Here is a 118429-nt window from a genome sequence, read left to right on the forward strand (position 1 = left end):
TGCAGTTGAAATGTTGATTTGCACTGCTCGTACTCTGTTGTAATTGACAGAAGGTTCTGAATGTTCAGACTAGTGGCAATTCCACATTCAATATAACTGGGAAAAAACGAGGTCCGACTGGGAAAATATTCATCCAACATCCAAAACGGTCATCCAAACTTGGAATTCCAAGTCGGAAACTCTGGCATCTTTCTCGGGCTCCATCTTTCCGACCTGAACATCAATGACATGATTTGACCTATTTTTTTAAGTTCCCATTTGTCTTGTGACACATCAGACTGGTGGTATATAGTGACTGGTGGTATATAGTGACTGGTGGTATATAGTGACTGGTGGTATATAGTGACTGGTGGTATATAGTGACTGGTGGTACATAGTGACTGGTGGTATATAGTGACTGGTGGTACATAGTGACTGGTGGTATATAGTGACTGGTGGTATATAGTGACTGGTGGTATATAGTGACTGGTGGTATATAGTGACTGGTGGTATATAGTGACTGGTGGTATATAGTGACTGGTGGTACATAGTGACTGGTGGTATATAGTGACTGGTGGTACATAGTGACTGGTGGTATATAGTGACTGGTTGTATATAGTGACTGGTGGTATATAGTGACTGGTGGTACATAGTGACTGGTGGTACATAGTGACTGGTGGTATATAGTGACTGGTGGTACATAGTGACTGGTGGTATATAGTGACTGGTGGTATATAGTGACTGGTGGTATATAGTGACTGGTTGTATATAGTGACTGGTGGTATATAGTGACTGGTGGTACATAGTGACTGGTGGTACATAGTGACTGGTGGTATATAGTGACTGGTGGTACATAGTGACTGGTGGTATATAGTGACTGGTGGTATATAGTGACTGGTGGTATATAGTGACTGGTGGTATATAGTGACTGGTGGTATATAGTGACTGGTGGTATATAGTGACTGGTGGTACATAGTGACTGGTGGTATATAGTGACTGGTGGTACATAGTGACTGGTGGTATATAGTGACTGGTGGTATATAGTGACTGGTGGTATATAGTGACTGGTGGTATATAGTGACTGGTGGTATATAGTGACTGGTGGTATATAGTGACTGGTGGTACATAGTGACTGGTGGTATATAGTGACTGGTGGTATATAGTGACTGGTGGTATATAGTGACTGGTTGTATATAGTGACTGGTGGTATATAGTGACTGGTGGTACATAGTGACTGGTGGTACATAGTGACTGGTGGTATATAGTGACTGGTGGTACATAGTGACTGGTGGTATATAGTGACTGGTGGTATATAGTGACTGGTGGTATATAGTGACTGGTGGTATATAGTGACTGGTGGTATATAGTGACTGGTGGTACATAGTGACTGGTGGTACATAGTGACTGGTGGTATATAGTGACTGGTGGTATATAGTGACTGGTGGTATATAGTGACTGGTGGTACATAGTGACTGGTGGTATATAGTGACTGGTGGTATATAGTGACTGGTGGTACATAGTGACTGGTGGTACATAGTGACTGGTGGTATATAGTGACTGGTGGTATATAGTGACTGGTGGTACATAGTGACTGGTGGTACATAGTGACTGGTGGTATATAGTGACTGGTGGTACATAGTGACTGGTGGTATATAGTGACTGGTGGTATATAGTGACTGGTGGTATATAGTGACTGGTGGTATATAGTGACTGGTGGTATATAGTGACTGGTGGTATATAGTGACTGGTGGTATATAGTGACTGGTGGTATATAGTGACTGGTGGTATATAGTGACTGGTGGTATATAGTGACTGGTGGTATATAGTGACTGGTGGTATATAGTGACTGGTGGTATATAGTGACTGGTGGTATATAGTGACTGGTGGTATATAGTGACTGGTTGTATATAGTGACTGGTTGTATATAGTGACTGGTGGTATATAGTGACTGGTGGTATATAGTGACTGGTGGTATATAGTGACTGGTGGTACATAGTGACTGGTGGTATATAGTGACTGGTGGTATATAGTGACTGGTGGTATATAGTGACTGGTGGTATATAGTGACTGGTGGTATATAGTGACTGGTGGTATATAGTGACTGGTGGTATATAGTGACTGGTGGTATATAGTAGTGTTACTGGTGGTATATAGTGACTGGTGGTATATAGTGACTGGTGGTATATAGTGACTGGTGGTATATAGTGACTGGTGGTATATAGTGACTGGTGGTATATAGTGACTGGTGGTATATAGTGACTGGTTGTATATAGTGACTGGTGGTATATAGTGACTGGTGGTATATAGTGACTGGTGGTATATAGTGACTGGTGGTACATAGTGACTGGTGGTATATAGTGACTGGTGGTATATAGTGACTGGTTGTATATAGTTACTGGTGGTATATAGTGACTGGTGGTATATAGTGACTGGTGGTATATAGTGACTGGTGGTATATAGTGACTGGTGGTATATAGTGACTGGTGGTATATAGTGACTGGTGGTATATAGTGACTGGTTGTATATAGTGACTGGTGGTATATAGTGACTGGTGGTATATAGTGACTGGTGGTATATAGTGACTGGTGGTATATAGTGACTGGTGGTATATAGTGACTGGTGGTATATAGTGACTGGTGGTATATAGTGACTGGTGGTATATAGTGACTGGTGGTACATAGTGACTGGTGGTATATAGTGACTGGTGGTATATAGTGACTGGTGGTATATAGTGACTGGTGGTATATAGTGACTGGTGGTATATAGTGACTGGTTGTATATAGTTACTGGTGGTATATAGTGACTGGTGGTATATAGTGACTGGTTGTATATAGTGACTGGTGGTATATAGTTACTGGTGGTATATAGTGACTGGTGGTATATAGTGACTGGTGGTATATAGTGACTGGTTGTATATAGTGACTGGTGGTACATAGTGACTGGTTGTATATAGTGACTGGTGGTATATAGTGACTGGTGGTATATAGTGACTGGTGGTATATAGTGACTGGTGGTATATAGTGACTGGTGGTATATAGTGACTGGTGGTATATAGTGACTGGTGGTATATAGTGACTGGTTGTATATAGTGACTGGTGGTATATAGTGACTGGTTGTATATAGTGACTGGTGGTATATAGTGACTGGTGGTATATAGTGACTGGTTGTATATAGTGACTGGTGGTATATAGTGACTGGTGGTATATAGTGACTGGTTGTATATAGTGACTGGTGGTATATAGTGACTGGTGGTATATAGTGACTGGTTGGTATATAGTGACTGGTGGTATATGGTGGTATATAGTGACTGGTGGTACATAGTGACTGGTTGTATATAGTGACTGGTGGTATATAGTGACTGGTGGTATATAGTGACTGGTGGTATATAGTGACTGGTGGTATATAGTGACTGGTTGGTATATAGTGACTGGTGGTATATAGTGACTGGTGGTATATAGTGACTGGTGGTATATAGTGACTGGTGGTACATAGTGACTGGTGTATATAGTGACTGGTGGTATATAGTGACTGGTGGTATATAGTGACTGGTGGTATATAGTGACTGGTTGGTATATAGTGACTGGTGGTATATAGTGACTGGTTGTATATAGTGTGGGTATATAGTGACTGGTGGTATATAGTGACTGGTGGTATATAGTGACTGGTGGTATATAGTGACTGGTGGTATATAGTGACTGGTGGTATATAGTGACTGGTGGTATATAGTGACTGGTGGTATATAGTGACTGGTGGTACTGGTGGTATATATAGTGACTGGTGGTATATAGTGACTGGTGGTGGTGGTACATAGTGACTGGTGGTATATAGTGACTGGTGGTATATAGTGACTGGTGGTATATAGTGACTGGTGGTATATAGTGACTGGTGGTATATAGTGACTGGTTGTATATAGTGACTGGTTGTATATAGTGACTGGTGGTATATAGTGACTGGTGGTATATAGTGACTGGTGGTATATAGTGACTGGTGGTATATAGTGACTGGTTGTATATAGTGACTGGTGGTATATAGTGACTGGTGGTATATAGTGACTGGTGGTACATAGTGACTGGTGGTATATAGTGACTGGTGGTATATAGTGACTGGTGGTATATAGTGACTGGTGGTATATAGTGACTGGTGGTATATAGTGACTGGTGGTATATAGTGACTGGTGGTACATAGTGACTGGTTGTATATAGTGACTGGTGGTATATAGTGACTGGTGGTATATAGTGACTGGTGGTATATAGTGACTGGTGGTATATAGTGACTGGTGGTATATAGTGACTGGTGGTATATAGTGACTGGTGGTATATTTATTTATTTTTATTTCCCCTTTATTTAACCAGGTAGGCTAGTTGAGAACAAGTTCTCATTTACAATTGCGACCTGGCCAAGATAAAGCAAAGCAGTTCGACACACACAACGACACAGAGTTACACATGGAGTAAAACAAACATACAGTCAATAATACAGTAAAAACAAGTCTATATACGATGTGAGCAAATGAGGTGAGATAAGGGAGGTAAAGGCAAAAAGGCCATGGTGGCAAAGTAAATACAATATAGCAAGTAAAACACTGGAATGGTAGATTTGCAATGGGAGAATGTGCAAAGTAGAAATAAAAATAATGGGGTGCAAAGGAGCAAAATAAATAAATAAATAAAATACAGTAGGGAAAGAGGTAGTTGTTTGGGCTAAATTATAGGTGGGCTATGTACAGGTGCAGTAATCTGTGAGCTGCTCTGACAGTTGGTGCTTAAAGCTAGTGAGGGAGATAAGTGTTTCCAGTTTCAGAGATTTTTGTAGTTCGTTCCAGTCATTGGCAGCAGAGAACTGGAAGGAGAGGCGGCCAAAGAAAGAATTGGTTTTGGGGGTGACTAGAGAGATATACCTGCTGGAGCGCGTGCTACAGGTGGGAGATGCAATGGTGACCAGCGAGCTGAGATAAGGGGGGACTTTACCTAGCAGGGTCTTGTAGATGACATGGAGCCAGTGGGTTTGGCGACGAGTATGAAGCGAGGGCCAGCCAACGAGAGCGTACAGGTCGCAATGGTGGGTAGTATATGGGGCTTTGGTGACAAAACGGATTGCACTGTGATAGACTGCATCCAATTTGTTGAGTAGGGTATTGGAGGCTATTTTGTAAATGACATCGCCAAAGTCGAGGATTGGTAGGATGGTCAGTTTTACAAGGGTATGTTTGGCAGCATGAGTGAAGGATGCTTTGTTGCGAAATAGGAAGCCAATTCTAGATTTAACTTTGGATTGGAGATGTTTGATATGGGTCTGGAAGGAGAGTTTACAGTCTAACCAGACACCTAAGTATTTGTAGTTGTCCACGTATTCTAAGTCAGAGCCGTCCAGAGTAGTAATGTTGGACAGGCGGGTAGGTACAGGTAGCTATCGGTTGAAGAGCATGCATTTAGTTTTACTTGTATTTAAGAGCAATTGGAGGCCACGGAAGGAGAGTTGTATGGTATTGAAGCTTGCCTGGAGGGTTGTTAACACAGTGTCCAAAGAAGGGCCAGAAGTATACAGAATGGTGTCGTCTGCGTAGAGGTGGATCAGAGACTCACCAGCAGCAAGAGCGACCTCATTGATGTATACAGAGAAGAGAGTCGGTCCAAGAATTGAACCCTGTGGCACCCCCATAGAGACTGCCAGAGGTCCGGACAGCAGACCCTCCGATTTGACACACTGAACTCTATCAGAGAAGTAGTTGGTGAACCAGGCGAGGCAATCATTTGAGAAACCAAGGCTGTCGAGTCTGCCGATGAGGATGTGGTGATTGACAGAGTCGAAAGCCTTGGCCAGATCAATGAATACGGCTGCACAGTAATGTTTCTTATCGATGGCGGTTAAGATATCATTTAGGACCTTGAGCGTGGCTGAGGTGCACCCATGACCAGCTCTGAAACCAGATTGCATAGCAGAGAAGGTATGGTGAGATTCGAAATGGTCGGTAATCTGTTTGTTGACTTGGCTTTCGAAGACCTTAGAAAGGCATGGTAGGATAGATATAGGTCTGTAGCAGTTTGGGTCAAGAGTGTCACCCCCTTTGAAGAGGGGGATGACCGCAGCTGCTTTCCAATCTTTGGGAATCTCAGACGACACGAAAGAGAGGTTGAACAGGCTAGTAATAGGGGTGGCAACAATTTTGGCAGATAATTTTAGAAAAAAAGGGTCCAGATTGTCTAGCCCGGCTGATTTGTAGGGGTCCAGATTTTGCAGCTCATTCAGAACATCAGCTGAGCAGATTTGGGCGAAGGAGAAATGGGGAAGGCTTGGGCGAGTTGTTGTGGGGGGTGCAGTGCTGTTGACCGGGGTAGGAGTAGCCAGGTGGAAAGCATGGCCAGCCGTAGAAAAATGCTTATTGAAATTCTCAAATATGGTGGATTTATCAGTGGTGACAGTGTTTCCTATCTTCAGTGCAGTGGGCAGCTGGGAGGAGGTGTTCTTATTCTCCATGGACTTTACAGTGTCCCAGAACTTTTTTGAGTTAGTGTTGCAGGAAGCAAATTTCTGCTTGAAAAAGCTAGCCTTGGCTTTTCTAACTGCCTGTGTATAATGGTTTCTAGCTTCCCTGAACAGCTGCATATCACGGGGGCTGTTCGATGCTAATGCAGAACGCCATAGGATGTTTTTGTGTTGGTTAAGGGCAGTCAGGTCTGGTTCTAAATTTCTTGAATGGGGCATGTTTATTTAAGATGGTTAGGAAGGCATTTTTAAAAAATATGCAGGCATCCTCTACTGACGGGATGAGATCAATATCCTTCCAGGATACCCCGGCCAGGTCGATTAGAAAGGCCTGCTCGCTGAAGTGTTTCAGGGAGCGTTTTACAGATATGAGTGGAGGTCGTTTGACCGCTGACCCATTACGGATGCAGGCAATGAGGCAGTGATCGCTGAGATCTTGGTTGAAAACAGCAGAGGTGTATTTAGAGGGCAAGTTGGTTAGGATGATATCTATGAGGGTGCCCGTGTTTAAGGCTTTGGGGAGGTACCTGGTAGGTTCATTGATAATTTGTGTGAGGTTGAGGGCATCAAGTTTAGATTGTAGGATGGCTGGGGTGTTAAGCATGTTCCAGTTTAGGTCGCCTAGCAGCACAAGCTCTGAAGATAGATGGGGGGCAATCAGTTCACATATGGTGTCCAGAGCACAGCTGGGGGCAGAGGGTGGTCTATAGCAGGCGGCAACGGTGAGAGACTTGTTTTTAGAGAGGTGGATTTTTAAAAGTAGAAGTTCAAATTGTTTGGGTACAGACCTGGATAGTAGGACAGAACTCTGCAGGCTAGCTTTGCAGTAGATTGCAACACCACCCCCTTTGGCAGTTCTATCTTGTCTGAAAATGTTGTAGTTTGGAATTAAAATGTCTGAATTTTTGGTGGTCTTCCTAAGCCAGGATTCAGACACAGCTAGAACATCCGGGTTGGCAGAGTTTGCTAAAGCAGTGAATAGAACAAACTTAGGGAGGAGGCTTCTAATGTTAACATGCATGAAACCAAGGCTATTACGGTTACAGAAGTCATCAAAAGAGAGCGCCTGGGAAATAGGAGTGGAGCTAGGCACTGCAGGGCCTGGATTCACCTCTACATCGCCAGAGGAACAGAGTAGGAGTAGAATAAGGGTGCGGCTAAAAGCAATAAGAATTGGTCGTTTAGAACGTCTGGAACAGAGAGTAAAAGGAGGTTTCTGGGGGCGATAAAATAGCATCAAGGTAAAATGTACAGACAAAGGTAAGGTAGGATGTGAATACAGTGGAGGTAAACCTAGGTATTGAGTGATGAAGAGAGAGATATTGTCTCTAGAAACATCATTGAAACCAGGAGATGTCATTGCATGTGTGGGTGGTGGAACTAATAGGTTGGATAAGGTATAATGAGCAGGACTAGAGGCTCTACAGTGAAATAAGCCAATAAACACTAACCAGAACAGCAATGGACAAGGCATATTGACATTAAGGAGAGGCATGCTCAGTCGAGTGATCAAAAGGGTCCAGTGAGTGGAGAGGTTGGTTGGGGGTCACGGCGATTTAGACAGCTAAATCGTTAGCAAGCTAGCATAGGAGCAAGCTAGCATAGAATGGAGGTCTGTTATTAGCCAACTCTTGTGTTCCGTCAGTAGATTAGTGGGTTTCCGTGTGGTAGAGGGGAATTAATCCAAATCACACAACAACAACAAAAATAAAAACAATAGATATAGTTATAGAGGCCCAAGAAGAAAAATAAATAAATAAATAAAAATAAAATAAAATAAAAATTGTCCGATTGTCTATTCAGATAGCAGCCGATAAGATAGCCAACGGCTAGCAGGCCGCAGATGGGCGCCCAGGCAACGTTGCGCCGGAGGAGCCAGCCGGACAATTCCCTCGGGTAGACAACGTCGGCAGTCCAACTGTGAAGGCCGGTGGGGCTCCGCGTAGGCAGCAAAACGGGTCCGGATAGGTGACTGCAGCCCAGGAGTGATTGATGGAACATTTCAGCTGGCTAGCTCCGGAACAATTGATGTTAGCTCCGGAATCGACGAAAGCCGATAGTCACACGGATAGCAGCTAGCTAGCTGTGAGATCCAGGTATGGATGTCCAGAGCCAGCGGCCGAAATCCGGTATGTTCCGTTCCGAGCCGCGCTGCACCGCGCCGTACAAAACTGGCGATAGATTCTCGAGCCAAAGGACAGCCGATGACCACAAACCGTGGTTAGCTGAGTACTAACGATTAGCCAGTAAATAAGCTAACTAGCTTCTGAACCAGCTTCAGAGTAGCTTCTGGACCAGCTTCTGGCTAGCTCCCGGCTAGCTTCTGGCTAATTTCTGGCTAGCCTCTCGGAGGATCACAGATCTGAGGTAAATAATATTTTTTTATATAAATATAAATTGGTGAAGCGGATTGCAGGAGAGTGTTCTGAAGATGAGTTTTTGGAAAATTAAAAATGTATGTGAAAAAAAAAGTTGTAAATATATCTATATATTTATATACACGACAGGACGAGGACAAAAATACGTCTGAACTGCTATGCCATCTTGGGAATATAGTGACTGGTTGTATATAGTGACTGGTGGTACATAGTGACTGGTGGTACATAGTGACTGGTGGTATATAGTGACTGGTGGTACATAGTGACTGGTTGTATATAGTGACTGGTGGTATATAGTGACTGGTGGTATATTGTGACTGGTGGTACATAGTGACTGGTGGTACATAGTGACTGGTGGTACATAGTGACTGGTGGTATATAGTGACTGGTGGTACATAGTGACTGGTGGTATATAGTGACTGGTGGTATATAGTGACTGGTGGTACATAGTGACTGGTGGTTTATAGTGTCTGGTGGTACATAGTGACTGGTGGTATATTGTGACTATATAGTGACTGGTGGTACATAGTGACTGGTGGTATATAGTGACTGGTGGTATATAGTGACTATATAGTGACTGGTGGTACATAGTGACTTGTGGTACATAGTGACTGGTGGTATATAGTGACTGGTGGTACACAGTAACTGGTGGTACATAATGACAGGTGGTAATCATGTCTCTACTGACAATTTGAATGCACAAAAATCCCGTGATGAGATCCCAAGGCCCATTTTGTGTAAGGTATCTGTGGCCAACAGATGCATATCTGTATTCCCAGTCATTTGAATTGACTGAATTCCTCATATGAACTGTAACTCGGTAAAATCTTTGAAAATATTGCAAGTTGTGTTTATATTTTTGTTCAGTGTAGATTGTGTTGAATGATTTGGTGATTTGCTACCAGACCTCAGGATAAGGCCCAGATGCAGACAGTTCAAAGTAACAAATGTTTATTTACAAAAACCGCCAGAACTAGAAACAATGAACTAACATGAAGCAGGAGTAGAGGGGAAAAAACAGCTGGTAAACTTGACGACGAACTGGCAACAGACAAACAGACAACACAGGTATAAATACACCGGGGATAATGGGGAAGATGGGCAACACCTGGAGGGGGTGGAAACAAGCACATAGACAGGCGAAACAGATCAGGGTGTGACACTTGCACTATAAACAGGACTTTCCAAATTGGTCTGGCAAATCTGGCCACATTAAGATTGTATTATTTTACTGTACAGTAATGTACAGATTAATGTACATTTGCTCATTTGTTTTATTAAACATACAATAGTCAATATAACATTTATTTGAACCTGCATCAAAGACACACAACCAATAATAATTTGTCTCTAATCTGTATCGCTGAAGCGTTACAGATGGCTGAATCGTTACAGATCGCTGAAGCCTTACAGATGGCTGAAGCCTTACAGATGGCTGAATCGTTACAGATGCCTGAAGCCTTACAGATGGCTGAAGCCTTACAGATGGCTGAAGCGTTACAGATGGCTGAAGCGTTGCAGATGGCTGAAGCCTTACAGATGGCTGAAGCGTTACAGATGGCTGAAGCCTTACAGATGGCTGAAGCGTTACAGATGGCTGAAGCCTTACAGATGGCTGAAGCCTTACAGATGCCTGAAGCATTACAGATCGCTGAAACCTTACAGATGGCTGAAGCGTTACAGATCGCTGAAGCCTTACAGATCGCTGAAGCGTTACAGATGGCTGAAGCCTTACAGATGGCTGAAGCGTTACAGATGGCTGAAGCCTTACAGATGGCTGAAGCCTTACAGATGGCTGAAGCGTTACAGATGGCTGAAGCCTTACAGATGGCTGAAGCGTTACAGATGGCTGAAGCCTTACAGATCGCTGAAGCCTTACAGATGGCTGAAGCCTTACAGATGGCTGAAGCGTTACAGATGGCTGAAGCCTTACAGATGGCTGAAGCGTTACAGATGGCTGAAGCGTTACAGATGGCTGAAGCGTTACAGATGGCTGAAGCCTTACAGATGGCTGAAGCCTTACAGATGGCTGAAGCCTTACAGATGGCTGAAGCCTTACAGATGGCTGAAGCGTTACAGATGGCTGAAGCCTTACAGATGGCTGAAGCCTTACAGATGGCTGAAGCATTACAGATTCCGTGATAGAAATGTAATGGTAATTTCTGATTGAGATGACATATGCAGAATTTACCGGAATGCATTCTCTGCTAGCACAGGAACATTGTCTTTACATTCCAATCACGCTGTAACGTTGAACTTCCTCAATATATATTGAATAGAGTCCCTTGTCTTTTTTACATTTTCATAAAACGTACACTACCGGTCAAAGGTTTGAACACTCTGACTCATTCAAGGCTTTTTTTATATTTAACTATCTTCTACATTGTAGAATAATAGTGAAGACATCAAAACTATGAAATAACACACATGGAATCATGTAGTAACCAAAAAAGTGTTATTAAACAAATCTCAAAATTGTATTTGAGATTCTTGAAAGTAGCCACCCTTTGCCTGGATGACAGCTTTCCACACTCTTGGCATTCCCTCAACCAGCTTCATGAGGTAAATGACATTTCAATTAACAGGTGTGCCTTGTTAAAAGTTCATTTGTAGAATTTCTTTCCTTCGTAATGCGTTTGAGCCAATCAGTTGTGTTGTGACAAGGTAGGGGTGGTATACAGAAGATAGCTCTATTTGGTAAAAGACCAAGTCCATATTATGGCAAGAACAGCTTATATAAGCAAAGAGAAACGAAAGTCCATCATTACTCTAAGACATGAAGCTCAGTCAATGCGGAAAATTTCAAAAACGTTTAAAGTTTTTTCAAGTGCTGTCACAGAATCCATCAAGCGCTATGACGAAACTGGCTCTCGTGAGGACCACCACAGGAAAGGAAGACCCAGAGTTTCCTCTGCTGCAGAGGATAAGTTCATTAGAGTTTCCAGTCTCGGAAATTGCTGCCCAAATAAATGCTTCACAGAGCTCAAGTAACAGACACATCTCAACATCAACTGTTCAGAGGAGACCGTGTGAATCAGGCGTTCATGGTTGAAAGAAACCACAACTAAAGGACACCAATGATAAGAAGACACTTGCTTGGGCCAAGAAACACGAGCAATGGACATTAGACCGATGGACATCTGTCCTTTGGTCTGACGAGTCCAAATTTGAGATTTTTGGTTCCAACCGCCGAGTCTTTGTGAGATGCAGAGTAGTTGAACAGATGATCTCCGCATATGTGGTTCCCACCGTGAAGCATGGAGGAGGAGGTGTGGTGGTGTGGGGGTGCTTTGCTGGTGACACTGTCGGTGATTTATTTAGATTTCAAGGCACACTTAACCAGCATGTCTACCACAGCATTCTGCAGCGATACGCCATCCAATCTGGTTTGCGCTTAGTGGGACCATAATTTGTTTTTCAACAGGACAATGACCCAACACCTCCAGGCTGTGTAAGGGCTATTTGACCAAGAAGGAGAGTGATGGAGTGCTGCATCAGATGACCTGGCCTCCACAATCACCTGACCTCAACCCAATTGAGATGGTTTGGGATTAATTGCACCGCAGAGTAAAGGAAAAGCAGCCAACAAGCAGCATATGTGGGAACTCCTTCAAGACTGTTGGAAAAGTATTCCAGGTGAAACTGGTTGAGAGAATACCAAAAGTGTGCAATGTTTCCATCAAGGCAAATGGTGGCTACTTTGAAGAATCTACAATATAAAATATATTTGGATTTGTTTAACACTTTTTTGGTTACTACATGATTCCATGTGTGTTATTTCATAGTTTTGATGTCTTCACTATAATTCTACAATGTAGAAAATAGTACAAATAAAGAAAAGCCTTTGATTGAGTAGGTGTGTCCAAACTTTTCACTGGAACTGTATATGCTGTGTTATAAAGTGCAAGTAAAGGATTGTGTAGGCCTATCTTCTCCTGTCTGCTTGTCCAGTCTCCCTGGGGGGCGATCTGTTTCCTATCTTCTCCTGTCTGCTTGTCCAGTCTCCCTGGGTGGCGATCTCTTTCCTATCTTCTCCTGTCTGCTTGTCCAGTCTCCCTGGGTGGCGATCTCTTTCCTATCTTCTCCTGTCTGCTTGTCCAGTCTCCCTGGGTGGCGATCTCTTTCCTATCTTCTCCTGTCTGCTTGTCCAATCTCCCTGGGTGGCGATCTCTTTCCTATCTTCTCCTGTCTGCTTGTCCAGTCTCCCTGGGGGGCGATCTCTTCCCTGTCTTCTACTGTCTGCTTGTCCAGACTCCCTGGGTGGCAATCTCTTTTTGGTGATCAGTTGAATCTCTTGCTTCGTCTCTCCTGTCAGCTGCATATGGATCTCCGTCCTGTCTCTAACCTCACCACCACCACATAGCTGTATGGATTATATCTCTAACCCTAACTACTCCCCACGACAGGCCCACACAGATCCTAAATCCCAGACACACGTAGAGAGGAGATGAGATGGTGAAGATAGGGTTTCACCCTAGGAAAAAGAATCCCCTTATCACAAGTTAAAATGTTAGATACTGCATGTCCTCCTGAATCTCATCTGAACTTTCTCTCTTTCACTCTCTCTCTGTTAGTCTCTCTATCTCTATATCTCCCTTTTTTACACACACACACACACACACACATACACACACTTCACACACACACTTCACACACTTCACACACACACACATCGCATTTTTTTCTGAAATGAATGGGACTGGAGATTGGAGGAGAAACTGAATGTCTGGAGGGATGATCGTAAATATCCCATTGCAAATATGCGACAACAAAGTGGATAGGGTTTTGACCAGTTTATCTCCAGCTCCAACAGATTTATGTAACGTTTGATAAATGATTTGAAGCCGTGTCTGTTTAGCTGTTGTTTGAATGATGGACCAATGATTCATCCGAAGCAGATGGGTCTGAAGAATAATTCCTGTGATTCTCCTGTAAGGCTTCAGAAGGATCATACTTCCCCGTAGGTGTTTTCACCAGTGGAGGAGCGATCAGGGCCGGACGACTGCATTTGGGGGCATGAAGCACAGAGAAAATGCTGCCGTTTTTAAATCTAATTTCCTGAAATTCTACACTTTTTTTGCCATGGGGCAGGGATAGTTTGTTTTTCTGATTTATAGCTCATCGCTTTTGTTAATATTTTTCCAAGATGCTAAGAGAAAATGTTGCTCTTTTAAAGCAAATTTACTCAAATTCTACACATTTTGCTATAATCTGCCCCCCCCCCAAGCACCAACCCTGCCCCCCCCCCCCCACCAAGCACCAACCCTGCCCCCCCCCCCACCAAGCACCAACCCAGCCCCCCCCCCCCCACCAAGCACCAACCCTGCCCCCCCCCCACCAAGCACCAACCCCCCCCCCCCCCCCCCCCCCCACCAAGCACCAACCCTGCCCCCTGACTACAATCCCATGTTTGGTCATAATGTAATATTTTCCAGGCATTGGAAGCTGGTGTCAACTGTTCAGATGTTAAATCCAAAGGCATTTGAATGTTTCTATCAGTTCAGATGTTAACTCCAAAGGCATTTGGATGTTCAACTGTTCTCTATTTCTAACATTACTCTCTCCATCACCACAGTCGATCGAAATCCTCTACCGACCAGACGGGTCATTCTCCGGGTCAGAACCTGGATGAGTACCCTTACCTGGAGCCGTTCCTCCACGAATTCCACGACGAGGAGCAACAGCACCCTCTGCAGGACAACCCACTACCCAACATACCTCGTCACTCCCCCAGCCTGGAGCTGATGGACACGATGGACCGCAAGCTGAAGAAGAAACGACGTAACAAACAGAAGAAACATCAGAGAAACAGACAGTTTAATGACCTCTGGGTTCGCATCGAGGAGAGGTGAGAGAGGAGACGTTGTTGTGTATCACTGTGTACTGTTGATAGTTCTACCAGAACAATGTGTACCGTTATTGTGTGACGTTATGTACCCAAAGTTGTGGGTTCAATTCCCACAGAAAACATGTACACATGTTAAATGTACATGTACACATGTTAAACTCACTGTATTGGGGATAGTAGGTATCCTAGTGGTTAGAGGGGGGAGGTAGGTATCCTAGTGGTTAGAGCGTTGAGCCAGTAACCGAAAGGTTGCTAGATCGAATCCCTGAGCTGACAATGTAAAAGTATGTCGTTCTGCCCCTGAACAAGGCAGTTAACCCACTGTTCCTAGGCCGTCATTGTAATGAAATATTTGTTCTTAACTGACTTGCCTGGTTAAATATTTTTTATTATTGTAAGTCACTTTGGCTAAGAGCATCAGCTAAATGGTATATATTACATTACTATGGGTGGTAGCTGGCATACCAGTAGTTTATGATGATGTATGTTCCTAAGAATGGGGAAGGGCATGGAGAGAGAAGTATTGAATTCACATGTCAGGTAAATGTCAAGACAGTTCAAGGGGTTAAGTACTAGGTAGGTATCACTTTCGTGCTCAAGTCTGGGCAGTTATAGCTGCTCTGTCTACAGGATCTACCCTCTAACTGACAGAGACCCTGCAGGCACAACGACCCATCATATCACATCACAGATACCTCCTTCTAGACTGGTTCTCTCCTGGTTCAGTGTTATGGATCCTAAGGAAAGGAAATACGTTGTGGAAGGTTGTAGCTACCGGCAAGAGACCTTTGTGACGGAAAATATGATCCTCTTTTTTAATTTTTTTTATTCGAATATGATCACAAAGAGACTATTGTTGAATTTGCCGTGAAGAATAACCACACACTTGTTACTTGGTTGATTCTCTGACTGACTGTTTGGTATATTTATAACTATAAGGCCAGTTTCCTAAACTTGGACTGAAAAGCATGCTCAATGGAACTGTGAATTGAAAGGTCTTTTTAGTCCTGAAAATAAAATAACATGGGATGTTTCTAAATACATTTCCCCCAAAAGTCAACTTCAGACGTTTGTATATTATGTCTGAAAAAAATGTTTTAAAAATGGTACATTATGGTTAATATTCAGGAAGGTAGCCTGCTGAGTTTTCCTCTAAACAGAGCATTGTACACTGTGTTTCCAGTGTTGGGGAGTACAGAGGAAGGTCTCTCTGGTTGATTTGATGCGTGGCCACATGCAGACATGTCAGACCTGATTATACTTCACCCTCCTGAGTTCACTGGCTCTGCTTTGTAAACGCAGGTTCAACTAAAATAAACCTGAGATCCTGTCCCAAATGGCACCCTGTTCTCTATACAGTGCACTACTTTTAACCAGAGTGGACCTGGAATGACCATAGGGGCTCTGGTCAAAAGTAGTGCACTATATTAGGAAATAGGGTTCTATTTGGGACTCATACCTGCTTATAGGCTCAGTCAGTATTCCCGGCAATCAAACACAGCAGAAAACAAAATGAATAACTATTCTGAATGTACCTTTCTAAAATAAGCAGCAAATTCAGGGCTAGGTTATATCCAAGAGAGACAGCTGGCTCTTGTAACCAAGGACAATCAATGAAAAGTCAATATTATTAACTACTAACATATGTCCAGTGATGAAAAGAGCCTAATTATATATGCTAGGTAAATTATGCCTCTGGTCAGTTTGTCGTTGCTTCCCCAAATGGCTTCGTATGACTATAGGCCCTGGTGCACTATCTAGGGTATATGGTGCAATTTGGGACTGAATCCTAGTCATCACAGGCCTGCTGACTTCTGGCCCATTATGCCTTCACCATGTCACGAGTTCATTCCTCAATAAGTACCAAAATTGTCAAATCACAACCTCAATTGAAACATTGCTCATTAATTTCATTCCAGCTTAGAATTCAACCGTTTTTTTTATTTTCTTTACTAATGGGAGGTAGTTACAGAGCTGAGTTTCTCTCTACCAATAGTGGCAGGCGGAGGAAGCTGTCCGTTTGTTGTGATTGGCAGAGTCCCAATAAGCCCGTACTTAGTTCCTGGATCTAACAGGCGTACATCAAAGAGACTGGCATGTTTCTGGATTCATCCTGATCAGGCTGATGATTTCCAGAGTTCTGACAAACTAGGTTCTAAGGTTCTGGAATTCTCTGTTTGACATCGTCATGTAGCATTAGCAGCTAAACTAGCAACAGTATCAATGTTTGACCTCATTATGTAACAACAGTTAAAATTAGGAACAGTATCAATGTTTGACTCCTCTATATCTGACTGGGTAAATAACTCCTCTGACTGGGTAAATAACTCCTCTATATCTGACGGGGTTAATAACTCCTCTATATCTGACTGGGTAAATAACTCCTCTATATCTGACTGGGTTAATAACTACTCTGACTGGGTTAATAACCCCTCTATATCTGACTGGGTTAATAACTCCTCTATATCTGACTGGGTAAATAACTGCTCTGACTGGGTAAATAACTCCTCCGACTGGGTAAATAACTCCTCTATATCCGACTGGGTAAATAACTCCTCTATATCTGACTGGGTAAATAACTCCTCTATATCCGACTGGGAAAATAACTCCTCTATATCTGACTGGGTAAATAACTCCTCTGACTGGGTAAATAACTCCTCTATATCTGACTGGGTTAATAACTCCTCTATATCTGGCTGGGTAAATAACTCCTCTATATCTGACTGGGTAAATAACCTCTCTGACTGGGTAAATAACTCCTCTATATCTGACTAGGTAAATAACACCTCTGACTGGATAAATAACTCCTCTATATATGACTGGGTAAATAACTCCTCTATATCTGACTGGGTAAATAACTAATCTATACCTGACTGGGTAAATAACTCCTCTATATCTGACTGGGTTAATAACTCCTCTGACTGGGTTAATAACTTCTCTATATCTGACCGGGTTAATAACTCCTCTGACTGGGTAAATAACTCCTCTATATCTGACTGGGTAAATAACTCATCTATATCTGACTGGGTTAATAACTCCTCTATATCTGACTGGGTAAATAACCCCTCTATATCTGACTAGGTTAATAACTACTCTATATCTGACTGGGTAAATAACTCCTCTATATCTGACTGGGTAAATAACTCCTCTATATCTGACTGGGTAAATAACTCCTCTGATTGGGTAAATAACTCCTCTATATCTGACTGGGTAAATAACTCCTCTGACTGGGTAAATAACTCCTCTATATCTGACTGGGTTAATAACTACTCTATATCTGACTGGGTTAATAACTCCTCTATATCTGACTGGGTTAATAACTCCTCTATATTTGACTGGGTAAATAACTCCTCTATATCTGACTGGGTTAATAACTCCTCTGACTGTGTTAATAACTCCTCTATATCTGACTGGGTTAATAACTCCTCTGACTGGGTTAATAACTTCTCTATATCTGACTGGGTAAATAACTCCTCTGACTGGGTAAATAACTCCTCTATATCTGACTGGGTTAATAACTACTCTATATCTGACTGGGTTAATAACTCCTCTATATCTGACTGGGTTAATAACTCCTCTATATTTGACTGGGTAAATAACTCCTCTATATCTGACTGGGTTAATAACTCCTCTGACTGTGTTAATAACTCCTCTATATCTGACTGGGTTAATAACTCCTCTATATCTGACTGGGTTAATAACTCCTCTATATCTGACAGGGTTAATAACTCCTCTATATCTGACTGGGTTAATAACTCCTCTATATCTGACTGGGTAAATAACTCCTCTATATCTGACTGGGTAAATAACCCCTCTATATCTGACTGGGTAAATAACTCCTCTATATCTGACTGGGTAAATAACCCCTCTATATCTGACTGGGTAAATAACTCCTCTATATCTGACTGGGTAAATAACCCCTCTATATCTGACTAGGTTAATAACTACTCTATATCTGACTGGGTAAATAACTCCTCTATATCTGACTGGGTAAATAACTCCTCTATATCTGACTGGGTAAATAACCCCTCTATATCTGACTGGGTAAATAACTCCTCTATATCTGACTGGGTAAATAACCCCTCTATATCTGACTGGGTTAATAACTCCTCTGACTGGGTAAATAACTGCTCGTTATTTGACTGGGCTAATAATAACTAATAATATTATAATACTACTATAAAATAATATTTTGTTTTTATAATTTGTTTATTGAGGAAAGTCATGTTGAGATTACATAATATTTGTTTCAAGGGAGAGTCTGAGACCGTGTGTTGGCAGGGAATGTGTGACATCATCTCTCAACCCACAGACGGACATAACACACTGATTACTATCCATGGTGAATCTAACATGACATAACTCCTATCCAATCTTAATCTAACATGACATAACTCCTATCCAATCTTAATCTAACATGCAATCCTCTTGTCTCTGTTGTCTCTCAGCACCACAGTCCAGTCTCCTCCACCTCCTCTGGTGCATATCCTCAACGGTTACGTCACCGTAGGGCCTCACCACCATGACCTTGAAAGAGGCCTCGCCCACGGCCACGGCAGAACCAATCACCACAGGTGGTCGTCAGGCTGCTCCGCCTCCACGCCGCTGTCTGTCATCTGGTTACGGTTAACAGTATTGGTTCACACCTGGACACTGGTAGTAACTCTAGTCTAAAGTATGAGGTTGTTGGATAAACTTTTACACAAAAACTGGAAGAAAAATCCTCATCAATCTATTTCAAAAACACTGTAATTCTGTATACTGTTAACATTGTTGGGTGACATCTGGACTGCACATCTAGTACAGGAGGTTCCTGGTTCAAAACCCTCCTGCTCTCATCTGGACTGCAGCACAAATGCAGGAGGTTCCTGGTTCAAAACCCTCCTGCTCTCATCTGGACTGCAGCACTAATGCAGGAGGTTCCTGGTTCAAAACCCTCCTGCTCTCATCTGGACTGCAGCACTAATGCAGGAGGTTCCTGGTTCAAAACCCTCCTGCTCTCATCTGGACTGCAGCACTAATGCAGGAGGTTCCTGGTTCAAAACCCTCCTGCTCTCATCTGGACTGCAGATCTAATGCAGGAGGTTCCTGGTTCAAAACCCTCCTGCTCTCATCTGGACTCTAGTAGCAGATCTAGTACTGTAATCAGTGTTGGTTCACATCTGGACCCTGAATAACTAGTGCAGGAGGTTACTGGTTCAAACCCTTCCTGCTCTTAAACTGGAAGGAAAGGAATCATCTTTTTCAACACACAATGAGGTGAATCCTAACTTCAAGTGAAAATCGGACATAAGTGGAAGTTCGCATTCGCTCAAATCAGTCTAAACTGGATCTTTTTACATGTAATTTAGTACTTTATTTTTTACAAAAAAAAACGAATATATTATTAAGAACCCAAACAGCTCTTCCTTTTCTTCCGACCCTCTTCATTTATTCTTCCCTTTTTGAGGAATGTGTTTTGTATCGTGTAATACTGTGGGAATTGTATATATCTACATATTCTAGATTGTATTTTAGAAATATGACATTGAAAATGGTTGAATGTGTTTTGTTTATTGTTGTTGTTTATAAATAGATAGTGGAATTTTTGAGACTAAAGCTGGTACTAACCACCATGTCCTGTATTTGGTATCCTGGTCCCATAGCTTGGTCCCCTGATCTGCTTGTGCTGTCTTGCTAGCTTCTATTGTCACCTTAGGAGTTGGCAAGACAGCACAACCAGATCTGGATCCAGGCTATGTATTTGTCTCTCCGTGGTTGAATGGTGATGTTGGTGGGGGTAGAATCCATCCTAAACCAGTTACCTATGGTTTGTTGTTTTGTCTTTGCTGAGAGAATTACGTTTTATGTTTTTACATAAGATATTATTTGTTTAATTTATTTAACTATATAGTTGGTAAGTAATCTAAACATGCGTTGTGACGGTTGTTGTTCATCCCAATGTGATTTGTTCGTTCTCTCTCCAGCCTAAGAGTCAGGTCAACACCAGTTTGTTTGGATGTTCTGTAAAGCAGGAGATTCATGAGATGAGTTTACCTTGTTGTAGCTCACTGACATTTCAATACATGAGATGAGTTTACCTTGTTGTAGCTCACTGACATTTCAATGGCATGAGATGAGTTTACCTTGTTGTAGCTCACGGACATTTCAATACATGAGATGAGTTTACCTTGTTGTAGCTCACTGACATTTCAATGGCATGAGATGAGTTTACCTTGTTGTAGCTCACTGACATTTCAATACATGAGATGAGTTTACCTTGTTGTAGCTCACGGACATTTCAATGGCATGAGATTAGTTTATCTTGTTGTAGCTCACTGACATTTCAATACATGAGATGAGTTTACCTTGTTGTAGCTCACGGACATTTCAATACATGAGATGAGTTTACCTTGTTGTAGCTCACTGACATTTCAATGGCATGAGATGAGTTTACCTTGTTGTAGCTCACTGACATTTCAATACATGAGATGAGTTTACCTTGTTGTAGCTCACTGACATTTCAATGGCATGAGATGAGTTTACCTTGTTGTAGCTCACTGACATTTCAATACATGAGATGAGTTTACCTTGTTGTAGCTCACTGACATTTCAATACATGAGATGAGTTTATCTTGTTGTAGCTCACTGACATTTCAATGGTGTGGCATGAGATGAGTTTACCTTGTTGTAGCTCACTGACATTTCAATGGCATGAGATGAGTTTATCTTGTTGTAGCTCACTGATATTTCAATACATGAGATGAGTTTACCTTGTTGTAGCTCACTGACATTTCAATACATGAGATGAGTTTACCTTGTTGTAGCTCACTGACATTTCAATACATGAGATGAGTTTACCTTGTTGTAGCTCACTGACATTTCAATGGCATGAGATGAGTTTACCTTGTTGTAGCTCACTGACATTTCAATACATGAGATGAGTTTACCTTGTTGTAGCTCACTGACATTTCAATACATGAGATGAGTTTATCTTGTTGTAGCTCACTGACATTTCAATACATGAGATGAGTTTACCTTGTTGTAGCTCACTGACATTTCAATACATGAGATGAGTTTATCTTGTTGTAGCTCACTGACATTTCAATGGCATGAGATGAGTTTATCTTGTTGTAGCTCACTGACATTTCAATACATGAGATGAGTTTACCTTGTTGTAGCTCACTGACATTTCAATGGTGTGGCATGAGATGAGTTTATCTTGTTGTAGCTCACTGACATTCCAATGGCATGAGATTAGTTTATCTTGTTGTAGCTCACTGACATTTCAATACATGAGATGAGTTTACCTTGTTGTAGCTCACGGACATTTCAATACATGAGATGAGTTTATCTTGTTGTAGCTCACGGACATTTCAATACATGAGATGAGTTTACCTTGTTGTAGATCACTGACATTTCAATACATGAGATGAGTTTACCTTGTTGTAGCTCACTGACATTTCAATACATGAGATGAGTTTACCTTGTTGTAGCTCACGGACATTTCAATGGCATGAGATTAGTTTATCTTGTTGTAGCTCACTGACATTTCAATACATGAGATGAGTTTACCTTGTTGTAGCTCACGGACATTTCAATACATGAGATGAGTTTACCTTGTTGTAGCTCACTGACATTTCAATGGCATGAGATGAGTTTACCTTGTTGTAGCTCACTGACATTTCAATACATGAGATGAGTTTACCTTGTTGTAGCTCACTGACATTTCAATGGCATGAGATGAGTTTACCTTGTTGTAGCTCACTGACATTTCAATACATGAGATGAGTTTACCTTGTTGTAGCTCACTGACATTTCAATACATGAGATGAGTTTATCTTGTTGTAGCTCACTGACATTTCAATGGTGTGGCATGAGATGAGTTTACCTTGTTGTAGCTCACTGACATTTCAATGGCATGAGATGAGTTTATCTTGTTGTAGCTCACTGATATTTCAATACATGAGATGAGTTTACCTTGTTGTAGCTCACTGACATTTCAATACATGAGATGAGTTTACCTTGTTGTAGCTCACTGACATTTCAATACATGAGATGAGTTTACCTTGTTGTAGCTCACTGACATTTCAATGGCATGAGATGAGTTTACCTTGTTGTAGCTCACTGACATTTCAATACATGAGATGAGTTTACCTTGTTGTAGCTCACTGACATTTCAATACATGAGATGAGTTTATCTTGTTGTAGCTCACTGACATTTCAATACATGAGATGAGTTTACCTTGTTGTAGCTCACTGACATTTCAATACATGAGATGAGTTTATCTTGTTGTAGCTCACTGACATTTCAATGGCATGAGATGAGTTTATCTTGTTGTAGCTCACTGACATTTCAATACATGAGATGAGTTTACCTTGTTGTAGCTCACTGACATTTCAATGGTGTGGCATGAGATGAGTTTATCTTGTTGTAGCTCACTGACATTCCAATGGCATGAGATTAGTTTATCTTGTTGTAGCTCACTGACATTTCAATACATGAGATGAGTTTACCTTGTTGTAGCTCACGGACATTTCAATACATGAGATGAGTTTATCTTGTTGTAGCTCACGGACATTTCAATACATGAGATGAGTTTACCTTGTTGTAGATCACTGACATTTCAATACATGAGATGAGTTTATCTTGTTGTAGCTCACTGACATTTCAATGGCATGAGATGAGTTTATCTTGTTGTAGCTCACGGACATTTCAATACATGAGATGAGTTTACCTTGTTGTAGCTCACGGACATTTCAATACATGAGATGAGTTTATCTTGTTGTAGCTCACGGACATTTCAATACATGAGATGAGTTTACCTTGTTGTAGCTCACTGACATTTCAATACATGAGATGAGTTTACCTTGTTGTAGCTCACTGACATTTCAATGGCATGAGATGAGTTTATCTTGTTGTAGCTCACTGACATTTCAATACATGAGATGATTGTAATATTTTGCTGTACCGTTAAACAATAAAATATGTATCTAGTTAAATGTTGGGATCCAGATGTCTTTGTTAGAACGTTACACACCGTTAACAATAAGTCTTCATGTAAAGTAAGTTTCATAAAGTCATTGATTACAAGTACACACAATATCACGTCTTATAAGATGCAAGGGCTCAGACACATAGATGTACTTAGTGCTTCTGCCCAGAGGGTCGGCAGTTCCGCCCCAGAGTGTCGGCAGTTCCGCCCCAGAGTGTCGGCAGTTCCGCCCCAGAGTGTCGGCAGTTCCGCCCCAGAGTGTCGGCAGTTCCGCCCCAGAGTGTCGGCAGTTCCGCCCCAGAGTGTCTGCAGCTCCGCCCAGAGTGTCGGCAGTTTAACTCATTGTTGTTCACATAAGCACAGCTCCACCACCGATCTAATAGAATCCTAACACAGACCACAAGGTTGCAGTAGCTTGTTTGGCTTGTGCCTGCTGCAGAAAGCTAATGTCAGCTAGCAAGCTGCGTTAATGTTGTCGCCATCAAGCTATAATTTGTAGTAAAGCCCTTGTTGATAGTCAGGTTGGTACACAGCAGGTGCATCTTTTACTCTAGCAAAAATTAAGGAACGGCCTCTGAATTCAGTATGCTGGCAGTAGTACCTATCGACAGTTAGATTTATCTGTGTCTCACCACTAATAACACTAGCACAATCTGTAATCGCACAGCAAAAAAAATCATTGATTTGATGATTCTGAATTCAAGGATCATGTAAGCCTAATAGAGTATTTAACTCAAAAGATAGACCATAAATCAGTATAATTATTTTTGTATTTGACTTTTTGTTGTTGTTGTTGTATGTGACCTTTATTGAACCAGGCCATTGAGGTCAGAAGACTTCTTTGTAAGGGAGTTGAGCAGCACATTCAACAGACTCTCTGTGCGATCCACACCACGTGATGGTGTGGTGTTTAATCGACAAAGCCGTCGTTCTCCCCGGTCTGTTAAGAGTACGATGCAGGCCCAGATGTTTCCAGAACAATCTCAAATGATCCAGAGACGTCATACCTGGCAACTCTCTGCTTCTTTGGACAGCAGAATGGTTGCAAAAATAGAGGGGTTCAGTTATGTTTGTACATGTTTTTAGGGTAAGGGTTCAATCCGAAAGTTTAAAGGCAATGTTCCCACGTTGGCGGAGACTGCATTCACGGCAAACGCAGCACAGGCTATGTCGTCTCAGTCGGAAATTACTTTAAAATGTATATTGCTTCCTGATCTGTAAACACTTCCTGATCTGTAACACTTCCTGATCTGTAAACACTTCCTGATCTGTAAAAACGTCCTGATCTGTAAACACTCCCTGATCTGTAACACTTCCTGATCTGTAACACTTCCTGATCTGTAACACTTCCTGATCTGTAAACACTTCCTGATCTGTAAACACTTCCTGATCTGTAACACTTCCTGATCTGTAACACTTCCTGATCTGTAACACTTCCTGATCTGTAAACACTTCCTGATCTGTAAACACTTCCTGATCTGTAAACACTTCCTGATCTGTAACATTTCCTGATCTGTAAACACTTCCTGATCTGTAAACACTTCCTGATCTGTAAACACTTCCTGATCTGTAACACTTCCTGATCTGTAACACTTCCTGATCTGTAAACACTTCCTGATCTGTAACACTTCCTGATCTGTAACAATTCCTGATCTGTAAACACTTCCTGATCTGTAACACTTCCTGATCTGTAAACACTTCCTGATCTGTAAACACTTCCTGATCTGTAACACGTCCTGATCTGTAAACACTTCCTGATCTGTAAACACTTCCTGATCTGTAACACTTCCTGATCTGTAACACTTTGGCGATCTAGACTGAATAGAGCCCTTAGTCTGTTGTTTCCCTACCAGTGTCATTGACCTTAACTGTGGCTGGCACCAACTTAGGACATGGAAAATAGACATTGACACTTGTAATACTGTATTGTAGACTATAATACAGCAGGCCTACAGTTGTAATACTGTATTGTAGACTATAATACAGCAGGCCTACAGTTGTAATACTGTATTGTAGACTATAATACAGCAGGCCTACAGTTGTAATACTGTATTGTAGACTGTATGTATAATACAGCAGGCCTACAGTTGTAATACTGTATTGTAGACTGTATGTATAATACAACAGGCCTAGTTGTAATACTGTATTGTAGACTATAATACAACAGGCCTACAGTTGTAATACTGTATTGTAGACTATAATACAACAGGCCTACAGTTGTAATACTGTATTGTAGACTATAATACAACAGGCCTACAGTTGTAATACTGTATTGTAGACTATAATACAACAGGCCTACAGTTGTAATACTGTATTGTAGACAGCAGGCCTACAGTTGTAATACTGTATTGTAGACTATAATACAGCAGGCCTACAGTTGTAATACTGTATTGTAGACTATAATACAGCAGGCCTATAGTTGTAATACTGTATTGTAGACTATAATACAGCAGGCCTACAGTTGTAATACTGTATTGTAGACTATAATACAACAGGCCTACAGTTGTAATACTGTATTGTAGACTATAATACAGCAGGTCTACACTTGTAATACTGTATTGTAGACTATAATACAGCAGGCCTACAGTTGTAATACTGTATTGTAGACTATAATACAACAGGCCTACAGTTGTAATACTGTATTGTAGACTATAATACAACAGGCCTACAGTTGTAATACTGTATTGTAGACTATAATACAACAGGCCTACAGTTGTAATACTGTATTGTAGACTATAATACAACAGGCCTACAGTTGTAATACTGTATTGTAGACTATAATACAACAGGCCTACAGTTGTAATACTGTATTGTAGACTATAATACAACAGGCCTACAGTTGTAATACTGTATTGTAGACTATAATACAGCAGGCCTACAGTTGTAATACTGTATTGTAGACTGTATGTATAATACAGCAGGCCTACAGTTGTAATACTGTATTGTAGACTATAATACAACAGGCCTACAGTTGTAATACTGTATTGTAGACTATAATACAACAGGCCTACAGTTGTAATACTGTATTGTAGACTATAATACAGCAGGCCTACAGTTGTAATACTGTATTGTAGACTATAATACAGCAGGCCTACAGTTGTAATACTGTATTGTAGACTATAATACAACAGGCCTACAGTTGTAATACTGTATTGTAGACTATAATACAGCAGGCCTACAGTTGTAATACTGTATTGTAGACTATAATACAGCAGGCCTACAGTTGTAATACTGTATTGTAGACTATAATACAACAGGCCTACAGTTGTAATACTGTATTGTAGACTATAATACAACAGGCCTACAGTTGTAATACTGTATTGTAGACTATAATACAACAGGCCTACAGTTGTAATACTGTATTGTAGACTATAATACAGCAGGCCTACAGTTGTAATACTGTATTGTAGACTATAATACAACAGGCCTACAGTTGTAATACTGTATTGTAGACTATAATACAACAGGTCTACAGTTGTGATACTGTATTGTAGACTATAATACAACAGGCCTACAGTTGTAATACTGTATTGTAGACTATAATACAGCAGGCCTACAGTTGTAATACTGTATTGTAGACTATAATACAACAGGCCTACATTAATACTGTAATGTCTCACAGACAGACCTTTCTCTCATAATGTCTCACAGACCTCTCTCTCTCTCATAATGTCTCACAGACAGACCTCTCATGTCTCACAGACCGACCTCTCTCTCATAATGTCTCACAGACAGACCTCTCTCTCTCATAATGTCTCACAGACAGACCTCTCTCTCATAATGTCTCACAGACAGACCTCTCTCTCTCTCATAATGTCTCACAGACAGATCTCTCTCTCTCTCATAATGTCTCACAGACAGATCTCTTTCTCTCATAATGTCTCACAGACTGACCTCTCTCTCTCTCTCTCATAATGTCTCACAGACAGACCTCTCTCTCTCTCATAATGTCTCACAGACCTCTCTCTCTCTCTCTCTGTGTCTCACCTTGAGGAACAGCTGCTGCTGCCTTCACTGCTCTTCAAAGGAACGATCAAGCATGGGCCGACAGAGAAAGGAGAAGAAGGGGGAGTGGAGTATGGCGCAGAGGGAGGGACGGAGGGAGGGGAGGTCTTATGAAGCATAGCCGGCCAGTAGGGCAGGGGGAGGCAAGGCAGTGGGGAGGACAGAGAGCAGAGCAGGGGGAGAGGGGGAGGCAGTGGGGAGGACGGAGAGCAGAGCAGGGGGAGAGGGGGAGGGAGATGGGCGGAGGCGATCACACAGCACACCTGCACCCATTCCCTCTCTAATGTCCGACAGGGTCCAGAACCGGCATGATTTGTAGAGAGCCATCTGCTCTGGATCAAACACAGCGCTTCTTTATTTTCCTAAATCCTCTGGTCTTTGTAGCAGTAGAGTTCAAAAGGGACCGACACCATAAATCATTATGTTTAACCGTTAATGTTGGTAGTCAGGCTAATAGATGAATCACTCACTATATCCAAAACCCCCAAACTATACATTCAACCTTCCTATATTTTCATTTGTTAGATGGTCACACATCCTACTCCTTAAATTCATAGGAAAAAAGTGAATTGTCTTTGCATGTGTTAAACAACCAAGAACTCTTTCATAGGATTTCTAGAAAGCCAACGAGCGGTTTCACACGGTATGTTTTTCTTCATTTGTAACTTCCTGTCTATACACACGGCATGTTTTTCTTCAATTGTAACTTCCTGTCTATACACACGGCATGTTTTTCTTCAATTGTAACTTCCTGTCTATACACATGGCATGTTTTTCTTCAATTGTAACTTCCTGTCTATACACACGTCATGTTTTTCTTCAATTGTAACTTCCTGTCTATACACACGCCATGTTTTTCTTCAATTGTAACTTCCTGTCTATACACACGCCATGTTTTTCTTCAATTGTAACTTCCTGTCTATACACACGCCATGTTTTTCTTCAATTGTAACTTCCTGTCTATACACATGGCATGTTTTTCTTCAATTGTAACTTCCTGTCTATACACACGCCATGTTTTTCTTCAATTGTAACTTCCTGTCTATACACACGCCATGTTTTTCTTCAATTGTAACTTCCTGTCTATACATTTCCACTTCAAAGTGATTTTATTTCCTGAGGATCAAAAGGGAGTTAGATCTTTTCAGGGTATAGAACAAACGTTTTCATTTTGCCAGTGGAGGCTGGTGAGGGGAGGATACATAATAACATAGTGGAGGCTGGTGAGGGGAGGAGACATAATAACATAGTGGAGGCTGGTGAGGGGAGGAGACATAATAACATAGTGGAGGCTGGTGAGGGGAGGAGACATAATAACATAGTGGAGGCTGGTGAGGGGAGGAGACAGAATAACATAGTGGAGGCTGGTGAGGGGAGGAGACATAATAACATAGTGGAGGCTGGTGAGGGGAGGAGACATAATAACATAGTGGAGGCTGGTGAGGGGAGGAGACATAAGAACATAGTGGAGGCTGGTGAGGGGAGGAGACATAATAACATAGTGGAGGCTGGTGAGGGGAGGAGACATAAGAACATAGTGGAGGCTGGTGAGGGGAGGAGACATAATAACATAGTGGAGGCTGGTGAGGGGAGGAGACAGAGAGATATTATATTTTATACTCTCTGTATATAGCCATGTTATTGTCTACTTCCTGTTTATAGCCATGTTATTTTATACTTCCTGTATATAGCCATGTTATTTTTTACTCTTTATTGCTATTCATTAGTCACTGTCTTTAATTCTGCAGTGTCGATAAAGGATCCGTCAATCAGCCTTTCACTGTTAGTCTACACCCGTTGTTTATGAATCATGTGACAAATTAAATGTGACCTTATTTGATTAGGACCCAGCCTCAGAGTCAGGACACCAAGCAGGCTTATACAGGATGGCACTGTGTTACTTATCTAGACGATTTTGTGTTACTTATCTAGACGATATTGTGTTACTTATCTAGATGGTAGTGTGTTACTTATCTAGACGATAGTGTGTTACTTATCAAGATGATATTGTGTTACTTATCTAGACGATATTGTGTTACTTATCTAGATGGTAGTGTGTTACTTAACTAGATGGTATTGTTTTTTTCTTATCTAGATGATAGTGTATTACTTATCTAGATGATAGTGTGTTACTTATCTAGATGATAGTGTGTTACTTATCTAGATGATATTGTGTTACTTATCTAGATGATATTGTGTTACTTATCTAGATGGTAGTGTGTTACTTATCTAGATGGTAGTGTGTTACTTATCTAGATGGTAGTGTTACTTATCTAGATGGTAGTGTGTTACTTATCTAGATGGTAGTGTGTTACTTATCTAGATGGTAGTGTGTTACTTATCTAGATGGTAGTGTGTTACTTATCTAGATGGTAGTGTGTTACTTATCAAGATGGTATCGTGTTACTTATCTAGATGGTATCGTGTTACTTATCTAGATGGTAGTGTGTTACTTATCTAGATGGTAGTGTGTTACTTATCTAGATGGTAGTGTGTTACTTATCTAGATGGTAGTGTGTTACTTATCTAGATGGTAGTGTGTTACTTATCTAGATGGTAGTGTGTTACTTATTTAGATGGTAGTGTGTTACTTATCTAGATGGTAGTGTGTTACTCATCTAGATGGTAGTGTGTTACTTATCTAGATGGTAGTGTGTTACTTATCTAGATGGTAGTGTGTTACTTATCTAGATGGTAGTGTTACTTATCAAGATGGAGCCCAACTCTTCAGGGTATAGATTTGTGAGAATGTTTAGACAGGGAGAGAAGAAAAGGAAAACCTCTCAGTGGTTTTGAAAGGTCAGAACACTGTTTATTTTGGTCCTACAACATTTTTAAAGAAATGTCTAGGAAACGTGACTGTGCCTTTGTAGACAAAAAGACTCAGAGAAACAGGCGGTGTTTTATACAAGCTTTATTACAACTTGGTTAACAGCTGTACATGTCAGAGCGTAGGAAGCACATTTTATCAACAAGTTTCAAATGGACAGGTAACTATGACCACTAATTTCCTCCTCCACTGTTTGTTAGTCCCATACAGTGTGTACATAATATACAAGCAGCAATATAAAACTTGGCAAATGGAAAGGTTATTTGCTACTTTATTTTTTGATGTAAAATAAGTCTTTCCTATGAATAAAAAATACAGCAACCATAAAACCTGGCGATTAAGTTCTGACTGAAAAGCCTCAGTTCTCTAAAAAAAAAAAAAAAAGTTATATTTTCTCCTAGAGGTTTTTTTAGCCTAGGAAAACCAGATTGAACGCTATGCTCACCATTGTTTGAAACATTCAGTCTGGTGTAACTATGCTAGAGGTTTATTGTCCTGTGTAGAACACTAGCCTGGTCCCAGATCACTTTTCAAGACAGCACACACTGATCTGGGACCAGGCTAGGAGACTAACCGATCTGGGACTAGGCTAGGAGACTAACCGATCTGGGACCAGGCCAGGAGACTAACCGATCTGGGACCAGGCCAGGAGACTAACCGATCTGGGACCAGGCTAGGAGACTAACCGATCTGGGACCAGGCTAGGAGACTAACCGATCTGGGACCAGGCTAGGAGACTAACCGATCTGGGACCAGGCTAGGAGACTAACCGATCAGGGACCAGGCTAGGAGACTAACCGATCTGGGACCAGGCTAGGAGACTAACCGATCTGGAACCAGTTGTAACTTTAGTAAAACTATACTTATAGCCTGAGGTTATAATGCATTTTGATGCAGTTATAATGCATTGTAAGCCTATTCATAAGCAAGTAGGACCCTACCTTATCATCTCATAACAGCCTGGATGAAATACGAGCCATTGGGAGTCAGTTGACATGGAGAGACATAATATATTATACGACTTATAAAACATTATAAAGGCTCATAGGTGCTTATAACAAGTTCTAAAGCCTCATATCTACTGAGTAAAGTGTTTCCATATTATTATTTCTTCCAGCGCTACTCGGTTCTGATTAATGGCAAGTGGTTTTGAAACTATTATTGTGTCCCAATAGGCACCCTATTCCCTATATAGTGCACTACTTTTGACCCCTAATCCCTACATAATGCACTACTTTTGACCAGGGCTCATAGGGGGATAGGGTGCCATTGGGGATACAGACAGTGGCTCTATGGTTAATCAAGGAGACATGCAAAAAAAAACACACAAAAAAACAGGACAGACAGTTAGGAGACACGTTGCTCTACCAATCATATCACCACATGTCAGGAGACTAGTATTTAAACACAAGTAGAGACACGTTGCTCTACCAATCATATCACCACATGTCAGGAGACTGGTATTTAACACAAGTAGAGACACGTTGCTCTACCAATCATAATAATGTCTGGACACTAGTATTTAACACAAGTAGAGACACGATGCTCTACCAATCATAATCATGTCTGGACACTAGTATTTAACACAAGTAGAGACACGTTGCTCTACCAATCATAATCATGTCTGGACACTAGTATTTAACACAAGTAGAGACACGATGCTCTACCAATCATAATCATGTCTGGACACTAGTATTTAACACAAGTAGTAAAAGCCATACAAAGTTACATAATAATATGGACACTTCTTTTTGTTATAAACTGAAAAACACACAGTATCAGCAACAAGTCAATAAGTCAACAAGTCAACAAGTCAACAAGTCAATAAGTCAACAAGTCAACAAGTCAACAAGTCAACAAGTCAATAAGTCAACAAGTCAACAAGTCAACAAGTCAATAAGTCAATACTCTTCCTCACAGCGGTTTGGTTTTTACACTCGAGGCGAAAGCACTTTCAACATGTTCATGATATAACATGATAGGAAAGATCCTCTTTGACTCCCTACCCGTCTGTCCATTGGTGCCACTTCTGAGGTCGTGTTCATTAGTGGCGCAGCGGGTCTAGAGGCATCACTATAGACCCGGGTTCGATCCCGGGACCCGCCCAGCGTTGTCCGGGCTAGGGGAGGGTTTGAACGGGGTAGGCCGTCATTGTAAATAAGAATTTGTTCTTGCTTAGTTAAATAAAGGTTAAATAAAAAATTAAAACGTTTGTTTGTTCTTGTATTAAAATGAGTGTTTTATACTGGACAGGTGGAGGTAGAACATCCCTGTTTCAGTCCGTTTTCTAACGTTTGGTGCCTAATGAACATGACCCGGGACAGGGCAGCCTTAATGCGTGGGCCATCTGCTAATGAACCACGACCCGGGACAGGGCAGTCTTACTATGTGGGCCATCTGCTAATGAACCACGACCCGGGACAGGGCAGTCTTACTGCGTGGGCCATCTGCTAATGAACCACGACCCGGGACAGGGCAGTCTTACTGCGTGGGCCATCTGCTAATGAACCACGACCCGGGACAGGGCAGTCTTACTGCGTGGGCCATCTGCTAATGAACCACGACCCGGGACAGGGCAGTCTTACTGCATGGGCCATCTGCTAATGAACTACGACCCGGGACAGGGCAGTCTTACTGCGTGGGCCATCTGCTAATGAACCACGACCCGGGACAGGGCAGTCTTACTAGGTGGGCCATCTGCTAATGAACCACGACCCGGGACAGGGCAGTCTTACTACGTGGGCCATCTGCTAATGAACCACGACCCGGGACAGGGCAGTCTTACTACGTGGGCCATCTGCTAATGAACCACGACCCGGGACAGGGCAGTCTTACTGCGTGGGCCATCTGCTAATGAACTACGACCCGGGACAGGGCAGTCTTACTGCGTGGGCCATCTGCTAATGAACCACGACCCGGGACAGGGCAGTCTTACTGCGTGGGCCATCTGCTAATGAACTACGACCCGGGACAGGGCAGTCTTACTGCGTGGGCCATCTGCTAATGAACCACGACCCGGGACAGGGCAGTCTTACTGCATGGGCCATCTGCTAATGAACTACGACCCGGGACAGGGCAGTCTTACTGCGTGGGCCATCTGCTAATGAACCACGACCCGGGACAGGGCAGTCTTACTATGTGGGCCATCTGCTAATGAACCACGACCCGGGACAGGGCAGTCTTACTACGTGGGCCATCTGCTAATGAACCACGACCCGGGACAGGGCAGTCTTACTACGTGGGCCATCTGCTAATGAACCACGACCCGGGACAGGGCAGTCTTACTGCGTGGGCCATCTGCTAATGAACTACGACCCGGGACAGGGCAGTCTTACTGCGTGGGCCATCTGCTAATGAACCACGACCCGGGACAGGGCAGTCTTACTGCGTGGGCCATCTGCTAATGAACCACGACCCGGGACAGGGCAGTCTTACTGCGTGGGCCATCTGCTAATGAACCACGACCCGGGACAGGGCAGTCTTACTGCATGGGCCATCTGCTAATGAACCACGACCCGGGACAGGGCAGTCTTACTGCATGGGCCATCTGCTAATGAACTACGACCCGGGACAGGGCAGTCTTACTACGTGGGCCATCTGCTAATGAACCACGACCCGGGACAGGGCAGTCTTACTACGTGGGCCATCTGCTAATGAACCACGACCCGGGACAGGGCAGTCTTACTACGTGGGCCATCTGCTAATGAATCACGACCCGGGACAGGGCAGTCTTACTACGTGGGCCATCTGCTAATGAACCACGACCCGGGACAGGGCAGTCTTACTACGTGGGCCATCTTGCTGTATTTTTCAAAAAGGCTCTACCATGGCATCCTATCAACAAGCCTACTTGTTTTATAAAAAAGGTTAGAGAAAGGTTTTATACATTTTATACAATGTAGGAAATGTATGAATCTAAGTCAATACTGCATATGTATGTATGAATCTAAGTCAATACTGCATATGTAAGTCAAATAAAAACAGGAATACATATCAAAGTCATAATGGCTAGATAGAAGCATGTGATCTCTTCTACCAATATCCTCCACCATTTAGAGAGAGAAACACATCGAGGTTATTATCAGTGAAGAGCAGAGCACTCCTTTCATAGAGGTTAAGTCATCAGAACACTTAAACAGAAATACATGGAAACTGAACATCTAGATCTAGACTGAGTGTACAAAACATTAAGAACACCTGCTCTTTCCGTGACATAGAGCCCCCCCCCAACTCAACTCTGGAACAGTTTGAATCCGGGTCTGATTTAGACATGGGACACCAGGGCCTGATTTAGACATGGGACACCGGGGTCTGATTTAGACATGGGACACCAGGGCCTGATTTAGACATGGGACACCAGGGTCTGATTTAGACATGGGACACCAGGGTCTGATTTAGACATGGGACACCAGGGCCTGATTTAGACGTAGGACACCAGGGCCTGATTTAGACATGGGACACCGGGGCCTGATTTAGACATGGGACACCGGGGCCTGATTTAGACATGGGACACCGGGGCCTGATTTAGACATGGGACACCAGGGCCAGATTTAGACATGGGACACCGGGGCCTGATTTAGACATGGGACACCAGGGCCTGATTTAGACATGGGACACCAGGGTCTGATTTAGACATGGGACACCAGGGCCTGATTTAGACATGGGACACCAGGGTCTGATTTAGACATGGGACACCAGGGTCTGATTTAGACATGGGACACCAGGGTCTGATTTAGACATGGGACACCAGGGCCTGATTTAGACGTAGGACACCAGGGCCTGATTTAGACATGGGACACCAGGGTCTGATTTAGACATGGGACACCAGGGTCTGATTTAGACATGGGACACCAGGGCCTGATTTAGACATGGGACACCAGGGCCTGATTTAGACATGGGACACCAGGGTCTGATTTAGACATGGGACACCAGGGCCTGATTTAGACGTAGGACACCAGGGCCTGATTTAGACATGGGACACCAGGGCCTGATTTAGACATGGGACACCAGGGTCTGATTTAGACATGGGACACCAGGGCCTGATTTAGACATGGGACACCAGGGCCTGATTTAGACATGGGACACCAGGGCCTGATTTAGACATGGGACACCAGGGCCTGATTTAGACTTGGGACACCAGGGCCTGATTTAGACGTGGGACACCAGGGCCTGATTTAGACGTGGGACACCAGGGCCTGATTTAGACATGGGACACCAGGGCCTGATTTAGACATGGGACACCAGGGTCTGATTTAGACATGGGACACCAGGACCTGGTTTAGACATGGGACACCGGGTAGATGAAGGGGAGGAGACAGGTTACAGAAGGATTTTTAAGCCTTGAGACAATTGAGACATGGATTGTGTCTGTGTACCATTCAGAGGGTGAATGGGCAAGACACCACATTTAAGTTCCTTTGAACAGGGTTTGGTAGTAGGTGCCAGACGCACCGGTTTGTGTCGTGAACTTTAACCCTGCTGGGTTTTTCACACTCAACAGTTTCCCATGTGGATCAAGAATGGTTCACCACCCAAAAGACATCCAGCCAACTTGGAACAACAGTGGGAAGTATTGGAGTTAACATGGGCCAGCATCCCTGTGGAACGCTTTCAACACCTTGTAGAGTCCACCTTGTAGAGTCCACCTTGTAGAGTCCAGAGTCTAATGTTTTGTACACTCAGTATATACAACATTTGATTAGAGGATCATGTGAAATAAATTATGATATTGCTCTTTCTCTCTCAGACCCAGTGAAACACAAAGAGAGAGAAGTGAGTGGAACACCCAACAGATACACACCAGGTTTACAGTACAGTAACCATGTATTGCTAGTCGCTTGATCATCGTCATTGTCAAAGTCTACAGAAAACCATCCGGTCACTAAGAAAACTGTCTTCCATGTAGTCCTCGCTTTGCACCACACATTTAGAACAAGAGGTTTCCTTGACCTTGGACACAGCATGAAGAATCTTTAAAATGTTTTTTGTTTGTTTATCCCCAGCCCTAGCTCCAGCTCTCCCCGTTACCCCACTAGAGACTAATGTTGTTGTCTCAAGAGTATGTCATGACGATAGAGGTTCGCAAGCAGATGTAGGTCTGTGAGTGAAGGAGGAGGAGGAGGGGGGGGGGGGGGGGGGGGTGGCGGTAGGTTAGGGCGGCGCCGTCTGGGTCTGTAGAGCCCTCACCCCCCACCCCCCCCCCCCCCCTCAGTCCTGGGCATAATCTGGGCCCGCCCGCCCGCCCCGGCCCGTCCTCCGTTAGAGTTGAGGGTTAGTGTTGAATTGATGAAGGGTTATTTTCAGCTCAGCTCATTATTAAGCCATGGTCATGCACCCGCCCATCACCCCTGCCTGCGCTGGTCATGTAATGTCATCACTGTGGAGAGGAGGGAAAAGAGAGGAGAGGAGGGAGAGAGAGAGAGAGGAGGGAAAAGAGAGGAGAGAAAGAGAAGAGTGGAGAGAGAGAGAGGAGTCGAGAGAGAGAGAGGAGTCGAGAGAGAGAGAGGAGTCGAGAGAGAGAGAGAGGTCGAGGGAGAGAGAAGGCGAGAGAGAGAGAGAGAGAGAGAGAGAGAGGACAACAACCAGTAAGAGGTTTGGTTATAATGATACAGCAGATCATGATCAAAACGGTCTGATAGAGGGTGAATGAAGGAGGGGATCAAAGCCATGAACAGTTCTCAACTACCACAGATCTTTCACCAGAATATAGACACATTTGCTGAGCCACTAGAAACCACTAAACAGTCATGTTGCCGCCCTGTAGGTTTACATCTATCTAGACCAGGTCTCTCCAACCCTGTTCCTGGAGAGATACCATCCTGTAGGTTTACATCTATCTAGTCCAGGGCTCTCCAACCCTGTTCCTGGAGAGATACCATCCTGTAGGTTTACATCTATCTAGACCATTGGCTCTCCAACCCTGTTCCTGGAGAGATACCATCCTGTAGGTTTACATCTATCTAGACCAGGGTTCTCCAACCCTGTTCCTGGAGAGATACCATCCTGTAGGTTTACATCTATCTAGACCATTGGCTCTCCAACCCTGTTCCTGGAGAGATACCATCCTGTAGGTTTACATCTATCTAGACCAGGGCTCTCCAACCCTGTTCCTGGAGAGATACCATCCTGTAGGTTTACATCTATCTAGACCATTGGCTCTCCAACCCTGTTCCTGGAGAGATACCATCCTGTAGGTTTACATCTTTCTAGACCAGGGCTCTCCAACCCTGTTCCTGGAGAGATATCATCCTGTAGGTTTACATTTATCTAGAGCAGGGCTCTCCAACCCTGTTCCTGGAGAGATACCATGCCTTAGGTTTATATCTATCTAGTCCAGTGCTCTCCAACCCTGTTCCTGGAGAGATACCATCCTGTAGGTTTGCATCTATCTAGTCCAGGACTCTCCAACCCTGTTTCTGGAGAGATACCATCCTGTAGGTTTACATCCATCTAGTCCAGGGCTCTCCAACCCTGTTCCTGGAGAGATACCCTCCTGTAGGTGTACATCTATCTAGACCATTGGCTCTCCAACCCTGTCCCTGGAGAGATATCATCCTGTAGGTTTACATCTATCTAGTCCAGGGCTCTCCAACCCTGTTCCTGGAGAGATACCATCCTGTAGGTTTACATCTATCTAGTCCAGGGCTCTCCAACCCTGTTCCTGGAGAGATACCATCCTGTAGGTTTACATCTATCTAGTTCAGGGCTCTCCCAACCCTGTTCCTGGAGAGATACCAAAGTATATAATCCTCCCTGTATAGTTTATAATCCACCTCCCTGTAAAGTTTATAATCCATCTCCCTGTAAAGTTTATAAACCATCTCCCTGTAAAGTGTATACTCCTCCTCCATGTAAAGTGTATAATCCACCTCCCTGTAAAGTTTATAATCCACCTCCCTGTAAAGTTGATAATCTACCTCCCTGTAAAGTTTATAATCTACCTCCCTGTAACGTTTATAATCATCCTCCCAGTAGAGTTTAGAAATCACCTCCCTGTAAAGTTTATAATCCTCCTCCCTGTATAGTTTAGAAATAACCTCCTGGTAAAGTTTATAATCCTCCTCCCGGTAAAGTTTATAATCCACCTCCCTGTAAAGTTTATAATCCACCTCCCTGTAAAGTTTATAATCCTCCTCCCTGTAAAGTTTATAATCCTCCTCCCGGTAAAGTTTATAATCCACCTCCCTGTAAAGTTTATAATCCTCCTCCCTGTAAAGTTTATAATCCTCCTACCTGTATAGTTCATAATCCTCCTCCCTGTAAAGTTTATAATCCTCCTCCCTGTAAAGTTTATAATCCTCCTACCTGTATAGTTCATAATCCTCCTCCCTGTAAAGTTTATAATCCACCTCCCTGTAAAGTTTATAATCCTCCTACCTGTATAGTTCATAATCCTCCTCCCTGTAAAGTTTATAATCCTCCTCCCTGTAAAGTTTATAATCCTCCTCCCTGTAAAGTTTATAATCCTCCTACCTGTATAGTTCATAATCCTCCTCCCTGTAAAGTTTATAATCCTCCTCCCTGTATAGTTCATAATCCTCCTCCCTGTAAAGTTTATAATCCTCCTCCCTGTAAAGTTTATAATCCTCCTACCTGTATAGTTCATAATCCTCCTACCTGTAAAGTTTATAATCCTCCTCCTTGTAAAGTTTATAATCCTCCTCCCTGTAAAGTTTATAATCCTCCTCCCTGTAAAGTTTATAATCCTCCTCCCTGTATAGTTCATAATCCTCCTCCCTGTATAGTTTATAATCCTCCTCCTTGTAAAGTTTATAATATACCTCCTTGTGTGGCAGCAGTGGTTATTTTACGTTTGTATTGCAAACCACTTCAAATGGCTTTTTGCTATGCTATACATACAACATCATAGCCACTGTTTGACTAGGACCAGTGCATAGATAGTGGGTATGGACTGTTATGGACTGTTAGCATGCAGACGGGTTCATATGGGACAGTTACAGCTGTGCATCGTGTTAGTTACTAGTGTGGATCTAGAGGACAAAAAGAGAGGACAGTTTGGTATTTCCTCATGCAACACAGGATAATAGGGAGAGACACTCACTCGTTCACAATAATCAATCAATAAACTATTGATTCATAAATAATCGATAATGACTACTGGTTGATTTGGGAACAGTAGTCTACAGGGGAAGAGGTTTCCCTTCATTTCAGAAGAAACACTTGATCAATATGAATCTCTGTTCTGTAAATGCAGCATGTGTATAATTCCTACTCTACTGCTAAGTCCCAGTTTAGTGGAAGCCAACTACAGACTACACGTATAACAAAGACTGCCTAAAACAGACTGCACGTAAAACAAAGACTGCCTAAAACAGACTACACATAAAACAGACTACACATAAAACAAAGACTGCCTAAAACAGACTACACATAAAACAAAGACTGCCTAAAACAGATTACACATAAAACAAAGACTGCCTAAAACAGACTACACATAAAACAAAGACTGCCTAAAACAGACTACACATAAAACAAAGACTGCCTAAAACAGATTACACATAAAACAAAGACTGCCTAAAACAGACTACACATAAAACAAAGACTGCCTAAAACAGACTACACATAAAACAAAGACTGCCTAAAACAGACTACACATAAAACAAAGACTGCCTAAAACAGACTACACATAAAACAAAGACTGCCTAAAACAGACTACACGTAAAACAAAGACTGCCTAAAACAGACTACACGTAAAACAAAGACTGCCTAAAACAGACTACACGTAAAACAAAGACTGCCTAAAACAGACTACACATAAAACAAAGACTGCCTAAAACAGACTACACGTAAAACAAAGACTGCCTAAAACAGACTACACGTAAAACAAAGACTGCCTAAAACAGACTACACGTAAAACAAAGACTGCCTAAAACAGACTACACGTAAAACAAAGACTGCCTAAAACAGACTACACGTAAAACAAAGACTGCCTAAGAGACTGAACACACTTAACACATACTATGTACGGTTTAAAGATATCAACTGGTCACAAGCCCTCTACATAGTGGATATACCCTCTCCAAAACTAAAGCGCATTCAAGCAATAGATATTAAAATATTCTCTGTTTTTCCCTTCATAAGGGTTCAAATACAACAACAACAACAACAACACAAACATCGCATCTCTACTCTTGTGTTACATAGAAACAACAAGTTAGATGGGAGGATTCCAAACAGAAGAAGATGAACAGAACAGGTAACATCTTTTTACAGAAATGTGCATAATAATGTGCATAATAATTATTGATAATAAATCCAGGTAACCAGATTTAAAAGGGAGACTGAAGGACTGTGGAGGAGGACAGAGAACAAAGGAGCATCAGAGGATTTATCCTGAACCGGTCCAGTGAACACGGGATCACTTAGCTCAGCCGACACCCATACAACTGGACTGTGTGTCCTGATGGACACCTGCACGGGGTCAGGGGTCGGGGGGGGGGGGGGGGGAAAGGTTCAGGTAGGGGTCAGGGTGCCATGTCTACCTGGCCGTGGTGGTACCTGGCCTGGAAGGGTCGGAGGTCAAAGGTCGGGTTGAAGAGTCACGGCACCATGTCTACCTGGCGGTGGCGGACTGGGGTCCCGGGTATCCGGGGTAGGAGCGGCGTGTGCTGGTAGCCTGTCTCTGGCGGGCCAGGAAGGACTGTCCGGAACCCGTACTGGCCAGACGGTCCTCTGCTGCCTTCTTCTGTAGAGCCATGCCCTGAGGGGGGGGGGGGGGCAGACACGGTGGTTTCATTAAGACACATATTCATTAAAATATGTTGGTTAAATCCCCTGTGTCTGCTATGTGAGTTTTCTTCTCATTTTTGACTCAAAACACTGAAGCCAGCACCACTATATTTTGCTTTTTATATCCATGGAGTTTTCATTTCGAGAGGCAGGTAGCCTAGTGGTTAGTGTAGAGGAGGCAGGTAGCCTAGTGGTTAGAGTGTAGAGGAGGTAGGGTAGCCTAGTGGTTAGAGTGTAGAGGAGGCAGGTAGCCTAGTGGTTAGAGTGTAGAGGTGGCAGGTAGCCTAGTGGTTAGTGTAGAGGAGGCAGGTAGCCTAGTGGTTAGAGTGTAGAGGAGGTAGGGTAGCCTAGTGGTTAGAGTGTAGAGGAGGCAGGTAGCCTAGTGGTTAGAGTGTAGAGGAGGTAGGTAGCCTAGTGGTTAGAGTATAGAGGTGGCAGGGTAGGCTAGTGGTTAGAGTGTAGAGGTGGCAGGTAGCCTAGTGGTTAGTGTAGAGGAGGCAGGTAGCCTAGTGGTTAGTGTAGAGGAGGCAGGTAGCCTAGTGGTTAGAGTGTAGAGGAGGCAGGTAGCCTAGTGGTTAGAGTGTAGAGGCGGCAGGTAGCCTAGTGGTTAGAGTATAGAGGTGGCAGGGTAGGCTAGTGGTTAGAGTGTAGAGGTGGCAGGTAGCCTAGTGGTTAGTGTAGAGGAGGCAGGTAGCCTAGTGGTTAGTGTAGAGGAGGCAGGTAGCCTAGTGGTTAGAGTGTAGAGGAGGCAGGTAGCCTAGTGGTTAGAGTGTAGAGGCGGCAGGTAGCCTAGTGGTTAGAGTGTAGAGGAGGTAGGTAGCCTAGGGGTTAGAGTGTAGAGGAGGCAGGTAGCCTAGTGGTTAGAGTGTAGAGGCGGCAGGTAGCCTAGGGGTTAGAGTGTAGAGGAGGCAGGTAGCCTAGTGGTTAGAGTGTAGAGGCGGCAGGTAGCCTAGTGGTTAGAGTGTAGAGGAGGTAGGTAGCCTAGTGGTTAGAGTATAGAGGTGGCAGGGTAGGCTAGTGGTTAGAGTGTAGAGGTGGCAGGTAGCCTAGTGGTTAGAGTGTAGAGGAGGTAGGTAGCCTAGTGGTTAGAGTGTAGAGGAGGTAGGTAGCCTAGTGGTTAGAGTGTAGAGGTGGCAGGTAGTCTAGTGGTTAGAGTGTAGAGGGGGCAGGTAGCCTAGTGGTTAGAGTGTAGAGGAGGTAGGTAGCCTAGTGGTTAGAGTGTAGAGGTGGCAGGTAGCCTAGTGGTTAGAGTGTAGAGGAGGCAGGTAGCCCAGTGGTTAGAGTGTAGAGGTGGCAGGTAGCCTAGTGGTTAGAGTGTAGAGGGGGCAGGTAGTCTAGTGGTTAGAGTGTAGAGGGGGTAGGTAGTCTAGTGGTTAGAGTGTAGAGGCGGCAGGTAGCCTAGTGGTTAGAGTGTAGAGGCGGCAGGTAGCCTAGTGGTTAGAGTGTAGAGGAGGCAGGTAGTCTAGTGGTTAGAGTGTAGAGGGGGTAGGTAGTCTAGTGGTTAGAGCGTTGGGCCAGTAACTGAAAGGTTGCTGGATCGAATCCTGAGTTGACAAGGTAGAAATATGTTGTTCTGCCCCTGAACAGGCAGTTAACCCACTGTTCCTAGGCCATCACTGTAAATAAGTATTTGTTCTTAACTGACTTGCCTGTTAAAATAAAGGTAAAATAATAATAATAATTAAAGTGGCATAGGAAATCCTACAGCGCCCTCTAGTGTTTGACAGGAGTAACAACATATCATAATTTATTTTTATAACTAACCCAAGACAGACCACAGCCTGTCGTTTCTAATGGGAGCAAAGTAATTGTAGTGGGCAGAACAAGCAAGGAGGAGGGCAGAGCCAAGCACGAACTAGCGAGATCCTATTGGCGCGTTCTAGCATATATTTGCATATTTCTGTTATGGAACGCCTACTCTGTGAAGTGCGCATGTGCAATAACTCAATTCGCCCTTGAACACCTTGTAAACAATTCAATTTATTGAAACTTTTTTAGTCCACTCTGTTCATAACAGATTGAAGTTTTGGGAACAGAAAACTGTATCGAGATTAAATGTTACATGAGAAAATTTGCAGAATGTCAGCGAAAATCCATCTAACTCAATCTTCTCCCACTGCCGGCCACTGGGCTTCCTCTCATCACCATATTTGGTAGTGAGTGGAAATGTCAAACGGATGTTTCACATAATTTATACGTCTGGTGAAACATGATGGCTCTTTGTTCCATCTGTGGTAATACAGTCTGGGATAAATATGTACCATGTTGTAGCAGGCAGACACTATGGGTGTTTTCATAATATATGCCCCGAGCACGGGATGGTAGGTACAAATATGCGAAACAGATCACGGACGGCACTTCTCGGATGGGTACTCCGCTTGTACACATTTTGAAGCATGCAACGATGCTTCAGCGAAATGTATGGGCAGAAATATGAGGGCAACCACGTAAGAAATCAAATGTGAAATGTCTTGAAATCAACGGCGGCCATTATTTGAGCTGAAGCGAGAGAAAATACACTCCGACTTCAGAATGAAATGTTGGCTATTTTCATCTCCATACGTTGCCTGACTACAATATTTTATCTTGATACTTTAATAAATACATGTTTACCAGCCTACAATACCCACTGTAGTGTGTGTAGAGCGCAAGCTCATAGTAAGTCAATAGGGCTAACTGGCTAGCTGCTACTGCTACTACTGTTAGCTAGCTAGCTATCTACCTACTGTAGTGTGTGTAGAGTGCAAGCTCATAGTAAGTCAATAGGGCTAACTGGCTAGCTGCTACTGCTACTACTGTTAGCTAGCTAGCTATCTACCTACTCTAGTGTGTGTAGAGAGCAAGCTCATAGTAAGTTAATAGGGCTAACTGGCTAGCTACTACTGTTAGCAAGCCAGAGAGCCACAATTAATTGGAATCTAGCTATCCACAAAGAATTGACATCTACCTTGCATAACATTCGTTTTAGGTCCTTTTTGGCTGTGTAACTAGCTGGTTAGCTCGATTATTACAATTCACATGTAGCTATAATTATGAAGTAAAACGTTTGATTTGTGTATATCTTGTTTGGATTCTATTGATGTCATTGTCCTGGCTGGAAGAAGGTTCAGTGAATGGAGAGGTGCAGCGTGAGGTAATACAGTAGAGGGAGTGCTGCTCAGCGTGAGGTAATACAGTAGAGGGAGTGCTGCTCAGCGTGAGGTAATACAGTAGAGGGAGTGCTGCTCAGCGTGAGGTAATACAGTAGGGGGAGTGCTGCTCAGCGTGAGGTAATACAGTAGGGGGAGTGCTGCTCAGCGTGAGGTAATACAGTAGAGGGAGTGCTGCTCAGCGTGAGGTAATACAGTAGAGGGAGTGCTGCTCAGCGTGAGGTAATACAGTAGGGGGAGTGCTGCTCAGCGTGAGGTAATACAGTAGGAGGAGTGCTGCTCAGCGTGAGGTAATACAGTAGGGGAAGTGCTGCTCAGCGTGAGGTAAAACAGTAGGGGGAGTGCTGCTCAGCGTGAGGTAATACAGTAGGGGGAGTGCTGCTCAGCGTGAGGTAAAACAGTAGGGGGAGTGCTGCTCAGCGTGAGGTAATACAGTAGGGGGAGTGCTGCTCAGCGTGAGGTAAAACAGTAGGGGGAGTGCTGCTCAGCGTGAGGTAATACAGTAGGAGGAGTGCTGCTCAGCGTGAGGTAAAACAGTAGGGGGAGTGCTTCTCAAATGTAATGTTATATGCGTTCTCCACATTCTCGTACTCAAGAGAACGTCCTGGGAGAATGCACTCGTAGCACGAGGGTGTGGAGAACGGTAGTATGTATATTGAGGAAACAGCAACCCGATGAGTTAGAGTACGATGACTAACATGTAATACAGTGCTGGTACAATATAACGAAACACACCATGTTGTACCAGGCAGACACTATGAGTTTCTCCTCCTGGTCTCTCTGAGCCTTGGTCTTGTCGTAGTCTTTCTGTAGAGGGAGATCAACAGAGGAACAGTAGGTTAGTAAACTACTCCCCAACCCCTCCTCCATCCTAACCCTTAACCCTCCTCCATCCTAACCCCTCCTCCATCCACTCCCCAACCCTAAACCCTCCTCCATCCTAACCCTAACCCCTCCTTCACCCTAACCCCTCCTCCATCCACTCCCCAACCCTAACCCCTCCTCCATCCTAACCCTAATCCCTCCTCCATCCTAACCCCTCCCCCATTTAACCCCTCCTCCATCCTAACCCTAACCCCTCCTCCATCCTAACCTTAACCCCTCCTCCATCCTAACCCTAACCCCTCCTCCATCCTAACCCTAACCCCTCCTCCATCCTAACCCCTCCTCCATCCACTCCCCAACCCTAACCCCTCTTCCATCCTAACCCTTAACCCTCCTCCATCCTAACCCCTCCACCATCTTAACCCCTCCATCCTAACCCCTCCTCTATCCCCTCCCCAACCCTAACCCCTCCTCCATCCCCTCCCCAACCCCTCATCCACTCCCCAACCCCTCCTCCATCCACTCCCCAACCCTAAACCCTCCTCCACCCTAACCCCTCCTCCATCCCCTCCCCAACCCTAACCCCTCCTCCATCCTAACCCTTCCTCCATCCAACCCTTCCTCCATCCCAACCCCTCCTCCATCCACTCCTCAACCCTAACCCTTCCTCCATCCTAACCCCTCCTCCATCCCCTCCCCAACCCTAACCCCTCCTCCATCCCTAACCCCTCCTCCATCCCCAACCCTAACCCCCTCCTCCATCCCCAACCCTAACCCCTCCTCCATCCCCAAAGCTAACCCCTCCTCCATCCCATCCCCTCCCCAACCCTAACCCCTCCTCCATCCCATCCCCTCCCCAACCCCCTCCTCGATCCCCTCCCCAACCCTAACCCCCTCCTCCATCCCCTCCTCCATCCCCAAACCTAACCCTTCCTCCTACATCCTAACCCTTAAACCATAACCCAGCCCCTGGTACCTCCAGAGAGTGCAGCATCCTTTCCCTCTCCTGCAGCTGGTTCTTCAGGGTCTGGACCTCTGGTGCCGAGCCCTGGTTCTGCTTAGGGTCCAGGGTCCGGATAACACTCTTAGCCTTCTCCAGGTACTTCTTATATCTGTCCTCCATCTGCTTCATGTCTTCATCCTTCTTCTTTAACGCCTCTTCCAGTTCCTCTACTTTCTGGGCTGGAAAGAGAGACAAAACAAAACACCAAAGAGTTACACACAGTTCATAGAAATGAAAGGAAAGGAAAAGGGTTGAGAACGTACAGCTAAGTAAACTTGGGATAAAAGCATCTGCGAAAATCCACATTTTTATATATTTGTTCTCACCCACAATCATACATTAGACCTGAAACCTGATGTTACACCAGGTCCACCTGCTACTGAAACGTGATGTTACACCAGGTCCACCTGCTACTGAAACCTGATGTTAAACCAGGTCCACTTGCTACTGAAACCTGATGTTACACCAGGTCCACCTGCTACTGAAACCTGATGTTACACCGGGTCCACCTGCTACTGAAACCTGATGTTACACCGGGTCCACCTGCTACTGAAACCTGCTGTTACACCGGGTCCACCTGCTACTGAAACCTGCTGTTACACCAGGTCCACCTGCTACTGAAATCTGCTGTTACACCGGGTCCACCTGCTACTGAAACCTGCTGTTACACCAGGTCCACCTGCTACTGAAACCTGCTGTTACACCAGGTCCACCTGCTACTGAAACCTGATGCTACGCCGGGTCCACCTGCTACTGAAACCTGATGTTACACCGGGTCCACCTGCTACTGAAACCTGATCATCCACAGGTTCCACCTACTACTGAAACCTGATGATCCACCAGGTCCACCTACTACTGAAACCTGATGACCCACCAGGTCCACCTGCTACTGAAACCTGATGTTACACCAGGTCCAACTACTACTGAAACCTGATGTTACACCAGGTCCACCTGCTACTGAAACATAATCATCCACAGGGTCCACCTGCTACTGAAACCTGATGTTACACCAAGTCCACCTGCTACTGAAACCTGATGTTACACCAAGTCCACCTGCTACTGAAACCTGATGTTACACCAGGTCCACCTGCTACTGAAATATAATCATCCACAGGGTCCACCTGCTACTGAAACCTGATGTTACACAAGGTCCACTTACTACTGAAACCTGATGTTACACCAGGTCCACCTGCTACTGAAACATAATCATCCACAGGGTCCACCTACTACTGAAACCTAATAGATAACCATCGCCGAAACCTATGCTACCTCTTTTCCACCATTAAATACCTACTCAAACCGGCTGTCACCCATCAATGTTGCTACGACAGAGGACTGTGGAAGATTCTCCACATACTTATTTGAAAAGATTAAGACCATAAGAAGTGGAATCGTCACTCCCCCCCTCCCACCCAGCCACCACCCCGCCCCCCAAATGTATCTAACCTTCCATAAACTGCTTTACTCCGACCTCACCTGCTGAGATATTGTCCACTATCTCAAAAATGAAGGCAACAAGCTGTGGCCTTGACTCCATCTCCACAACCCTACTGAAATCTTGTTCCTCCACTCTCAGACATTTTATAACGGAACTGATCAACAAGTCAACAAACATCTAGTCAAACTTGACCTCCAATGACCTCTGAGACTGTCCAATCCGGTTTCAGGCCTAACCACAGTACAGAAACAGCCCTCGTCAGAGGTGTAAACCCTTTCCTCATGTCAACTGACAGTGGACTCCCGAACATCCTCGTCCTCAGTTCCGCCATCGACATCCTCCTGGATCGACAGTACTGTCATTAAACTGGTTCACCAGTTTACCAATAGCACAAAATATGTTGCCGTAGGAAATGCCAAGTCAGAACCCACCACAATTACCTGTGGTGTCCCTCAAGGCTCCGTCTTAGGTCCAATCCTACTCATAATCTACACGTTCGCCCTTGGTCTCCTAATCATTTAACACAGCATCCACTTCTACTGCTACGCTGACGACAAACAGATCTACATAAAAACCACCCTGCACTTCCTCTCGTCCATTAACACCCTCACCAGCTGTCTGGATGACATCAAGGCCTGGATGTCAAACAACCTCCAGCAAATCAACAACAGCTTGTGCAGAACAGCGCTGCCAGGGTCCTCACAGGAACCCGGAAGTCTAACCACATCACGCCCCTTCGAGCCTCTCTCCACTGGCTGCCCACCATATTCAGAATCAACTTCCTGTTAGTCTTCAAAACTCTCAATGCCTCTGGTCCCCAATACCTCAGTGAACTCCTCAGGACGAAACAGTCTTCACGGTCACTCTGGTCAAATGATCAAAGACTCTAAAGACATGCTTAAAAACAATGGGTGACCGAGCATTCTGCTGTCTCGGCCCCTTGCCCTGGAATGAACTCAATGCCTTTAAGTCTGAGCTCAAGAAACACTTCTTAAAACTGTCTTTCACTTAATGTGATCTATGATGTGGTGTATGTTGGTATATGTTGCTATAGTTTAGAGTTCTATTGGTCTTCTACTAGAGAGTTCTATTGGTCTTCTACTAGAGTTTAGAGTTCTATTGGTCTTCTACTACAGAGTTCTATTGGCCTTCTACTACAGTTTAGAGTTCTATTGGTCTTCTACTAGAGTTCTATTGGTCTTCTACTAGAGTTTAGAGTTCTATTGGTCTTCTACTACAGAGTTCTATTGGTCTTCTACTACAGTTTAGAGTTCTATTGGTCTTCTACTAGAGTTCTATTGGTCTTCTACTAGAGTTTAGAGTTCTATTGGTCTTCTACTACAGAGTTCTATTGGTCTTCTACTAGAGTTTAGAGTTCTATTGGTCTTCTACTACAGAGTTCTATTGGTCTTCTACTAGAGAGTTCTATTGGCCTTCTACTAGAGTTTAGAGTTCTATTGGTCTTCTACTACAGAGTTCTATTGGCCTTCTACTACAGTTTAGAGTTCTATTGGTCTTCTACTAGAGTTCTATTGGTCTTCTACTAGAGTTTAGAGTTCGATTGGTCTTCTACTACAGAGTTCTATTGGCCTTCTACTACAGTTTAGAGTTCTATTGGTCTTCTACTAGAGTTATATTGGTCTTCTACTAGAGTTCAGAGTTCTATTGGTCTTCTACTAGAGTTCTATTGGTCTTCTACTACAGAGTTCTATTGGTCTTCTACTACAGAGTTCTATTGGTCTTATACTAGAGTTCAGAGTTCTATTGGTCTTCTACTAGAGTTCTATTGGTCTTCTACTAGAGTTATATTGGTCTTCTACTAGAGTTCTATTGGTCTTCTACTACAGAGTTCTATTGGTCTTCTACTACAGAATTCTATTGGTCTTCTATTAGAGTTCTATTGGTCTTCTACTAGAGTTCAGAGTTCTATTGGTGTTCTACTATAGTTTAGAGTTCTATTGGTCTTCTACTAGAGTTATATTGGTCTTCTACTAGAGTTCTATTGGTCTTCTACTAGAGTTTAGAGTTCTATTGGTCTTCTACTACAGAGTTCTATTGGTCTTCTACTACAGAGTTCTATTGGTCTTCTACTACAGAGTTCTATTGGTTTTCTACTACAGAGTTCTATTGGTCTTCTACTACAGAGTTCTATTGGTCTTCTACTACAGAGTTCTATTGGTCTTCTACTACAGAGTTCTATTGGTCTTCTACTACAGAGTTCTATTGGTCTTCTACTAGAGTTCTATTGGTCTTCTACTACAGAGTTCTATTGGTCTTCTACTACAGAGTTCTATTGGTCTTCTACTAGAGTTCTATTGGTCTTCTACTAGAGTTCAGAGTTCTATTGGTCTTCTACTAGAGTTCTATTGGTCTTCTACTAGAGTTTAGAGTTCTATTGGTCTTCTACTACAGAGTTCTATTGGTCTTCTACTAGAGTTCTATTGGTCTTCTACTACAGAGTTCTATTGGTCTTCTACTACAGAGTTCTATTGGTCTTCTACTACAGAGTTCTATTGGTCTTCTACTACAGAGTTCTATTGGTCTTCTACTACAGAGTTCTATTGGTCTTCTACTACAGAGTTCTATTGGTCTTCTACTAGAGTTCTATTGGTCTTCTACTACAGTGTTCTATTGGTCTTCTACTACAGAGTTCTATTGGTCTTCTACTAGAGTTCTATTGGTCTTCTACTACAGAGTTCTATTGGTCTTCTACTAGAGTTCTATTGGTCTTCTACTACAGAGTTCTATTGGTCTTCTACTACAGAGTTCTATTGGTCTTCTACTAGAGTTCTATTGGTCTTCTACTACAGAGTTCTATTGGTCTTCTACTACAGAGTTCTATTGGTCTTCTACTACAGAGTTCTATTGGTCTTCTACTAGAGTTCTATTGGTCTTCTACTACAGAGTTCTATTGGTCTTCTACTACAGAGTTCTATTGGTCTTCTACTAGAGTTCTATTGGTCTTCTACTAGAGTTCAGAGTTCTATTGGTCTTCTACTAAAGTTCTATTGGTCTTCTACTAGAGTTCAGAGTTCTATTGGTCTTCTACTACAGAGTTCTATTGGTCTTCTACTACAGAGTTCTATTGGTCTTCTACTACAGAGTTCTATTGGTCTTCTACTACAGAGTTCTATTGGTCTTCTACTAGAGTTCAGAGTTCTATTGGTCTTCTACTGGAGTTCAGAGTTCTATTGGTCTTCTACTATGGTTTATTATTATTATATATTTAAATTAACAAGTTCAATGAGAAGTAATAAATTAATAACTTACAACTAGAGGTGTACTTGGGCTCCAAGTCATCAATGTGCGCACACTTCTTCTGCAGTTCACTGTTCACTTCCCTTAACTTCTCCCTTTTAGAGAACACAACATCAGCAACAGACAGTCAGGAAACGCCACAATCGGTCAGGGCGTCACAAACAAGCATCATCTTCAATCCATCTGACCAAACTTTCAAACGTCCAATCTTAATTTAACAAAAATAAATAAAAAAAATAAAATTTCACAATAGATAAAAACGTTACTTACATGTGAGCATCATTTTTCTTCTTCAGAATGATTGACTTAAAAAAACAAAAACATAAATAAAAACAATGTTGGTTGCAGTAATTTCATCAGAGGGCGTTGTAAAAGCAGTAATGATATCATGTAGGCCTATGGGTTGGTGAATGTTCCCTTTTCTGATTCACAACGAGATAAACACATTGAGATAAATTACATCTCATCACATCGGATGGCTTGGAATTACGTTGCGACATATTTGATGTTGCCATATTGATTTCCAGGTTTTGATTACCGTGAAGAAAATGAAAGAGTCCTGGACATTATAATGTATTTCCGTTACATTTCTAAAAATAAAGGCCATGAATGTACAGATTAAGCAGTTAAGATTGATATCTCATGTGGTATGTCATAAGAGTGTAGCTCAGAAACAAAGCTTCTATAGAGACTAGAGGCACCCTGATTTACACCGAGACCACCAGAAGGGACTGTAGATTGAAAAGGCACTTCTTAAAAAGGGCCGTTATCTACTTCCCCAGAGTCCGATGAACTCCTGGATAACATTCATGTCTCTGCGTGCAGTTTGAAATAAGTTGCTGACTAGCACTAGAGCAATCGCTAACTAGCATTAGCACAATGACTGGAAGTCTATGGGTATCTGCTGGCATGATAGTAGATACCTATAAACTTCCAGTCATTGCGCTAACGCTAGTTAGCGTTGGCTCACAAAACTACCTCTAACTTCCTTCTTGCTGGACACAGAGACATAAAACGGTACCCACGAGTCCATCTGGGCTTCCCAATTGCGCCGTGGTCTAAGGCATCTCAGTGCTAGAGGCGTCACTACAGACCCTGGTTCAATTCCAGGCTGTACCACAACCGGGCCGTGATTGGGAGTCCCATAGAGCGGCGTACAACTGGCTCAGCGTCGTCCGGGGCAGGCCGTCATTGTAAAAAATGATTTGTTCTATAACTGACTCTGCTAGTTAAATAAAGGTTATATAAAAAATACAAATCTGACTCTGGGGAAGTAAATAAATAGGATCACTGCCAAAAATCCTGAAGTATTTAAGCACTAATATAACTATAATAGAATGAAACTATTACACATTGTCAGCGAGCAGCGAAGTAAGGCGTCTAAACTAGGACTGATCTCCAAGCTATACTTACAATCGCCTGAGTGGGGAAGCAGAATTAAAGAGAAAACAGAGACGATTTAATGCAGGACAGACACACAGAGAAGAGGAGAGGAGAGACCGAAAGAGAGAGAGAAGCATTTCAGTTAGGTCAGTCATGCAGTGAGGAGAGAAAGACAGGCCAACGGACGGACAACGGGCGTTTAACATCGTCACAAACATATCATTCCTCCTGACGATGTCATGGCGGAGAGAGAGACATGAGCCGCTATACAGATGACCTGACCTTTAGCCTCCTAACAGGATAGGCTGGCAGGACAACCAACCAATGACTTCCCAACGCTACAACATGAGTAAGACAACAAACAGCACAACACAGTGTTAGAACGTTAGTGAGAAATGACAACACATCCAGGCAGTTTACGAGTTGTTCTGACGTATGAGGACAATGAAACAGACTAGTATTGCTTTATTTTGCTGCATCAGTAAAGGTAAAAAAGCCAGGTAAGAGAACGACAACGAACCGACGTGACAACGAGAACAAGCTCTCCTCATCGGGTTCTAACGTTAACAGCCCCATAGCACGACAGGATGTTGTGGGTTCTGTCGTTTCCAGTTTGTTTAATAAGCGCTCTGACAGTTGTAAGATCAGGGAGTTAATCTGATCTGAGATCAGGTTAGTGGTACTCACATCGTCTGCTTTGGAGCCCTGTTCCTGAAGACTCCTCTGCAGCTCCTCCACCTGACTTTGACCCTCGATCAGTCTCTGGTTCACCAGTCTGGAACACACACAGTCACCATGTTTGTTTGTTTGTTTAACTACACTTGGACCAGAAGACCCCACTAGAATAGTAAACGAACAACAATTTGACCAGCTGGGGACATGTTGTTAATCCCCACAAGGTCAAATGCTGTATCTAGGGGGTTTAGGGTTAAGGTTAGAATTAGTGTTAGGGTTAGAATTAGGTTTAGGATTAAGGTTAGAATTAGGTTTAGGATTAAGGTTAGAATTAGTGTTAGGGTTAGAATTAGGTTTAGGATTAAGGTTAGAATTAGGTTTAGGATTAAGGTTAGAATTATGTTTAGGATGAAGGTTAGAATTAGGTTTAGGATTAAGGTTAGAATTAGGTTTAGGATTAAGGTTAGAATTAGGTTTAGGATTAAGGTTAGAATTAGGTTTAGGATTAAGGTTAGAATTAGTGTTGGGGTTAGAAATAGGTTTAGGATTAAGGTTAGAATTAGTGTTGGGGTTAGAATTAGGTTTAGGATTAAGGTTAGAATTAGGTTTAGGATTAAGGTTAGAATTAGTGTTGGGGTTAGAATTAGGTTTAGGATTAAGGTTAGAATTAGTGTTGGGGTTAGAATTAGGTTTAGGATTAAGGTTAGAATTAGTGTTTGGGTTAGGTTTAGGATCTAGGGTTAGTTTTAGGGTTAGGCTTAGGTTTAGGGTTTTCAGGTTAAGGTTAGGGTTAGGGTTAGGTTTAGGGTTTTCAGGTTAAGGTTAGGGTTAGGGTTAGGTTTAGGGTTTTCAGGTTAAGGTTAGGGTTAGGGTTATTGTTAAGGTTAGGGAAAATAGGATTTTGTTCTTCTATCCGCGTGGGGACCTGCAATCTACAAAGGTCGGGTTTGGGGTTTAGGAAAAATACGATTTTTAATGGAATAGAAGAACAAGCGTGTGTCTGTGTATTGTGTGTGTGTGTGTGTGTGTGTGTGTATTGTGTGTCTGTGTGGCGTGTGTCTGTATAGTGTGTAGTGTGTAGTGTATAGTGTATAGTGTATAGTGTATAGTGTGTAGTGTATAGTGTATAGTGTGTAGTGTGTAGTGTATAGAGTATAGTGTATAGTGTGTATAGTGTGTAGTGTATAGTGTGTAGTGTGTGTAGTGTATAGTGTATAGTGTGTATAGTGTGTAGTGTGTAGTGTGTAGTGTGTGTGTATATTGTGTGTCTGTGTGGCGTGTGTGTAGTGTGTAGTGTAGAGTGTATAGTGTGTGTAGTGTATAGTGTGTGTAGTGTATAGTGTATAGTGTGTATAGTGTGTAGTGTATAGTGTGTAGTGTATAGTGTGTAGTGTATAGTGTGTAGTGTATAGTGTATAGTGTGTAGTGTATAGTGTGTAGTGTGTAGTGTGCACCTGTTTTCTGTCTCCAGTTCGTTCTTCCTACTGTTAGCGTCCTCCAGTAAACTCTGCTGTGTAGTGTGTAGTGTGTAGTGTGTATAGTGTGTATAGTGTGTAGTGTATAGTGTGGAGTGTGTAGTGTGTATAGTGTGTAGTGTATAGTGTGTAGTGTATAGTGTGTAGTGTGCACCTGTTTTCTGTCTCCAGTTCGTTCTTCCTACTGTTAGCGTCCTCCAGTAAACTCTGCTGTGTAGTGTGTAGTGTGTAGTGTGTATAGTGTGTATAGTGTGTAGTGTATAGTGTGGAGTGTGTAGTGTGTATAGTGTGTAGTGTATAGTGTGTAGTGTATAGTGTGTAGTGTGCACCTGTTTTCTGTCTCCAGTTCGTTCTTCCTACTGTTAGCGTCCTCCAGTAAACTCTGCAGCAGAGCGATCTTCTCATTATCAGAACCCTCCTGGGCCAGCTTCAGCATGTTGTTTTCATGCTGCAGTCTGATCAGCTTCTCTCTGGAACAAAACACAGGGACAGATTAACATGTAGGAATGGGATTAAATCAGTTTTTCTGTTAAAACGATAAGAAAACTTCATACAATTTCAGGTGAATGAGTCCTAAAGCTATTGTGTATGACTTACAGTACCTCCCTTTCTGATGGTTAAGCACTACACCTGTGCTACCATTACCTCAATACCACCTCGTAAAGTTAAACGAATAGACTTGGACATTTTACACAAAGACTGAAAACACTCGCATCATTAGCGAAGGGAAAAGAGCAGGTGAGCCAACGAGAGAGGAGAGAGAGGAGGGGACAGGCAGAAAGAAAGAACAGTCTTGGTAATCTGTATCTGGCAATGTCTTGTCTTACATACGTCGCTAATTTATCAAAGGAGCCTAAAGTTCACCTTTTACTCCCTGGTTTTATTTAAATTACACAACTTTCCCCTAGCCTTTACAGCCTATTGTCTAGTTAGGACCTAACACGTGTAGTTAGGACCTAACACATCTAGTTAGGACCTAACACGTCTAGTTAGGACCTAACACGTGTAGTTAGGACCTAACACGTCTAGTTAGGACCTAACACGTCTAGTTAGGATAATTAGGAACCCTAATTGGTCTACACGGACAAGTTCTGGCCTGGTTTAGATCTGATCTGTCGGAAAGATATCAGTTCGTCTCGGTGGATGGTTTGTCCTCTGACAAATCAATTGTAAGTTTCAGTGTTCCTCAAGGTCCTGTTTTAGGACCACTATTGTTTTCACTATATATTCTAACTCTTGGTGATGTCATTCGGAAACACAATGTCAACATTCATTGTTGTGCAGATGAAACACAGCTGTATATTTTGATGAAACATGGTGAAGCCCCAAAATTGCCTAACCTGGAAGTGTTTCAGACATAAGGAAGTAGACAGCAGCAAATGTTTTACTTTTAAACTCTGACAAAACAGAGATGATAATTCTAGGTCCCAAGAAACAGTGATCTGCTGTTTGATCTGACAATTAATCTCGACGGTTGTACAGTCATCTCAAATGAAACTGCCCTCTGTGTTACTCTGGACCAGTATCTCTCTTTTGACAAACATTTACAAAATATTTGAAGAGCAGCTTTTTTCTTCATAACATTGTGAATAATCAGAACCTTTTAGTCTAAAAATGATGCAGAAAAATGTATCCATGCTTTTGTTACTTCTAGATTAGACTACTGCAATGCTACACTCTCCGGCTACCCGGATAAAGCACTAAATAAACTTCAGTTAGTGCTAAACACGGCTGCTAGAATCTTGACTAGATCCAAACCATCATATTACTCCAGTGCTAGCCTCCCTACACTGGCTTCCTGTCAAGGCAAGGGCTGATTTCAAGGTTTTACTGCTAACCTACAAAGCATTACATGGACTTGCTCCTACCCATCTTTCCGATTTGGTCCTGCCGTACATACCTACACGTACAAGACGCAGGCCTCCTTACTGTCCCTAGAATTTCTAAGCAAACAGCTGGAGGCATGGCTCTAAGGTACTGATAGTTGGTATTCAGCAGTCATAAAGCCTTATTTACTTTGAAGAACTACTAAAACAGGGATTTTGTCAGAAAGCAGCTCTATAGAGATGAGATGATGACTTGGAATGAAATAATAAAGTCATTAAATATAACTAAGGTAATATATTATATATATATATATAAAACGAATGTAATATATATATATATACATATATATATACATATATATATAGCTCATGTACTATATTATATATATATATATATAAAACTAATGTACTATTATATATATATATATAACTAATGTAATATAGTATGTATATATAACTAACGTACTAAATTATATATATAAAACGAATGTAATATATTATATATATAACTAATGTAATATATATATATATAACTAATGTATTATATTAAATATATATAACTAATGTACTAAATTATATATATAAAACTAATGTAATATATTATATATATATAACTAATGTAATATATATATATATAACTAATGTAATATATTAAATATATAACTAATGTAATATATTAAATATATATAACTAATGTAATATATTAAATATATATAACTAATGTAATATAACTAATGTAATATATATATATATATATATATATAACTAATGTAATATACACAACAACTGAACTATTTGATTAAAGTAAAGTCATGTGAATAAATTATGGTTAATAAGTGATCAGCAGTAATGAACAGTCACGACCATCATGGGACTTTAATTCCTTGTTTTATTCTGTGTTGTTACATCATTCAACGCACATAATTCATAGTGCATTTAATGTAAATAAAGATGTATAATTTTGAATTCAACCCGAAGCGACCTCCAAAAGCTTATTTTATTTTGATTTGCTATTATTCAGATGCTGTTTGCAGGCTGCCCAAGGTGGAACTACAGCAATGGTTTTCAAGCCTTTCCAGTGGGGAATCCTGCTTGTTTGTAGGTGACCAAATACTTATTTTCCACCATAATTTAGAAATAATATCATTAAAAATCCTACAATGTGATTTTCTGGATTTTTTTTCTCATTTTGTCTGTCATAGTTGAAGTGTACCTATGGTGAAAATTACAGGCCTCGCTCATCTTTTTAAGTGGGAGAACTTGCACAATTGGTGGCTGACTAAATACTTTTTTGCCCCACTGTAGAAAGAAACCTAGAGAGGAACCAGGCTCTGAGGGGTGGCCAGTCCTCTTCTGGCTGTACCGGGTGGAGATTATAAACCTAGAGAGGAACCAGGCTATGAGGGGTGGGCCAGTCCTCTTCTGGCTGTGCCGGGTAGAGATTATAAACCTAGAGAGGAACCAGGCTCTGAGGGGTGGCCAGTCCTCTTCTGGCTGTGCTGGGTGTTGATTATAAACCTGGAGAGGAACCAGGCTATGAGGGGTGGAGATTATAAACCGTGAGAGGAACCAGGCTCTGAGGGGTGGCCAGTCCGCTTCTGGCTGTGCTGGGTGTTGATTATAAACCTAGAGAGGAACCAGGCTATGAGGGGTGGAGATTATAAACCGTGAGAGGAACCAGGCTCTGAGGGGTGGCCAGTACGCTTCTGGCTGTGCTGGGTGTTGATTATAAACCTAGAGAGGAACCAGGCTATGAGGGGTGGCCAGTCCGCTTCTGGCTGTGCCGGGTGGAGATTACACTAACGCTAGCTGTGTTTCCAGCCACTAGACTGAGCTACGCTACACTAACGCTAGCTGTGTTTCCAGCCACTAGACTGAGCTATGCTACGCTAACGCTAGCTGTGTTTCCAGCCACTAGACTGAGCTATGCTACACTAACGCTAGCTGTGTTTCCAGCCACTAGACTGAGCTACGCTACACTAACGCTAGCTGTGTTTCCAGCCACTAGACTGAGCTATGCTACGCTAACGCTAGCTGTGTTTCCAGCCACTAGACTGAGCTATGCTACACTAACGCTAGCTGTAGTACATTAATTACCCAGCCAGGCCACTCATCAGTCTATTATAGTACATTACCCAGCCAGGCCACTCATCAGTCTATAGTACATTACCCTGCCGGGCCACTCATCAGTCTATAGTACATTACCCAGCCAGGCCACTCATCAGTCTATAGTACATTACCCAGCCAGGCCATTCATCAGTCTATAGTACATTACCCAGCCAGGCCACTCATCAGTCTATAGTACATTACCCAGCCAGGCCACTCATCAGTCTATAGTACATTACCCAGCCAGGCCACTCATCAGCCTATAGTACATTACCCTGCCAGGCCACTCATCAGTCTATATATGGTACATTACCCAGCCAGGCCACTCATCAGTCTATAGTACATTAACCAGCCAGGCCACTCATCAGTCTATAGTACATTACCCAGCCAGGCCACTCATCAGCCTATAGTACATTACCCAGCCAGGCCACTCATCAGTCTATAGTACAATACCCAGCCAGGCCACTCATCAGCCTATAGTACATTACCCTGCCAGGCCACTCATCAGTCTATAGTACATTACCCAGCCAGGCCACTCATCAGCCTATAGTACATTACCCTGCCAGGCCACTCATTAGTCTATATATAGTACATTACCCTGCCAGGCCACTCATCAGTCTATATATAGTACATTACCCAGCCAGGCCACTCATCAGTCTATAGTACATTACCCATCCAGGCCACTCATCAGTCTATAGTACATTACCCTGCCAGGCCACTCATCAGTCTATAGTACATTACCCAGCCAGGCCACTCATCAGTCTATAGTACATTACCCAGCCAGGCCACTCATCAGTCTATAGTACATTACCCAGCCAGGCCACTCATCAGTCTATAGTACATTACCCAGCCAGACCACTCAGTCTATAGTACATTACCCAGCCAGACCACTCAGTCTATAGTACATTACCCAGCCAGGCCACTCATCAGCCTTCCACAGAGCACAAAAAGAAAGGCCTTGAAGGTACACAAGGGACTAAATGATTCTAGCTGCACCAGAAACGAATCAAGTGTTGACTTAAACTTCTTGATCAATTCTTTGTGATATTCATGAATTGTACACTCTTTAGACAAAAGTATGTGGACACCCCTTCAAATTAGTAAATTTGGCTATTTCAGCCACACCTGTTGCTGACTGGTGTATAAAATCGAGCACACCGCCATGCAATCTCCATAGACAAACATTGGCAGTAGAATGGCCCGTACTGAAGAGCTCAGTGACTTTCAACGTGGCACCGTCATAGGATGCCACCTTTCCAAGTCAGTAAGTCAAATCTCTGCCCTGCTAGAGCTTCCCCGGTCAACAGTAGGCGCTGTTATTGTGAAGTGGAAACGTCTAGGAAGACCCCCACAGTAATGTTCCAACATCTAGTGGAAAGCCTTCTCAGAAGAGAGGAGGCTCTTATAGCCAGCAAAGAGGGGGGGACCAACTCCATATTAAGGCGCATGATTTTGGAATGAGATATTGGATGAGCAGGTGTCCACATACACAACGTGACCAAAAGTATCTGGCTGTGTCGAGCAGAGCGGAGAATGTCAAACCGACTAGAGGGGAAGCGGCCAGAGAAGAAGAAAAAGGTCTAATTGGTTTAGCGTATTTTAACAGAAACGGAAACAGAGAAGAAGAGAAAGATCTCATTGGTTTAGCGTATTTTAACAGAAACGGAAACAGAGAAGAAGAGAAAGGTCTAATTGGTTTAGCGTATTTTAACGGAAACGGAAACAGAGTACTAATCTTTGAAATGTTTAGAAAGTATGACAGCAGATAACACATCAGTGTGATGTGGGGTAGTTCAACACAACAGAAAAATGCTAGATTTCTGGGGACTGTCTGGTGACTCAACAAATCATACCGGATCTCTGGGGTGACGATCTCTGCAGCCAGCGAATCAGAGCCCTCGTTACTGTCCAGTGGAACCATGCCTGGAGAAACACAAAGACGTTATGTTAGACACAATCACATGCTTAGACTGGAGGCAATGCAGGGACATGAACATACTAAGCCAAAGACGTCACTACTAAGAGTAGCAACAGCCCTACGAGTAACAGCAGCCCTACGAGTAGAAACAGCCCTACGAGCAACAACAGCCCTACGAGCAGCAACAGCCCTACGAGTAGCAACAGCCCTACGAGTAGCAACAGCCCTACGAGTAGCAACAGCCCTACGAGTAGAAACAGCCCAACGAGTAGAAACAGCCCTACGGGTAGAAACAGCCCTACCAGCAACAGCCCTACGAGTAGCAACAGCCCTACGAGCAGCAACAGCCCTACGAGCAGCAACAGCCCTACGAGCAACAACAGCCCTACGAGCAACAACAGTCCTACGAGTAGAAACAGCCCTACGAGTAGAAACAGCCCAACGAGTAGCAACAGCCCTACGAGTAGAAACAGCCCTACAAGTAACAGCCCTAATAGTAGCAACAGCCCTACGAGTAGAAACAGCCCTAATAGTAGCAACAGCCCTACGAGTAGCAACAGCCCTACGAGCAGTTACAGCCCTACTAGTAGAAACAGCCCAACGAGTAGAAACAGCACTACGAGTAGAAACAACCCAACAAGTAGAAACAACCCAACGAGTAGCAACAACCCTACGAGTAGAAACAGCCCTACGAGCAGCAACAGCCCTACGATTAGAAACGGCCCTACGAGTAGCCCTACGAGTGGAAAGAGTAGAAACAGCCCTACGAGCAGCAACAGCCCTACGGGCAGCAACAGCCCTACGAGCAGCAACAGCCCTACGAGCAGCAACAGCCCTACGAGCAGCAACAGCCCTACGAGCAGAAACAGCCCTACGAGCAGAAACAGCCCTACGAGTAGAAACAGCCCTACGAGTAGCCCTACGAGTAGAAACAGCCCTACGAGTAGAAACAGCACTACGAGCAGAAATATCCCTACGAGTAGAAACAGCCCTAATAGTAGAAACAGCCCTAATAGTAGAAACAGCCCTACGAGTAGAAACAGCCCTAATAGTAGAAACAGCCCTAATAGTAGAAACAGCCCTACAAGTAGCCCTAATACTAGAAACAGCCCTAATAGTAGAAACAGCCCTAATAGTAGCAACAGCCCTAATACTAGAAACAGCCCTAATAGTAGAAACAACCCTAATAGTAGAAACAGCCCTAATAGTAGAAACAGCCCTAATAGTAGAAACAGCCCTAATAGTAGCAACAGCCCTAATAGTAGAAACAGCCCTAATAGTAGAAACAGCCCTAATACTAGAAACAGCCCTAGAAACAGCCCTAATACTAGAAACAGCCCTAATACTAGAAACAGCCCTACGAGTAGAAACAGCCCTACGAGTAGAAACAGCCCTAATAGTAGAAACAGCCCTACGAGTAGAAACAGCCCTAATAGTAGAAACAGCCCTAATAGTAGAAACAGCCCTACGAGTAGAAACAGCCCTACGAGTAGAAACAGCCCTAATAGTAGAAACAGCCCTAATAGTAGAAACAGCCCTAATAGTAGAAACAGCCCTAATAGTAGAAACAGCCCTAACAGTAGAAACAGCCCTAATAGTAGAAACAGCCCTAATACTAGCAACAGCCCTAATAGTAGAAACAGCCCTAATAGTAGAAACAGCCCTAATAGTAGAAACAGCCCTACGAGTAGAAACAGCCCTACGAGTAGAAACAGCCCTACGAGTAGAAACAGCCCTACGAGTAGAAACAGCCCTACGAGTAGAAACAGCCTTAATAGTAGAAACAGCCCTAATAGTAGAAACAGCCTTAATAGTAAAAACAGCCTTAATAGTAGAAACAGCCCTACGAGTAGAAACAACCCTACGAGTAGAAACAGCCCTAATAGAAGAAACAGCCCTAATAGTAGAAACAGCCCTAATAGTAGAAACGGCCCTAATAGTAGAAACAGCCCTAATAGTAGCAACAGCCCTACGAGTAGAAACAGCCCTACGAGTAGAAACAACCCTACGAGTAGAAACAGCCCTACGAGTAGAAACAACCCTACGAGTAGAAACAACCCTACGAGTAGAAACAGCCTTAATAGTAGAAACAGCCCTACGAGTAGAAACAGCCCTAACCTGTTACCATCCTTTAGTAACACACTGTCCAGGTCCGACAACATGGGAGACACATGAGGGATAAACAGATCAACGATGGGAGAGCAGGAGTGTCTGACTGTTACCTGTAGACAGTTGTCCTTCCTGAGCCTCAACAAAACGCAGCTCCTCAATGGTCTCCTTTAGGGAGTCTCTCTCTGACCTCATTCGCTGGAGGGGGGGGATGGATAGATAGATAGATAGATAGAGAGAGAGAGTACTGTAAAGTCAATGTTGACCTGTAGTCTGTACAGTACTATAAAGTCAATGTTGACCTGTAGTCTGTACAGTACTGTAAAGTCAAAGTTGACCTGTAGTTCTGTACAGTACTGTAAAGTCAATGTTAACCTGTAGTTCTATACAGTACTGTGAAGTCACTGTTTATCTGTAGTTCTGTAACTATAGTAGTACTGAAGTACAGTACTGTAAAGTTAAAGTTGACCTGTAGTTCTGTACAGTACTGTAAAGTCAATGTTAACCTGTAGTTCTGTACAGTACTGTGAAGTCACTGTTTATCTGTAGTTCTGTAACTATAGTAGTACTGAAGTACAGTACTGTAAAGTGAAAGTCAACCTGTAGTTCTGTACAGTACTGTAAAGTGAAAGTCAACCTGTAGTTCTGTACAGTACTGTAAAGTTAAAGTCTACCTGTAATTCTGTCCAGTACTGTAAAGTGAAAGTCTACCTGTAGTTCTGTACAGTACTGTAAAGTGAAAGTCAACCTGTAGTTCTGTACAGTACTGTAAAGTGAAAGTCAACCTGTAGTTCTGTACAGTACTGTAAAGTTAAAGTCTACCTGTAATTCTGTCCAGTACTGTAAAGTGAAAGTCTACCTGTAGTTCTGTACAGTACTGTAAAGTGAAATGAACCATTGTAACACCTACATCCTTTTCTTTCTGGAGAGAGTCCACCTTCTCCTTGAGTCTCTTGTATTCAAACTCCATCTTGTCTGTCTTTTTAGACTCCTCAGACAGCTTGTTCTGCAGCTCTACCACCTGGGGACAACAAGGACAGTATGTTAACCTGTCTCTCTGTGTGTGTGTAGTGGTGTTCGGTCTCTATCCATACCGGTCTCTATGTGTGTTTGTAGTGGTGTTCAGTCTCTATCGATACCAGTCTCTCTGTGTGTTTGTAGTGGTGTGTAGTGGTGTTCGGTCTCTATCCATACCTGTCTCTCTGTGTGTTTGTAGTGGTGTGTAGTGGTGTTCGGTCTCTATCCATACCTGTCTCTCTGTGTGTTTGTAGTGGTGTTCGGTCTCTATCCATACCTGTCTCTCTGTGTGTTTGTAGTGGTGTTCAGTCTCTATCCATACCTGTCTCTCTATGTGTGTGTAGTGGTGTTCGGTCTCTATCCATACCTGTCTCTCTATGTGTGTGTAGTGGTGTTCGGTCTCTATCCATACCTGTCTCTCTGTGTGTTTGTAGTGGTGTGTAGTGGTGTTCAGTCTCTATCCATACCTGTCTCTCTGTGTGTTTGTAGTGGTGTTCAGTCTCTATCCATACCTGTCTCTCTATGTGTGTGTAGTGGTGTTCGGTCTCTATCCATACCTGTCTCTCTATGTGTGTGTAGTGGTGTTCGGTCTCTATCCATACCTGTCTCTCTGTGTGTTTGTAGTGGTGTGTAGTGGTGTTCAGTCTCTATCCATACCTGTCTCTCTATGTGTGTGTAGTGGTGTTTGGTCTCTATCCATACCTGTCTCTCTGTGTGTTTGTAGTGGTGTGTAGTGGTGTTCAGTCTCTATCCATACCTGTCTCTCTGTGTGTTTGTAGTGGTGTGTAGTGGTGTTCAGTCTCTATCCATACCTGTCTCTCTATGTGTGTGTAGTGGTGTTCAGTCTCTATCCATACCTGTCTCTCTATGTGTGTGTAGTGGTGTTCGGTCTCTATCCATACCTGTCTCTCTGTGTGTTTGTAGTGGTGTTCAGTCTCTATCCATACCTGTCTCTCTGTGTGTTTGTAGTTGTGTGTAGTGGTGTTCAGTCTCTATCCATACCTGTCTCTCTGTGTGTTTGTAGTGGTGTGTAGTGGTGTTCAGTCTCTATCCATACCTGTCTCTCTGTGTGTGTAGTGGTGTTCGGTCTCTATCCATACCAGTCTCTCTCTGTGTGTTTGTAGTGGGGTTCGGTCTCTATCCATACCTGTCTCTCTGTGTGTGTAGTGGTGTTCAGTCTCTATCCATACCAGTCTCTCTCTGTGTGTTTGTAGTGGGGTTCGGTCTCTATCCATACCTGTCTCTCTGTGTGTGTAGTGGTGTTCAGTCTCTATCCATACCAGTCTCTCTCTGTGTGTTTGTAGTGGGGTTCGGTCTCTATCCATACCGGTCTCTCTGTGTGTGTAGTGGTGTTCAGTCTCTATCCATACCTGTCTCTTGTAGGACTCCAGCTGTCCTCTCGTGGTGTTGGCCTTGCGTACTTCTTCCTCCAGACTGACAGTGTTCTGCATGTACAGAGTGTTCTTCTCCTCCAACAGCTTGACCTGTCTCCTCAGATCTCCCAGGTCCTCCAGCTTCTTCTTATACGACTCCACCATGACCTCCAGCTTGGACACCTTGTCTGACGAGTGTCTGTGTGACACAAACACAAGCTAAGGGTTAGTGTCTATACCAGACGTTGTAGTGTCGCCAGTGGGCTGACAACTATGTCGATGGCAGGCCACTGGTGAACCACAACATGCTTGCTAGCTGGGTCAACTCATTCTTGAGCGTTACCTTGCTTGGGGTCAATTCCAAATTAAAACTGAAATTCCAATTGGATTGACCCCAAGCATGAAAAACAGAGGAACAGTTGTGGTGTAGAGGGGTTAGAGGTCAGGGTTAGGGTGTAGAGGGTAGGGTGTAGGGGTTAGGGTGTAGAGGGTAGGGTGTAGGGGTTAGAGGTCAGGGTTAGGGTTAGGGTTAGGGTCAGGGTTAGGGTGTAGGAGGGTTGGATTGACCCCAACCATGAAAAACAGAGGAACAGTCGTGTTAGAACGTTCATCAAGTCCCTTCAGTGACTGGGCCTCGTCAGTCAGGGTTAGAGGTTGGGGTGTACGGGGGTTAGGGGTTAGGGTGTAGGGGGGTTAGGGTGTAGAGGGTAGGGTGTAGAGGTTAGGGTGTAGGGGGGTTAGAGGTTAGGGGTTAGGGTGTAGGGGGGTTAGGGTGTAGGGGTTAGGGTGTAGAGGTTAGGGTGTAGGGGGGTTAGAGGTTAGGGTGTAGGGGTTAGGGTGTAGGGGGGTTAGGGTGTAGGGGGGTTAGAGGTTAGAGGTTAGGGGGGTTAGGGTGTAGGGGTTAGGGTGTAGGGGTTAGAGGTTAGAATGTAGGGGGTAGGGTGTAGGGGTTAGATGTTAGAATGTAGGGGGTAGGGTGTAGGGGTTAGGGTGTAGGGATTAGGGTGTAGGAGGGTTAGAGGTTAGGGTGTAGGGGTTAGGGTGTAGGGGTTAGGGTGTAGGGGTTAGGGTGTAGGGGTTAGGGTGTAGTGGGGTTAGGGTGTAGGGGTTAGTGTGTAGGGGGGTTAGGGTGTAGGGGTTATGGTGTAGAGGTTAGGGTGTAGGGGGTAGGGTGTAGGGGTTAAGGTGTAGGGGTTAGGGTGTAGGGGTTATGGTGTAGAGGTTAGGGTGTAGGGGGGTTAGGGTGTAGGGGTTATGGCGTAGGGGGGTTAGGGTGTAGGGGTTAGAGGTCAGGGTTAGGGTTAGGGTTAGGGTCAGGGTTAGGGTGTAGGAGGGTTGGATTGACCCCAACCATGAAAAACAGAGGAACAGTCGTGTTAGAACGTTCATCAAGTCCCTTCAGTGACTGGGCCTTGTCAGTCAGGGTTAGAGGTTGGGGTGTAGGGGGGTTAGGGGTTAGGGTGTAGGGGGGTTAGGGTGTAGAGGGTAGGGTGTAGAGGTTAGGGTGTAGGGCGGTTAGAGGTTAGGGGTTAGGGTGTAGGGTTAGAGGTTGGGGTGTAGGGGGGTTAGGGGTTAGGGTGTAGGAGGGTTAGGGTGTAGGGGGGTTAGAGGTTAGAGGTTAGGGGTTAGGGGGGTTAGGGTGTAGGGGTTAGGGTGTAGGGGTTAGGGTGTAGGGGTTAGAGGTTAGAATGTAGGGGGTAGGGTGTAGGGGTTAGATGTTAGAACGTAGAGGTTAGGGTGTAGGGATTAGGGTGTAGGAGGGTTAGAGGTTAGGGTGTAGGGGTTAGGGTGTAGGGGTTAGGGTGTAGGGGTTAATGTGTAGGGGTTAGAATGTAGGGGGTAGGGTGTAGGGGTTATGGTGTAGGGGTTAGGGTGTAGGGGTTAGGGTGTAGGTGGGTTAGAGGTTAGAATGTAGGGGGTAGGGGTTAGGGTGTAGGTGGGTTAGAGGTTAGAATGTAGGGGTAGGGTGTAGGGGTTAGGGTGTAGGTGGGTTAGAGGTTAGAATGTAGGGGTAGGGTGTAGGGGTTAGGGTGTAGGTGGGTTAGAGGTTAGAATGTAGGGTGTAGGGGTTAGGGTGTAGGGGGGTTAGGGTGTAGGGGTTAGGGTGTAGGGGTTAGGGTGTAGGGGGGTTAGGGTGTAGAGGTTAGAGTGTAGAGGTTAGGGTGTAGGGGGGTTAGGGTGTAGGGGTTAGGGTGTAGGGGTTAGGGTGTAGAGGTTAGGGTGTAGAGGTTAGGGTGTAGGGGGTAGGGTGTAGGGGGTAGGGTGTAGGGGGTAGGGTGTAGGGGGTAGGGTGTAGGGGTTAGGGTATAGAGGTTAGGGTGTAGGGGTTAGGGTATAGAGGTTAGGGTGTAGGGGTTAGAGTGTAGAGGTTAGGGTGTAGGGAGGTTAGGGTGTAGGGGGGTTAGGGTGTAGAGGGTAGGGTGTAGAGGTTAGGGTGTAGGGCGGTTAGAGGTTAGGGGTTAGGGTGTAGGGTGGTTAGGGTGTAGAGGTTAGGGGTTAGGGTGTAGGGTGGTTAGGGGTTAGAGGTCAGGGTTAGGGTGTAGGGGGGTTAGAGGTTAGGGTGTAGGAGGGTTGGATTGACCCCAACCATGAAAAACAGAGGAACAGTCGTGTTAGAACGTTCATCAAGTCGGGGGGTTAGGGGGGTTAGAGGTTAGGGGTTAGGGTGTAGGGGGGTTAGGGTGTAGGGGTTAGGGTGTAGAGGTTAGGGTGTAGGGGGGTTAGGGTGTAGGGGTTAGGGTGTAGGGGGGTTAGGGTGTAGGGGGGTTAGAGGTTAGGGTGTAGGGGTTAGGGTGTAGGGGTTAGGGTGTAGGGGTTAGGGTGTAGGGGTTAAGGTGTAGGGGTTAAGGTGTAGGGGTTAGGGTGTAGGGGTTATGGTGTAGGGGTTAGGGTGTAGGGGTTAGGGTGTAGGTGGGTTAGAGGTTAGAATGTAGGGGGTAGGGGTTAGGGTGTAGGGGTTAGGGTGTAGGTGGGTTAGAGGTTAGATTGTAGGGGTAGGGTGTAGGGGTTAGGGTGTAGGTGGGTTAGAGGTTAGAATGTAGGGGTAGGGTGTAGGGGTTAGGGTGTAGGTGGGTTAGAGGTTAGAATGTAGGGGGTAGGGGTTAGGGTGTAGGGGTTAGGGTGTAGGGGTTAGGGTGTAGGGGTTAGGGTGTAGGGGTTAGGGTTTAGAGGGGTTAGGATATAGAGGTTAGGGTGTAGAGGTTAGGGTGTAGGGGTTATGGTGTAGAGGTTAGGGTGTAGAGGTTAGGGTGTAGGGGTTAGGGTGTAGGGATTAGGGTGTAGGGGGGTTAGGGTGTAGGGTGTAGGGAGGTTAGGGTGTAGGGAGGTTAGGGTATAGGGGGGATAGGGTGTAGGGGTTAGGGTGTAGGGGTTAGGGTGTAGGTGGGTTAGAGGTTAGAATGTAGGGGTAGGGTGTAGGGGTTAGGGTGTAGGTGGGTTAGAGGTTAGAATGTAGGGGTAGGGTGTAGGGGTTAGGGTGTAGGTGGGTTAGAGGTTAGAATGTAGGGTGTAGGGGTTAGGGTATAGGGGGGTTAGGGTGTAGGGGTTAGGGTGTAGGGGTTAGGGTGTAGGGGGGTTAGGGTGTAGAGGTTAGAGTGTAGAGGTTAGGGTGTAGGGGGGTTAGGGTGTAGGGGTTAGGGTGTAGGGGTTAGGGTGTAGAGGTTAGGGTGTAGGGGGTAGGGTGTAGGGGGTAGGGTGTAGGGGGTAGGGTGTAGGGGGTAGGGTGTAGGGGTTAGGGTATAGAGGTTAGGGTGTAGGGTGTAGGGGTTAGGGTATAGAGGTTAGGGTGTAGGGGTTAGAGTGTAGAGGTTAGGGTGTAGGGAGGTTAGGGTGTAGGGGGGTTAGGGTGTAGAGGGTAGGGTGTAGAGGTTAGGGTGTAGGGCGGTTAGAGGTTAGGGGTTAGGGTGTAGGGTGGTTAGGGTGTAGAGGTTAGGGGTTAGGGTGTAGGGTGGTTAGGGGTTAGAGGTCAGGGTTAGGGTGTAGGGGGGTTAGAGGTTAGGGTGTAGGAGGGTTGGATTGACCCCAACCATGAAAAACAGAGGAACAGTCGTGTTAGAACGTTCATCAAGTCGGGGGGTTAGGGGGGTTAGAGGTTAGGGGTTAGGGTGTAGGGGGGTTAGGGTGTAGGGGTTAGGGTGTAGAGGTTAGGGTGTAGGGGGGTTAGGGTGTAGGGGTTAGGGTGTAGGGGGGTTAGGGTGTAGGGGGGTTAGAGGTTAGGGTGTAGGGGTTAGGGTGTAGGGGTTAGGGTGTAGGGGTTAGGGTGTAGGGGTTAGGGTGTAGGGGTTAAGGTGTAGGGGTTAAGGTGTAGGGGTTAGGGTGTAGGGGTTATGGTGTAGGGGTTAGGGTGTAGGGGTTAGGGTGTAGGTGGGTTAGAGGTTAGAATGTAGGGGGTAGGGGTTAGGGTGTAGGGGTTAGGGTGTAGGTGGGTTAGAGGTTAGAATGTAGGGGTAGGGTGTAGGGGTTAGGGTGTAGGTGGGTTAGAGGTTAGAATGTAGGGGTAGGGTGTAGGGGTTAGGGTGTAGGTGGGTTAGAGGTTAGAATGTAGGGGGTAGGGGTTAGGGTGTAGGGGTTAGGGTGTAGGGGTTAGGGTGTAGGGGTTAGGGTGTAGGGGTTAGGGTTTAGAGGGGTTAGGATATAGAGGTTAGGGTGTAGAGGTTAGGGTGTAGAGGTTAGGGTGTAGAGGTTAGGGTGTAGGGGTTAGGGTGTAGGGATTAGGGTGTAGGGGGGTTAGGGTGTAGGGTGTAGGGAGGTTAGGGTATAGGGGGGATAGGGTGTAGGGGTTAGGGTGTAGGGGTTAGGGTGTAGAGGGTAGGGTGTAGGGGTTAGAGGTTAGAATGTAGGGGGTAGGGTGTAGGGGTTAGGGTGTAGTGGGGTTAGGGTGTAGGGGTTAGTGTGTAGGGGGGTTAGGGTGTAGGGGTTATGGTGTAGAGGTTAGGGTGTAGGGGGTAGGGTGTAGGGGTTAAGGTGTAGGGGTTAGGGTGTAGGGGTTATGGTGTAGAGGTTAGGGTGTAGGGGGGTTAGGGTGTAGGGGTTATGGCGTAGGGGGGTTAGGGTGTAGGGGTTAGAGGTCAGGGTTAGGGTTAGGGTTAGGGTCAGGGTTAGGGTGTAGGAGGGTTGGATTGACCCCAACCATGAAAAACAGAGGAACAGTCGTGTTAGAACGTTCATCAAGTCCCTTCAGTGACTGGGCCTTGTCAGTCAGGGTTAGAGGTTGGGGTGTAGGGGGGTTAGGGGTTAGGGTGTAGGGGGGTTAGGGTGTAGAGGGTAGGGTGTAGAGGTTAGGGTGTAGGGCGGTTAGAGGTTAGGGGTTAGGGTGTAGGGTGGTTAGGGTGTAGAGGTTAGGGTGTAGGGGGGTTAGAGGTTAGGGTGTAGGAGGGTTGGATTGACCCCAACCATGAAAAACAGAGGAACAGTCGTGTTAGAACGTTCATCAAGTCCCTTCAGTGACTGGGCCACGCCAGTCAGGGTTAGAGGTTGGGGTGTAGGGGGGTTAGGGGTTAGGGTGTAGGAGGGTTAGGGTGTAGGGGGGTTAGAGGTTAGAGGTTAGGGGTTAGGGGGGTTAGGGTGTAGGGGTTAGGGTGTAGGGGTTAGAGGTTAGAATGTAGGGGGTAGGGTGTAGGGGTTAGATGTTAGAACGCAGAGGTTAGTGTGTAGGGATTAGGGTGTAGGAGGGTTAGAGGTTAGGGTGTAGGGGTTAGGGTGTAGGGGTTAGGGTGTAGGGGTTAGGGTGTAGGGGTTAAGGTGTAGGGGTTAGAATGTAGGGGGTAGGGTGTAGGGGTTATGGTGTAGGGGTTAGGGTGTAGGGGTTAGGGTGTAGGTGGGTTAGAGGTTAGAATGTAGGGGGTAGGGGTTTGGGTGTAGGGGTTAGGGTGTAGGTGGGTTAGAGGTTAGAATGTAGGGGTAGGGTGTAGGGGTTAGGGTGTAGGTGGGTTAGAGGTTAGAATGTAGGGGTAGGGTGTAGGGGTTAGGGTGTAGGTGGGTTATAGGTTAGAATGTAGGGTGTAGGGGTTAGGGTGTAGGGGTTAGGGTGTAGGGGTTAGGGTGTAGGGGGGTTAGGGTGTAGAGGTTAGAGTGTAGAGGTTAGGGTGTAGGGGGGTTAGGGTGTAGGGGTTAGGGTGTAGGGGGGTTAAGGTGTAGGGGTTAGGGTGTAGGGGTTAGGGTGTAGAGGTTAGGGTGTAGAGGTTAGGGTGTAGGGGGTAGGGTGTAGGGGGTAGGGTGTAGGGGTTAGGGTATAGAGGTTAGGGTGTAGGGGGTAGGGTGTAGGGGGTAGGGTGTAGGGGTTAGGGTATAGAGGTTAGGGTGTAGGGGTTAGAGTGTAGAGGTTAGGGTGTAGGGAGGTTAGGGTGTAGGGGGGTTAGGGTGTAGAGGGTAGGGTGTAGAGGTTAGGGTGTAGGGCGGTTAGAGGTTAGGGGTTAGGGTGTAGGGTGGTTAGGGTGTAGAGGTTAGGGTGTAGGGGGGTTAGAGGTTAGGGTGTAGGAGGGTTGGATTGACCCCAACCATGAAAAACAGAGGAACAGTCGTGTTAGAACGTTCATCAAGTCCCTTCAGTGACTGGGCCTCGCCAGTCAGGGTTAGAGGTTGGGGTGTAGGGGGGTTAGGGGTTAGGGTGTAGGAGGGTTAGGGTGTAGGGGGGTTAGAGGTTAGAGGTTAGGGGTTAGGGGGGTTAGGGTGTAGGGGTTAGGGTGTAGGGGTTAGGGTGTAGGGGTTAGAGGTTAGAATGTAGGGGGTAGGGTGTAGGGGTTAGATGTTAGAACGCAGAGGTTAGGGTGTAGGGATTAGGGTGTAGGAGGGTTAGAGGTTAGGGTGTAGGGGTTAGGGTGTAGGGGTTAGGGTGTAGGGGTTAAGGTGTAGGGGTTAGAATGTAGGGGGTAGGGTGTAGGGGTTATGGTGTAGGGGTTAGGGTGTAGGGGTTAGGGTGTAGGTGGGTTAGAGGTTAGAATGTAGGGGGTAGGGGTTAGGGTGTAGGGGTTAGGGTGTAGGTGGGTTAGCGGTTCGTCTGTAGGGGTAGGGTGTTGGGGTTAGGGTGTTGGTGGGTTAGTGGTTAGAATGTTGGGGTAGGGTGTAGGGGTTAGGGTGTAGGTGGGTTATAGGTTAGAATGTAGGGTGTAGGGGTTAGGGTGTAGGGGTTAGGGTGTAGGGGTTAGGGTGTAGGGGGGTTAGGGTGTAGAGGTTAGAGTGTAGAGGTTAGGGTGTAGGGGTTAGGGTGTAGGGGTTAGGGTGTAGGGGGGTTAAGGTGTAGGGGTTAGGGTGTAGGGGTTAGGGTGTAGAGGTTAGGGTGTAGAGGTTAGGGTGTAGGGGGTAGGGTGTAGGGGGTAGGGTGTAGGGGGTAGGGTGTAGGGGTTAGGGTATAGGGGTTAGGGTATAGGGGGTAGGGTGTAGGGGGTAGGGTGTAGGGGTTAGGGTATAGAGGTTAGGGTGTAGGGGGGTTAAGGTGTAGGGGTTAGGGTGTAGGGGTTAGGGTGTAGAGGTTAGGGTGTAGAGGTTAGGGTGTAGGGGGTAGGGTGTAGGGGGTAGGGTGTAGGGGGTAGGGTGTAGGGGTTAGGGTATAGGGGTTAGGGTATAGGGGGTAGGGTGTAGGGGGTAGGGTGTAGGGGTTAGGGTATAGAGGTTAGGGTGTAGGGGTTAGAGTGTAGAGGTTAGGGTGTAGGGAGGTTAGGGTGTAGGGGGGTTAGGGTGTAGGGGGGTTAGGGTGTAGAGGGTAGGGTGTAGAGGTTAGGGTGTAGGGCGGTTAGAGGTTAGGGGTTAGGGTGTAGGGTGGTTAGGGTGTAGAGGTTAGGGTGTAGGGGGGTTAGAGGTTAGGGTGTAGGAGGGTTGGATTGACCCCAACCATGAAAAACAGAGGAACAGTCGTGTTAGAACGTTCATCAAGTCCCTTCAGTGACTGGGCCTCGCCAGTCAGGGTTAGAGGTTGGGGTGTAGGGGGGTTAGGTGTTAGGGTGTAGGAGGGTTAGGGTGTAGAGGGTAGGGTGTAGAGGTTAGGGTGTAGGGGGGTTAGAGGTTAGGGGTTAGGGTGTAGGGGGGTTAGGGTGTAGGGGTTAGGGTGTAGGGGTTAGAGGTTAGAATGTAGGGGGTAGGGTGTAGGGGTTAGATGTTAGAACGCAGAGGTTAGGGTGTAGGGATTAGGGTGTAGGAGGGTTAGAGGTTAGGGTGTAGGGGTTAGGGTGTAGGGGTTAGGGTGTAGGGGTTAGGGTGTAGGGGTTAAGGTGTAGGGGTTAGAATGTAGGGGGTAGGGTGTAGGGGTTATGGTGTAGGGGTTAGGGTGTAGGGGTTAGGGTGTAGGTGGGTTAGAGGTTAGAATGTAGGGGGTAGGGGTTAGGGTGTAGGGGTTAGGGTGTAGGTGGGTTAGAGGTTAGAATGTAGGGGTAGGGTGTAGGGGTTAGGGTGTAGGTGGGTTAGAGGTTAGAATGTAGGGGTAGGGTGTAGGGGTTAGGGTGTAGGTGGGTTATAGGTTAGAATGTAGGGTGTAGGGGTTAGGGTGTAGGGGTTAGGGTGTAGGGGTTAGGGTGTAGGGGGGTTAGGGTGTAGAGGTTAGAGTGTAGAGGTTAGGGTGTAGGGGGGTTAGGGTGTAGGGGTTAGGGTGTAGGGGGGTTAAGGTGTAGGGGTTAGGGTGTAGGGGTTAGGGTGTAGAGGTTAGGGTGTAGAGGTTAGGGTGTAGGGGGTAGGGTGTAGGGGGTAGGGTGTAGGGGGTAGGGTGTAGGGGTTAGGGTATAGGGGTTAGGGTATAGGGGGTAGGGTGTAGGGGGTAGGGTGTAGGGGTTAGGGTATAGAGGTTAGGGTGTAGGGGTTAGAGTGTAGAGGTTAGGGTGTAGGGAGGTTAGGGTGTAGGGGGGTTAGGGTGTAGGGGGGTTAGGGTGTAGAGGGTAGGGTGTAGAGGTTAGGGTGTAGGGCGGTTAGAGGTTAGGGGTTAGGGTGTAGGGTGGTTAGGGTGTAGAGGTTAGGGTGTAGGGGGGTTAGAGGTTAGGGTGTAGGAGGGTTGGATTGACCCCAACCATGAAAAACAGAGGAACAGTCGTGTTAGAACGTTCATCAAGTCCCTTCAGTGACTGGGCCTCGCCAGTCAGGGTTAGAGGTTGGGGTGTAGGGGGGTTAGGTGTTAGGGTGTAGGAGGGTTAGGGTGTAGAGGGTAGGGTGTAGAGGTTAGGGTGTAGGGGGGTTAGAGGTTAGGGGTTAGGGTGTAGGGGGGTTAGGGTGTAGGGGTTAGGGTGTAGAGGTTAGGGTGTAGGGGGGTTAGGGTGTAGGGGTTAGGGTGTAGGGGGGTTAGGGTGTAGGGGGGTTAGAGGTTAGAGGTTAGGGGTTAGGGGGGTTAGGGTGTAGGGGTTAGGGTGTAGGGGTTAGGGTGTAGGGGTTAGAGGTTAGAATGTAGGGGGTAGGGTGTAGGGGTTAGATGTTAGAACGTAGAGGTTAGGGTGTAGGGATTAGGGTGTAGGAGGGTTAGAGGTTAGGGTGTAGGGGTTAGGGTGTAGGGGTTAGGGTGTAGGGGTTAGGGTGTAGGGGTTAAGGTGTAGGGGTTAGAATGTAGGGGGTAGGGTGTAGGGGTTATTGTGTAGGGGTTAGGGTGTAGGGGTTAGGGTGTAGGTGGGTTAGAGGTTAGAATGTAGGGGGTAGGGGTTAGGGTGTAGGGGTTAGGGTGTAGGTGGGTTAGAGGTTAGAATGTAGGGGTAGGGTGTAGGGGTTAGGGTGTAGGTGGGTTAGAGGTTAGAATGTAGGGGTAGGGTGTAGGGGTTAGGGTGTAGGTGGGTTAGAGGTTAGAATGTAGGGTGTAGGGGTTAGGGTGTAGGGGGGTTAGGGTGTAGGGGTTAGGGTGTAGGGGTTAGGGTGTAGGGGGGTTAGGGTGTAGAGGTTAGAGTGTAGAGGTTAGGGTGTAGGGGGGTTAGGGTGTAGGGGTTAGGGTGTAGGGGGGTTAAGGTGTAGGGGTTAGGGTGTAGGGGTTAGGGTGTAGAGGTTAGGGTGTAGAGGTTAGGGTGTAGGGGGTAGGGTGTAGGGGGTAGGGTGTAGGGTGTAGGGGTTAGGGTATAGAGGTTAGGGTGTAGGGGGTAGGGTGTAGGGGGTAGGGTGTAGGGGTTAGGGTATAGAGGTTAGGGTGTAGGGGTTAGAGTGTAGAGGTTAGGGTGTAGGGAGGTTAGGGTGTAGGGGGGTTGGGTGTAGGGGGGTTAGGGTATAGGGGGGTTAGGGTATAGGGGTTATGGCGTAGGGGGGTTAGGGTGTAGGGGTTAGGGTGTAGGGGGGGTTAGGGTGTAGAGGTTAGGGTGTAGAGGTTAGGGTGTAGGGGGGTTAGGGTGTAGGGGTTAGGGTGTAGGGGGGTTAAGGTGTAGGGGTTAGGGTGTAGGGGTTAGGGTGTAGGGGTTAGGGTGTAGAGGTTAGGGTGTAGGGGGTAGGGTCTACACCCTAGGGTGTAGGGGTTAGGGTATAGGGGGTAGGGTGTAGGGGGTAGGGTGTAGGGGGTAGGGTGTAGGGGTTAGGGTATAGAGGTTAGGGTGTAGGGGTTAGAGTGTAGAGGTTAGGGTGTAGGGAGGTTAGGGTGTAGGGCGGTTGGGTGTAGGGGGGTTAGGGTGTAGGGGGGTTAGGGTATAGGGGGGTTAGGGTGTAGAGGTTAGGGTGTAGTGGTTAGGGTGTAGGGGTTAGGGTGTAGAGGTTAGGTTGTAGAGGTTAGGGTGTAGGGGGTAGGGTGTAGGGGGTAGGGTGTAGGGGGTAGGGTGTAGGGGTTAGGGTATAGAGGTTAGAGTGTAGGGGGTAGGGTGTAGGGGTTAGGGTATAGAGGTTAGGGTGTAGGGGTTAGAGTGTAGAGGTTAGGGTGTAGGGAGGTTAGGGTGTAGGGGGGTTGGGTGTAGGGGGGTTAGGGTGTAGGGGTTAGGGTGTAGGGGGGTTAGGGTGTAGAGGTTAGGGTGTAGAGGTTAGGGTGTAGAGGTTAGGGTGTAGGGGGGTTAGGGTGTAGGGGTTAGGGTGTAGGGGGGTTAAGGTGTAGGGGTTAGGGTGTAGGGGTTAGGGTGTAGGGGTTAGGGTGTAGAGGTTAGGGTGTAGGGGGTAGGGTGTAGGGGTTAGGGTATAGGGGGTAGGGTGTAGGGGGTAGGGTGTAGGGGGTAGGGTGTAGGGGTTAGGGTATAGAGGTTAGGGTGTAGGGGTTAGAGTGTAGAGGTTAGGGTGTAGGGAGGTTAGGGTGTAGGGCGGTTGGGTGTAGGGGGGTTAGGGTGTAGGGGGGTTAGGGTGTAGAGGTTAGGGTGTAGTGGTTAGGGTGTAGGGGTTAGGGTGTAGAGGTTAGGTTGTAGAGGTTAGGGTGTAGGGGGTAGGGTGTAGGGGGTAGGGTGTAGGGGGTAGGGTGTAGGGGTTAGGGTATAGAGGTTAGAGTGTAGGGGGTAGGGTGTAGGGGGTAGGGTGTAGGGGTTAGGGTATAGAGGTTAGGGTGTAGGGGTTAGAGTGTAGAGGTTAGGGTGTAGGGAGGTTAGGGTGTAGGGGGGTTGGGTGTAGGGGGGTTAGGGTGTAGGGGTTAGGGTGTAGGGGGGTTAGGGTGTAGAGGTTAGGGTGTAGAGGTTAGGGTGTAGAGGTTAGGGTGTAGGGGGGTTAGGGTGTAGGGGTTAGGGTGTAGGGGGGTTAAGGTGTAGGGGTTAGGGTGTAGGGGTTAGGGTGTAGGGGTTAGGGTGTAGAGGTTAGGGTGTAGGGGGTAGGGTGTAGGGGTTAGGGTATAGGGGGTAGGGTGTAGGGGGTAGGGTGTAGGGGGTAGGGTGTAGGGGTTAGGGTATAGAGGTTAGGGTGTAGGGGTTAGAGTGTAGAGGTTAGGGTGTAGGGAGGTTAGGGTGTAGGGCGGTTGGGTGTAGGGGGGTTAGGGTGTAGGGGGGTTAGGGTATAGGGGGGTTAGGGTGTAGAGGTTAGGGTGTAGTGGTTAGGGTGTAGGGGTTAGGGTGTAGAGGTTAGGTTGTAGAGGTTAGGGTGTAGGGGGTAGGGTGTAGGGGGTAGGGTGTAGGGGTTAGGGTATAGAGGTTAGAGTGTAGGGGGTAGGGTGTAGGGGGTAGGGTGTAGGGGTTAGGGTATAGAGGTTAGGGTGTAGGGGTTAGAGTGTAGAGGTTAGGGTGTAGGGAGGTTAGGGTGTAGGGGGGTTGGGTGTAGGGGGGTTAGGGTGTAGGGGGGTTAGGGTATAGGGGGGTTAGGGTGTAGGGGGTTAGGGTACAGGGGGTTAGGGTGTAGGGGTTAGGGTGTAGGAGGGTTAGGGTGTAGGGAGGTTAGGGTGTAGGGTGTAGGGGTTAGGGTGTAGTTCCTACCTGAGTACATCCATCTCGTCCTTCAGTGTCTGGGCCTCGTCAGCCAGGGAGGTGAGCTCTTCATTCTGTCCTCTCAGCTCTGTCAGCTCCTTCTCCAACTCCTCACAACGGATACGATAGTCATCCTTCGCTGCCTCCAGCCTGCAGACACACCAGAGAGAGAGAAACGTACACCTCAGTCCAAACTGAAAACACAACTGATGACAGATACACAAACTCACAGGTCACTCAGAGCCTCAAAAACTTCAACTTGAGATTTCGAGCTGGCGAAGTTTACATTGTGAGGTTGTTTGAGGATGTTGTGCTCAGTTGGTCCGTGGGGGTAACAGGAGCCACAGAAAATGCCCCAGACGGACAATGGCCTATTATGGACGAGTGCCCAAACCCATAGTCCAGTGTTTCCCAAACTCGGTCCTGGGATACAGGTGTGTAAAGTTTTGTTTTTTTGCCCCTTTCACTACACAGCTGATGGTGATGATCATCAATCTTTGATCATTTGAATCAGCTGTGTACTGCTAAGGTAAAAATTGAAACGTGCAACCCGTCGTTTGGGAAACGCTGCCATAGTCTCCCAGTGACTCTCTCAGTGATGGCCCAGGGTCCTGTGGTGAACCAGACACCGTTGTGATGGCCCATGGTCCTGTGGTGAACCAGACACCGTGGTGATGGCCCAAGGTCCTGTGGTGGATAAGACACCATGGTGATGGCCCAAGGTCCTGTGGTGGATAAGACACCATGGTGATGGCCCAAGGTCCTGTGGTGACCCAGACACCGTGGTGATGGCCCAAGGTCCTGTGGTGACCCAGACACCGTGGTGATGGCCCAAGGTCCTGTGGTGAACCAGACACCGTGGTGATGGCCCAAGGTCCTGTGGTGGATAAGACACCATGGTGATGGCCCAAGGTCCTGTGGTGGATAAGACACCATGGTGATGGCCCAAGGTCCTGTGGTGACCCAGACACCGTGGTGATGGCCCAAGGTCCTGTGGTGAACCAGACACTGTGGTGATGGCCCAAGGTCCTGTGGTGAACCAGACACCATTGAAGACCCAGTCAGAGTGAGTGAGTCCCTGAGGTTCCGTGGGTGAGGGTGACACAGGCACCGTGGGTGAGATGAACCCAGGCAGTGTGATTTTTTACCAGCAGGGGCAGCGAGGGGGCTGAGGCCAACGCCGGGGGTTGGGGCCAAGGCCAGGGGGCAGGGTGAAAGGGAGGGGCAGGTAGTCCCAGTCCCAACTCAACAGAGACATCTCTGAGTGCCTGCTGTGAGTGCCAAATGGTTAGTGGCTGGTCTAGGATCAGTTGTCTTTTAGATCATGATGAATAACATAATGTGGACAAGGGAGAACTGATCCTAGACCAGTACTCCTACTCCGATAAGCTTTATTAATATCTATTATCTACAGTTTATTAATACAGGCCCAAGTCTTATTAATACAGGCCCAGGTTAATACTTATTAATACAGGCCCAGGTCTTATTAATACAGCCCCAGGTCTTATTAATACAGCCACGGGTCTTATTAATACAGGCCCAGGTCTTATTAATACAGGCCCAGGTCTTATTAATATAGGCCCAGGTCTGGACTGTAGAATAATAGAGAACAGCTTATTAATACAGGCCCGGGTCTTATTAATACAGCCCCAGGTCTTATTAGTACAGGCCCATGTCTTATTAATACAGGCCCAGGTCTTATTAATATAGGCCCAGGTCTGGACTGTAGAATAATAGAGAACAGCTTATTAATACAGGCCCGGGTCTTATTAATACAGCCCCAGTTCTTATTAGTACAGGCCCATGTCTTATTAATACAGGCCCATGTCTTATTAATATAGGCCCAGGTCTGGACTGTAGAATAATAGAGAACAGCTTATTAATACAGGCCCAGGTCTTATTAATACAGGCCCAGGTTAATACTTATTAATACAGGCCCAGGTTAATACTTATTAACACAGGCCCAGGTCTTATTAATACAGGCCCAGATCTTATTAATACAGGCCCGGTCTTATTAATACAGGCCCAGGTCTTATTAATACAGGCCCAGGTCTGGACTGGAGAATAATAGAGTACGGGGAACAGCTGATCTTCAGAGGTAAGACTGTCTCAGTTGATCCAATACTCTCAGCCTCCAGTATTTATGCTGCAGTAGTTTATGTGTCGGGGGGCTGGGGTCAGTTTGTTATATCTGGAGTACTTCTCCTGTCCTATTCGGTGTCCTGTGTGAATTTAAGTATGCTCTCTCTAATTATCTCTTTCTCTCTTTCTTTCTCTCTCTCGGAGGACCTGAGCCCTAGGACCATGCCTCAGGACTACCTGACATGATGACTCTTTGCTGTCCCCAGTCCACCTGGCCGTGCTGCTGCTCCAGTTTCAACTGTTCTGCCTTATTATTATTTGACGCTGCTGGTCATTTATGAACATTTGAACATCTTGGCCATGTTCTGTTATAATCTCCACCCGGCACAGCCAGAAGAGGACTGGCCACCCCACATAGCCTGGTTCCTCTCTAGGTTTCTTCCTAGGTTCTGGCCTTTCTAGGGAGTTTTTCCTAGCCACCGTGCTTCTACACCTGCATTGCTTGCTGTTTGGGGTTTTAGGCTGGGTTTCTGTACAGCACTTTGAGATATCAGTTGATGTACGAAGGGCTATATAAATACATTTGATTTGATTTTGATTTGATTTACACTAACATCTTTTGTATGAACACATTCCATTTTAAATGAATACGTGCTGCTGATGGGAGCTCAGGAGCTGGATATGTCTGGTGTTGGCCTCACTTAGATGTGTGTGTGTGTGTGTGTGTGTGTGTGTGTGTGTGTGTGTGTGTGGTGTGTGTGTGTGTGTGGTGTGTGTGTGTGTGTGTGTGTTGTCGTGTCTTTACTATCATTCACGTGATGATGAATATTTTATCAAATCAGTTAACGATATATAATATTATGATAATCAACTTAATTCTGTAACAATTAACTCATTAGCAATCTTGGGGCACCACTGAGTTTATTTAAACTTAACTCTTAAAGATATCTTCTATTTCAGTCATCAATCAGGCATTAATTAATTTACCTTCAGTCTCATTCTGAATGAAGTAAAAACTTTGGATATCTCTACAAACCCTAGCATAAATGATGAATCAGCGATACACAAACTGGCTTAATTATTTATTTACTAACCAACTAAATAATCACACAGAATTACATAAACACACAAACAGAATAGCTTACACATTGATGACTACATAATGCAATGAAAAGTCCCTAGTGGACTAAATGGCAGACACACTGGTGACACAAAATGGCAGACACACTGGTGACACAAAATGGCAGACACACTGGTGACACAAAATGGCAGATTCAAAAGGCTCAGGGAGAAATCCATAGCTCTTTAACCAATCAATCGCTCAGTGAGTTACAGCCTGTTTAATAACAGAACTACTACAACTTAACCTGAAAATAGCTGTGCAGCGACGCTCCCCATCCAACCTGACAGAGCTTGAGAGGATCTGCAGAGAAGAATGGGAGGAACTCCCCAAATACAGGTGTGCCAAGCTTGTAGCGTCATACCCAAGAAGACTTGAGGCTGTAAGGTGCTTCAACAAAGGACTGAGTAAAGGGTCTGAATACTTATGTAAATGTGATATTTCCATTTGTTTTATATTTAAAATTTTCAACAACTGTTTTTGCGTCGTTATTATGAGGTATTTGTGTGTAGATGTATGAGGACATTTAATAAAATTACATTTTAGGCTGTAACGTAACAAAATGTGTAAAAAGTAAATGGGTTTGAATACTTTCAAATGCACTTTATGCATCTTAAACACAAAATGATTCTGTAGGACTGTAATTGCAGGTGGCACGAGCAAAGCATCTGTGACAGAAACTGAATGAAACTGCCTTGTAAACGAGAAACTCATTCATACTGTTCTTAAGGTGGGGCTGAGAACCAGATAGGTCACTACCTCCCTTCTTCACTTCCTGGACCTCCCTCCCCACCCCCATCTCTCTCCCTCCCTGCCAAGACCTCCTCTACCCCCCAGCCTGGACCTAAGGGTGTTACCTGAAGGTCTCCTCCTGGAGATGTTCTAGCTGTGTCTGCAGCTGCAGGTGCCTACGTCCTACAGGACTGTTCAGGTCTTCTATGGAGTCAGACTGGTTGAGACGCTCCATGAGGATCTGGTTCTCAGCCAGGAGACTACCCCTCTCCTCCTGTAGCGCTGCCACCTGGTGGGGAAGATTTGTCATTACACATACCGACCATCTGCGATTTACTGAAAGTCTTTACAAGAAAATTGGACTTTTCTCTTTTGTAAACATGAAAAGTACAGTAATTAAAAATCTGAATTGTTCTTCAACAGCAAATTATTATTATTTTTTTTTTTTTCATGACCACATTTTATGATCACAAACAATTGATTTCAAATCAGGAAAAAAGCAAGCACACAAAAACAACACAACTAAACCCACAAACTCTTAGTACAGTGCAAACTGGGCAACATGCTTTTATATGGCCTTCTCAACAACGTGATGGCAGGATCAAACTCACTCCACACAGAAGCCAAGCAGCAGTGGTGTGTTTGAGAAACAGCCAACTACTGTGTATGACTTCATCAAAACAGGCAGCTTAAGTGAAATGTACCTTAACAGCTGATAAAGCGACCTAACCCTATAACACAGACCTACTGCACTGTGAAACACCTAACCCTATAACACAGACCTACTGCACTGTGAAACACCTAACCCTAGAATACAGACCTACTGCACTGTGAAACACCTAACCCTAGAATACAGACCTACTGCACTGTGAAACACCTAACCCTATAACACAGACTTACTGCACTGTGAAACACCTAACCCTATAACACAGACCTACTGCACTGTGAAACACCTAACCCTATAACACAGACTTACTGCACTGTGAAACACCTAACCCTAGAATATAGACCTACTGCACTGTGAAACACCTAACCCTAGAATACAGACTTACTGCACTGTGAAACACCTAACCCTATAACACAGACCTACTGCACTGTGAAACACCTAACCCTAAAACACAGACTTACTGTACTGTGAAACACCTAACCCTATAACACAGACTTACTGCACTGTGAAACACCTAACCCTAGAATACAGACCTACTGCACTGTGAAACACCTAACCCTAGAATACAGACTTACTGTACTGTGAAACATCTAACCCTAGAATACAGACTTACTGCACTGTGAAACACCTAACCCTAGAATACAGACTTACTGTACTGTGAAACACCTAACCCTAAAACACAGACTTACTGTACTGTGAAACACCTAACCCTAGAATACAGACTTACTGCACTGTGAAACACCTAACCCTAGAATACAGACTTACTGCACTGTGAAACACCTAACCCTAGAATACAGACTGTACTGTACTGTGAAACACCTAACCCTAGAATACAGACTTACTGTACTGTGAAACACCTAACCCTATAACACAGACTTACTGTACTGTGAAACACCTAACCCTATAACATACAGACTTACTGCACTGTGAAACACCTAACCCTAGAATACAGACTTACTGCACTGTGAAACACCTAACCCTAGAATACAGACTTACTGCACTGTGAAACACCTAACCCTAGAATACAGACTTACTGCATTGTGAAACACCTAACCCTAGAATACAGACTGTACTGTACTGTGAAACACCTAACCATAGAATACAGACTTACTGTACTGTGAAACACCTAACCCTAGAATACAGACTTACTGTACTGTGAAACACCTAACCCTAGAATACAGACTTACTGCACTGTGAAACACCTAACCCTAGAATGCAGACTGTACTGTACTGTGAAACACCTAACCCTAGAATACAGACTTACTGCACTGTGAAACACCTAACCCTAGAATACAGACTTACTGCACTGTGAAACACCTAACCCTAGAATACAGACTTACTGCACTGTGAAACACCTAACCCTAGAATACAGACTTACTGTACTGTGAAACACCTAACCCTAGAATACAGACTTACTGCACTGTGAAACACCAGTTCAACAACAAACATGTCTCTCTGGAGCCAGAAAGAATCACATCTTAAAGTGAAGGAACTCTCTTCTCCAGCCACAATACCTTACTGCTCTGTCATAGACTTACTACTCTGTCATAGACTTACTGCTCTGTCATAGACTTACTACTCTGTCATAGACTTACTACTCTGTCATAGACTTACTGCTCTGTCATAGACTTACTGCTCTGTCATAGACTTACTGCTCTGTCATAGACTTACTACTCTGTCATAGACTTACTGCTCTGTCATAGACTTACTGCTCTGTCATAGACTTACTGCTCTGTCATAGACTTACTACTCTGTCATAGACTTACTATTCTGTCATAGACTTACTACTCTGTCATAGACTTACTACTGTCATAGACTTACTACTCTGTCATAGACTTACTGCTCTGTCATAGACTTACTACTCTGTCATAGACTTACTGCTCTGTCATAGACTTACTACTCTGTCATAGACTTACTGCTCTGTCATAGACTTACTACTCTGTCATAGACTTACTACTCTGTCATAGACTTACTGCTCTGTCATAGACTTACTACTCTGTCATAGACTTACTGCTCTGTCATAGACTTACTGCTCTGTCATAGACGTACTGCTCTGTCATAGACGTACTACTCTGTCATAGACTTACTGCTCTGTGAAACACCTAACCCTAGAATACAGACTTACTGCACTGTGAAACACCTAACCCTAGAATACAGACTGTACTGTGAAACACCTAACCATAGAATACAGACTTACTGTACTGTGAAACACCTAACCCTAGAATACAGACTTACTGTACTGTGAAACACCTAACCCTAGAATACAGACTTACTGCACTGTGAAACACCTAACCCTAGAATACAGACTGTACTGTACTGCGAAACACCTAACCCTAGAATACAGACTTACTGCACTGTGAAACACCTAACCCTAGAATACAGACTTACTGCACTGTGAAACACCTAACCCTAGAATACAGACTTACTGCACTGTGAAACACCTAACCCTAGAATACAGACTTACTGTACTGTGAAACACCTAACCCTAGAATACAGACTTACTGCACTGTGAAACACCAGTTCAACAACAAACATGTCTCTCTGGAGCCAGAAGGAATCACATCTTAAAGTGAAGGAACTCTCTTCTCCAGCCACAATACCTTACTGCTCTGTCATAGACTTACTACTCTGTCATAGACTTACTACTCTGTCATAGACTTACTGCTCTGTCATAGACTTACTGCTCTGTCATAGACTTACTGCTCTGTCATAGACTTACTGCTCTGTCATAGACTTACTGCTCTGTCATAGACTTACTGCTCTGTCATAGACTTACTGCTCTGTCATAGACTTACTGCTCTGTCATAGACTTACTACTTTGTCATAGACTTACTATTCTGTCATAGACTTACTACTCTGTCATAGACTTACTGCTCTGTCATAGACTTACTGCTCTGTCATAGACTTACTACTCTGTCATAGACTTACTACTCTGTCATAGACTTACTGCTCTGTCATAGACTTACTGCTCTGTCATAGACTTACTACTCTGTCATAGACTTACTGCTCTGTCATAGACTTACTGCTCTGTCATAGACGTACTACTCTGTCATAGACTTACTGCTCTGTCATAGACTTACTACTCTGTCATAGACTTACTGCTCTGTCATAGACGTACTACTCTGTCATAGACTTACTGCTCTGTCATAGACTTACTGCTCTGTCATAGACTTACTGCTCTGTCATAGACTTACTACTCTGTCATAGAAGCAAATGCTAACTAATGCATGGATCTCCACCTAGGTGGATGTGGAACTGCATAGAGGACCAATGAGTCCATTGGCAGTTGGCAGCCAAGTTGGCCATCTGTTGAGGAGGATCCCCGTTGGCCATCTGAGGAGGATCCCCCGTTGGCCATCTGTTGAGGAGGTCCCCCGTTGGCCATCTGTTGAGGAGGTCCCCCGTTGGCCATCTGTTGAGGAGGACCCCCGTTGGCCATCTGTTGAGGAGGTCCCCCGTTGGCCATCTGTTGAGGCGGTCCCCCGTTGGCCATGTGTTGAGGAGGACCCCCGTTGGCCATCTGTTGGGGAGGTCCCCCGTTGGCCATGTGTTGGGGAGGTCCCCCGTTGGCCATGTGTTGAGGAGGTCCCCCGTTGGCCATCTGTTGAGGAGGTCCCCCGTTGGCCATCTGTTGAGGTGGTCCCCCGTTGGCCATCTGTTGAGGAGGTCCCCCGTTGGCCATCTGTTGGGGAGGTCCCCCGTTGGCCATCTGTTGAGGAGGTCCCCCTATGGCCATCTGTTGAGGAGGTCCCCCGTTGGCCATCTGTTGAGGAGGTCCCCCGTTGGCCATCTGTTGAGGAGGTCCCCCGTTGGCCATGTGTTGAGGAGGTCCCCCGTTGGCCATGTGTTGGGGAGGTCCCCCGTTGGCCATCTGTTGAGGAGGTCCCCCTATGGCCATCTGTTGAGGAGGTCCCCCGTTGGCCATCTGTTGAGGAGGTCCCCCGTTGGCCATCTGTTGAGGAGGTCCCCCGTTGGCCATGTGTTGAGGAGGTCCCCCGTTGGCCATGTGTTGGGGAGGTCCCCCGTTGGCCATCTGTTGGGGAGGTCCCCCGTTGGCCATGTGTTGGGAAGGTCCCCCCGTTGGCCATGTGCATGTTTCTCTACTGCTCTATTCTCTAGGCTAGAGGTTAAGAGCGTTGGGCCAGTAATGGAAAGTTCGCTGGTTTGAATTCCTGAGCAGACTAGGTGAAATATGTTAACGTCCCCTTGAGCAAGGCACTTAACCCTAATTGCTCCTGTAAGTCGCTCTGGATAAGAATGTCGACTAAATGAGTAAAATGTTCATGTAAAATGGTGAGACAGAACACTGCTGCCAAGACCAAAAACCAAGCACCCAAGCACTTCCTACCACTGGGACGTCTTGGTAACACACTAGTAAGTAAACATGGGGAGGGGGAGGAGAATTAGTCTGGACGGGCAGGGTGGGTGGTTCTTGGTGAGACACAGAACTGAGGTGGGCATGACAGGACAGCTGACTAATACGCCACACAAGCTGTGTCCCAAATGGCACACTTCTCCCTAAATAGTGCACTACTTTTGACCAGGGTCCCATAAGGCATCCCATAGAGCTCTGGTCAATAGTAGTGTACTACATAGTGAATAGGGTGCCATTAAGGGTGCCATTAGGGAGGCAGACACAGTCAAAGGAGCCTGGATTTCAAACAGGAGATGCTGTTATAGAAGCAGAGAGCACACTTCAAATCCAGGGCTTTCAATTCACACGCCAAATGACAAGGACTGAGAGAAATTAGGAATAAAAAGGTTATTTACCCTCTCCTCTAGTTCAATATACTCTAACCTCAGTCTATCTCGCTGCTCCTGTACATGGAAAGCCTTCAAAGCAAGGCACAGAGTAATAGAGGTTCAGTGCAGACAGGTCAGGAGAACAGAACGGGAACGGGACAGGAGAACGGGACAGGAGAACGGGACAGGAGAACGGGACAAGAGAATAGAACAGGACAGGAGAATAGAACAGGACAGGAGAATAGAACAGGACAGGAGAATAGGACAGGACAGGAGAATAGAACAGGACAGGAGAATAGGACAGGACAGGATAATAGAACAGGACAGGAGAATAGGACAGGACAGGAGAACGGGACAGGAGAACGGGACAGGAGAACAGAACGGGACAGGAGAACAGGACAAGAGAAACGGGACAGGAGAATAGAACAGGACAGGAGAATAGAACAGGACAGGAGAATAGAACAGGACAGGAGAATAGAACAGGACAGGACAGGAGATTAGGACAGGACAGGAGAATATAACAGGACTGGAGAATAGAACAGGACAGGAGAATAGAACAGGACAGGAGAATAGAACAGGACAGGAGAATAGAACAGGAGAATAGAACAGGAGAATAGAACAGGACAGGAGAACAGGACAGGAGAATAGAACAGGAGAATAGAACAGGACAGGAGAACAGGACAGGAGAATAGAACAGGACAGGACATTAGGACAGGAAAATAGAACAGGACAGGAGAATAGAACAGGAGAATAGAACAGGAGAATAGGACAGGAGAATAGGACAGGACAGGAGATTAGGACAGGAGAATAGAACAGGACAGGAGAACAGGACAGGAGAATAGAACAGGACAATGTTATCAAATAGAAGAGAGAACAGACATAGTGAACACAGTACTCGGTTGTAGAATACCAGAATGAAGAAAACCTGGATGCCATTAGGTTTTAGTGGAAGGAGCCTAAATGGAATGCCGTCCTACCGCGATTAAGGGGACTGTCACCAAGAAGTCTTCATGGGTCCAACAGACTCCAAATTCGGGTCCTAAAAATCTGACTTTTGTCTCAGATCTGGGTTGGGTCTGATATAATTGCCAAGGGTCTCGGGTATGTGTAAAAAATAAAAATGGTATTTACCGACCAGACCCGTCGTCTGTTCATTTAATTTAATGTGCGTGACGTGGTGAGAACTGCGTGAGCTTGTTATCTGTGTCAGCCAATTGCAACTCAATAAAACGTATAGCTTATGTGTCCTGCTGAAAGCGGTTCTGGCTGCTCACCTCACGTACACCTGCTGCTGAGGAGAGAGAGTGAAAGGAGTCCTGACCTAGGCTACTGTTGACTGGGAAGATGGAGGCCTTTTTCATTGACGTAAAACATAAATTAGAGAAGAAAGAGGACAGTGAAAAGAAGCCGACAAGCGGAATGTCCTCGGGTACAAACGTTTTAATATGGTGGTGGACAAACGAGATGAACGTTGGCCAATGAACGTTGGCCAATGAACGTTGGCCAATGAACGGTGGCCAATGAACGGTGGCCAATGAACGGTGGCCAATGAACGGTGGCCAATGAACGGTGGCCAATGAACGTGTGCAGCTTGTGTTTGGAGGTTTGACGCAATAGTATTTATTATAATTTGTTTTAATCATCATTATTATTATTGTATATCATTATTACTATTTTATGCCTATTTAAGAATCTAGGAACCGTTTTTTAAACAAGTTCTTTATTAAAATATGCAACAAATGTTTTTAAGATGTTTTTAAGTTTAGACTGTAATGTTTGATGTTTTTAAGTTTAGACTGTAATGTTTGATGTTTTTAAGTTTAGACTGTAATGTTTGATGTTTTTAAGTTTAGACTGTAATGTTTGATGTTTTTAAGTTTAGACTGTAATGTTTGATGTTTTTAAGTTTAGACTGTAATGTTTGATGTTTTTAAGTTTAGACTGTAATGTTTGATGTTTTTAAGTTTAGACTGTAATGTTTGATGTTTTTAAGTTTAGACTGTAATGTTTGATGTTTTTAAGTTTAGACTGTAATGTTTGATGTTTTTAAGTTTAGACTGTAATGTTTGATGTTTTTAAGTTTAGACTGTAATGTTTGATGTTTTTAAGTTTAGACTGTAATGTTTGATGTTTTTAAGTTTAGACTGTAATGTTTGATGTTTTTAAGTTTAGACTGTAATGTTTGATGTTTTTAAGTTTAGACTGTAATGTTTGATGTTTTTAAGTTTAGACTGTAATGTTTGATGTTTTTAAGTTTAGACTGTAATGTTTGATGTTTTTAAGTTTAGACTGTAATGTTTGATGTTTTTAAGTTTAGACTGTAATGTTTGATGTTTTTAAGTTTAGACTGTAATGTTTGATGTTTTTAAGGACGAGTAACTGTGGATCATTTGGCCAATGGTGTTCCGATATCGATGGTGCTGGCAGGACCCAGTCGGAGGTGACTTTCTCTCCCTCTTTCTACTCTCAGATCTGAACAGGTCTGAACCGGTCTGAACCGGTCTGAACTGGTCTGTACTGGTCTGAACCGGTCTGAACTGGTCTGAACCGGTCTGAACTGGTCTGAACTGGTCTGAACCAGTCTGAACTGGTCTGAACCAGTCTGGTCTGAACCGGTCTGAACCGGTCTGAACCGGTCTGAACCAGTCTGAACCGGTCTGAACTGGTCTGTTTGGTTCTGTTTTTCCACAGGCCTTTACGGAACGGGTCTCAAGGTCCATTCGGAAACGCGTCTCCATTTAAAGATAAATAAATAATGTATTTATGCATATCGGGATCGGGTGGGAAAGACACAGATTTATTTCAGGAACGAACGGGTCCAACTATTTTAGACCAGTGAAGACCTTAACCGTTAACTTTTACCCCTGGTATTCATATGGAGGTTTTAACCATTGTACTGAGGATATTTATTCCAACAACCGTTATAACTGACTTACTTTCAACTATAGGACACCATCGTGAACCCATGACCTTCTACTATGGCTGTACAGTATCTAGTTGAAGGCAGAGACAACATTGGTCACGTAAAGGAATAAACCCAAAACTTAAGGCCAACCTGCATGTCCAGCTCGTGACATCTCTGTGCGATCTCCTCCTTGGTGGCTAGAGCCTCGTTCAAATCCTCCACCGTCTTCTTCAGCTAAAAATACAACTAGTATGTCAATTAACATGGAATTAACATGGACAAATACAAATAACACGATTTTAGTGTAAGACACAGTGTAATGTAGCAAGAGAACATTCTCCGTAACGTCTCACCTGTCTATCGATGTCGGCGTACGAGTCGTTTCCTCCCATTACAGGACACTCTTTGCTCATCAGCTACAACAGAGAGAATCATACACAGTGTGATGTCATCTGTTATAACACATGGAGATCAGACACAGTGTGATGTCATCTGTTATAACACATGGATACTCTAGACAGTGTAGTATGTCATATAAGGACACAGGAAATGGATCTCTAGAGTAAAAAACACAGCCATTTGAAATGTTTACAAAGGCTTACCTCCTGAATGGCTGTCATGACAACATGTTGAACAGATTCCTCCAGCATCATTATGGTCTGGATGTATTCTACAGGGGCAGAGGAAGACAGCATGAATGAAGAAGAAAGAAGCACCCGCAGTGTCACAATGACAAGAACTGAATGTGATAAAGCCGAGAGATAAGCTGGAAGCCTCATCTTACACACTTCCTCAACTGAACTCTGTGTCCTGTCTCTAGGACAGGGCTGTGTACTGTCTCTAGGACAGGGCTGTGTACTGTCTCTAGGACAGGGCTGTGTACTGTCTCTAGGACAGGGCTGTGTCCTGTCTCTAGGACCGGGCTGTGTCCTGTCTCTAGGACCGGGCTGTGTCCTGTCTCTAGGACCGGGCTGTGTCCTGTCTCTAGGACAGGGTTGTGTACTGTCTCTAGACTCTAGGACCAGGCTGTGTACTGTCTCTAGGACCAGACTGTGTACTGTCTCTAGGACAGGGCTGTGTACTGTCTCTAGACTCTAGGACCAGGCTGTGTACTGTCTCTAGGACCAGGCTGTGTACTGTCTCTAGGACAAGGCTGTGTCCAATAATAACTCTAGGACCAGGCTGTGTACTGTCTCTAGGACAGGGCTGTGTCCTGTCTCTAGGACCAGGCTGTGTACTGTCTCTAGGACCGGGCTGTGTCCTGTCTCTAGGACCGGGCTGTGTCCTGTCTCTAGGACCGGGCTGTGTCCTGTCTCTAGGACCGGGCTGTGTCCTGTCTCTAGGACAGGGTTGTGTACTGTCTCTAGACTCTAGGACCAGGCTGTGTACTGTCTCTAGGACCAGGCTGTGTACTGTCTCTAGGACAGGGCTATGTACTGTCTCTAGACTCTAGGACCAGGCTGTGTACTGTCTCTAGGACCAGGCTGTGTACTGTCTCTAGACTCTAGGACAAGGCTGTGTACTGTCTCTAGGACAAGGCTGTGTACTGTCTCTAGGACCAGGCTGTGTACTGTCTCTAGGACAAGGCTGTGTACTGTCTCTAGGACAGGGTTGTGTACTGTCTCTAGGACAGGGTTGTGTACTGTCTCTAGGACAGCGTTGTATACTGTCTCTAGACTCTAGGACCAGGCTGTGTACTGTCTCTAGGACCAGGCTGTGTACTGTCTCTAGGACAGGGCTGTGTACTGTCTCTAGACTCTAGGACCAGGCTGTGTACTGTCTCTAGGACCAGGCTGTGTACTGTCTCTAGGACCAGGCTGTGTACTGTCTCTAGGACCAGGCTGTGTACTGTCTCTAGACTCTAGGACAAGGCTGTGTACTGTCTCTAGGACCAGGATGTGTACTGTCTCTAGGACAAGGCTGTGTACTGTCTCTAGGTCAGGGCTGTGTACTGTCTCTAGGACCAGGCTGTGTACTGTCTCTAGGACCAGGCTGTGTACTGTCTCTAGGACCAGGCTGTGTACTGTTTCTAGGACCAGGCTGTGTCCTGTCTCTAGGACCAGGCTGTGTACTGTCTCTAGGACCAGGCTGTGTACTGTTTCTAGGACCAGGCTGTGTACTGTCTCTAGGACCAGGCTGTGTACTGTCTCTAGGACAGGGCTGTGTACTGTCTCTAGGACAGGGCTGTGTACTGTCTCTAGGACCAGGCTGTGTACTGTCTCTAGGACCAGGCTGTGTACTGTCTCTAGGACAGGGCTGTGTACTGTCTCTAGGACAGGGCTGTGTACTGTCTCTAGACTCTAGGACCAGGCTGTGTACTGTCTCTAGGACCAGGCTGTGTACTGTCTCTAGGTCAGGGCTGTGTACTGTCTCTAGGACCAGGCTGTGTACTGTCTCTAGGACCAGGCTGTGTACTGTCTCTAGGACAGGGCTGTGTACTGTCTCTAGGACAAGGCTGTGTACTGTCTCTAGGACAAGGCTGTGTACTGTCTCTAGGACAGGGTTGTGTACTGTCTCTAGGACAGGGTTGTGTACTGTCTCTAGGACAGGGTTGTGTACTGTCTCTAGGACAGGGTTGTGTACTGTCTCTAGGACAGGGTTGTGTACTGTCTCTAGACTCTAGGACCAGGCTGTGTACTGTCTCTAGGACCAGGCTGTGTACTGTCTCTAGGACAGGGCTGTGTACTGTCTCTAGACTCTAGGACCAGGCTGTGTACTGTCTCTAGGACCAGGCTGTGTACTGTCTCTAGGACCAGGCTGTGTACTGTCTCTAGGACCAGGCTGTGTACTGTCTCTAGACTCTAGGACAAGGCTGTGTACTGTCTCTAGGACCAGGCTGTGTACTGTCTCTAGGACAAGGCTGTGTACTGTCTCTAGGTCAGGGCTGTGTACTGTCTCTAGGACCAGGCTGTGTACTGTCTCTAGGACCAGGCTGTGTACTGTCTCTAGGACCAGGCTGTGTACTGTCTCTAGGACAAGGCTGTGTACTGTCTCTAGGACAGGGCTGTGTACTGTCTCTAGGACAGGGTTGTGTACGGTCTCTAGGACCAGGCTGTGTACTGTCTCTAGGACCAGGCTGTGTACTGTCTCTAGGACAGGGCTGTGTACTGTCTCTAGGACAGGGCTGTGTACTGTCTCTAGACTCTAGGACAAGGCTGTGTACTGTCTCTAGGACCAGGCTGTGTACTGTCTCTAGGACCAGGCTGTGTACTGTCTCTAGGACCAGGCTGTGTACTGTCTCTAGGACCAGGCTGTGTACTGTCTCTAGGACCAGGCTGTGTACTGTCTCTAGGACCAGGCTGTGTACTGTCTCTAGGACCAGGCTGTGTACTGTCTCTAGGACAGGGCTGTGTACTGTCTCTAGGACAGGGTTGTGTACTGTCTCTAGGACCAGGCTGTGTCCTGTCTCTAGGACCAGGCTGTGTACTGTCTCTAGGACCAGGCTGTGTCCTGTCTCTAGGACCAGGCTGTGTCCTGTCTCTAGGACCAGGCTGTGTACTGTCTCTAGGACCGGGCTGTGTCCTGTCTCTAGGACCGGGCTGTGTCCTGTCTCTAGGACCGGGCTGTGTCCTGTCTCTAGGACCGGGCTGTGTACTGTCTCTAGGACCGGGCTGTGTACTGTCTCTAGGACCAGGCTGTGTACTGTCTCTAGGACCAGGCTGTGTACTGTCTCTAGGACCAGGCTGTGTACTGTCTCTAGGACCAGGCTGTGTACTGTCTCTAGGACCAGGCTGTGTACTGTCTCTAGGACCAGGCTGTGTACTGTCTCTAGGACAGGGCTGTGTACTGTCTCTAGACTCTAGGACAAGGCTGTGTACTGTCTCTAGGACCAGGCTGTGTACTGTCTCTAGGACCAGGCTGTGTACTGTCTCTAGGACCAGGCTGTGTACTGTCTCTAGGACCAGGCTGTGTACTGTCTCTAGGACCAGGCTGTGTACTGTCTCTAGGACCAGGCTGTGTACTGTCTCTAGGACCAGGCTGTGTACTGTCTCTAGGACAGGGCTGTGTACTGTCTCTAGGACAGGGTTGTGTACTGTCTCTAGGACCAGGCTGTGTCCTGTCTCTAGGACCAGGCTGTGTACTGTCTCTAGGACCAGGCTGTGTACTGTCTCTAGGACCAGGCTGTGTACTGTCTCTAGACTCTAGGACCAGGCTGTGTCCAATAATAACTCTAGGACAAACATATTGCTCACCTGCTGGAGAGGGAAAAGAGAGAGCCATGGAAGTTTTGATCACGGAAATAAAAGTCCTGAAAACAAATTGCTTCCCTATGAAGCTAGAGCTATGAAGAAAGAAAACTCCAGGTTTTGGTGCAGGTACAGCAAACCAGCGCACAAATAAAACGGCGATATTCTCAAAGACAGACAGACAGACAGACAGACAGACAGAGAGACAGACAGAGAGAGAGAGAGAGAGACAGACACAGACAGACAGACAGACAGACAGACAGACACAGACAGACAGACAGAGACAGACAGAGAGAGACAGAGAGAGACAGAGAGAGACAGACCGACAGACCTTGTTTCTGCTCACAGTTGACAGCACAGCCTAGTATGAGTTGCAGCATCCTGCCCAGCTCTGCAGCGTCTGAGTGTTCTCCTATCAGGTTGATGTCTGGCAGAGTGAAGTCATTGATCTGCTGTTGAAGGACCTCCTGGTTGTAGTCCAGTATACCTTTCAGCACCTTCTTTAGATTACTGATCTGAAAGGGAGGAGGGAAGAGGTGACATTGGGACTGTGGCACTGACAAGGGCTTTAGAGTAGATGGCAGCAACACATAAAGACAATGTATTAAAACGACCATCATGTATCATCGTCGACATCATCATCATCATCATCATCATCATCATCATACCTTTAGCCGCCAGTTATCTCCCACCTCGGGCTTGATCCTACTGATCCAGTTGTCAGTGAAATACACAATGTCTCTGGAGGAGAGAAAGGTAAGTGGTCACATATGGGAGAAAGAAAGTGAAGATAGAAGACACAATGCCCAGACACAATGCCCAGACACAATGCCTAACTACAACACCTAGCTACAACGCCTAGCTACAACGCCTAGCCACAACGCCTAGCTACAACGCCTAGCTACAACGCCTAGCTAGAACGCCTAGCCACAACGCCTAGCCACAACGCCTAGCCACAATGCCTAGCCACAACGCCTAGCTACAATGCCTAGCTACAACGCCTAGCCACAACGCCTAACTACAACGCCTAGCCACAACGCCTAGCCACAACGCCTAGCCACAACGCCTAACCACAACGCCTAGCCACAACGCCTAGACACAACGCCTAGCCACAACGCCTAGCCACAACGCCTAGACACAACGCCTAGCCACAACGCCTAGCCACAACGCCTAGCCACAACGCCTAGCCACAACGCCTAGCCACAACGCCTAGCCACAACGCCTAGCCACAACGCCAAGCCACAACGCCTAACTACAACGCCTAGCCACAACGCCTAGCCACAACGCCTAGCCACAACGCCTAGCCACAACGCCTAGCCACAACGCCTAGCTACAACGCCTAACTACAACGCCTAGCCACAACGCCTAGCCACAACGCCTAGCCACAACGCCTAGCCACAACGCCTAGACACAACGCCTAGCCACAACGCCTAGCTACAACGCCTAGCTACAACGCCTAGCCACAACGCCTAACTACAACGCCTAGCCACAACGCCTAGACACAACGCCTAGCTACAACGCCTAGCTACAACGCCTAGCCACAACGCCCAGACACAATGCCCAGCTACAACACCTAGCTACAACGCCTAGCTACAACGCCTAGCCACAACGCCTAGCCACAACGCCTAGCCACAACGCCTAGCCACAACGCCTAACTACAACGCCTAGCCACAACGCCTAGCTACAACGCCTAGCCACAACGCCTAGCCACAACACCTAGCCACAACGCCTGACTACAACGCCTAGCTACAACGCCTAGCCACAACGCCTAGCCACAACACCTAGCCACAACGCCTGACTACAACGCCTAGCCACAACGCCTAGCCACAACGCCTAGCCACAACGCCTAACTACAACACCTAGCTACAACGCCTAGCTACAACGCCTAGCCACAACGCCTAGCTACAACGCCTAGCTACAACGCCTAGCTAGAACGCCTAGCCACAACGCCTAGCCACAACGCCTAGCCACAATGCCTAGCCACAACGCCTAGCTACAATGCCTAGCCACAACGCCTAACTACAACGCCTAGCCACAACGCCTAGCCACAACGCCTAGCCACAACGCCTAACCACAACGCCTAGCCACAACGCCTAGACACAACGCCTAGCCACAACGCCTAGCCACAACGCCTAGACACAACGCCTAGCCACAACGCCTAGCCACAACGCCTAGCCACAACGCCTAGCCACAACGCCTAACTACAACGCCTAGCCACAACGCCTAGCCACAACGCCTAGCCACAACGCCTAGCCACAACGCCTAGCTACAACGCCTAACTACAACGCCTAGCCACAACGCCTAACTACAACGCCTAGCCACAACGCCTAGACACAACGCCTAGCTACAACGCCTAGCTACAACGCCTAGCCACAACGCCCAGACACAACGCCCAGCTACAACTCCTAGCTACAACGCCTAGCTACAACGCCTAGCCACAACGCCTAGCTACAACGCCTAGCTACAACGCCTAGCCACAACGCCTAGCCACAACGCCTAGCCACAACGCCTAGCCACAACGCCTAGCCACAACGCCTAACTACAACGCCTAGCCACAACGCCTAGCTACAACGCCTAGCCACAACGCCTAGCCACAACACCTAGCCACAACGCCTGACTACAACGCCTAGCCACAACGCCTAGCCACAACGCCTAGCCACAACGCCTAGCTACAACGCCTAGCCACAACGCCTAGACACAACGCCTAGCAACAACGCCTAGCTACAACGCCTAGACACAACGCCTAGCTACAACGCCTAGCCACAACGCCTAGCTACAAGGCCTAGCCACAACGCCTAGCCACAACGCCTAGCCACAACGCCTAGCCACAACGCCTAGCCACAACGCCAAGCCACAACGCCTAACTACAACGCCTAGCCACAACGCCTAGCCACAACGCCTAGCCACAACGCCTAACTACAACGCCTAGCTACAACGCCTAGCTACAACGCCTAGCTACAACGCCTAGCCACAACGCCTAGCCACAACGCCTAGCCACAACGCCTAACTACAACGCCTAGCCACAACGCCTAGACACAACGCCTAGCCACAACGCCTAGCTACAACGCCTAGCTACAACGCCTAACTACAACGCCTAGCCACAACGCCTAGACACAACGCCTAGCTACAACGCCTAGCTACAACGCCTAGCCACAATGCCCAGACACAATGCCCAGCTACAACACCTAGCTACAACGCCTAGCTACAACGCCTAGCCACAACGCCTAGCTACAACGCCTAGCCACAACGCCTAGCCACAACGCCTAGCCACAACGCCTAGCCACAACGCCTAGCCACAACGCCTAACTACAACGCCTAGCCACAACGCCTAGCTACAACGCCTAGCCACAACGCCTAGCCACAACACCTAGCCACAACGCCTAACTACAACGCCTAGCCACAACGCCTAGCCACAACGCCTAGCCACAACGCCTAACTACAACGCCTAGCCACAACGCCTAGACACAACGCCTAGCCACAACGCCTAGCCACAACGCCTAGCCACAACGCCTAGACACAACGCCTAGCTACAACGCCTAGCCACAACGCCTAGCCACAACGCCTAGCCACAACGCCTAACTACAACGCCTAGCCACAACGCCTAGCCACAACGCCTAGCCACAACGCCTAGCCACAACGCCTAACTACAACGCCTAGCCACAACGCCTAACTACAACGCCTAGCTACAACGCCTAACTAAAACGCCTAGCTACAACGCCTAGCCACAATGCCTAACTACAACGCCTAGCCACAACGCCTAGACACAACGCCTAGCCACAACGCCTAGCCACAACGCCTAGCCACAACGCCTAACTACAACGCCTAGCCACAACGCCTAGCCACAACGCCTAGCCACAACGCCTAACTAAAACGCCTAGCCACAACGCCTAGACACAACGCCTAGCCACAACGCCTAGCTACAACGCCTAGACACAACGCCTAGACACAACGCCTAACTACAACGCCTAGCCACAACGCCTAACTACAACGCCTAGCCACAACGCCTAGCCACAACGCCTAGCCACAACGCCTAGCTACAACGCCTAGCTACAACGCCTAACCACAACGCCTAGCCACAACGCCTAGCCACAACGCCTAGCCACAACGCCTAGCCACAACGCCTAGCCACAACGCCTAGCCACAACGCCTAGCCACAACGCCTAGCCACAACGCCTAGCCACAACGCCTAGCCACAACGCCTAGCTACAACGCCTAGCCACAACGCCTAGCTACAACGCCTAGCCACAACGCCTAGCCACAATGCCTAGCCACAACGCCTAGCCACAACGCCTAGCCACAACGCCTAGCCACAACACCTAGCCACAACACCTAGCCACAACGCCTAGCTACAACAACACCTAGCTACAACACCTAGCCACAACACCTAGCCACAACACCTAGCCACAGCACCTTGCCACCAGGTCTAGAAAGAACGCTTAGACACAACCCATAGCCAGCAGGCCTAGCCACCAGGCCTAGCCACAACCCTTAGCCACAACCCTTAGCCACAACCCTTAGCCACAACCCTTAGCCACAACCCTTAGCCACAACACCCACTAAAAGGTTGGTTTGATGGTTAAACAAAATATAACCACTGACACTCACATTTTTTGTAGGGCCTGGGCCATGACGATCCCACTTGTGAGATCGTCCACTGTTCTGCATGGTGCCTCCAATCCAAACGTCTGGATCTAGATGAAAAAGGACAGAAAAACAGAATCATTTCCTGCTATGAAATATTACAGAGATACCCACCGAACCTTAAATGACATTCATCATTACTTGACACCTAGACATCTCCCCTCTTCACAAAGTCTCAAAACATGGCCACTGTACATTCCTAACTTCTTTTTGGAAAAATGGAGCGGAGTTCTACAACGATTAGGTTGAGCCTTGAGCCTACTCTGTCTTCTACCTGATAACATGTTAATACTCCAGGGATGACCTCTCTGTATGTTGAAAACATGTTAATATCCAGGGATGACCTCTCTCTATGTTGATAACATGTTAATACTCCAGGGATGACCTCTCTCTCCATGTTGATAACATGTTAATACTCCAGGGATGACCTCTCTCTCTATGTTGATAACATGTTAATATCCAGGGATGATCTCTCTCTCTCTCCATGTTGATAACATGTTAATATCCAGGGATGGCCTCTCTCTCTCTATGTTGATAACATGTTAATATCCAGGGATGACCTCTCTCTCTATGTTGATAACATGTTAATACTCCAGGGATGACCTCTCTCTCCATGTTGATAACATGTTAATACTCCAGGGATGACCTCTCTCTCTCTCTCTCTCTATGTTGATAACATGTTAATATCCAGGGATGATCTCTCTCTCTCTCTATGTTCATAATATGTTAATAGAGAGAGGTCATCCCTGGAGTATGTTGATAACATGTTAATACTCCGGGGATGACCTCTCTCTCTATGTTGATAACATGTTAATACTCCGGGGATGACCTCTCTCTCTATGTTGATAACATGTTAATACTCCAGGGATGACCTCTCTCTATGTTGATAACATGTTAATACTCCAGGGATGATCTCTCTCTCTCTATGTTGATAACATGTTAATATCCAGGGATGACCTCTCTATGTTGATAACATGTTAATACTCCAGGGATGACCTCTCTCTATGTTGATAACATGTCAATACTCCAGGGATGACCTCTCTATGTTGATAACATGTTAATACTCCAGGGATGACCTCTCTCTCTATGTTGATAACATGTTAATACTCCAGGGATGACCTCTCTCTCTCTATGTTGATAACATGTTAATACTCCAGGGATGACCTCTCTCTCTCTCTATGTTGACAACATGTTAATATCCAGGGATGATCTCTCTCTATGTTGATAACATGTTAATACTCCAGGGATGACCTCTCTCTCTCTATGTTGATAACATGTTAATATCCAGGGATGACCTCTCTCTCTATGTTGATAACATGTTAATATCCAGGGATGACCTCTCTCTCTATGTTGATAACATGTTAATATCCAGGGATGACCTCTCTCTCTCTATGTTCATAACATGTTAATATCCAGGGATGACCTCTCTCTCTCTCTCTCTATGTTGATAACATGTTAATACTCCAGGGATGACCTCTCTCTCTCTATGTTGATAACATGTTAATATCCAGGGATGACCTCTCTCTCTCTATGTTGATAACATGTTAATACTCCAGGGATGACCTCTCTCTCTCTCTATGTTGATAACATGTTAATACTCCAGGGATGACCTCTCTCTCTCTCTATGTTGATAACATGTTAATATCCAGGGATGACCTCTCTCTCTCTCTCTCTATGTTGATAACATGTTAATATCCAGGGATGACCTCTCTCTATGTTGATAACATGTTAATATCCAGGGATGACCTCTCTCTCTCTCTATGTTGATAACATGTTAATATCCAGGGATGACCTCTCTCTCTCTCTCTATGTTGATAACATGTTAATACTCCAGGGATGACCTCTCTCTCTCTCTCTGTTGACAACATGTTAATATCCAGGGATGACCTCTCTCTCTCTCTATGTTGATAACATGTTAATATCCAGGGATGACCTCTCTCTCTCTCTATGTTGATAACATGTTAATACTCCAGGGATGACCTCTCTCTCTCTCTCTGTTGACAACATGTTAATACTCCAGGGATGACCTCTCTCTCTCCATGTTGATAACATGTTAATACTCCAGGGATGACCTCTCTCTCTCTATGTTGATAACATGTTAATACTCCAGGGATGACCTCTCTCTCTCTATGTTGATAACATGTTAATATCCAGGGATGACCTCTCTCTCTCTATGTTGATAACATGTTAATATCCAGGGATGACCTCTCTCTCTCTCTATGTTGATAACATGTTAATATCCAGGGATGACCTCTCTCTCTCTATGTTGATAACATGTTAATACTCCAGGGATGACCTCTCTCTCTCTCTATGTTGATAACATGTTAATATCCAGGGATGACCTCTCTCTCTCTATGTTGATAACATGTTAATATCCAGGGATGACCTCTCTCTCTCTATGTTGATAACATGTTAATATCCAGGGATGACCTCTCTCTCTCTATGTTGATAACATGTTAATATCCAGGGATGACCTCTCTCTATGTTGATAACATGTTAATATCCAGGGATGACCTCTCTTTCTCTATGTTGACAACATGTTAATACTCCAGGGATGACCTCTCTCTATATGTTGATAACATGTTAATATCCAGGGATGACCTCTCTCTCTCTATGTTGATAACATGTTAATACTCCAGGGATGACCTCTCTCTCTCTCTCTATGTTGAAAACATGTTAATATCCAGGGATGACCTCTCTCTCTCTCTATGTTGATAACATGTTAATACTCCAGGGATGACCTCTCTCTCTCTCTCTCTATGTTGACAACATGTTAATACTCCAGGGATGACCTCTCTCTATGTTGATAACATGTTAATATCCAGGGATGACCTCTCTCTCTCTATGTTGATAACATGTTAAAATCCAGGGATGACCTCTCTCTCTCTATGTTGATAACATGTTAATATCCAGGGATGACCTCTCTCTCTCTACGTTGACAACATGTTAATACTCCAGGGATGATCTCTCTCTCTCTCTCTATGTTGATAACATGTTAATATCCAGGGATGACCTCTCTCTCTCTCTATGTTGATAACATGTTAATATCCAGGGATGACCTCTCTCTCTCTATGTTGATAACATGTTAATATCCAGGGATGACCTCTCTCTATGTTGATAACATGTTAATATCCAGGGATGATCTCTCTCTCTCTCTATGTTGACAACATGTTAATACTCCAGGGATGACCTCTCTCTATGTTGACAACATGTTAATACTCCAGGGATGACCTCTCTCTATGTTGATAACATGTTAATACTCCAGGGATGACCTCTCTCTCTCTCTATGTTGACAACATGTTAATACTACAGGGATGATCTCTCTCTCTCTCTATGTTGACAACATGTTAATACTCCAGGGATGATCTCTCTCTATGTTGATAACATGTTAATATCCAGGGATGACCTCTCTCTCTCTCTATGTTGACAACATGTTAATACTCCAGGGATGATCTCTCTCTATGTTGATAACATGTTAATACTCCAGGGATGACCTCTCTCTCTCTATGTTGACAACATGTTAATACTCCAGGGATGACCTCTCTCTCTCTCTCTCTATGTTGACAACATGTTAATACTCCAGGGATGATCTCTCTCTATGTTGATAACATGTTAATACTCCAGGGATGACCTCTCTCTCTATGTTGATACCATGTTAATACTCCAGGGATGACCTCTCTCTATGTTGACAACATGTTAATACTCCAGGGATGACCTCTCTCTCTCTATGTTGATAACATGTTAATACTCCAGGGATGACCTCTCTCTCTCTCTATGTTGACAACATGTTAATACTCCAGGGATGACCTCTCTCTCTCTCTATGTTGATGACATGTTAATACTCCAGGGATGACCTCTCTCTATGTTGATAACATGTTAATACTCCAGGGATGACCTCTCTCTCTCTCTCTATGTTCATAACATGTTAATACTCCAGGGATGACCTCTCTCTCTATGTTGATAACATGTTAATACTCCAGGGATGACCTCTCTCTCTCTCTCTCTCTCTATGTTGATAACATGTTAATATCCAGGGATGATCTCTCTCTCTCTATGTTGATAACATGTTAATATCCAGGGATGACCTCTCTCTCTCTCTCTCTCTATGTTGATAACATGTTAATATCCAGGGATGACCTCTCTCTCCCTATGTTGATAACATGTTAATACTCCAGGGATGACCTCTCTCTCTCTCTCTGTTGACAACATGTTAATATCCAGGGATGACCTCTCTCTCTCCATGTTGATAACATGTTAATACTCCAGGGATGACCTCTCTCTCTATGTTGACAACATGTTAATATCCAGGGATGACCTCTCTCTCTCTATGTTGATAACATGTTAATATCCAGGGATGACCTCTCTCTCTCTATGTTGATAACATGTTAATATCCAGGGATGACCTCCCTCTCTATGTTGATAACATGTTAATACTCCAGGGATGGCCTCTCTCTCTCTCGATGTTGACAACATGTTAATACTCCAGGGATGACCTCTCTCTATGTTGATAACATGTTAATACTCCAGGGATGACCTCTCTCTCTCTCTATGTTCATAACATGTTAATACTCCAGGGATGACCTCTCTCTCTATGTTGATAACATGTTAATACTCCAGGGATGACCTCTCTCTATGTTGATAACATGTTAATACTCCAGGGATGACCTCTCTCTCTATGTTCATAACATGTTAATACTCCAGGGATGACCTCTCTCTCTATGTTGATAACATGTTAATACTCCAGGGATGACCTCTCTCTCTCTCTCTCTCTCTATGTTGATAACATGTTAATATCCAGGGATGATCTCTCTCTCTCTCTCTCTATGTTGATAACATGTTAATATCCAGGGATGACCTCTCTCTATGTTGATAACATGTTAATATCCAGGGATGACCTCTCTCTCTCTCCATGTTGATAACATGTTAATATCCAGGGATGACCTCTCTCTCTATGTTGATAACATGTTAATATCCAGGGATGACCTCTCTCTCTCTCTATGTTGACAACATGTTAATATCCAGGGATGACCTTTCTATGTTGACAAAATGTTAATACTCCAGGGATGATCTCTCTCTCTCTCTCTCTCTCTCTCTATGTTGAAAACATGTTAATACTCCAGGGATGACCTCTCTCTCTCTATGTTGACAACATGTTAATACTCCAGGGATGATCTCTCTCTCTCTCTATGTTGACAACATGTTAATATCCAGGGATGACCTCTCTCTCTCCATGTTGATAACATGTTAATACTCCAGGGATGACCCCTCTCTCTATGTTGATAACATGTTAATACTCCAGGGATGACCTCTCTCTATGTTGATAACATGTTAATACTCCAGGGATGACCTCTCTCTCTCTATGTTGATAACATGTTAATACTCCAGGGATGACCCCTCTCTCTATGTTGATAACATGTTAATATCCAGGGATGACCTCTCTCTCTCTATGTTGACAACATGTTAATACTACAGGGATGATCTCTCTCTCTCTATATGTTGACAACATGTTAATATCCAGGGATGACCTCTCTCTCTCTCTATGTTGACAACATGTTAATACTCCAGGGATGATCTCTCTCTCTCTATGTTGATAACATGTTAATACTCCAGGGATGACCTCTCTCTCTCTCTATGTTGACAACATGTTAATACTACAGGGATGATCTCTCTCTCTCTCTATGTTGACAACATGTTAATACTCCAGGGATGATCTCTCTCTCTCTCTATGTTGATAACATGTTAATACTCCAGGGATGACCTCTCTCTCTCTCTCTATGTTGACAACATGTTAATACTCCAGGGATGACCTCTCTCTCTCTATGTTGATAACATGTTAATACTCCAGGGATGATCTCTCTCTCTCTATGTTGATAACATGTTAATATCCAGGGATGACCTCTCTCTCTATGTTGATAACATGTTAATACTCCAGGGATGACCTCTCTCTCTCTATGTTGATAACATGTTAATACTCCAGGGATGACCTCTCTCTCTCTCTATGTTGATAACATGTTAATATCCAGGGATGACCTCTCTCTCTCTCTATGTTGACAACATGTTAATACTACAGGGATGATCTCTCTCTCTATATGTTGATAACATGTTAATACTCCAGGGATGATCTCTCTCTCTCTATGTTGATAACATGTTAATACTCCAGGGATGATCTCTCTCTCTCTATGTTGATAACATGTTAATATCCAGGGATGATCTCTCTCTCTCTATGTTGACAACATGTTAATACTACAGGGATGATCTCTCTCTCTCTATGTTGACAACATGTTAATACTCCAGGGATGATCTCTCTCTCTCTCTCTATGTTGATAACATGTTAATATCCAGGGATGACCTCTCTCTCTCTCTATGTTGATAACATGTTAATATCCAGGGATGACCTCTCTCTCTCTCTATGTTGATAACATGTTAATATCCAGGGATGACCTCTCTCTCTCTATGTTGATAACATGTTAATATCCAGGGATGACCTCTCTCTCTCTATGTTGATAACATGTTAATATCCAGGGATGACCTCTCTCTCTCTCTATGTTGATAACATGTTAATATCCAGGGATGACCTCTCTCTCTCTATGTTGACAACATGTTAATACTCCAGGGATGACCTCTCTCTCTATGTTGACAACATGTTAATACTCCAGGGATGACCTCTCTCTCTCTCTATGTTGATAACATGTTAATATCCAGGGATGACCTCTCTCTCTCTATGTTGATAACATGTTAATATCCAGGGATGACCTCTCTCTCTCTATGTTGACAACATGTTAATACTCCAGGGATGACCTCTCTCTATGTTGACAACATGTTAATACTCCAGGGATGACCTCTCTCTCAATGTTGATAACATGTTAATATCCAGGGATGATATCTCTCTCTCTCTCTCTATGTTGACAACATGTTAATACTCCAGGGATGACCTCTCTCTATGTTGACAACATGTTAATACTCCAGGGATGACCTCTCTCTATGTTGATAACATGTTAATACTCCAGGGATGACCTCTCTCTCTCTCTCTATGTTGACAACATGTTAATACTCCAGGGATGACCTCTCTCTCTCTCCATGTTGATAACATGTTAATACTCCAGGGATGACCTCTCTCTATGTTGACAACATGTTAATACTCCAGGGATGATCTCTCTCTATGTTGATAACATGTTAATACTCCAGGGATGACCTCTCTCTCTCTATGTTGACAACATGTTAATACTCCAGGGATGACCTCTCTCTCTCTCTCTCTCTATGTTGACAACATGTTAATACTCCAGGGATGATCTCTCTCTATGTTGATAACATGTTAATACTCCAGGGATGACCTCTCTCTCTATGTTGATAACATGTTAATACTCCAGGGATGACCTCTCTCTCTCTCTATGTTGACAACATGTTAATACTCCAGGGATGACCTCTCTCTATGTTGATAACATGTTAATACTCCAGGGATGACCTCTCTCTCTCTATGTTGACAACATGTTAATACTCCAGGGATGACCTCTCTCTCTCTCTATGTTGATGACATGTTAATACTCCAGGGATGACCTCTCTCTATGTTGATAACATGTTAATACTCCAGGGATGACCTCTCTCTCTCTCTATGTTCATAACATGTTAATACTACAGGGATCACCTCTCTCTCTATGTTGATAACATGTTAATACTCCAGGGATGACCTCTCTCTCTCTCTCTCTCTATGTTGATAACATGTTAATATCCAGGGATGATCTCTCTCTCTCTCTATGTTGATAACATGTTAATACTCCAGGGATGACCTCTCTCTCTCTATGTTGATAACATGTTAATATCCAGGGATGACCTCTCTCTATGTTGATAACATGTTAATACTCCAGGGATGACCTCTCTCTCTCTCTATGTTGATAACATGTTAATATCCAGGGATGACCTCTCTCTATGTTGATAACATGTTAATATCCAAGGATGACCTCTCTCTCTCTCTATGTTGATAACATGTTAATACTCCAGGGATGACCTCTCTCTCTCTCTCTGTTGACAACATGTTAATATCCAGGGATGACCTCTCTCTCTCCATGTTGATAACATGTTAATACTCCAGGGATGACCTCTCTCTCTATGTTGACAACATGTTAATACTCCAGGGATGACCTCTCTCTATGTTGATAACATGTTAATACTCCAGGGATGACCTCTCTCTCTAAATTGATAACATGTTAATATCCAGGGATGACCTCTCTCTCTCTATGTTGATAACATGTTAATATCCAGGGATGACCTCTCTCTCTATGTTGATAACATGTTAATATCCAGGGATGACCTCTCTCTCTATGTTGATAACATGTTAATACTCCAGGGATGACCTCTCTCTCTCTCTATGTTCATAACATGTTAATACTCCAGGGATGACCTCTCTCTCTATGTTGATAACATGTTAATACTCCAGGGATGACCTCTCTCTATGTTGATAACATGTTAATACTCCAGGGATGACCTCTCTCTCTCTATGTTCATAACATGTTAATACTCCAGGGATGACCTCTCTCTCTATGTTGATAACATGTTAATACTCCAGGGATGACCTCTCTCTCTCTCTCTCTCTATGTTGATAACATGTTAATACTCCAGGGATGACCTCTCTCTATGTTGATAACATGTTAATATCCAGGGATGACCTCTCTCTCTCTCTATGTTGATAACATGTTAATACTCCAGGGATGACCTCTCTCTCCATGTTGACAACATGTTAATACTCCAGGGATGACCTCTCTCTATGTTGATAACATGTTAATACTCCAGGGATGACCTCTCTCTCTCTATGTTCATAACATGTTAATACTCCAGGGATGCCCTCTCTCTCTATGTTGATAACATGTTAATACTCCAGGGATGACCTCTCTCTCTCTCTCTCTCTATGTTGATAACATGTTAATACTCCAGGGATGACCTCTCTCTATGTTGATAACATGTTAATATCCAGGGATGACCTCTCTCTCTCTCTATGTTGATAACATGTTAATACTCCAGGGATGACCTCTCTCTCCATGTTGACAACATGTTAATACTCCAGGGATGACCCCTCTCTCTATGTTGATAACATGTTAATACTCCAGGGATGACCTCTCTCTATGTTGATAACATGTTAATACTCCAGGGATGACCTCTCTCTCTCTATGTTGATAACATGTTAATACTCCAGGGATGACCCCTCTCTCTATGTTGATAACATGTTAATATCCAGGGATGACCTCTCTCTCTATGTTGATAACATGTTAATATCCAGGGATGACCTCTCTCTATGTTGACAACATGTTAATACTACAGGGATGATCTCTCTCTCTCTCTATGTTGACAACATGTTAATATCCAGGGATGACCTCTCTCTATGTTGACAACATGTTAATACTCCAGGGATGACCTCTCTCTCTCTCTCTATGTTGATAACATGTTAATATCCAGGGATGACCTCTCTCTCTCTCTATGTTGACAACATGTTAATACTACAGGGATGATCTCTCTCTCTCTCTATGTTGATAACATGTTAATACTCCAGGGATGATCTCTCTCTCTCTATGTTGATAACATGTTAATACTCCAGGGATGATCTCTCTCTCTCTCTCTATGTTGATAACATGTTAATATCCAGGGATGACCTCTCTCTCTCTATGTTGATAACATGTTAATATCCAGGGATGACCTCTCTCTCTATGTTGATAACATGTTAATATCCAGGGATGACCTCTCTCTATGTTGACAACATGTTAATACTACAGGGATGATCTCTCTCTCTCTCTATGTTGACAACATGTTAATATCCAGGGATGACCTCTCTCTCTATGTTGACAACATGTTAATACTCCAGGGATGACCTCTCTCTCTCTCTCTATGTTGATAACATGTTAATATCCAGGGATGACCTCTCTCTCTCTCTATGTTGACAACATGTTAATACTACAGGGATGATCTCTCTCTCTCTCTATGTTGATAACATGTTAATACTCCAGGGATGATCTCTCTCTCTCTATGTTGATAACATGTTAATACTCCAGGGATGATCTCTCTCTCTCTCTCTATGTTGATAACATGTTAATATCCAGGGATGACCTCTCTCTCTCTATGTTGACAACATGTTAATATCCAGGGATGACCTCTCTCTCTATGTTGATAACATGTTAATATCCAGGGATGACCTCTCTCTCTCTCTATGTTGACAACATGTTAATACTCCAGGGATGATCTCTCTCTCTCTCTCTATGTTGATAACATGTTAATATCCAGGGATGACCTCTCTCTCTATGTTGATAACATGTTCATATCCAGGGATGACCTCTCTCTCTCTCTCCATGTTGATAACATGTTAATACTCCAGGGATGACCTCTCTCTCTCTATGTTGATAACATGTTAATATCCAGGGATGACCTCTCTCTCTCTCTATGTTGATAACATGTTAATACTCCAGGGATGACCTCTCTCTCTATGTTGATAACATGTTAATACTCCAGGGATGACCTCTCTCTATGTTGATAACATGTTAATACTCCAGGGATGACCTCTCTCTCTATGTTCATAACATGTTAATACTCCAGGGATGACCTCTCTATGTTGATAACATGTTAATACTCCAGGGATGACCTCTCTCTCTCTCTCTCTCTCTATGTTGATAACATGTTAATATCCAGGGATGATCTCTCTCTCTCTCTCTCTCTCTATGTTGATAACATGTTAATATCCAGGGATGACCTCTCTCTATGTTGATAACATGTTAATATCCAGGGATGACCTCTCTCTCTCTCCATGTTGATAACATGTTAATATCCAGGGATGACCTCTCTCTCTATGTTGATAACATGTTAATATCCAGGGATGACCTCTCTCTCTCTCTATGTTGACAACATGTTAATATCCAGGGATGACCTTTCTATGTTGACAAAATGTTAATACTCCAGGGATGATCTCTCTCTCTCTCTCTCTCTATGTTGATAACATGTTAATACTCCAGGGATGACCTCTCTCTCTATGTTGACAACATGTTAATACTCCAGGGATGATCTCTCTCTCTCTCTATGTTGACAACATGTTAATATCCAGGGATGACCTCTCTCTCTCCATGTTGATAACATGTTAATACTCCAGGGATGACCCCTCTCTCTATGTTGATAACATGTTAATACTCCAGGGATGACCTCTCTCTCTCCATGTTGATAACATGTTAATACTCCAGGGATGACCCCTCTCTCTATGTTGATAACATGTTAATACTCCAGGGATGACCCCTCTCTCTATGTTGATAACATGTTAATATCCAGGGATGACCTCTCTCTCTCTATGTTGACAACATGTTAATACTACAGGGATGATCTCTCTCTCTCTATATGTTGACAACATGTTAATATCCAGGGATGACCTCTCTCTCTCTCTATGTTGACAACATGTTAATACTCCAGGGATGATCTCTCTCTCTCTATGTTGATAACATGTTAATACTCCAGGGATGACCTCTCTCTCTCTCTATGTTGACAACATGTTAATACTACAGGGATGATCTCTCTCTCTCTCTCTCTATGTTGACAACATGTTAATACTCCAGGGATGATCTCTCTCTCTCTCTATGTTGATAACATGTTAATACTCCAGGGATGACCTCTCTCTCTCTCTCTATGTTGACAACATGTTAATACTCCAGGGATGACCTCTCTCTCTCTATGTTGATAACATGTTAATACTCCAGGGATGATCTCTCTCTCTCTATGTTGATAACATGTTAATATCCAGGGATGACCTCTCTCTCTATGTTGATAACATGTTAATACTCCAGGGATGACCTCTCTCTCTCTATGTTGATAACATGTTAATACTCCAGGGATGACCTCTCTCTCTCTCTATGTTGATAACATGTTAATATCCAGGGATGACCTCTCTCTCTCTCTATGTTGACAACATGTTAATACTACAGGGATGATCTCTCTCTCTCTATGTTGATAACATGTTAATACTCCAGGGATGATCTCTCTCTCTCTATGTTGATAACATGTTAATACTCCAGGGATGATCTCTCTCTCTCTATGTTGATAACATGTTAATATCCAGGGATGACCTCTCTCTCTCTATGTTGATAACATGTTAATATCCAGGGATGATCTCTCTCTCTCTATGTTGACAACATGTTAATACTACAGGGATGATCTCTCTCTCTCTATGTTGACAACATGTTAATACTCCAGGGATGATCTCTCTCTCTCTCTCTATGTTGATAACATGTTAATATCCAGGGATGACCTCTCTCTCTCTCTATGTTGATAACATGTTAATATCCAGGGATGACCTCTCTCTCTCTATGTTGATAACATGTTAATATCCAGGGATGACCTCTCTCTCTCTCTATGTTGATAACATGTTAATATCCAGGGATGACCTCTCTCTCTCTATGTTGATAACATGTTAATATCCAGGGATGACCTCTCTCTCTCTATGTTGATAACATGTTAATATCCAGGGATGACCTCTCTCTCTCTCTATGTTGATAACATGTTAATATCCAGGGATGACCTCTCTCTCTCTATGTTGACAACATGTTAATACTCCAGGGATGACCTCTCCCTCTATGTTGATAACATGTTAATATCCAGGGATGACCTCTCTCTCTCTATGTTGATAACATGTTAATATCCAGGGATGACCTCTCTCTCTCTATGTTGACAACATGTTAATACTCCAGGGATGACCTCTCTCTATGTTGACAACATGTTAATACTCCAGGGATGACCTCTCTCTCTATGTTGATAACATGTTAATATCCAGGGATGATATCTCTCTCTCTCTCTCTATGTTGACAACATGTTAATACTCCAGGGATGACCTCTCTCTATGTTGACAACATGTTAATACTCCAGGGATGACCTCTCTCTATGTTGATAACATGTCAATACTCCAGGGATGACCTATCTCTCTCTCTCTATGTTGACAACATGTTAATACTCCAGGGATGACCTCTCTCTCTCTCCATGTTGATAACATGTTAATACTCCAGGGATGACCTCTCTCTATGTTGACAACATGTTAATACTCCAGGGATGATCTCTCTCTATGTTGATAACATGTTAATACTCCAGGGATGACCTCTCTCTCTCTATGTTGACAACATGTTAATACTCCAGGGATGACCTCTCTCTCTCTCTCTCTCTATGTTGACAACATGTTAATACTCCAGGGATGATCTCTCTCTATGTTCATAACATGTTAATACTCCAGGGATGACCTCTCTCTCTATGTTGACAACATGTTAATACTCCAGGGATGACCTCTCTCTATGTTGATAACATGTTAATACTCCAGGGATGACCTCTCTCTCTCTCTATGTTGATAACATGTTAATACTCCAGGGATGACCTCTCTCTCTCTCTCTCTCTATGTTGATAACATGTTAATATCCAGGGATGATCTCTCTCTCTCTATGTTGATAACATGTTAATACTCCAGGGATGACCTCTCTCTCTCTATGTTGATAACATGTTAATATCCAGGGATGACCTCTCTCTATGTTGATAACATGTTAATACTCCAGGGATGACCTCTCTCTCTCTCTATGTTGATAACATGTTAATATCCAGGGATGACCTCTCTCTCTCTCTCTATGTTGATAACATGTTAATATCCAGGGATGACCTCTCTCTATGTTGATAACATGTTAATATCCAAGGATGACCTCTCTCTCTCTCTATGTTGATAACATGTTAATACTCCAGGGATGACCTCTCTCTCTCTCTCTGTTGACAACATGTTAATATCCAGGGATGACCTCTCTCTCTCCATGTTGATAACATGTTAATACTCCAGGGATGACCTCTCTCTCTCCATGTTGATAACATGTTAATACTCCAGGGATGACCTCTCTCTATGTTGATAACATGTTAATACTCCAGGGATGACCTCTCTCTCTAAATTGATAACATGTTAATATCCAGGGATGACCTCTCTCTCTCTATGTTGATAACATGTTAATATCCAGGGATGACCTCTCTCTCTATGTTGATAACATGTTAATATCCAGGGATGACCTCTCTCTCTATGTTGATAACATGTTAATACTCCAGGGATGACCTCTCTCTCTATGTTGATAACATGTTAATACTCCAGGGATGACCTCTCTCTATGTTGATAACATGTTAATACTCCAGGGATGACCTCTCTCTCTCTATGTTCATAACATGTTAATACTCCAGGGATGACCTCTCTCTCTATGTTGATAACATGTTAATACTCCAGGGATGACCTCTCTCTCTCTCTCTCTCTACGTTGATAACATGTTAATACTCCAGGGATGACCTCTCTCTATGTTGATAACATGTTAATATCCAGGGATGACCTCTCTCTCTATGTTGACAACATGTTAATACTCCAGGGATGATCTCTCTCTCTCTCTATGTTGATAACATGTTAATACTCCAGGGATGACCTCTCTCTCCATGTTGACAACATGTTAATACTCCAGGGATGACCCCTCTCTCTATGTTGATAACATGTTAATACTCCAGGGATGACCTCTCTCTATGTTGATAACATGTTAATACTCCAGGGATGACCTCTCTCTCTCTATGTTGATAACATGTTAATACTCCAGGGATGACCCCTCTCTCTATGTTGATAACATGTTAATATCCAGGGATGACCTCTCTCTCTCTATGTTGACAACATGTTAATACTACAGGGATGATCTCTCTCTCTCTCTATGTTGACAACATGTTAATATCCAGGGATGACCTCTCTCTCTATGTTGACAACATGTTAATACTCCAGGGATGATCTCTCTCTCTCTCTATGTTGATAACATGTTAATACTCCAGGGATGACCTCTCTCTCTATGTTGACAACATGTTAATACTCCAGGGATGACCTCTCTCTCTCTCTCTATGTTGATAACATGTTAATATCCAGGGATGACCTCTCTCTCTCTCTATGTTGACAACATGTTAATACTACAGGGATGATCTCTCTCTCTCTATGTTGATAACATGTTAATACTCCAGGGATGATCTCTCTCTCTCTATGTTGATAACATGTTAATACTCCAGGGATGATCTCTCTCTCTCTCTCTATGTTGATAACATGTTAATATCCAGGGATGACCTCTCTCTCTCTATGTTGATAACATGTTAATATCCAGGGATGACCTCTCTATCTATGTTGATAACATGTTAATACTCCAGGGATGACCTCTCTCTCTCTCCATGTTGACAACATGTTAATATCCAGGGATGACCTCTCTCTCTCTATGTTGATAACATGTTAATATCCAGGGATGACCTCTCTCTCTCTCCATGTTGACAACATGTTAATATCCAGGGATGACCTCTCTCTCTCTATGTTGATAACATGTTAATATCCAGGGATGACCTCTCTCTCTCTCCATGTTGACAACATGTTAATATCCAGGGATGACCTCTCTCTCTCTCCATGTTGACAACATGTTAATATCCAGGGATGACCTCTCTCTCTCTCTATGTTGATAACATGTTAATATCCAGGGATGACCTCTCTCTCTCTCCATGTTGACAACATGTTAATATCCAGGGATGACCTCTCTCTCTCTATGTTGATAACATGTTAATATCCAGGGATGACCTCTCTCTCTCTATGTTGATAACATGTTAATATCCAGGGATGACCTCTCTCTCTCTCCATGTTGACAACATGTTAATATCCAGGGATGACCCCCTCTCTCTCTATGTTGATAACAGTCATCCATGCCCTTCTGGTGACCCAGCAGTGTTGTCACTCTAAATAAACAGACTGAACTCAGCAGAGGAGAGGTACAAGACATGGATGGTGCCATGGTTAACGCCATAATTACAGTCACACATAAAGACAGACTCACCTCTGTCCTGAACTGACTGTCTCCAACGGGGAGGTTTTTCCTACATGACTGACCTCCAGGAGACCGAGACCATTGACCAGCCCAATAACTACATGTACTTCTGTTCAGTTGAGTGTTTTTGAGATGATCTGCATAATGAAAAGGGCTATATAAACTAAATATATTATTATTACTACCTAGTAAACGGGTAGGTTAGCCTTTGAGGCTAATATTTAATGTTATAGGCTATGTTTAGGCTGTTTTACATTAAAATACCAAGCGTATATCACTGAATCCTGCTGTACAGGCACACTAAGGTTAAGAGCTATAAATAGTCTACAGACTTACCTCACCACCAAGGATGTGTGGTGACCTACAGCTGCAACCCTGATCAGAGTAGGACTACTGCTGCAACCCTGATCAGAGTAGAGGCCTACAGCTGCAACCCTGATCAGAGTAGAGGCCTACAGCTGCAACCCTGATCAGAGTAGAGGCCTACAGCTGCAACCCTGATCAGAGTAGAGGCCTACAGCTGCAACCCTGATCAGAGTAGAGGCCTACAGCTGCAACCCTGATCAGAGTAGAGGCCTACAGCTGCAACCCATATCAGAGTAGAGGTCTATAGCTGAACCCTTATCAGAGCAGAGGCCTACAGCTGCAACCCTGATCAGAGCAGAGGCCTACAGCTGCAACCCTGATCAGAGAAGAGGCCTACAGCTGCAACCATGATCAGAGTAGAGGCCTACAGCTGCAACCCTGATCAGAGAAGAGGCCTACAGCTGCAACCATGATCAGAGTAGAGGCCTACAGCTGCAACCCTGATCAGAGAAGAGGCCTACAGCTGCAACCCTGATCAGAGTAGAGGCCTACAGCTGCAACCCTGATCAGAGAAGAGGCCTACAGCTGCAACCCTGATCAGAGTAGAGGCCTACAGCTGCAACCATTATCAGAGTAGAGGCCTACAGCTGCAACCCTGATCAGAGTAGAGGCCTACAGCTGCAACCCTGATCAGAGAAGAGGCCTACAGCTGCAACCATGATCAGAGTAGAGGCCTACAGCTGCAACCCTGATCAGAGTAGAGGCCTACAGCTGCAACCCTGATCAGAGTAGAGGCCTACAGCTGCAACCCTGATCAGAGTAGAGGCCTACAGCTGCAACCATGATCAGAGTAGAGGCCTACAGCTGCAACCATGATCAGAGAAGAGGCCTACAGCTGCAACCATGATCAGAGTAGAGGCCTACAGCTGCAACCCTGATCAGAGAAGAGGCCTACAGCTGCAACCATGATCAGAGTAGAGGCCTACAGCTGCAACCCTGATCAGAGAAGAGGCCTACAGCTGCAACCATGATCAGAGTAGAGGCCTACAGCTGCAACCCTGATCAGAGTAGAGGCCTACAGCTGCAACCATGATCAGAGTAGAGGCCTACAGCTGCAACCCTGATCAGAGAAGAGGCCTACAGCTGCAACCCTGATCAGAGTAGAGGCCTACAGCTGCAACCCATATCAGAGTAGAGGTCTATAGCTGAACCCTGATCAGAGAAGAGGCCTACAGCTGCAACCCTGATCAGAGAAGAGGCCTACAGCTGCAACCATGATCAGAGTCAGAGGCCTACAGCTGCAACCCTGATCAGAGTAGAGGCCTACAGCTGAACCCTGATCAGAGTGTCACTGCAGGCTGGTGCTCCAGGCTTGGAAATGTAGGAAGGTTCACATAAATATTGGTTGTTTATATTGGAGAAGAAAATACCTGAAGACATTTAGACAAATTCTCTACTTTCTGCATCCTTCTCTGGTCGTTTACAAGTCACAGAGCACGGGTTGTCATTTTACCACTACCTTCCTTTGACAATTAGACAAGCTTGAAAAAGACTACAGTTTTCTTTTGATTAGGCAGGCAATCAAGGCGATTTGTCATCAACTAAGGTTGCATTAAACTGCAGTTACAACAGTCATTGAAAAAGACAGGAAAGATACAGTAAACAGATCAGAAAGAGAATTGACTACCGTGTGAACATCTCTCACATTTCATGTGTGTACTGTGCAGATGATGTGCTTATGAGAGATGTGTTAAGGCGTAACCCTAATCCTGATCTATCAGATGTGACAATCGTCAGGGCCATTAGCTAGGCTGTTCACACACACACACACACGTCACACCTCTCTCTGTACTGCTACTTATGAAAAATGGCTTTGCGTGAGGAGGGAGAACCATTAACTAAATGTCAAACTCAACTGCCACTTTCAAACCTTCCACAGCTACTGAATGAAATTCTGGCCACTTTGGCAAATAAATATTACTGAACTAAACCAGCTTATGAACCGTAATCGTTTTATGCGATAAAGAAGATAATTTGCTGCTTATGTTTTGGTGGTCAGTGATTAGTTTGATAATATTGTGTATTTGAATACATAGCGGTCTCTGTGGAGTAGCATAGAGGCGATGAGTGACCGCCAGCTGGCCTGGCTAGAAGAACCCGTCACAGTTGATGTTGACAAAGCTGCTGTTGGGTTTTTAAATGTAGCCCCTCACATGCGAGTTAGGAAACCCTACCCTGCCCGTGACTCTGTGTACTAACAGAGGCAAAGGTTGCGCCAGGAACACTGGTCAGCAGAGCAGGATCCCACCGTCGCCTCATAAACAATGTCCACTCCGAGAAACACGAAGTGGTACAAGGTCCATCGACCTTCTTATGAAATAAAGCCAACTCCGACGGATCAAATCCTAATTCATCTTCTAATCTTTAAAAAAACACACAAAAAAACATGTCTGTGTAAAAATAACCACCAAAGCCCCTGGGGACTCAAGGAGACTATTTTTACCATCTGTTTGTGATGGAAATAAGACACGGGATGGTTTTTCATTACCGTCAAAAACTATTTCTTTAAAGTTACAAAATAAATAAAAATACATTGGAATATTTGTAGCTACTTTTCAGTAAATACCTTTCACTCAACTTGTGCAATACTTTTAGGAGATAAAGCAGATTGCATTCTTCATATCACCTGTCACATTAAGCTTACAGGTAAGATCCCAGTCACGTGGCGTTTGTTTACAAGCTCACAAACAGAGAAAACCGGAGCCGTGTGAGTCACTCACTGTTGTGCAGCACGGACCAATGAATCTAGTTACAGTATGGAATTCACAACTCAATGTTGACCAGCTAGATATGTCATAACTATTAAGTTAACTGTCTAAAATGTGCTAAATGCTGCATTTGGTTTGCTCATTTAGTAGCTAGTTATCTAGCTAGCTAGCTAAGTGGTTAGTTATCTAGCTAGCTAGCTAAGTGGTTAGTTATCTAGCTAGCTAGCTAAGTGGTTAGTTATCTAGCTAGCTAGCTAAGTGGTTAGTTATCTAGCTAGCTACGTGGTTAGCGTCTCTTGGTAACAGCAGAGAATGCCCTCCTGGATCACAACACGTTTCCTGCAGAGGAAGAGGATGTTTTGCGAAGTTATGATTTGACCTTGTTTTTCGACCCCCCGAGAGTTTACAGGTGTCTAGAATGCACCACCAGCTGTCTAGAATGCACCACCAGCTGTCTAGAAAGCACCACCAGCTGTCTAGAAAGCACCACCAGCTGTCTAGAAAGCACCACCAGCTGTCTAGAAAGCACCACCAGCTGTCTAGAAAGCACCACCAGCTGTCGAGAAAGCACCACCAGCTGCCTAGAAAGCACCACCAGCTGTCTAGAAAGCACCACCAGTTGTCTAGAAAGCACCACCAGCTGCCTAGAAAGCACCACCAGTTGTCTAGAAAGCGCCACCAGCTGCCTAGAAAGCGCCACCAGCTGCCTAGAAAGCACCACCAGCTGCCTAGAAAGCGCCACCAGCTGTCGAGAAAGCGCCACCAGCTGTCGAGAAAGCGCCACCAGCTGTCGAGAAAGCGCCACCAGCTGTCGAGAAAGCGCCACCAGCTGTCGAGAAAGCGCCACCAGCTGTCGAGAAAGCACCACCAGCTGCCTAGAAAGCGCCACCAGTTGTCTAGAAAGCGCCACCAGCTGTCTAGAAAGCACCACCTGCTGCCTAGAAAGCACCACCAGCTGCCTAGAAAGCACCACCAGCTGTCTAGAAAGCACCACCAGCTGCCTAGAAAGCGCCACCAGCTGCCTAGAAAGCGCCACCAGCTGTCTAGAAAGCACCACCTGCTGCCTAGAAAGCACCACCAGCTGCCTAGAAAGCGCCACCAGCTGTCTAGAAAGCGCCACCAGCTGCCTAGAAAGCGCCACCAGCTGCCTAGAAAGCGCCACCAGCTGCCTAGAAAGCGCCACCAGCTGCCTAGAAAGCGCCACCAGCTGCCTAGAAAGCACCACCAGCTGCCTAGAAAGCACCACCAGCTGCCTAGAAAGCACCACCAGCTGCCTAGAAAGCACCACCAGCTGCCTAGAAAGCACCACCAGCTGTCTAGAAAGCGCCACCAGCTGTCTAGAAAGCACCACCAGCTGTCTAGAAAGCACCACCAGCTGCCTAGAAAGCG

General features: G+C 44.9%; 1 protein-coding gene across 3 annotated transcripts; it reads right to left on the bottom strand.

Annotated features, from left to right (window-relative positions):
- Nucleotides 1-14446: 14446 nt before the first annotated feature.
- LOC139404711 (protein Hook homolog 3-like) lies at nucleotides 14447-98163 on the bottom strand. Of its 3 annotated transcripts, none has more exons than XM_071147342.1 (21): nucleotides 98083-98163; nucleotides 94146-94218; nucleotides 93809-93992; nucleotides 89893-89960; nucleotides 89644-89706; nucleotides 89441-89524; nucleotides 86413-86475; nucleotides 81101-81264; nucleotides 77051-77191; nucleotides 64800-65001; nucleotides 63323-63433; nucleotides 62526-62610; nucleotides 60239-60308; nucleotides 54783-54923; nucleotides 52991-53078; nucleotides 51191-51225; nucleotides 50933-51015; nucleotides 46198-46403; nucleotides 45132-45203; nucleotides 41076-41218; nucleotides 14447-14605 (listed from the first exon to the last, which is right to left on the bottom strand). In XM_071147342.1, the coding sequence occupies exons 1-21, from the start codon at nucleotides 98103-98105 to the stop codon at nucleotides 14563-14565; spliced, it is 2142 nt and encodes a 713-aa protein (XP_071003443.1). In that variant the 5' UTR covers nucleotides 98106-98163; the 3' UTR covers nucleotides 14447-14562. The 3 variants fall into 3 exon arrangements, 2 of the variants coding, with proteins under 2 accessions (XP_071003443.1, XP_071003444.1); XR_011633847.1 differs by lacking the exon at nucleotides 14447-14605 and adding an exon at nucleotides 36775-36874 and having other exon boundaries at nucleotides 41017-41218; XM_071147343.1 differs by lacking the exon at nucleotides 86413-86475.
- Nucleotides 98164-118429: the final 20266 nt, after the last annotated feature.

Source organism: Oncorhynchus clarkii, unplaced genomic scaffold (assembly GCF_045791955.1).
Source record: "Oncorhynchus clarkii lewisi isolate Uvic-CL-2024 unplaced genomic scaffold, UVic_Ocla_1.0 unplaced_contig_14040_pilon_pilon, whole genome shotgun sequence".
Taxonomy (NCBI): Eukaryota; Metazoa; Chordata; class Actinopteri; order Salmoniformes; family Salmonidae; genus Oncorhynchus; species Oncorhynchus clarkii.

Bases quoted from the DNA above. Each gene is read 5' to 3' on its own strand.
- LOC139404711 (XM_071147342.1), bottom strand. From the start codon at position 98,105: ATGGCCCAGGCCCTACAAAAAAT. The intron at 63,434-64,799 runs GTATGGATAGAG...TGTTGTCCCCAG, and splicing joins TGGAGTCCTACAAGAGACAG to GTGGTAGAGCTGCAGAACAA. The intron at 14,606-41,075 runs GTAGACATGGTG...TTTCTTCTTCAG, and splicing joins CCCCAGTCCGCCACCGCCAG to CTTGCGGTCCATCGTGTCCA.